This window comes from Leucoraja erinacea, chromosome 3 (genome assembly GCF_028641065.1).
Source record: "Leucoraja erinacea ecotype New England chromosome 3, Leri_hhj_1, whole genome shotgun sequence".
NCBI lineage: Eukaryota > Metazoa > Chordata > Chondrichthyes > Rajiformes > Rajidae > Leucoraja > Leucoraja erinaceus.
In genome coordinates this window covers 61,746,547-61,890,725 of record NC_073379.1, presented here as the reverse complement: position 1 = coordinate 61,890,725, position 144,179 = coordinate 61,746,547, and the positions used below count along the sequence as shown (strand labels likewise).

General features: G+C 41.7%; 1 protein-coding gene across 1 annotated transcript; it reads left to right on the top strand.

The window, feature by feature from the left end:
* Positions 1-56,007: 56,007 nt before the first annotated feature.
* On the top strand, positions 56,008-141,963 carry slc1a1 (solute carrier family 1 member 1). The gene is made up of 12 exons (XM_055632798.1): positions 56,008-58,394; positions 107,936-108,076; positions 111,509-111,601; positions 112,970-113,084; positions 117,716-117,758; positions 119,790-119,885; positions 121,231-121,415; positions 123,740-123,847; positions 125,250-125,372; positions 127,761-127,955; positions 128,930-129,064; positions 136,438-141,963. Exons 1-12 carry the CDS (start codon positions 58,304-58,306, stop codon positions 136,682-136,684), a joined length of 1,572 nt encoding a protein of 523 aa, XP_055488773.1. The 5' UTR covers positions 56,008-58,303; the 3' UTR covers positions 136,685-141,963.
* The last annotated feature ends 2,216 nt before the right edge of the window (positions 141,964-144,179 follow it).

The window sequence follows — 144,179 nt, the reverse complement described above, 5'->3', positions numbered from 1 at the left end:
GGGGGGGGATGGAGAAGGGGGGATGGGGGGGGCGGGAAGGGGGAAGAGGGGGGTGGAGGGGAGAGGGGAGTTCAGTCTACACTCGCTGAATCCATCCCTGTGAGATGGTGATTGGATCTGGAAGTGGACCAATACATCTGTAAATAAAACTGAATGACTCAGATATCTTTTCATTTGCACAATTGATTTTATTGTATTAATTTTAATATATTAATGTTTAAAATCCATGCATTGAAGGAAGAATATTTTACAGCCATCTGTGGTCCCTAACCCTAATCCTAACCCTAACCGGGCGTCACCCACAGGACAGCATACGTCAGCGTGTGACAGGGCGCACGACATGATGAGACGCCCAGATGTCACCCCTGGATTTTGAACATTCTAAAATCCAGGGGCGACAGGGAGACACCGTGCATCATCGCGCATCACTACGTGTCACCACGCATCATGCACGCGTCACGTTGCATCACGACCCGACCACGACGTGACAACCTCTTTTCAGGCCATCACCAAAAATGTCGCCCAAGTGGGGTTCCCGCCTGACATCGTGCGTCGCTCCAGCTCCAAGAGGCAGCTCAGGCTTGACTCGCTGGTCATGTACCGGCAGAAGTGTGAGTTTGTGCGGGAAGCGGCGGCCACCAGCAGCGCCCGCAGTTTAAAGGGCGGTGGCAGCCTGGTACGGCGGCTGCTGCCCGGCTCTAGCGACTGGGGCGACAAGCGGCAGGGGCAGACAACTGGAGCAGCAATGTCGGAAAGGGGAGGATTAGCAGAGGATACAGAGGCTCCAGCACCCCAGGGTGCACAAGAAACCTCATCAGCAGCACTCCAGGGTTCACAAGTAACCACACCAGCAGCACTTCAGGGAGAAACAGCAGCCTCGCCAGCAGCACCCCAGGGTGCACAAGTAACTACGCCAGCAGCATCCCAAGAAGCACTAGTTGCCACGGCAGCAGCATCCCAGGGTGCACAAGTACCAACTCTAGCAGCATCCCAAGAAGCACCAGTTGCCACGGCAGCAGCATCCCAGGGTGCACAAGGAGGTCTTCATGTTGCTGCTGGCCCCGCTGCCGCTGCTGCTGCCTTCCTTGGAGGCAGAGCTGCCCAAACCATTGGGCTCCACTTTGCACCTCCTCGCCATCTGGCTCTTCATGTACTTGTCCTTGTTGGCAGCCAGTCTCTGATGCCGCCTGTACCCCTCAATTTGACTGCGGAGGTAGCCAGGACCTTTGGTCAGGTGCCTGAACGGCAGAGAAACGCTTGCCTCGGGCGGCATGCTTGCTGTGGGTGCGATCTCGCTCGGCATCTTACTTTGATCCAGCCAACGAGGACAAACACGTTTTCATATCCGCGAAGAGGCAAAGGCCAGGACTTCCATGAGCAATGACAGGCTGTCTGCAATCGCCTAAATCCACATTCACTATGACTTTGCCCATAACCTTCCAGTGGTGACTAGGTTTGCGCAGTTACATTCTTTGAAAATGGAACTGGAAACATGATTTATGGCTAAATGGCAATATATGCTGGCCTGCCACGAGTGTCCGTCATCTGCACCACTATGCCAGGACTTCCATGAGAAATGACAGGCTGTTTGTACTCGCCTTAAAGTTCATTCACTATGACTTTGCCCATGAATTGGACAAAGTGGTGACTAGGTTTGCGCAGTTACATTGTCGGAAAATGGAACTGGAAACATGATTTATGGCTAAATGGCAATATATGCTGGTCTGCCAAGAGTGTTGTCCAAGTCTATGAGAGGAACCCTGAACTGTTTGCTAATCCCCTCACACTTTGGGAGCCCCAACAGGGCACTGCAAGAAGAGGTAGAAGTCGGGCCACCTACATCTGTGTACTTGCTGTGGAATGACACAGGCCTTGGGCAGCGTTAACGAACTGAGGACTGCCATTAAAGATAAAGTCACACTTTGAGAGACCAAACGGGGCACTGCAAGAAGAAGTAGAAGTAGGGCCACCACACCAGTGTACTGCGGAACGACACATGCTTTGACAGCATTAACAAACTGAGGACTGCCATGCTAGATAATCTGGTCTGAGGTGCTATATTCGTGGAACCAGGGATGGCATATAGGCTAAGGCCAACGAATGCCCTTGCATTAGTAGTAGTGGTAAATAGTGCTTAATGACTACCGTCCTGTGGCCCTCACTCCGGTAATCACGAAGTGCTTCGAGAGGTTGGTCCTCCAGCACATCAAGGACTATCTACCACCAGACTTCGACCCCCACCAATTCGCCTATCGCCAAAACAGATCCACAGAAGACGCCATTACCGTAGCTCTCCACTCTGTGCTGAGCCATCTGGAGCAGGGGCAGAGCTACGTCCGGATGCTCTTTGTGGATTTTAGTTCAGCCTTTAATACAATCATTCCGGACATTCTCATTGGTAAACTGGTCACTCTCGGCCTCCCCACTCTCACATGTGCCTGGATAAAGGATTTCCTCACCAACCGGCCCCAGACTGTGAGACTCGGCCCCCACCTCTCCTCCACTCGCAGGTTGAGTACCGGTTCCCCACAGGGCTGTGTGCTAAGCCCCCTCTTATACTGTCTCTACACCTACGACTGTAGTCCGGCCCACAACAACAACCGCATCGTCAAATTTGCTGACGACACTACTGTGGTCGGACTTATTTCAAAGGGAGACGAGGCAGCCTACAGAGAGGAAGTCCTGAAGTTGACAACCTGGTGCTCAGAAAACAATCTGGCTCTGAACACCAGGAAAACAAAAAAGCTCATTGTCGACTTCAGGAGGCACAGCACCGACTTAGCCCCCCTACACATCAACGGCGAGTGTGTGGAGAGGGTCAACACCTTCCGGTTTCTCGGCGTCCATATCGCTGCTGATATCTCCTGGACGGATAACACGACAGCGGTCATCAAGAAGGCTCAGCAGCGGCTGCACTTCCTGAGGGTCCTCAGGAAGCACAATCTGGACTCTAACCTGCTGCTGACCTTCTACCGCTCGTCCATCGAGAGCCTGCTGACATACTGCATTACAGCATGGTATGGCAGCTGCACCATGGCAGACAGGGAGAGGCTTCAGAGGGTAACCAGGACAGCGCAGAGGATCATTGGCTGCCCTCTCCCCTCCCTGATGGACATCTACACCTCTCGCTGCCTTAGCAGGGCAAAGAAGATCATCAAAGACAGCTCCCATCCTGCGTTTGGACTGTTCGACCTGCTGCCCTCTGGAAGGCGCTATAGGTGCATCAAATCCAGGACAAACAGACTCAGGAATAGTTGCTTTCTGAGAATTATAACTACTATAAATTCAAATTCACACATGCACTGACTACACCGCCCAACACGGACTTCCATCTGTATATATGTATATATGTATGTAGCGCCGCAGAAATTGTGCACCTATTCCAACCCCCATCTCCCTTCTGTTTTTTGTTTTTTCTGTTTCTTGTTTTTTGTGCTAAATTGTATGTACGCACTGAGTACGAGCAGCTTTCAGTTTCACTGTACATGTATAGTGACAATAAATGGCATATCTATATCTCTATCTAGCAATATACATTCAGGAGCACCTGAATGATCTTGCAGCATCATACCAGCATGCTGAGTGCTGAGTGACAGTGAACTAAGAACTCATTCCAGTCATGCCAGTCAGCATGGCTCAACAATAGTAACACTGAGTGATTTAAAAAAAATTGTACTTAACCGTGCTACTCACCTTTATTTGACATTTACCAAGAGCACCTGAATGATTACGCAGCATCGTGTCAGCATGTTTGATTGTTTGGTAAGCTATATGATGAATTGTGAATTTTATATGTTATGTTATTATATTTTTTTTATATGTTATTGAATCAAAATCAAGAATTATAAATTCACATTTCAAAAATGGTTTCATAATTCAGTAGTACTGATTTTCAGTATTCCATACTGATATTTGAGAATACATGAGGTTGCATGCAAAATACTGATTTTCAAAAATCCATTTTCTGTGTAGTACGTTCTATTGCATTTATGTGAGAAATACCGATTTCCCCCACAAAATACTGATTTTCAGCCGTCAAAATTCGGAAATGCTCAGTGAAACTTGTGAGCTGCGTAATTATTCACAATCACATTGTGTTTGAGAATTCAAAATGTGATAGGTGACCTTGTTTATGAGTCATCATGGAACGAGAATTTGTTATAATAGTATGACAGTAAAATAGGTTAGATTGAAAGCGATCATAATAATGTAAATGCACCATTTAGTTTGACTTCAATTTTCATGATGGAAATTGAAGTCAAACTAAATGTTGTATTCACATCACTATTCAATGTTGAAATTGATGCGATGTGAAGTTGTTATGTCAGGAGAACCTTTAAAGGTGCATTGCACACACTAACACAGTCTAACATTAACAGGCAATCAAATCAACACACAAAACATTTTCTGAAAAAAAAGGTTTTCTTTACTGCAAAAACAGTATTTTATTTGCAGTTTTTGCATGCTCCTTTATAACATTTTACATAACATTTTACAACAGTACAACTTGATTATTAAAACAAGGACAACTTCAATTCTTGATTTTAAACAAATGTATGAAACAACGACCCCAATCATCCCATTCCACCCACTCATTACTCTTGACCCAACCAAAATTAGTTCTGAAATATTGGTCATAAAGTGGGTGCAAAAATGCTCCAAAATAAGGCTCAGAATACACCAGAGAGCATCTAAAACCCCAGAACTTTGCACACTCGTGATGTATTCTGCGTGCACATTATTTCACATACATTTTTTGTAATCCTGTCATGCCACCCCTCTTTTTGAAAAGCTTCGTATGGGCCTGTAAAGTTTGCTACCTCCCACCCCAATAAAACTACTAAGACACTTCAGAAAAAAATGAATAAGAGCATGGTCACATTGGAATAAATCTCTAGAATGCTATATTTCTTGAAACACCAGATGGCGCTTTTTAAGGGGGCATGAGCAATAGACAATAGACAATAGGTGCAGGAATAGGCCATTCGGCCCTTCGAGCCAGCACCACCATTCAATGTGGTCATGGCTGATCATCCCCAATCGGTACTCCGTTCCTGCCTTCTCCCCATATCTCCTGACCCCGCTATTTTTAAGAGCCCTATCTTGCTCTCTCTTGGAAGCATCCAGAGAACCTGCCTCCACCGCCCTCTGAGGCAGAGAGTTCCACAGACTCACCACTCTCTGTGAGATAAAGTGTTTCCTCGTCTCCGTTCTAAATGCTTACTCTTTATTCTTAAACTGTGGCCCCTGGTTCTGGACTCCCCCAACATCGGGAACATGTTTCCTGCCTCTAGCGTGTCCAAACCCTTAACAATCTTATACATTTCAATGAGATTCCCTCTCATCCTTCTAAATTCCGGAGGATACAAGCCTGGCTGGTCCATTCTATCAACATATGACAGTCCCGCCAGCCCGGGAATTAACCTAATGAACCTACGCTGCAATCCCTCAATAGCAAGAATGTCCTTCCTCAAATTTGGAGACCAACACTGCACACAATATTCCAGGTGTGGTTTCACTAGGGCCCTGTACAACTGCAGAAGGACCTCTTTGCTCCTATACTTCTTTTGTTGTGAAGGCCAACATGCCATTTGCTTTCTTCACTGCCTGCTGTACCTGCATGCTTACTTTCAGTGACTGATGTACAAGGACCCCCAAACCCCGTTGTACTTTTTGTTTTCACAGCTTGACAACATTTAGATAATAATCTGCCTTCCTGTTTTTGCCACCTAAGTGGATAACCTCACATTTATCCACATTAAACTGCATTTGCCATGCACCTGCCCACTCACCCAACCTGTCCAAGTCGCTCTGCATTCTCAAGGGCATTAACCTTGTACCATCCCGGGAATTAACCTTGTACCATCCCGGGAATTAACCTAGTAACCTTGTCAGCAGACTGACAAGTAAGCACAACATTTTTATTTAATGAATTTAAGATTGACAGAAAAAAAAAATTACGTCAAAAATAATAATATCATATACATGATTCTTGCTACATATTTCAAGCTTTCGGACAGAAACAGTGAACTGTTTTTATTGACAAAATAACGTGTCGTATTATTTTATGCTGGGGTATTTGGATGGTCTATCTTAAACAAGTAAAAATGCTTTAACTGTCTGCAGAAGGATATACGGTCATTTATATTTTAGATATTTTAGCATAACATTTTTGGGGACTGCTGAACATTTTTTTGCAATGGGATTTAGTTCCTTGCAGGACAGTTTATATTATCACTGTCAGCATCAAAGTTGTCTCATACATGCTTTTGGGTTTGTTTGTGTTTAAGTTTAGGTTTATTATTGTCGTACTGAGGTACTGTAGAAAGCTTTGTTTTGCCTGCTCTCCAATCAGATCAGATAATACTATCACGTCAGTCGCAACACGGTCATGTGCTCCGGTTTCCTCTCACACTCCAAAGACATACATGTTTCAAGAGTCAAGAGTGTTTTATGTCCCAGATAGGACAATGAAGTTCTTACTCGCTGCAGCACAACAGAATATGCAAACATAGTACATAATGGAAGAAGAAAATAAAGTTCAGTGTGTGTATACACATGCACACATACTCAATAAATAACAAATATAGTACAATAATAATAATAATAGTCTGTTGCAGTTCAGAGCTTATTTATTGTCATGTTTAATAGCCTGATGGCTGTAGGGAAGAAGCTGTTTTCAGTACGTTAATTGGCATTAATAAAGATTGGAAATTGTTCCTAGTGTGTAGCATAGTGCTCGTGTGCAGGGATCGATGGTCAGCGTGGACTCGGTGGGCCAAAGGGACTGTTTCCACGCTGTATCTCTAAACTAAACTCAATACTATACAGAGCATAGGGGAAGATACAGGGTGCAGAATATAGGACTCAGCATTGTAGAGTATCAGTTCCAGACGTTTCATGATGTATGTGACACTTAGAACACCAAAACATATTTAAAGAAATAATTTCCTTTAATGGAGGGAGTAAGACTGCTGCCTGATTAATCATACAGTATACATGTCTGTACACATTTTGTCTTTCTTTCATCCCATGAAACTCAGATTTAACAACTACAATATCTGTGATAACACTAAACCATCATTCAGTTTCTGCTGACTTAGAGGAAGCAGAGAACATTGTGCCAAACTATTCACCAGTGACCATATTTTATATCCTTGGGAGTTTGCAATTATTACTGGACTTCACATAACTTCACCTTTCTGTTGGAATTATTGCCAGACAGGAAAGTCGATCAAAATCTGTGCCAAGAGAAATAACAAGATCACGATTTTAAACTGTGCCAAACAATTTGATTATTTTTTTGTTAATAATGAAGGTCATTTTATGAGCTATATATCAACAATATGAGAAAAATAATTTGTGCAACATATTACAGAGTTGTAGACTTCTTTGGAGTTTAGTTAAAAGTTGTAATATTTGCTGAAGTAAGTACTTGTCATTGAGATTCCATAAGTATTTGTGCTATGTATTTGAAATAATATCACTGCAAGCGAACCCAAAAATTTGTTTTATTATGTTAAATGTCCACTTTTGGTCCAATCCATGGATTTTCTGTTAATAATAGGAGACCATTGCTTGGGTTAACACGTTAATTCAATTTTTTTATGTCATGATATAATTATTGATACATGTAGTGAATTTACTTTACAAGTACAAGGAAGCATACTTTTAGTAATATGCATGCGTCCTAATTGATTGAAATGGTATTACCATTTTGTAATACTTAACTTTTGCATGACAAAACATACTGAGATGAATAAATTCGTTTTTTCAAGAAAGAGTTTATTGTCATGTGTCCAGATAGGACACAGTTTTTAACTGCTGCCCCACAATTGTTTTCCTCGGTAGTTACATTTTTATTTAAAATGTTCAAAGCAATGTATTATCACTGTTTAAAGGACCAACATAGAAATAAGATGACCACCTCTGGCCTATGCTTTAAGGAAATTATAACTTATTCACCAGGTGTTTAAGTGTATTGATCAGAAAACTGCCTTGCTCTCATATCTTCCATCTTAGAATTCAATACCAACACTCCCTTTCAAAGTTTGCACTTGTGGAGTTGCCATTGGTTTGATGCATTGAAACGAGACCAACAACAGTGAAATCATACATTTAGGAGAAATGGGAACTAAATGTAGGAAGGAAAGGATTAACTAAGGAAGAGTAGATCAAAAAAATAATAAACTTCAGGATTTGGAGTGGCCAAACCACTGTTCTCCAGCAGACATTTGAAATTAATTGGCACCTGATTAATCCAAATTGGCTCATTTGCAGAGGCATTTGATGAAGTATTCTAAGGAGACCTCTCATGGTATTAATGTCACATTTTAATAAAGCTGATTTAAGATGAATTGATTGTGCATTTTTGGACTGATTGATTTATTTGAATGCCAATCAAAAGCATGAATTATTCGTCAATAACTGAATTTTTCAAACTGTTCTTTTCACCCTTTGATTACATAGATGGAAAAACAGACTATAAATCGAGATTAAAAATGACTGCCCTGGAATATATAATTATCTTTCAAAATAAACCTACTTAAAAACTAATTATATTAGAGAGATTTGACCAATATTTCCTCTCACATATTCCAAGTAAAATGTCCATGACTTGATAAACCAATGAGATAATATGAAATATATTTGATGTGTTTTCCTGGACCCTTTCCCACCATAATTTTGCAAGAGATTTGAATCAGTTTAAACTGAATGGATGAATTCCTGCTAAATTTATATTAAAAAATAAGAAATTCAGCCAAATTAAATGTCGCTCATGATATTTGACAATGTAATTTCGGGATCTAAGGACCAGTGCAGAATATAATGACCAAATCTTACAATTTTTAGCACTAGTCATTGTCAGGTGAATCTGCATCCCTCACTGACTTGTCAGGAAATTCTGGATGCATGTGTTAGTCTGTTTGAAAACAGAAACACTGAACCTCTTGAGAAGTCTTCAGCACTGTAATTCCAACTGAGCTCTGACATTGGACTCTCCAATACAGGAAAATCTGCTTGCTGAATGTTGCCACGTTCGACCCAGTGTAGTTTAATCAATGAGGGGGGTTCACAAAAGAGGGCTCACAAAATATCACTAGCAGGCAGGATTAAAGTAAACCCAGAGATATTCTGTCAATATATAAAGAGCAACGGAATAACTAGGGAGAGAGTTGGGCCCATTGGCAATAATATTCGCAGTCTGTGTGTGGATCTACAAGGTATTCGTAAGATTCTAAATGAATACCTTTCATCTGTGTTCACAAAGGAAACGGATTTGTGGCCAGTGAAGGGGAACCTGAACTTCTTGTGTAAGTCTCCATAAGTAAAGAGGAGGTACTCAATGCCTTAATGGGTTTAAAAGTGGATAAATCCCCGGGACTGATGATGTTTATCCCAGGCTTCTATGGGAGGCAACGGAAGAGATTGCCGAGGCTCTAACTGAGATTCTTAAATCCATCTTGGTCATAAGTGAGGTATCGGATGAGTGGAGGACAGCAAATATGATACCCTCTTTACAAGAAGAGAAACTGATAGAAGGCTGATAATTACAGACCTGCGAGTTATTAAATAGTAGGGGTGTTATTGGAAAGATAGCGAGCTTGGTTTTTTCAATGAGGTTTTTTCAATGATCCTGCCTGACCAATTTGACTGAATTTTTAGAAGAGGTAACAAAGAATGTTGCCATGGAGTGCAGTGGATATGGTTAAAATTGACCAGAGAGGCCTTTTTCCGGGTCACACATGGGAGAGTGGTCGAAAAGGTTAGGGCTAACGATATCCAGGGCAAATTGGTAAATTGGATCCTGCAGATACTGGTTTGCAAAAAAAAAAAAGAGGCAGTGCTGGAGTAACTCAGTGGGTCAGGCAACATCTCTGGAGAACATGGCTCGTGATGTTTGGAGTTGGAACCCTTCAGACTGATTGTGGGGTGGAGGGGTAGAGAGAAAGCTGGCAGAGAGGAGGGGTAGGAGAAAGCCTGGCAGGTAATAGGTTGATATAGGTAGAGGGAGGGGGAGGGGTTTGAAAGGCAGACGATTGAACAATGGCCCGAGATGAAAAGATAGGAGGAGTAGGACAAAAAGATTGAAGATTTATGAATTATGAAGCTAGGGGGAGGAATGTAGGGGGAGAGGGAGGGGAGAAATAGATATGAGCTCAGGTGGGGCACATGGGAGAAAGAGGGGAGGGAAGAAGGAGACAGTGGGGGAAGAAGGAAGAGAGGAAAGGATTTGTAGCTACCTAAAATTGGAAAATTCAATGTTCCTGCACGGAAGCTGTCCAAGCGGTATATGAGGTGCTGTTCCGCCAGTTTTCATGTAGCCTCAAGATAGAAAGGTCAGTATGGGAATATGAGTTAAAATAGTTGGCAACTGGGACATCCTGTAGGGCTGAAATGGATCCAGTATTGGCCTGGCAATGGGAGGCCGAGGGTGGTGCTAAAGGGTAATTTTTCTGTTTGGATGTCTATAACTAGTGGTGTTCCTCAGTGATCAGAGCTGGGACCTTGCTGTTTGTGATATATGTGAATGATTTGGGTGTGAATGTAGGAGGAGCAAATCAATTAGTTAGCAGATGACATAAAGATTGATGTTGTTGTGACAGTCTGGAGGATAGTTTTAGGCTACAGTGTAATAGTTTTGTCGATCTGTTGTTGAAATGAGCTGAGAAATAGTAGATGACGTTTATACCTGGCACTGACCGATTGGCAGCCAGTCTGTTTTTTTATCTTTTAATTTTTTTTATTAAATACTTGCCTAATAAAGTATAATCGTGATTATGATTGTGATTGTGATATGAGGTGATCTATTTTGGGAGTAGCGATGAGTTTAGGATATATGCCACGAATGGTGGAGTCCGAAGAAATATTGAGGAGCAGAAGGACCTTGTTGTACAAGTCCAAAGGATGTGTTAACATTGAAGAGGGTGCAAAGTAGATTCACCAGGATCTGACCCAAATGAGGTTGTGATGAACTCAATACCTCATCTCAGTTTTGAGGAGAGACTGGAGAATATCGGAACCAAGTCTCTTTTTACTGGGGCAGAGGAGGTCAGGATGAAACTGCGTGAGGGGCATGGATAGGGTAGGCTGCAGGAATATCTTCCACAAAGGTAGACAGAACCTCTATAGATTTAGGATAAGGGATAAGAATTTTAGAGGAGTTCTGAGGGAGACCCAGAGACTGTTGAGTACACTGTCTGAGAGAGTGGTGTAAAGAGCCACTGATAGCATTTAACAAGTGTCTAGACCAGTATTTTTTATCAATCTGGCATAGATGACTATGTGCCAAGTACTGAAAGATGGGATTAACCTGGATCGGTGCTTACAGGTCAACGTGGATGTGATGGACTGAATGGCCTGTTTCCCTTCTATGTTTCCTTTTCTTTCAATTGTGAGGATGAAAGGCAAACCTTGAGGTAAATAATGTTATTTTTAATTAACCATGTTTTAAAAATCTACTTATTTTATCTATTGACATTATAACAACATATTTAACAGTTATTTTTTAATAGCTTTTGAATGTTTGTAAATGTCAATGTCATTCACAAACATTCAATGATGATCACAGGTTTGACAGTGAGGCAAACAAAAGATTGCTAAATCGGATATCAAAGCAATGCCATGAGTTGATGAACCATTTATGATCAGAGATCTGAGTGCTGGAGGGGTCTCACCAATCAGATATTACAAGAAGAATGGTCGAAACAAGGGCTCGATCCAAAACGTCACCCATTCCTTCACTCCAGAGATGCTGCCTGGCCCGCTGAATTGCTCCAACATTTTGTGTCTATTTTAGATATTACCAGCATCCTGGATTTAAGTTGCTAACGTAAGTTCTGATCGCTGTACGTGTTCATCTGCACAAATTCCTGTCCATAATTTTAAACATCTGAAAATCGCAGGGAGTTTTAGTCAGATTTTTCAATGGATCTTTCTGGCAGACAAAGGGTGGATTGGTCATGGTTGTTCCAATTCATGTTTCCTTTTCCTCATACGCATTAATTTGTGTACTTGCTTAAAATAAATTAGTCCTCAAGGGGGCAGACTAGTACCACAGCTTGGTGAATCATGTGGCTGCTTAATGAAATCGAGCTGAATGCAGCTAACAAATAGTATAGGTAACAATGTCGCATTGAAAACGTTTATTTAATCGTGAAGATGTATAAAAGGAAAACAACAGGCAAATGGTTAAAAAATAATCTATTTTCATTGGTTAAATAGAGCTGATCAAGAAAAAATAATAATAATTGAACATTTTTGCTATACATTGTAATCAGTAAAGAAAATATCTTCTCTAATAATATATAATTAATCCTCACTTCAATTACAAGCTTCAATGTATAAAAGTCTTGATAAGCAAACAAAAATCAAACAGTAAAAGTTTTTGCAAATTTACTTTGAACAAACAAACATCCCATTTACAGTCCATTTACTTTTTTAGGCATCTGACAACATTCAGGATGTTTATCAGGATGCTCTCGATCTTCTACAGATGCACTACAGAAAGATTGCTGCATGGTCTGGCAAAAGCCTTGCTCTTAACCACCTGAACCTGCAGAAAGTGATGAACACAGCCCAAGTCATCATAGATAGACACAAAAAGCTGGAGGAACGCAGCATCTCTGGAGGAAAGGAATAGGTTGACGTTTCGGGTAGAGACCCTTCTTCAGACGTCTGCAGGCCAATTCACTCATCTTTGTGATCAAATGATTTGTGCAGAGGGCTTTGTCATATAATAACTTGTTCTATTTGTGTTTATCTGTCTTTTCGGAGTTTAGTAGCAGAGGGTTTTTGGAGATGAAAAAGATAATTAAAATGGCTGCACATAGTTCAGACTGTCTCTGTATGATCACAACACATCACTTACTGCAATGTTAATAACTTTAGAATGTGTCAAATGTGCAGCATCAACGCAACCATAGGATGGAATTATCCCACCACTAAATAGCAAGTTTCACATTCATATTTTCAGCCATTCTAGAGGAAGGCCATTTGGCCCATCAAGTCAATGTCAGCTCAGAGTGCAAATTCATTCCAATTTCACTGTAACCTGTTAGCTTATACATGCCATCAATTCTACCCCAATTTCCCTTCTGCTTGCCTACACTGGTGATAATTTACAGTAACCATTTAACCTACCAACATACCCTTGAGGAGGAAACTAGAACACGTGGTGGAAAATCAGTCACAGGGAGAATGCGCAAACTCCACACAGATTGCACAGGAGATCAGGATCAAACCCAGATCACAGCAGCTGTGAGGCAGTAGTGCTAACCACTGCAGCCTTTAAACGATTCATTTAAATAGATTGCTGAATGTGTATTCAGCTGTACAAGGTTAAGTGAGGGCATCAGCTGGACTCATAAAGACTGAATTTGGCAGCATTGGTATCAAATCAGTGAGACGAGAGAGAGGGGGGAGTAGAGAGGGGAGAGGGGGGGGAAAGGAGAGGGGGGAAAGGAGAGGGGGGAGAGGAGAGGGGGGTAGAGGAGAGGAGAGGGGGGGAGGGAGGAGAGGGGGGAGGACAGAGGGGGGAGAGGAGAGAGAGGGGGGGGAGAGAGAGGGGGGGGGGGGGAGGGAGAGAGAGAGAGAGAGAGAGAGAGAGAGAGAGAGAGAGGGGAGAGAGAGGGGAGAGAGAAAGGGAGAGAGACAGGGGGGAGAGAGAGAGAAAGAGAGGGATAGGGAGAGAGAGGGGTTAATTTCTCTCTGATTTTTCATCGATGGGAAAAATACTCTGGTCCAGGAAGGCAGACGTGGGCTCTGAGCGAGGTGGCCAAAAATGTCAGTCACAGTGCCACCTCACAGATCCAATCACAATGGATCTCATTTACATATATGACATCACAATGGGACAGGGGTGGGAGATTGGAACATTCACGTGGTCCCAGTAAAACCAAACTGCTGCATGAGTCACAGTGCCATCTCACAGATGTACAATCACATCACAATGGGACAAGGATGGGAGATCTCTCCCCCTCCCTGACATTTAAAAAAATATTAAGGTTGCCCAGCTGCTGACCTCACAATGCCTTTGCACCTGGCCCAACTGCCTCCAGGCCCCGCCTGGCCCTACCCCCCCAGCCCCTGGCCCTGACCCGCCCTGTGACCTCACAATGCCTTTGCACCTGGCCCAACTGCCCCCTGACAGTTTAAAAAAAAAATTGCTGTGATCATTGACAGCTTAGATCGGACCCACTGTGTGTGTGTGGGGGGGGGGGGGGGGGTCCTCTCCTGAATTCCATAGAGCTGCTAACAGCTTTCGTGCATGAGACGCAGACCCTTCATTTCCAGAACATTCTGAACGCGTGACGCACGGTTGCATTTCGCTCTCTCCCCCCCTCTCTCTCTCTCTCTCCCCTCCCTCTCTCCCCCTTCATCTCCCCCACCCCCCTGCCCTCCCCCCCGCAACCACACATTGGGGGAACAGACTCAACAGGTCTGCACTTGGTCTAGTATAACTATAAAACTGATCTTGGATGTGTATTTATCTGTGTGTTTGTGCGTGATTCACATCTTCTCAAAAAAACGACGTGCTAACGGTGACATTTTTACATATTCCGATAGAGATTTATGCCGTCAAGTCCCTATCTGAAAATGTCATGCTTTATTTCATGAGTTATTAATCAAAGTGTTCAAAAATCTGTAAGAACTTATGAAATAAAACCGAGCGGCTTTGGCTGATGACGTGATGACGTCACAATGGCTGCAAGCTGTGTTTTGTGCGCTGCGAGCGACGTCGCCCTCTCTCTCTGCCCTCTCTCTCTGCCCTCGTTACCCTCTCTTCCCCCCATCCCTCTCTAGAGGCACCTGCGAGTTGGGGTTATGCGTCAGTGGATGGGGTAAAAAGAGCCAATGAATAATATTAATATTATATCAAGGGGGGTGGTTAGTGTGTGTGCATGTGTGGGGTGGTTAGTGTGTGTTTGATGCCGCGCGTTGAGAGGACGGGGCCCAACGGGTCCCACTTGGTCTAATATATATATAAAACAAACAATAATAGTGCAAAGACAAATACAATTCCCCCAGTGTGAGAAGCACAGTTCCAATAATTATTTTATGATACACTAATCCAACTAATTAATGCATGGTACACTTATATACATGGAATTTGTCCTAGAGACATGTACAGTGGCTAGCAAAAGTATTCATACCTCTTGAACTTTTCCACATTTTGTCATGTTACAATCACAAACGTAAATGTATTTTATTGGGATTTCATGTGATAGACCAACACAAAGTGGCGCATAATTGTGGCGCATAATTGCGCATAATTCAGTTTTTTATTTGTAAAAAAAAGTGAAAACCATGTATCATTTTTCTTCCACTTCATAATTATGCGCCACTTTGTGTTGGTCTATTACATAAAATCCCAAAATCCCACTAATATGTGAATCACATATTAAGGCAATAGACAAGCTGACCTCTTGTACGGCCAAAACTTCATCAGAATCGCAATCTGTTTACAACTTGAACATCACTCAATATGCTTAAATATTTCAACTCACCATTGTTTCCTGATATTATTCCTGGAAGCAGATACAATTGAGTTGCATTTCTGCGAGATTTGCATTTCTCTTCATGAGATTTTTTTTTGCATTACTGAAGGGCCCTTTCCTGAATTACAGCTGCACTAAAATACCTTTTAATTTATTTGTCCTTCTCCTACTCACTAGTATTTTTCTTCTTCAGGTATTTATTCATCTCATTTATTCGAGACTTCTTCTTGACCTGAAACCACCTATCCATGCTCTCTTGATATGCTGCCTGACCTGCTGAGTTACTCCAGCACTTTGTGTTTTTTTGTGTATTAACCAGTATCTAAATTCTTTTTTAGTTTCTTTTTTGTTTTATATGTATCAAAATGAACCTATTCTATGTATACAGACATTGAGTAAAACAACACTTTGATCAGCAGTTGAAATGTGTGTGACTGTGTGTAAGAAGCCATTTGTAATTGCAGAGACTCAACACATTCAAGGATAGTCTCTTCCCAGGCCAGGTCTTATCAGGCAGCTAAGCCATCCTATCACTAACACATAGAGAGTGGTCCTGACCTACCATCTACCTCTTTGGAGACCCTCGGTCTATCATTAATCGGAAATTACTGGACTTTATCTTGCACTAAACGATAAAGTCCAGTAATTTCCGATTAATGATAGTCCGTTATTCCCTTTATGGTGTATCTGAACACTGTGAATGGCTTGATTGTAAGCATATATAGTCTTTCCACTGACTGGATAGCACGTAACAAAAATGCTTTTCACTTTACCTCGGTACATGAGACAATGAAATAAACAAAACTGAGGGTTTGAATAATAATAATAGTAGGACTGTAATGCAAACTTCCCATGGGAATTCAAAGTCTGCCCTCACTGCCCTGACTCTCAAAGTGTGGCAGAGTGAGGGAGAGTGCCCTCTCATCCCTCTGGGCTGTGGAGGGCACAGTTCTGAATCAACAAGTTACAAACCGCATAAAGTTACAAACCCCACAAAGCCCCTGATGGGTATCAATCCCACCCAAATATGGTACATGCACACAGGTCATCATATCTCTTATCTCTTAAATTTAAATGTAACACATACACAAAATAATAGATACATAAAATATAGCGAAATGTTTCAAATAAAACATTCCCACCAAAAAAAAAGCTATTTATCTGGTGGTTTTCTTTCTCAATGCAAATAATACAGGATGCACTGAAACTCTGCCAGTAGATGGCAGCATCTCATCCCAAGTTGTTCACCCCTTACAACATTATTTTTACTTACTACTTGGGGTGGGAGATTGCAACCTTCACATGGTCTGCCCTGTTTTGACGAATGCAATCAACCTGGTGTGCGCAATCAAATAAGGTCAAATAGAACAAGTTGTCCTACAACTTTAGGTTGTGCACGGCATACACAAGAAGAAGACTTACTACATATTTTATATCATAACTTTTTATATTTATATCTTGTTATGTTACTCCATTCGTTTAAGTGAAAGATGCGACACTTGTGACACCTTGATCTGATACAAAGTCTTCAGGTTGAACTGATGACTGGAGTAATGTTTCTCAAATGGCCTGGTGATAATAGCGCTAAGCTCTGTTTTCACCAAATCGAAGTGTACCCTTCATCCTAAATTCCAGAGTCTACAAGCCAGGCCGCTCCATTCTATGTTCTTTATGTTTTAATCCTAGAAAACCATCTTCATCGCAAAACCCTTCGAATCCCATGTTTTAAGTGGAGATGCATTCCTCCGGGATGTTTAACTCAATAGACAATAGACAATAGGTGCAGGGATAGGCCATTCGGCCCTTCGGCCCCCCCAGTCAACAAAAATCAACTAACAAATTAAAGCAAACTAAAAAAAAAATAACGTTTCCTTTCCTGACTCTACCTCATAAGTACTTTAACACTGCTAACAGAACAAAGGGATATTAATCTCAAGAATCAAAATGGGGAAAGTGAGTGCAATTTTGCTTAAATGGTCATTCTAAGCCCATTCAGATCTGCATAGAGTCAGAGTTATACAACATGTACATGGCTGGCCCAATTTGTCCATAATGATCAAGTTGGCATTCTGCGTGCCCAGGGACTGGTTGCCGTTCCCAGATCAGCTCGCGTCCCAAGGACTGGCTGCAGTTCTCAGGTCGGCTCGCCTGCCCTGACTCCGCGATAACGAATTGAAAATAAATGCGGTTTTCCGGGCACGGATTCGGCCCGTGTGCCGTAGGTTGCCGAACCCTGTCCTAGATGTTTGGCCTCATTGTGGCCCCCCCCATGTTTTATAACAGATTCTCCTGGTTAGTTCTATCTCCGGCTGCTTCATGTTGTCGGCGGCTGCACATCCAACCAAGAAAGAAGAGAAGAGAAGAGATGCAACGTCACTCACAGCTGCCAACCAATGCTCTTTCACAGTCTGGCGGGCACAGTGTAGCGTGGATTGGCGGCGCTGGTGCTGCCAATCGAGTTGAAGGGCAGCAGGGAGGGAGGGAGGGAGCAAGGTTGCAGCGGCAGCCGGCAGTGCAGAGCTCGCAGACGGCGCACAAAAGCGCTGGCACCCGCTTCCCAGGACCGACGCCCTTCCCCAATCCATGCAGATCGCTGTCATGTGGCGCAAAGAGACAAACTGTGCAGCAAAGACCCTTTAGCTCCGCTATGGGATCTTTGCTGTGCAGGGACTGAAGACAGCGTGAGAATTCAGTCTTCAGCGTGAGGGAGTAAGAATTGGCTGGAATGCGTGAGTGTCAGAGCGTGAGAGTTGGCAGCCCTGGTGTCCAAACCCTTAATAATCTTATATATTTCAATAAGATACCCTCTCATCCTTCTAAATTCCAGAGGATACAAGCCTAGCCGGTCCATTCTATCAACATATGACAGTCCCGCCATCCCGGGAATTAACCTAATGAACCTACGCTGCTCTCCCTCAATAGCAAGAATGTCCTTCCTCAAATTTGGAGACCAACACTGCACACAATACTCCAGGTGTGGGCTCACTAGGGCCGTGTACAACTGCAGAAGGACCTCTTTGCTCCAATACTCCTTTTGTTTTGAAGGCCAACATGCCATTTTCTTTCTTCACTGCCTGCTGTACCTGCATGCTTACTTTCAGTTACTGATGTACAAGGACCCCAAACCCCGTTGTACTTTTTGTTTTCCCAACGACAACATTTAGATAATAATCTGCCTTCCTTTTTTTGCCACCTAATTGGATAACCTCACACTTATCCACATTAAACTGCCCACTCACCCAACCTGCCCAAGTCACCCTGCATTCTCATAGCATCCTCCTCACAGTTCACACTGCCACCCAGCTTTGTGCCATCTGCAAATTTTCTAATGTTACTTTTAATCCCTTCATCTAAATCATTAATATATATTGTAAATAGCTGCAGTCCCAGCACCGAGCCTTGCGGTACCCCACTAGTCACTGCCTGCCATTCTGAAAGGAACCTGTTAATCCCTACTCTTTGTTTCCTGTCTGCCAACTAATTTTCTATCCATGTCAGCACCTTACCCCCAATACCATGTGCTCTAATTTTGCCTACTACTACCAATTTATCTCCTACTAGACTAAGTAGGAGATAAAGAGTTGGGTCCCATTCTCACACGGGAGGGCTGGTCCCCCAACGCAATATTCCACCTTTCCACCAATTCCAATATTCCACCACTCACACATAGCCCCCAACTGTGCAGGTGCAGCTGGTGGGTTCCCGTTGTGACGCCGCTGATCATCTCCCCTCACCCCCTCCCCACTCCGCCACTTGCCCTACCTCCCCCCACGCACTCATTCCATCCCCTCTAAACCCACCCCACCCACCCCCATCCACTCTTAGCGGATCTCCGGTGGCGCAGCCACTCCTTCCGATTAGGTTCCAATTGTGACGTAGAACATGCAGGTATTACTGCGCATGTGCGGCTGATGGACACGGTAAGTGGGAAAGGGATTTATTAAAGCTTAAAATGTGAATACCTCTTAAAATATAACAACAATTTAAATGCTAAAGAGGAGATTTATTCAGTCCATTCTTTCTTGTTGCGTTCTCAGATTCAGATTCAGATCAGATTCAGATTCAATTTTAATTGTCATTGTCAGTGTACAGTACAGAGACAACGAAATGCATTTAGCATCTCCCTGGAAGAGCGACATAGCAAACGATTTGAATAAATAATAATAAGTGTCCGGGGGGGGGGGGGGGGTGGTGATTGGCAGTCACCGAGGTACGTTGTTGAGTCGAGTGACAGCCGCCGGAAAGAAGCTGTTCCTCGACCTGCTGGTTCGGCAACGGAGAGACCTGTAGCGCCTCCCGGATGGTAGGAGGGTAAACAGTCAATGGTTGGGGTGAGAGCAGTCCTTGGCGATGCTGAGCGCCCTCCGCAGACAGCGCTTGCTTTGGACAGACTCAATGGAGGGGAGCGAGGAACCGGTGATGCGTTGGGCAATTTTCACCACCCTCTGCAATACCTTCCGCTCGGAGACAGAGCAGTTGCCATACCATACTGTGATGCAGTTGGTAAGGATGCTCTCGATGGTGCAGCGGTAGAAGTTCACCAGGATCTGAGGAGACAGATGGACCTTCTTCAGTCTCCTCAGGAAGAAGAGACGCTGATGAGCCTTCTTGATCAGAGTAGAGGTATTGTGGGTCCAAGAGAGGTCATCGGAGATGTTGACTCCCAGGAACCTGAAGCTAGAAACACGTTCCACCTCCGTCCCGTTAATGTGGATGGGGGTGTGCGTGCCGCCTCTGGACTTCCTGAAGTCTACAATGAGCTCCTTGGTCTTCTTGGAGTTAAGGGCCAGGTTGTTGTCAGCGCACCATGCTGCTAAGTGCTGGACCTCCTCCCTGTATGCCAGCTCATCGTTGTTGCTGATGAGGCCAATCACCGTTGTATCATCTGCATACTTGATGATGGTGTTAGTACCATGTACAGGTGTGCAGTCATAGGTGAAGAGGGAGTAGAGGAGGGGGCTCAGCACACAGCCCTGAGGAACGCCGGTGTTCAGGGTGAGGGTTGAAGAGGTGTGCTTGTCTAACCTCACAGACTGGGGTCTGTTGGTTAGAAAGTCCAGTATCCAGTTGCAGAGGGAGGGGTCGATGCCCAGGTTACCGAGTTTGGTGATCAGTTTTGATGGTATAATGGTGTTGAATGCTGAGCTGTAATCGATGAACAGCATTCTTACGTAAGTGTCTCTGTTGTCGAGGTGGGAGAGGGCGGAGTGAAGTGCCGTGGAGATGGCATCCTCCGTACTCCTGTTCTTGCGGTAGGCAAACTGATAGGGATCCAGTGTGGGGGGTAGGCAGCTTTTGAGGTGTGCCAGGACCAGCCTCTCGAAGCACTTGGTGATGATGGGGGTAAGTGCAACTGGGCGGAAGTCGTTGAGGCTTGCCGCAGTGGAGTGTTTTGGCACTGGCACGATGGAGGTGGCTTTAAGGCAAGTGGGGGCAACTGCTTGGGCAAGTGACAGGTTGAAGATGTCAGTCCAGACGTCTGTCAGCTGCGCAGCACAGGCCCTGAGCACGCGCCCGGGGATGCCGTCAGGGCCAGCAGCCTTACATGCATTAGTCCTACTCAGTGCCACATACACGTCGTAGGGGGTGAGTGTGAGGGGTTGGTGATCGGCAGGGAGCACAGCCTTGATGGCTGTCTCTAGATTGTCCCTGTCGAAGCGGCCATAGAAGTGATTAAGCTCCTCAAGGAAGGAGGCATCGCTGGATGTGGGGGTGATGTTGGAGGGTCTGTAGTCCGTGATGGCCTGGATGCCTTGCCACATGCGTCGGGGGTTGGAGTTGTTGTTGAAGTGCTCCTCAATCCTGAGCTTATGGCAGTGCTTGGCCTTCCTGATGCCCCTCTTCAGGTTAGCCCTGGATGAACTGTAGGCTCGAGCATCGCCTGACCTGAAAGTGGTTCTGCAGCTGGAAGAGGGGGTTTGCTTCAAGCGGAGGCTGTCGGGGGCCGGTGGGGGGGGGGGGGGGGGGGGGTGTGGGTGTCCTGCAGCCTTGGGAGGGTCACGGCTTCAGGCGAGGCTGTTGGGGGCCGGTGGGGGGGGGGGGGAGCATCCTGTAGGTGGGGACGGCTTCAGGTGGTGGCCTGTGGGGGGGGGGGGGGGGGGGGAGGGTTTGGTTTTCTGCAGTGCTAGTATGGATGTTGTGGGCCAAATGGACTGGTTTACAGAGGGCTAGTATTGACATTGTGGGGTTGAATGGATTATTGGGCTAGTCCTGCAGCTGGGGACAGGGAGGCTTCAGGGTGGGGGCCGGTGTGACCGTTCTGTATCTGGGGCAGGGGGACGGCTTCAAGCCGGGGCCTGTGGGGAGAGGGGGGGGGGGGGGGGGAGCGCGGCTGTGGCCTACCGCTGCCGTGTCCTGCTGTGGGGGGGAGGTGATGTGCTAGGAGAGGGGGATGGTGGTGTGTGCGCGGGGGGTGGTGAGCCTTCTGGACTCACAGTTCACTCACTCATTGCTTACGAACTCACTGTTCACTCAGCCACGGCTTGCCGACTTACAGTTCACTTAGCCATGGCTTGCGGGCTCACAGTTCAGTCATTAACGGCTTGATGACTCACTATTCAGTCACTTACGGCGTGCAGACTCACAGTTCAGTTACTCATGGCTTGTGGAATACAATTCAGTCACTAGCGGCTTTTATACCTCTGGACTCAGGGGGGGTGGGTGGGGTAGGGGGTGGGGGGGGTAGGGACGGTGGTTAGTGTAGTGGGTGGTTGTGTGGGAGGGGGTAGGGGGTGTGTGTGTGGGGAGGGGTATATTGTGTGGTACTGGGCGCGTGTGGGGGAGGGTGGGGGAATGGGAGGGTGTACTGGAGGGAGATGTAGGGGAGGGGGGTGTAGGGGAGAAGGATCGTCGGGGAGCGGGGGTGTAGGGAGGGTGCTGTAGGGGAGGGGGTGTAGGGGAAGGGAAGGAGGAGTGGGGGGGGGGGAAGGGGGTTGTGCGTGTTGGGGAGGAGGGTTGTGGGGGTAAGGAAGCGGGGTGGTGTGTGGTGGGGAGCGGGTGTATGTGGAGGGGTGTGTGTGTGCGGTTGGGGGGAGAGGGTGTGGGAGGTGGAATGGGGAGTGTTGGAGGGGGTGGGTGTGGGTGAGTGAGGGGGGTAGTGTAGGAGTGGGTGGTATGTGAGGGGCAGGGGTGGTGTGGGGAGGGGTTGGTGTGGGAGGGGGGGGTAGTGTTGGAGTGGGGGAGTTGGGGGGAGGGGGAGGGGGAGGGGTGGTGGTGTGGGGGATGGGGAGGTGGTGGTGTGGGGGGTTGGAGGGGGAGGGGGGTGTCGGCTCAATGGCTCCCGGATCCGACTCCGACCTCCAGACTCACTCACCAGATCTCGTTCCCGGCTGCACACATTGGCACCCGGGTCGTCATGGTGGTTGTTGCCCCCGCTCGCAGAGCACAGCACCCGCTTGCAGAACACAACCCCCGCTCGCAGTCCGCTTCAGCTTTCTTCTCCATGCTAGACAGCGGGTGCCGGAACGGGTGTTACCTTCATGGTGACTGACAGGTGAGAAGACCAATCTGCTCATCTCACGATTCTTTAAACCTTCATAACTTTTCTAATATTTCACCGATCAGAACAAAACTTGGTAGCTTGGATCAGAGGAGAACAGTGAGTATGGTGGCAAAAAAGTCATGATATAGGGTAGCTTTTTTGTGCAAATTTAATTACAACACCGAAAGACGTGGTCAAGCTGAGAATTTTATTAATAGGATAGATAGATAGATAGATAGATAGATAGATAGATAGATAGATAGATAGATAGATAGATAGATAGATAGATGGATGGATGGATGGGATGGATGGATGGATGGATGGATGGATGGATGGATGGATGGATGGATGGATGGATGGATGGATGGATGGTGGATGGGTGGATGGTGGATGGATGGATGGATGGATGGATGGATGGACGGATGGATGGATGAATGGATGGATGTGGGACCTTGTCAAATGCTTTCTGAAAGTCCAGGTACACTACATCCACTGGCTCTCCATTGTCCATTTTCCCAGTTACATCCTCAAAAAATTCCAGAAGACTATTCCCTTTGTAAATCCATGCTGAATCGGAACGATCCTGCTACTACCATCCAACTCATAACAGTGTTCCAGTGTTGCTGGTTCATGGCAGGGGGACCACTGAAGAAGTGGCAGATTTCAGTGCAAATCTCTAAGTGGTCAGCAGCTGCATCTGAAGTTGCAAGCATCTCCAGATGTTACAGATGCACCACAATTTTAGTGGTTGCACACATTTTTTCTCCAATATCACATCAGGGATAGTATCAAAGCGAAGGATGATGCGTACAAATTAGCCAGAAAAAGCAGCATACCGGAGGACTGGGAGAAATTCAAAGACCAGCAGAGGAGGACAAAGGGCTTAATTAGGAAAGGAAAAATAGATTATGAAAGAAAACTGGCAGGGAACATAAAAACTGACTGCAAAAGTTTTTATAGGTATGTGAAAAGAAAGAGATTAGTTAAAACAAATGTAGGTCCCTTGCAGTCAGAAACAGGTGAGTTGATCATGGGGAACAAGGATATGACGGACCAATTGAATAACTACTTTGGTTCCGTCTTCACTAAGGAAGACATAAAAAATTTGCCGGAAATAGCAGGGGACCGCGGGTCAAAGGAGTTGGAGGAATTGAGTGAAATCCAGGTTAGCCGGGAAGTGGTGTTGGGTAAATTGAATGGATTAAAGGCCGATAAATCCCCAGGGCCAGATAGGCTGCATCCCAGAGTACTTAAGGAAGTAGCTCCAGAAATAGTGGATGCATTAGTAATAATCTTTTAAAACTCTTTCGATTCTGGAGTAGTTCCTGAAGATTGGCGGGTAGCAAACGTAACCCCACTTTTTAAGAAGGGAGGGAGAGAGAAAATGGGGAATTACAGACCAGTTAGTCTAACATCGGTAATGGGGAAACTGCTAGAGTCAGTTATTAAAGATGGGATAGCAGCACATTTGGAAAGTGGTGAAATCATTGGACAAAGTCAGCATGGATTTACGAAAGGTAAATCATGTCTGACGAATCTTATAGAATTTCTCGAGGATGTAACTAGTAGCGTGGATAGGGGAGAACCAGTGGATGTGGTGTATCTGGACTTCCAGAAGGCTTTCGACAAGGTCCCACATAAGAGATTAGTATACAAACTTAAAGCACAAGGCATTGGGGGTTCAGTATTGATGTGGATAGAGAACTGGCTGGCAAACAGGAAGCAAAGAGTAGGAGTAAACGGGTCCTTTGCACAATGGCAGGCAGTGACTAGTGGGGTACCCCAAGGCTCAGTACTGGGACCCCAGCTATTTACAATATATATTAATGATCTGGATGAGGGAATTGAAGGCAATATCTCCAAGTTTGCGGATGACACTAAGCTGGGGGGCAGTGTTAGCTGTGAGGAGGATGCTAGGAGACTGCAGGGTGACTTGGATAGGCTGGGTGAGTGGGCAAATGTTTGGCAGATGCAGTATAATGTGGATAAATGTGAGGTTATCCATTTTGGTGGCAAAAACAGGAAAGCAGACTATTATCTAAATGGTGGCCGATTGGGAAAGGGGGAGATGCAGCGAGACCTGGGTGTCATGGTACACCAGTCATTGAAGGTAGGCATGCAGGTGCAGCAGGCAGTAAAGAAAGCGAATGGTATGTTAGCTTTCATTGCAAAAGGATTTGAGTATAGGAGCAGAGAGGTTCTACTGCAGTTGTACAGGGTCTTGGTGAGACCACACCTGGAGTATTGCGTACAGTTTTGGTCTCCAAATCTGAGGAAGGACATTATTGCCATAGAGGGAGTGCAGAGTTCACCAGACTGATTCCTGGGATGTCAGGACTGTCTTATGAAGAAAGACTGGATAGACTTGGTTTATACTCTCTAGAATTTAGAAGATTGAGAGGGGATCTTATAGAAACTTACAAAATTCTTAAGGGGTTGGACAGGCTAGATGCAGGAAGATTGTTCCCGATGTTAGGGAAGTCCAGGACAAGGGGTCACAGCTTAAGGATAAAGGGGAAATCCTTTAAAACCGAGATAAGAAGAACTTTTTTCACGCAGAGAGTGGTGAATCTCTGGAACTCTCTGCCACAGAGGGTAGTTGAGGCCAGTTCATTGGCTATATTTAAGAGGGAGTTAGATGTGGCCCTTGTGGCTAAGGGGATCAGGGGGTATGGAGAGAAGGCAGGTACGGGATACTGAGTTGGATGATCAGCCATGATCATATTGAATGGCGGTGCAGGCTCGAAGGGCCGAATGGCCTACTCCTGCACCTAATTTCTATGTTTCTATGTTTCTATGTTTCTATCTTTGTAAAATATCAAAATTCACAAACAGTGAATTTCTTTTTCCTGATCCTTCAGGTTCACCACTTGCATTTAAACTGTTCAGATGTCATGAGGGTAAATATCATGGAAAATGTTTCAAGTTAAACTGTTGGACAGCACAATGAACCTATGGCACTAAAAAAAAATCATATCACCTGCACATGTCAAGACATTCAAAGTGAAAAAGAAACAAATCAACAACATTTGTGGTTTCTTTTGCATTTTGAGTTTATTTTCATTCTTAATTATTTGTTATAAATACTTCTCACATAAATTTCATAAAAGTAACTTTTATTCTGTATCTGTTATTTTAGATATCAATTGTGAATTCCATTAGGTTAAATTTCTGTATCCTGAACAGCCATCAAGTAGGTGTACCTGCATTCAACAGATGCATCCTGCAAATACCTGTGGTTCATCAAAATTGTTAATTTCCCATAGTTCAGGTAATTGTCGACTTCATCACTCTACAGATGAAAGCTTTCTCATTCCATTGTGAATATATTGTTTTGTTTTCAAAGTCAAAGTCAAAGTAGCCTTTATTGTCATTGCGGTCCTGAACGAAATTTTGTTGCCTTGCAATCCTACATATAGTAAAAATGACAAAAACACACAACAAACACAAATTAACATCCACCTCAGTGAGTTCACCAGGCACCGCCTCACTGTGATGGTAGGCAAAAGTCTTAAGTCTTTGTCTCTTCCCTTCTTATTCTCCCTCTGCGCCGAGGCGATCCAGGATTCAGATGTTGTGACACCACCGGGCGATGGTAAGTAATGTCAGTAATGTTTTGAACGAATCCTTGCATGCCAAACTAATTGGTTGCTCAACTCCATCTGCCATATGACGTGACAAAACTACAGGATGAATCATAATGAATAAGAATTCAGAAACACAAGCTTCAACTCTTGGAACATATTTCTTATTTTCATTTTGACTTCCATTTCTTCTGTGATTCATTAACTCAGAAGTCTTAAATCTTTGGGTAATGACGACAGCAAAGATTCCTAAGTTTGAACATTTGTTACCTTCTAAGCTGAGCAAAACAAAATCACCCGAGAAGTGTGTATCTTATAACCTAATGGCGCCATTTGACTCCACTACAAGAACAATTGGAGCAGCCGAGTCAGAAAATGTATCCTATTCAATCCTAGCTGCTTTCTATATTACCTGCAGCTCTTCCCCAACATATTTCCTTAGAGTAGAGTACAATGCATGTTCAGTTTAGTTTTTAGTTTTTAGTTTAATGTAGTTGTTATTGTCAGTGTACGTATACTGCGGTACAGTGAAAAGGTTTTGTTAGCTTGCTAACCAGTCAAAGAAAATACTTTACATGATTAAAATCAAGCTGTCCGCAGTGCACAGGTAAAGGATAAAGGGTACAACATTAATTGCAAGATGAAGTCCAATAAAGTCCAATTAAAGGTTCAAAAGTCTCCAATTAGGTAGATGTGAGGTCAAGAACATAGACTAGCTGAGGAGATGTGTGACCCACTGAGTTACTCCTTGAGTTTGATTGCTCTATTTCACTAATACCAGTTAAACACCACCTGACATATCATTAATATTGGTGTGCATTTTCATTGACAGCCCCTTTCTGTCATTGTATAAGGACGTTTTGAATGGTTCACTAGTATTTTGAATTAGTCTATAAATTATCCATTTAAGTCACATCTTTTTCATCTGGTTAACATGCAATGTCCTTCACAATTCATCCTTCCAGGTATCACGTTGCTTGGCTGCTTGATTTGCCATGGTTTTGCTTTGCAGTCAAAGAAGCCAATTGTTTTTTTAATATCTCAATAATATCTGAGAAAAGATTATTTGAAGGTCACAACATTAATCCTACACTAAGCTCCCAGCCTACTGAGATTTACCGTACCTACACCATGTCTCTCCGGGAACATGAAACAGTACAGTCAATGCCCTTCCAAACACATCCTTGGGTTACATTCAATCTAATGAAATCTGCTCAGTTTATTAACCAATCTGTCATCGTGAATTTATTTTGCAGAGCTCTCATAGATTATGTTACGACTTTGGTCTCACCTACATATTTCAATCTTGCGGATCATATCTGAGTTCGACTCAAAAAAGAGAAACAAGATTAAGTAGCAAGGTGGCACTGCAGTTAGCATTACTGCCTCCTGCCTCCAGGAATTTAGATGTGTGGTGTGTGGTGTCTGCAGTTTGTGTGGTTTTCCTCGGGGTGCTTCGATTTTTTTCCCAATCCCAACAACAAGCTGATATATTAATCAGCTATTCTAAATTACTTTGTTATTTACGTAAGTGGTAAAAGAATAGAGTAGGATCGTTAGTAGGCAAGTGAGAGACAATAGATTTCAGGGCCACATGGGAACAATGTGAAGGAAAGGTAAATGGGTGGGATTGCTCTTCTGGGAGCTGGCATGGACTCGACAGCCAAATGTTCTTCTTATATGTTGTGACATTTATGCTAGATGGCAAGGCCCTGAATACCAATTATCCCATCATCTCCCACCCTCTAATACTCACCCCCCTAGCAAGTTAGGATTACACTACTGTTAAAAAATATCGACATTTAATTTAGTTTGGACATACAGTGTGGAAACAGGCCCTTTGGCCCACTGAGTCTGCGCCCACTAGTTCTATCCTACACACTAAACACAATTTACAGAGGCCAATTAACCCACAAACCTGATGTCTTTGGAATGTGGGAGGAAACCGGAGCACTAGGAGGAAACCCACGTGGTCACAGGGAGAACATGCAAACTCCGTACAGATAGCACCCGTTTTCAGAAACAAACCCGGATCCCTTGCGCTGATGTGCCTTATTTTATATTCAATCAAGGGATTGAAGCTGAGCCCGTGATTAATTTCCGATCCCTAGCTGCCCTTGAGAAGGTGCTGGTGAGCTGCCTTCCTGAATTGCCACAGTCCCTGAGGTGTGGGTATACCCACAATGCTGTTCGGGAGAGAGTTCCAAGATATTGACCAGCAACAGTGAAGGAACGGCAATATATGTCCAAGTCAGGATTGGGTGCGGCTCGGAGGGCAACTTCAAGGTGGTGGTGATTCCATGCTTTTGCTGTCCTTGTCGTTCTAGCTGGCAGAGGTTGTGGTTTTGGAATGTGCTGCCGAAGGATTCTTGATGAGTTGATGCAGTACATCCTGTTGTGATGAGGTGCCTATCCAGCAGGCTGCTATGTCCTGTATGGTGCTGAGCTTCTTGACTGTTGTTGCAGCTGTAACTCATCCAGGCAAGTGGAGACTATTCTATCACCCCCCTGACTTGAGCATTACAGATGGTGAATAGGCTTTAGGGACAGGAGGTGAGTTACTTGCTGCCATATTCCTAGCCTCTGACCTGCTCTACCAGCAACAATGTATATACGACCATGTCAGTTCAGTTGTTTATCAATGGTAGTTCCCAGGGCATTGACAACCGTGGATTCATTGATGGTAATGCCATTATACCTCAGTGGGTGATGGATTTTCTCTTGTTGGATTTTACCATTGCCTAGCACTTGTGTGGCATAAATGAATTTGCATATTGTCTAGGTCTTGCTGCATTTGGTTGTGGGTCATTATCTGGGTTTTTGTGAATGGTGCTGAACATTGTTCATCAGCGAACATCCGTACTTCTGACTTTATAAAAGAAAGAAGGGCATTGAAGAAACAACTGAAGATATTTGGGCCTAAGGTACTACCTTGAGGAACTCGTGCTGAGATGTTCTCTGGCTGAGATGATTGATCTTCAACCGCTGCAACCATCTTTTTTGAGTTCGCTGTGATTCCAACCAGCAGAGAGAATCCCCCCTGACTCCAGTTTAGCCAAGGCTCCTTGATCATCAAATTCTACCTCGATCTCAAGGGTAATTAGTCTCACTGCACCTCTGGAGTTCAGCTCCTTGTTCATGTTTGGACAAATGCTGGAATGTGGACAGGAGCTGAGTGTCTTTGTTGGAACCCAAGCTGTGCTCCTGTGAGCAGGTTGTTTCTAAGCAAGTGCTTGGTAGCACTGCCGGCTATCCCTTCCATCACTAATGGATTGCTAATCGGCCAGATTGGATTTGTCTTGTTTTTTGTGGAGAGGACACACTTGGACAATTGTCCACCATGTTGACTAGATGCCAATAGTTGTAGCAGTGCTGGAACAGATTTGTCATGGGGCTGCAAGTTCTCGAGTATATATTGTATCCTCAGTGCTATCGGCTGAATTTTTATCAGTGCCCACCTGAACACATTGACTGGTTGCATCATGGCCTGGTTCGGCAACTTGAAAGCCCAGGAGTGGAAAAGACTGCAAAAAGTTGTGAACACTGCCCAGTCTATCACCGGCTCTGACCTCCCCACCATCGATGGGATTGATCCGAGTCATTGCCTCAAAAAGGCGGCCAGCATAATCAGAGACCCACACCATCCTGGCCACACACTCATTGCACCCCTGCCATCGGGAAGAAGGTACAGGGTACAGAACTGTAACGTCCAGGTTCAGGAACAGTTTCTTCCCTACAGCCATCAGGCTATTAAACACTACAACCTCAAATAAACTCTGAACTACAATAGACTATTATTATTATTATTATTATTATTATTATTATTATTATTATTATTATTATTATTATTATTATTATTGCACTACTATTGTTTGTTTTTTGAGGATGTGTGTATGTATATATATGTATGTATATATATTATATATAAATATATATATATATATATATAGACACACACAAAAAAACACACATATATACACATACGCATATATACATAAACACACATATATATATTTATATATATATATATACACACACATATGTATACACATATATATATATATATATACACACACAGACTATATATATATATATATAATAATAATTATTATTATTATTATTGCACTGCTATTGTTTGTTTTTCGTGTGTATATATATATATGTACACACACACACACACACATACTCATATACACACATACACACACACTCACACACACACACACTCACATAATACACCCACACCACACCACAACCCCAAGTATGTGTGTGTGTATATATATATATATATATATATGTATATATATATGTACACATACACACACGCATATATATATATGTGTATACACACATACTCAAAAAACAATATATAGTAGTGCAATAATAATAATCGTATATATATATATATACAATATACCATATATATATATACACAGCATATAAGAATTGTGTGTGTGTGTGTGTGTGTGTGTGTGTGTGTTGTGTCTTGTGTGGTGTGTGTGTGTGACCTGTGTGTGTGTGTGTGTGTGTGTGTGTGTGTGTGTGTGTGTGTGTGTCAACAATGTGTGTGTGCGCGCAACGTGTGTATATGTACTATTGCTTGTGCTCTAACACAGGGTCAAATTTCCATGGCCAGTCTCACAGGTTTTTGAAGCAAAATCCATCTATGCTCAAATGGTGGTTCCCTAACTTTAGATAACTGAAAGCATCAATGAAGATGAGAATTAATACTGCCTTCATTGATCGAGGCACTGAACATAAGAGTCAGGAAGTCATGATGCAACTTGAAGACACTTTCATTAGACCACATTTGAGGTATTGTGTCCACTTCTGGTTTTACACAGAAGTGGTCTTACACAGGAAGGATGTGAAGGCTTTTTGAAAGGGTGCAGAGGAGGTTTACCAGGATAATGCCGGGATTAGAGAGTATTACCTACAAAGAGAGATTGGACAAATTGTTTTCTCTGGAAAGCTGGAGGTTGAGGGGAGACCTGGTAGAAATGTGTAAAATGTTGAGCGATATAGAGAGGGGAGAGAGTAAAAAGTATCAAATACTAGAGTGTATAGCTTTAACATGAGAGGATCAAAGTATAGAGGAGATGTGCAGGGCAATATGTTTTACACAGAGGGTGGTGAGTGCCTGGAACGAGCTGCTGTGGTTGATGGTGAAGGCAGATACAATAGTAGCATTTAAAGACTTTTGGATAGGCACACAGTTTATGCAAAGTCCATTAGTGCTCAAATGGTGGTCCCCTAACTTCAGATAACCGAATGGAAATTGACTCTTAGACTCTTTCTCTCCAAGTCTGGATGCTGGATGGTAAATTGGCTTAAAGTGTGTCCCAACTGTCCTCTTCAGTGAGATGAATTCTTGAAGAAAAAGTCAGTAATTTTTCTATTACATATGTCTTTATATGTGGATGTTCTGATTTGATCGGGGGTGCATGGTTCGAGTGAGCATCACTAAAGTTGAACATGAATACTGCCTTCGTTGATTGAGGCACTGAGCATAAAAGTCAGGAAGTAGTATTGCAACAGATTATGTGCAGACAGATAAGAGTTGGTCAGCATCATGTGCGGAACAAACATTGTGGGCTGAAGGGCCTGTTCCTGTACTGTGCTATTCTATGTTCTATATTTTATTATATTGAGTTGCAGTGGCCTGTCTCCTTCACACTGATGCTACTGGGGAAGATAAATTCATATTGCAACTGAGAACTGGAGAACTGTCAGTATAATTTTAATCATAAGCCGCTTCAGATTTACACCTCAATTTTATTTACAAACAAGGCTTCAAGAAACAGATTGCTGTTTTCTTTCCAAACAGGTTCATGTCTCCATCAGAAGTACAAAGTCAGAAAATAACCTCTGCAGTGCTGCTAAAATTAAAATGCCACTCTCCTGGAAGTCACTAACTGTTACAAACAGCTGAAGTAGAACATTTTGAAATACAATAATGGAAAATACTTTCTATGCAGAACAAGGGGTCACAGTTTAAGGATAAGGGGGAAATCTTTTAGGACCGAGATGAGGAAAACTTTTTTCACACAGAGAGTGGTGAATCTCTGGAATTCTCTCCCGCAGAAGGTAGTTGAGGCCAGTTCATTGGCTATATTTAAGAGGGAGTTAGATGTGGCCCTTGTGGCTAAAGGGATCAGGGGGTATGGAGAGAAGGCAGGTACAGGATACTGAGTTGGATGATCAGCCATGATCATATTGAATGGCGGTGCAGGCTCGAAGGGCCGAATGGCCTACTCCTGCACCTATTTTCTATGTTTCTATGTTTCTATGCCTAATTTACAATAGAATCAGAATGCTTCCTCACCATCAATAAATTTCAATTTCCATTTTCTCTTTAATTAACTGTACTCAATCTCATTGCAGATCTTTATTAATCATTGGACAAAGCATCTTTCTTTGTTCCTGTCAATGGACTGTCTTTGTTCTTTATAGATTAAGGGCAGTGGCCTGGAAATTAATTCTTATCCAAGTGAAAGAACTAAACCCGCACTGTACAGTTAACACATTCCTATTCGGGTCGCTGTGGCCGGGATGTGATATTTAACTGCAATCCTCATGAAAATCTATAGGCGTATTTTAAATTTGCAACTTTCCATTTTCCACTTGGCTGACCAGTTAACTGTGATTAGTTGGTCAATTCTGTGCACCTGCCAACCTATTCATGTGTGAACTTACAGATCACATTACCGCAGAATGCAGCATTTCTGAAAATGACCGTGTTGCTTAGCTTTGAAATACACTGAAGGAGGCAAAGAATGGAGGACCCTACTCCATGTTAGGATCTGAAGACATGGGACATCTTTCTAGAATTATAGGGTAGGGGTTAAAGCCAGTGATACAAACAAGAATCTTCCTTAAATAAATTGTTGACATGTAACTTCCCAGCAGGCTGATAGTTCACTGGGGGTGGCCCCTTAAGAAATATGCTTAGGAAACTGACAAGGCAATTTCATCGATGAAATGCTCATAAATAATATTTTATTAAACAATGTAACATTCATCAATTCTACAAGGGCATTAAACTCAGTCATTGAATGGGGGATATTCTAATAGTGCACCATTGCAACTATGCAGCAGAGGGCCTGTCCCACTTAGGCGACTTTTTAGGTGACTGCGGGAGACAATGCAGTTGCCACATGGTCCCCACATGTTCACGGGTGGTTGCCGGGCAGTCGACTTCATGGTCGTGAGTTCCCGCATTCTGGGAACTAGTCGCGGCCTCATTATGCTCGCCGCGAACATGTTGAATAATTAGTGGTGACCAGAATGAAGCCGCCATGGAGAGTAGCGAGAATTCTCGTGCCGTAGGTGGGTCGCCAGGAGGTCCTAGTGGGTCGCCAGGAGGTCGAAGGTTCTCAACCGACCGGTGATGTTAAATGTCCGCCGAGCTATTCAGCCGTGTATCTATGGCTTCTTAAAGTTCACTGGTTCCTGAAATGTCACCCATCCTTTTTTTCCGGAGATGTTGCCTGACCCGCTGAGTTACTCCAGCAATTTGTGTCTATCATGGGTGTCTCTGGTGTTATGCTCGGATCCTTTGGAACTAGCCAAATTTTATACCAATATCTGAAGTGTTTACACATGAGACCAATGCCTGTTTGTCATCAAAATATACCCAGATATGAGAACATGAGACAATGGCCTTGCTTGAAGGATGTTAAGGTACCTAAAATAAATTATGGCATTGACCTACTTATTGGAATGAATGCTTTGAAGGCATTGAAACCTATACAGATTGTGAGGAGCCAAGGTGATGGACCATTTGCTGTGAAAACTCTACTAGGATGGGTTATCTATGGCTCCTTGAGAAAGAACAATGAAAGCAGGAACCAGAAGATATACCCTGCTGCTGCTGTTAATCAAATATCTACTGGTAAATTAGAAAAGCTATTGATCAAGCAATACAATCATGACTTCAATGAAAGTACCAGTAAGGAATCTGAAGAAATGTCCAGGGAAGAGTTAAAGTTCTTGAATATTATGAACTACTCAATAAAGATGATAGACGGACACTATTGTATGGACTTACATTTCAAACAAGAAAGTGTTTGTCGGTCAAATAATCGTTGTATGGCAGAGCAACGCACCCAAAATCTGAAACCCAAGTTTGGCAAGAATACGAAGTTTCATGAAGAATCTATGGCTTTCCTAAGGGATATGATTGACAATGATTATGCTGAAATGGTACCAACAAACCAACTGAACTCTACATCTTTGAACATTAAAATAGTATTGAGATGTGCTCAATTGTAACCCATTTGTTTCATTTAGTTTAGACTAGTTTAGAGATGCAGCGCGGAGAAACAGGCCCTTCGGCCCACTGAGTCCGCACCGACCAGCAATCCCCGCATACTAACACTATCCTACACACACTAGTGACAATTTACACTCATACCAAGCCAATTAACATACTGTACAAACCTGTACGTGTTTGGAGGTGGGAGGAAACCGAAGATCTCAGAGAAAACCCACGCGGTCACGGGGGGAGCGTACTATGCACTTATTTTAAGGTTTAGGGTCCATTTGGAGCGCTTGGTTTTGATGTAATTATACTGTATCATCTTGCAAAAAGCAAATGCGCAGGCAGGATTCAGGTCATTCCTGTAGATACAATTAACTGCAAATGCTATTTTTTCAAATAAAACAACACAAAGTGCTGGAGTGACTCAATGAGTCAGGCAGCATCTCTGGATAATATGGATAGGTGATGTTTTGGGTTAGAACCATTCTTCAGACCCGGCTCAAAACTCCAGTACTCTGTCTTTTTCAGGTTTTTCCAGGCTCTAAGCATGCAAATGTGTAATGTGCTTGGTTCAGTATGTACTTGCTAAAATGCAAATGAGGTTTCAATGTAGATCGGGGACTGGGCCAAATAGCAGCAATTCGTTGGAAGGCAGACCATTAGAGTCAGTAAAGTGGCAATTCCATTAAATAGAATTTAAATAGCAAGCAACCACCTCCTGCTTCCCATCTGGACTGCAGCTGATGGAATGAGGCCCATCGATTGAGGGTAATGGGAACTCCGATGTAGAGGAAACAGCGTGCACGCCAGAAAACTATGAAGAAAGCATTAAAATGTAATGGCAATTGTAGTTTATAAAGAAGACTGGTTCTGAGTATTAGGTTCTGGGTGTCTGAAAAAGGATCCCGACCCAAAACGACAACTATCCATTTTATTCAGAGATGCTGCCTGACTTGCTGAGTTACACCAACATTTTGTGTCTATCTCCGGGTGCTAGGTGTAAGAAGGAACTGCAGATGTGGTTTAAACTGAAGATAGACACAAAAAGCTGGAGTAACTTAGCGGGTCAGTCAGCGTCTCTGGAGAAAATGAATGTGACATTTTGAGTCGACACTTTTCTTCAGTCTGTCTATCTTCTGGGTGTTAGGTGTTTGATCAGCACATAAAGGTTTTGGAAAAAGAGATACGTGAAGAGATTCAAGTTATGGCAAGGGATATGGAGTTTCCCAGATTTCAGGGTTCGGCAGACCAAGCCAAAAGAGACAAATATGGTTCCAAAATGTTGTGACCATGAATGAGGCCTACGGAGACTGGATCTGCAGACGTACAAGATCTTCATTTAGCACAACAAGTAGACATTCTGGAGAACCATAACTATCTGTAAATTTCTGTAGGCTGACAGTTCACAGCAGAAGGGACATTCAGGAGAAAATATGATGGCCTGGATGATGAAAAGGAAATTGAAGGGGCAAACACATGTGCCAAGGGGCAAACACAACCACAATTCAAAGCTCGTGAAACTGTAATGCAATGCTTGAGAATGTCAGAAGCCAGCCACTACAGCCGTGATGAGAGTGTTCACCAAATGTGCTCGACCATTTCAGTGGTGGGGCCAGTGATATGGTAAGACACTGGGGGTACCATTGGGAAAACTACTTTAATATCTGCCCCCAAACAAATAGATGTGGTTCTCCTGACAGGGATATCCCTCCCTTGTGGCATACAACATGAGCTGAACATGAGTTCAGATTCAAGTTTATTGTCATAAGACAACTACAGTGAGGTAGAGGTAGAATGACAAACCTTGCTTGCAGCAGCATCATAAGCACGCAGACTCAGACAAACACACATAAACAAATCATACGTAAATTTACATAATTTATAAATTAAATTTGAAAAGAAAGAAGACTGTGCAAAAAAATAAGACATTAGCGCAAAAGTATAATGAGAATAAAGATACCTCAATAGTGAAAGAGGTAGCTCTTGGTGTTCCATTATCGAGCTAGGATTAGGGTTGTGTTGGTTGGTTCAAGAAGCTGATAGTTGTTGGAAAGTTGTAGGCCCTGAACCTGATGGTGTAAGACTTCAGCCTCCTGTATCCCGATAGTGGCAGTGTGAAGGGGTTAAGGCCCAGATGGTGGGGATTCTTGATGATAGATATCAACTTCTTGAGACAATGCCTCATGTAAATGCTTTGCTGAGAGCTGTGTCCATGTGGACCAGACTGAGTCCACCACTTGCGCACAGGTCTTCAGCACAGCCAGGTACACCGTCTGGGCTGGAAGTTTTTTGTGGATTCACCCTCTTAAAGAAAGTTCTGACATCGGCCGGGGAAACTGAGGTACCTTTGATCCTCAAACTGAAACAAACTAAGTTCCCCAGCGGCTACCCTTTGCTGACACAGCATCTACTGATGACCAGGAGAGATGGTTTGAAAGTCTTACTGGGACCAACAAGATGACGCTAAGAATGTGAGATAAGAATGCAATCATTGCTGCAATGGCTCAGCTGGGGAAGAGGTAGTCAAATGCCATGAATAATATAGGCATCATCTTTAAAGCCAGGCATACTCAATAGAACGGATCTGACAGATAGATGATGGCTTGGAGCATATCTACAACAGGGTGGTTAATTATTAAGAGGTTGAAACATATCTGGAAAGTTTCCCAGAAGAGGATTCGATGAAATAGTAGATTCTTGTCGAGAACTAGTTAGGGATAATAGGTAGTGCAGATATAGGCCCACATTGGGACATACTTCTGTAATAGCCTTGTGAGATGGGGAGGGGAGTCTTGGTGTAGGACCTTATGCTGCCTTATTTAATTAGAATCCTCTTAGACTTCAGATAGATTTCAGTCTGAAAGCCAAAAGAGGATGTTTGTTAGGATGTTAATAATGGGATATCTAGCAGGAATCAAACAGACAGGATTGTCTGCAAAGATTGTAGGTTGACAGTTCAAGGCAGAAGGCTACTTAAAATTATGCATTGGAGATTGATAAAGGCAATCTCTTCTCTTGACACTCGTACAATGAAAGATTGTTAAACAATTTAACTTTAATTGAGGCTTTCGGCTATTGAACCCAATCATTGGGCGTGGGACCTTCTGTTTTAGCACCATTATCACTTTGCAGTGGTAGACAGTAAAAGATTGTTTATGTTTTTGTTTTTGTTTTTTTTTAAATATTTTTATTAGAAGTAGACATATTATAAAGTATAGTTACATATTATAGTAAAAAAACTTTTCATATACATCAGTCATACATTATTAAAATTTTCAATTGTCGATTACTTCTACTAGTGGCTTTTTTTATATAGAAAAAGAGACAAAGAGAGAAAAAAGAGTTACAAATATCAAAAAAAAACAAAAAAGGTGGAGTGGATTACTTATAATACGTCATTGGAGATTGGTTCGTAGATTATAAAGTATGACTTTTCATCTAATCCTGAGTTCAAGTTTCAGTTGGGTTTTCGTGCTGGGCCAATCTATCCCATCAGATAATTAATGAATGGAGCCCATATTTTATCAAAAAGTTCTTGTTTGTTCATTATGACAAGTCTAATTCTTTCTAGATATAGGGTCTCCGACATTTCCACAATCCACATTTTAATTGTGGGGGTCGTAGGGCCTGTCCAAAATGTTAATATTAATTTTTTCCCGGTTATTATACTGTAGTCGAGGAAATTTCTTTGGCTTGTTGTGAGTGTTAAACTTTGCTCTGATATTCCAAGTATTATTAATTTTGAGTTTGGATCCAGTTTTGTATTAATAACTTCTGAAATTATTTCAAAAATATCAGCCCAGAAATGTTTAATTTTTATACAATTTGCAAACGTATGTGTTAAATTAGCATCTTGATGTAGACATTTATCACAAATAGGAGAGATTTGTGGGAAGATTCTATTTAGTTTTATTTTAGAGTAGTGTAATCTATGTAAGACTTTAAATTGTATTAAAGCATGTCTGGCATTTAACGAACATTGATGTATATGTTGTAAACTTTCGTCCCACAAATCTTTCGTTATAGGATGACCTAATTCATTTTCCCATGTGTGTCTATATGGTTCCGTCGGTGGTACCTCGTTGTTTAGGAGGGTGTTATAAATATAAGTGATTAATTTTTCAGTGTTAGGATGCTTGTTCAAACATTCATCAAGGATTTCTGGTTCCCTAGTCATGTAGACTTGTGTGTTAGATTTAACATAATCTCTAATTTGTAGATATCTGAAGAAATTATTTGAGTGCAGTCCATGATTCTGTTGTAACTCCTGAAATGAAAGAAAAGTGCCTTTCCCATAAAGATGTCCAATCTTTTTAATTCCATAATTTTTCCATTGTGTGAAACCCTTATCCAAAATGGATGGTTTGAATAAGGGATTATTTACAATGGGAAGGCATAGTGGTATATTATTCAATTTAAAATTTTTTAAAAATTGTTTCCAAATTCGTATTCCACTATGTATTATGGGGTTTTCCCTATAGGTTTTTTTGTGCAGTTTTGTGGTAGCAAATATGATCGGTCCAATTTCAAAAGATAAACAGTCTTCCTTTTTCATCCTTAACCAATCTGGTTGTTGATCCATTTCTTCCAGCCAGAAATTCATGTTTTTAATATGGACTGCCCAAAAATAAAACAAGAAATTTGGCAAAGCCAGACCTCCATTTATCTTTGACTTACATAAATGTTTTTTTACTTATTCTATGATTCTTATAATCCCAGATAAAACTTGTAACAATGGAGTCGACTTTTTTGAAAAAAGTTTTTGGGATATATATCGGGATTAATTGAAATAGGTACAGTAGTTGCGGTAAGAAGATCATTTTTATAGCATTAATTCTACCAAGCATTGAAATGGGAAGTGTTTTCCAGTATTGAATATTCTTGTGTAGTTTATTCAGTAAGGGTGGAAAATTTTGTTTAAATAAAGAGGTATATGTCTTAGTTACATAGATTCCTAAGTATTTAAATTTATCTTTAAATATTTTAAAAAGGGATTGTTGTAATGTATGTAGATTGAGTGAAACGGGGTTTGCAGTCTCTCCCTGCGGGGGAATGCGACTTTTTTGTTGTATTCCCCTTCTCTGCCTCCGTCTGCGCTGAGGCCTAATGGAGCTGACGACCTCGAGGCTCCGGAGGCAGAGCCCGTCAGGACTCGCCCTGAGCTCGCTCCCGTGAGGGCGGTCCGGCTCAGGTCTGGAAGAGGTTGGGACGCTCCCGTGAGGGCGGCCAGCCCGAGGGTGGAATGAGGCTCCCGTCGGAGCGGCCGAGCTCAGGGAGGTGCGGCGCTCGCAGCCCGAGGGAGGTTCGGCGCCCATGTCGAGGCGGCCCAGCCCGAGGGAGAAGCGACGCCCAAGTCGGGGCGGCCCGGGGAAGAAGTGACGCCCAAGCCCAGACAGAGGGAGAAGCGACGCCCAAGTCGGGGTGGCCCGGCCCGGGGAAGAAGCGACGCCCAAGTCGGGGTGGCCCGGCCCGGGGAAGAAGCGACGCCCAAGTCGGGGTGGCCCGGCCCGGGGAAGAAGCGACGCCCATGTCGGGGCGGCCCGGTCCGGGGGAGGTTCGGCACCCAAGTCGGGGCGGCCCAGCCCGAGGCTGAAGACGGTGCGGTACTCACGTGAGGGTGGCTGGGGCGGTGTTCTGCCGGTGGTGGCCTGAGTCCGGGGTTTGGCCGCGGGCCAGCGGCTGCGTCTGCAGGACTGGTGGGCGGCAGCTTCAACCACCCCGGGCCGCGGTGTTTGAGCCGCGGGACTGATTTATAACATCGCCCGGGAGGTATCGCCTCAGCGCAGATGGAGAAGAGGAGGGAAGAGACTGCAGACCTAAGACTTTTGCCTCCATCACAGTGAGGAGATGCTGGGTGGACTCACTGTGGTGGATGTTAATATGTGTTTATTGTTGTTTTTATTGTATTATATGTATGACTGCTGCAATTTCTTTCAGACTTCGGTCTGAATGACAATAAAGGCTATCTTATCTTAATCTCTTAGATTGAGTTTTGTTATTGGCATGGTTTCACTTTTATTCCAATTAATTCTATATCCTGAGAACTGACCAAATTGAGTTATTAAATTTAATAGATTTGGAATCCTAGTTTCTGACTTTGTAATATATATTAATACATCATCTGCATATAAGGAAATTTTATTCCTTGTTTCTCTAGTGTTACATCCGTATATTCCTGTATGGGTTCTAACGCTTTCTGCTAGGGGTTCGATTGCAAGAGCAAATAATAGTGGGGATAGTGAACATTCTTGTCTACAACCTCTAGAGAGGTTAAATTTAGTTGATAACATTTGGTTTGTTAATATTCTAGCTGTTGTATTAGAGTACAACAATTTAACCCATGTACAGTACTTCTCTCCCAATTGAAATGTTTCCATCACCGAAAATAAATATGGCCATTCTACCTGGTCAAATGCTTTTTCAGCATCTAACGAAATAATTGCTAGATCTGCATTAGGAATTCTATTGGAGTATATAATATTGAATAGTCTTCTCAGATTATAAAATGAATAACGTTTTGGAATAAAACCTGTTTGGTCGGGGTGTATTAATTTGTTAATCACTAAGCTCAATCTATGAGATAGAATTTGAGTTAATATTTTCTGATCAGTATTTAAAAGGGCTATTGCTCTATATGAACCTGGGTCTTCAAGATCCTTATCCGTTTTTGGTATGAGTATGATTGTAGATTCATTTAGAGTTTCTGGGGGTTTCTGTTGAGTGTAAGCGTATTTGTACAGTGTCTGTAGGCGTGGAGAAACCAAATCATAAATTTTTTAATAAAATAAACTTAGACCATCAGGACCTGCAGCCTTTCCATTTTTTAAAGATTTAATTGACTTTTCGATGTCTTTTATCGTAATTTCAGCACCGTGATTCTCTCTCTTTCTGATCTAAACCCACAAGCTTGCATTTCTGTAGAAATGTTTCCATTCCTGCTGATTGTTCTGTCATTTTAGATGAGTACAATTTTTGATAGTATTGTAAAAATTTATCATTAATATCTTTAGGCAGTGTTAGTGTTTCTCCCTTGTCTGTTCTAATTTTGTAAATTGTTTTTTACCCGTCCAGTTTACGAAGTTGAAAAGATTGTTTATGTTAATCAGTTCTCAATGAAATTCTGAGGAGAGCAAGAAAGGTATTAATTGTCTATTTCCTGCATTAATGGATAGTGAAAAATATATCCCTGCCACTAGACAATTCGTTCAAGACATATTATTTTGTCAATAATATACTCTGGGTGCTGATATATCCTGCAAGCCGTCCCTCAATGCTGGTGAGAACCTTATAATTTACCAAAGTATGGTGTTCTTCCAGTATTTTGTACGCAGGCCCCTTGGTACAGGTAAACAGCCATCGGTTTAGATTATTTGAAGATGTCCTGTTAATTAAGGTGTGCTTCCATAGTAAATCTGCAATTCTGCAATGTTACCTGTCTATACCCAAAATATTAAAGCTGAGTATGTAATTATGACCATTGAGTCAAGAGTCAAGAGTGTTTTATTCTCATATGTCCCAGAGAGAACAATAGGATTCTTACTTGCAGCAGCACAACAGAATATATAAACAGAGTACACTGTAAACAATCTAATAAATGAGAACAAAAGTTCAGTGTCTATGTATACACATACATAAAAACACATATATATACACATACATACATATACATATATATATAAAACTTTACGACACGGATTCTCCAGATTGTCTCCATGAGAGAGACAGATGGAGCGACTGGTAGATGATCATTCTGCCAATTTTTCCTCGTCTAAATATGCAGCTTAATTAGAATAAGTGTTAAGACAGAGCAACATTGTTCTGGCCGTTTTTGGTCATGAGAGGAAAGAATTTCTTTGGACAATGTAGCAAAGTTCACATGCCAAGCTTAACATTCATAGTCAAGTCAAGTCAAGTCAAGTCAAGTTTATTCGTCACATACACATACAAGATGTGCAGTGAAATGAAAAGTGGCAATGCTCGCGGACTTTGTGCAAAAAGACAAACAACAAACAACCAAACAAACTACAAACAGAATGGAACAGAATCACATATTCTTTTACATATTAAATATTGTGGGCGGAAGGAAAAAGGGAAAAAACAGCAATTTAAAAAAAAAGCAGTAGTGCAAATGGGAGGGAACATTTTGCACGATGTTCATTGATATGACTCAGAAACAAAAGTAATTGTTAAGTATAAAAGCATTCTCAATAAAAATGATAAGGGTAATCTGGACTCTGGAGCTCGCACAAGGTGTGTCATACTGCCAATAATGGATCAGAAGAATTTTTTCCTCTTCACTGCCCAGAATAGCAGCCAAGCACATTGTATCAAATATCCTTTGCAGAGAGCTTGTCTAATTTAATTTCTATTGAAATGAATGACCTAACATGAAGGAGATTTCATAGCAGTTCAGTGACCCGCTCTGCTAAATTACTGCTCATAGAGCAAAGAGCAACCTTTATGCACATGGCTTGAGAAATGTTACCATCAAATAGCCTCACCAACAAATAAGCACATGACCTCCTTTCTTCTCTGGTTTGAAACAACACATTTGGATTAGCATAATTTAAGTGATCAGGCTAATTGTGTACAGAAAGATTAGCTTTTTAGTTTGATTTCACTATAGAACGTGAATATTATGCACAATTCCTCGAGAGCTGATAATGGGCCTGGAAATTATCTCCAGCATGATCTAACATGCGGACAATAGCTGTAATGCACAAATAACATGCACACATATCATCAGATGGGTACAATTACTAGATACATATTTTGTCTGTGTCTAAATGGTGCAGAGATGCACTGACATTTACATAGAAACATAGAAACATAGAAATTAGGTGCAGGAGTAGGCCATTCGGCCCTTCGAGCCTGCACCGCCATTCAATATGATCATGGCTGATCATCCAACTCAGTATCCTGTTCCTGCCTTCTCTCCATACCTCCTGATCCCTTTAGCCACAAGGGCCACATCTAACTTCCTCTTAAATATAGCCAATGAACTGGCCTCAACTACCTTCTGCGGCAGAGAATTCCACAGATTCACCACTCTCTGTGTGAAAAATGTTTTCCTCATCTCTGTCCTAAAAGATTTCCCCCTTATCCTTAAACTATGACCCCTTGTTCTGGACTTCCCCAACATCGGGAACAATCTTCCTGCATCTAGCCTGTCCAACCCCTTAAGAATTTTGTAAGTTTCTATAAGATCCCCCCTCAATCTTCTAAATTCTAGCGAGTACAAACCGAGTCTATCCAGTCTTTCTTCATATGAAAGTCTGACATCCCAGGAATTAGTCTGGTGAACCTTCTCTGTACTCCCTCTATGGAAAGAATGTCTTTCCTCAGATTAGGAGACCAAAACTGTACGCAATACTCCAGGTGTGGTCTCACCAAGACCCTGTACAACTGCAGTAGAACCTCCCTGCTCCTATACTCAAATCCTGTATATGGCTTTAGCTTTAGAATAGACAGTTGTATTTGCTTACTCTAAAGCTACTTGGTTCATACTTTCTAATCTAATTATTCACTACATCTACAAATAATAGGGATTATTAAATGCGTTATTCATTTATTAGTCAGTTATTACAGGTTGACATTTGTAATGCCACATTTTTCTCAGCATTAAAAAAAAATCTAAAAGTTGTGCTAAGAGCAGAAGACATCTTCAAGAGACAAATTAAGAGTGTTTAATTGCCATATGTACCAGCCACAGAACAATGAAATTCTTACCTGCTGTAGCTTGAAAGGCTCATTAACGCAATAATCTATCTACCTATATATCTATATATTACTAAAACTCTTATCTTGTTTGTTTCTATGTGTGTGTGTGCGTGAATGGATGTCTGCACATGTGATCCCGGAACTACGCCAAAACAGTACACGATAGCACTACAATTTTTAAACCACCTTACTCGCAAATGTCTTGTGGTCTTTTCTATCAGTTTTGAGTACTACAAGCCCCAGTAAGTGCAGATTTTTTAAAGTTTAAAATGAGGGAGGGTGAATAAGGTGAAATGAGCAGCCCCTGCGCAGGTGGGGGCTGTGGGTGAGTGGTGGAATATTGTGTTGGGGGATGTGTGCATGGTGGAATATTGCCTTGGGGAACTGGTTGCGTTAGAGGACCAGGCCTCCCATGGGGGCTATGGGTGAGTGGTGGAATATTGCTTTGGGGGAACTGGTTGCATTGGTGGACCATTCCGCCCATGTGACAGGGACCCAATGGGTCTAGTATATATATAAGTAAAAGTCTCAGCTTGTATGTATGTATACATGTATGTATGTATGTATGTATGTATGTATGTAATACAGTACACGATAGTGCGACAATTTTAGGGGTGCCTTATTCACCATTCACCTACAGTGTGCAGTAGCAAGTTTTGTTTGATTTTACAAAGTATTTCCCATTACAAACTTTAATTAACGTTCTACTCCCCGGGCCCAGTGGCAGTCACGCCTGTGCAGTGGGAGAGGGTTGCCGGGTCCGGTATCCATCAGTGTTTAGTTGGGGGAGGGTTGCCTGTATCCGCACGTGTGCAGTGTGTACTTAACTGGCGTCACAATGGGGAGCAAACGGGTCCACGGGTCATCTAGTAAATAATTAAATGTCCGTTCGATTTTACAAAGTAATTCCCTTTATAAACATTAATTAACTTACTACTGTGAACGGCACAGTGCTCCCACTTGCTGGGGCCGTCAGCCGCGCCTGCGTAGTTGGGGGAGGTTTGCCAGGCCTGCTATCCATGGCGGTGGAGGTGTGCCTGCGCAGTGCGCTCCCACTTGCTGGGCCCATCAGCCGCGCCTGCACAGTTGGGAGATCTTCCGTGTGTACTAGACTGGTGTCACAAAGAGACCAAATGTTCAATTTTACAAAGTAATTCCCTTTATAAATTTAATTTACTTTCTACTGTGAACGGCAGTGCACTCCCACTTGCCGGGCCCGTTAGCCACGCCCGCGCAACTGGGGAAAGGTTGCTGGGCCCGGTATCCGCGCGTGCTCAGTTGAGAGAATTTGAAACAACTGAACGGGTTGTACTTGACTGGTGTCACAACGGGGATTGTGGATGATCAGTCATGATCATATTGAATGGCGGTGCTGGCTCAAAGGGCCGAATGGCCTATTCCTGCACCTATTGTCTATTGTCTATTGTCTATTATCTATTGTCTATTATCTATTGGGGATGATGGTTCCCAGGAGATGATGGTTCCCAAGTCTGTCCGACCTCTCCCTGTAGCTAATACCCCCTTATCCAGCCATCAATTTGGTAAACCTCCTTTGTGCCCTTTCCAAAGCCACCGTAGTTGGGGGAGGTTTGCCAGGCCTGCTATCCGTGGCGGCGGCGGCATGCCTGCGCAGTGCGCTCCCACTCGCTGGGCCTGTCTATACACTATAAATGTACAATAATCAAGAATAAAATAAATGAATAACCAGTAATACTAGGTACCCAGTGCAAAAACCAATATCATGGTACAATATCATATGATGTCATAGAAGATCTCTAAGGTAGTGGCTAGTGTTGTTCAGTGTTCAGGAGCCTGATAGTTGCTGGAAAGAAGCAATTCTTGTAGTGAGATGATTGTGCGCAGTTCTGCCCCCCCCTTTACAGGATGGATGGGCACAAAGGAGGTTTACCAAATTGACTGGATAAGGGGGTATTAGCTACAGGGAGAGGTCGGACAGACTTGGGAACCGTCATCTCCTGTGAACCATCATCTCCAAGGACAAAGATAACAGACAATAGGCAATGGGTGCAGGAGTAGGCCATTCGGTCCTTTGAGCCAGCACTGCCATTCAATGTGATCATGGCTGATCATCCACAATCAGTACCCCGTTCCTGCCTTCTCCCAATATATCCCCTGACTCCGCTATCTTTAAGAGCCCTATCTAGCCCTCTCTTGAAAGAATCCAGAGAACCGGCCTCCACTGCCCTCTGAGGCAGAGAATTCCACAGACTCCACTCTCTGTGTGAAAAAGTGTTTCCTCATCTCTGTTCTAAATGGCTTACAAGACAAGAGACAAGACAAGAGACAAGACAAGAGACAAGACAAGACAAGACAAGACAAGAGACATTTATTCATCACATGTACCAATTGGTACAGTGAAATGTGTGGTCACCATCCAGCCATACGAATAAAAAAGAGCACAGAACACGATAATCTTTAACATAGACATCCCCACACAGCGGAATCAAAGTTTCCCACTGTGAGGGAAGGCACCAAAGTTCAGTCATCCTCCTCTGTTGTCCTCTGTTGTTTACCCATGGTCGGGGGGCTCCCGAACCCCTCGCTGTCGCCGCTACGGGCAGCCCGATGTTCAGGCCCGCTCACCAGATGATGGAACTCTGACGTCAGAATGGGAGAACATTCTCAGCGGCTTGGACTTCCGATTCAGCCACTTCCTACCGGAGACCGCGGCTCCCAAAGTCCACAGGCCGAGCTTGGCGGAGATTCACGCTGGCGGCCCTCGACAAAGGGATCCCAGGACTCCGCGATGTTGAAGTCAGTGCCGCCCATGCTGGAAGCTCTGCAAACCGCAGCTCCACAGCTGAAGCAGCAGGCCCAACACTCCGGAGCTTCAAACGGCGATCCAGGTAAGGTATCGCTTACTCCGCGATGAATCCAGTGCTGCGCCGCTGCTGAAGCTTTGGTCCAGTCCCCGACAGAAAAGGCCGCACCAATCCAGTTGGTAGGCCACGAGGGTGGGGCGAAGATGCGACTCAGTGGAGTCACATCCTCGCCAGGAGGTGACTGAGAAACGGTTTCCCAATGGTGACCTTAAATGGGGGGGCCAACATCAACTCCACAGTCAAAAAGGCACAACAGAGGATGTACTTCCTGCGGCAGCTGAGGAAGCACAATCTACCACAGGCAATGATGGTCCAATTCTATACGGCCATCATAGAGTCTGTCCTCCCCTTCCCCATCATGGTCTGGTTTGGCTCAGCCACGACGCACGACATCCGGAGGCTGCAGCAAATCGTCCAATCTGCTGAGAAGGCTTTTGGCTGCAACCTTCCCTCCATTGACGAACTGTACACTGCAAGGGCCAGGAAGCGAGCGGGTAAGATCATCTCTGACCCCTATCACCCTGGCCACAAACTCTTTGAGTCCCTCTGGAAAGGGACTCCGGACTGTCAAAGCTGCCACAGCCAGACATAAATACAATTTTTTTCCACGAGTAGTAACACTAATTAATAACCAAAAATCTACAGCCTCCTTTTGCTCTGGTATTTTATTTAATTCACATGTTTAATTGATAATGTTTTATTATTAATGTTTAATATTTTATGTGTCATTCCTAACTGTCACAGTATGTCTTGTTGTCATTTGCGTGCGGAGCACCAAGGTAAATTCCTTGTATGTGAATACTTGGCCAGTAAACTTATTAATTAATTCATTAACTTGGACTGTTTTATATGGAGGTTGCGGGAAGATCAGATAGAAGTATATAAAATTATGAAAGGCATAGATAGGGTAAACAGTCGGATGTGCTGGAGGGAAGAATCAAATAGTAGAGAGCATGGCTTTATGTTGAGAGGGGCAAATCTTAAGGGAGATGCGCAGAGCAATATTTTTTTACACAGAGGGTGCTGAGTGCCTGGAACGAGCTGCTAGGGGTGGTGTCGGGGCAGATACATTAGTAACATTAAGAGACTATTTGATAGGCATATGGATATACAGGAAATGGAGGGATATGGGGTATGTGCAGGTAGACAAGAGTTGGCAACACATTCAACACAGACCTAGTGGGTCGAAGGGATTGTTCTTGTGCTGTACTGTTCTATAATGTGGCCAGGGTGATGTGGGTCTTTGATGATATTAGCTTATTACCTTTACATGATTTCAAAGCCTTGTAAATGCTTTATGAACTATTAATGACATCCAAAGCTTGTGAGATTGTGGATATAAATTTCAGTTTCATTCTGCCTGGACCTCACTTGAAATTGGTGCATTCATTGTGGAAAACCAGGAGCCAGGATTAACTCATTGTTCCTTGGAGATCTGAGAACAACCAGAAGCTATTTTCACAAACTTAAAAATGGCACACTATAAGCTTTTTTTATAGCCAGACAGCCAAAGGAGTAGTCCAGTCATAGTTAATGCCAGCAAAGCATTCCTTATAGGGATTTTTTACAAACCATGTTTCACCCTCTTCTTGCATGATTAGATCAACCCATTTGTTTGGCCAACATAAGCAATACTTTGAAAGGGAATACATATTTAATATATTTCTCACTCACAATCTGTACTTGAAACCATAGTGGGCATTGCGGAGAATCATATAAGAGAGGAAAATGTATGGCAGAAAAGAAGCTGAGTTAATAAACAGGAGATCGTGTGGAGCATAAACACAAGGCAAGACTTGGATTGATTTTTGGTGCTTGGAATCCTATGTAATTTTGTGTGTGGAATGTTTTTCTCATTGCATGTGGATTAAGTCAAAATTGAGGAAACATTAAATGAGGTAGTACAACCCACGGGCCAATACACAATGATGCACTTCCTCCATTTTTCTTGATTCTAGTTTAAGATCCAAGTTGTTGTTCCTTTCACCAATTGGAAATCTGTGCTTCTGCCAACAGCATTTGCTCTTATTGAAAGGGGCGAATAAGGTCACTGCTTGAGATATTAAAAGCAAAAACCAGTTGTAGCCTAATCTTCACATATTCAAATCTCTGTAGCTCAATTTTGCCAACTGATTGAAATGCCAATAATATTGCTGGAAAAAAAAACTGATAAAAACTTAACTGAAAGTAAAGAAGTTGATATGTAAGCTGAAGATATACACAAAATGCTGGAGTAACTCAGCGGGTCAGGCAGCCTCTCTGGAGAAAGGGACGAGGTGACGTTTGGGGCTGAGACCCTTCTTCTGAATGAGCTCAGTCTGAAGAACAGTCTTGATCCGGAACGTCACCTGTTCCTTCTCTCCAGAGATACTGCCTGACCCGCTGAGTTACTCCAGCATTTTATGTTTATCTTGGGTGTAAACTGCATCTGTAGTTCCTTCCCACATATGATATGTAAGCTGGGTTGTTATGATTTGCAACAAAATGCCAGAAACATATGATGAAAGGTCTTTGACCTGAAATATTAACTTAGTTTCATTTTCATAGATGATGCCTGACCTGCCGACCCATTTTCAATATTTCCCGCTTTCAGATTTCCAGCATCTGCAGTTTTTTGATTATCAGTGGTTATAATTTCATAAGTGGACAGTACAGCTTTGGCTCACTTCACAGATCATGCTTATTAAGCATAGTCATTAGATTTTAAAACCGAGTCATTTAGCAAGGTCTGCCAAAGAGGCGATATTGCAGAGATTTTGATTTAAAATAATATATTGTCCCCTCCCACCCAGAAAAATGGTTTGCATCAATAGTAAAATGTGGAATAATCATTTTCCCCTTTGTCTTCTGCCTGCACCCAGACTGTTTCAAACCATCTTTCATTCTTGACCGCACTAGGTGCTCATTTCTCAATGTAGAAGAATCAAGAGTGTTTAATTGTCATATAGACCATCAATGGAATAATGAAATTCCTACAGGCTGCAGTTTAACATGCCCATAAATATAATAACACACAGATAATATATAAGTAAACATACAAACAATTAATGACTGTAATACTATGAAGCCATAATAATGCAAAAGCCAAAGTCTGTTGTGAACCAAAGGAGATCATAGTTGCTGAGGGCAGTGTTGAGTGGTGTTCAAGAGGCTGATGGTTGCTGAGAAAAAAGCTGTTCTTAAACGTGGTTGTCATGATTTTCAGGCTTCTCTACCTCCTTCCAAATCATAGTAGCCAAAAGGCAGCGCATCCTATAGATTCCTTCAATGTTGGGGAGGACAGTATCTGTGAGAGTGTCGACCATTCTCTGGAGTCTCCATAGACACAAAATGCTGGCGTAACTCGGCGGGACAGGTAGCATCTTTGGGGGGAAAGAATGGGTGATGTTTCGGGTCGATGAGATCAAGAGATGCTACCTGACCTGCTGTGTTACTCCAAAATGTTGTGTCTATTTTCAATTCAAACCAGCATCTGCAGTTCTTTCCAACACATTCTGTAGTTTCTGTTGTTGCTGGACTTTTGATAATCTGTTTTTCAATTCAGAACTCTCAGTGTTTTTTTTAAATGCTCAAATACTCCAAATTATAATGACTGACAACTTCATTCTGATCTCCCCATGTACCTCATTATAGCCCTTGTACTTTATAAAAAAAAAACACTTTCTCTATAGTTATAACACTATATCCTCCATTTGAATATTTTTTTATCTTTGCATTACCTGTTATACTTGTACATAGCTTGATTGTGCTCATGAACGGTATGAATTGGTTGGGTACCCACAAACCAACTTTGTTCTCTGCATTTCAGTGCGTATAATTATAATAAACCAATACCAATCTGTGACGAAAAGCAGTTAATGTTTCAGCGTGATGATTAAGCATTGGAACTGATCAGCGCAGAGGCCAAGGTTAATGAGAAATAATCTGCCTTTTCTTAATATGACGGCTAGAAGATTTACATTTTGGATCTCATTTGCATGGATCACATTGGTCTCCCAAGTTTTCACTGACTGATGGTTTGTTGTAAGATTTTGGTTGGAAGAGGAATAGCTCTCAGTAATTAGTGATGTTCTTAGGAGGGAAGTTTTGGGGCATAAGGAAATAGATGGATGAGAAATAATGGATCAACAACAACTCAACAATACTCTCTGTTTTTGATTATTCGTTGAATAGACGGGGGTGTTTTCAGTAACAGAGGAAACAATAGACAATAGACAATAGGTGCAGGAGTAGGCCATTCGGTCCTTCAAGTCAGCACCGCCATTCAATGTGATCATGGTTGATCATCCCCAACCAGTACCCCGTTCCTGCCTTCTCCCCATATCCCCTGACTCTGCTATCTTTAAGACCCTATGAAGATGAAGACAAACTATGAAGATAGTTAGTGCTGGGGCAAAGAGATGGTAATCCCCACCAACCAAAGAATGGAGGTTGGTTTACACTCAACGGAACTTAATGTGGTTGACTTGGAAATGGTGATAGATGGCATATCCAAATGCATACCAAAAGTAGACAGCCTGTCCATCCAATATGGATTGATAGTGAAAATTATGAGAATACTCGACATTTACTGTAATGTTTGACTAAGGTTTAAATGCAATCTGAAAAAAACGCAGGCAACATCCTCATTCTTTGCACATATCCATCCACAGAGAACACAAAATGTCCACAAGCGTATTGTAAAACACCTGACTGATGGAGAAGACACTAACTCTGCTTCAGTTCTTATAAGTCTTAACTTTCACACCCTTTGTTAGTCATACAGCATGGAAAAAAACCCTTTGGCACAACTTGTCATGCTGACCAAGATGGCCCATCTACACTCGGCCCATGTGCTTAAGTGTGGCCCATATCCCTCTAAACCTTTCTTATCCATGTACCTGTCCAAATGTATGTTAAATGTTGTTATAGTGCATGCCTCAACTACCACCTCTAGCAGCTCGTTTTATGTACCCACCACCTTATGTGTGAAAAGGTTGCCCCTCAGATTCCTATTAAATCTCTCCCTTCTCACCTTAAACATATGTCCTGTGGTTCTTGATTCCCTGACCTTGTGCATTCACCTTATCTATTTCCCTCATGATTTCAAACACCATTTATTTGCATTAAACTCCATTTGCTGTCCGTCAGCCCACGTGCCCAACTGATCAAGATCCTGCTGTAATTTCTGAACACCATCTTAACTATCTATGATACCACTCACGTTCATGTCATCTGCATACTTACAAATCATGTGTTGTACAATCTCACCCAAGCGTATTATTCTGAAATGTGCTCCAGGCTCTTCAAGTGGGAGTTTATTGCTGGCAGCATGAAGTATTTTGCACAGAACAGCTTCTTCATCCGGAAGCATTAAAGACTGTCTATACCGAAGGAAGATGCTCTCAATATTACAACAAACAAAGACATCCTTTGATCATCCAAACAAATTAGGATGTACTGTATGTGCCGGTGGAATCAAAAAATTAAAAGAATGTTCAGCATTTTTTTAATGTTTATTAAGCTCTGAGATTCTTTGCCATATAGAAATTAACAGACAAAGAAAGACACAAGAGTATGCCATCACCTATTATGGCAGGACCTGACACATCCATTCAGCAGAGAGCACAAAATATAGCTCAGGTCAGCACAGAGCCAGTTGCAGGTCAGTGCAATGTGCAATAAGGACACCTGCAGCCAATTTGTATTTTGATGATCATTCAACAATAGAGCGATTAAGATATGGGATCTCACTGTCATAAACTGAACAGAGCTGAAAAAGCTAATTCTTTGCAGCAAGAGGTTGCTCTGCTTTATGTCAATTGTGATCCAGAATGCCATTGCAGCAGTGGAATTAAAACGTTTAATGTTTAGTATCAGTAGACTATTCAATCAACTAGTATTCAACGTGAAAGATAATGATCAGATCTGATTGTTACTTACCATCAACAAATAATTTTAAATGTATTGGAAATCATGGGTTGTTTTCCCCTTTCCTGAGTTAGTTTTTGATTAGGTCAATCTATATTCTCAAATCAACCTCGGTAGAGAACTGGGGAATGGAACTAAAGTTTTCTGTTGGTGATACATTGCACATACGCAAATGAAATGTTTCAAATGAAATGAGCAATGATGTATGATAAAGGGAGTGTACCAAGAGTGAGACCTACACAAAAAAATAAGAACAGTCAAACATTTACATTTGAATTAAAAATATTTCCAACAAGAATCTATTGCATACATGAATGAAATTGGGGAAATAAATCTTTCCTTTCTGAACTAGAAACTTTGATTGAGAATAAAATATTTATTTTCAAGACTTGGGTGTTGCCTGCAAAGTCGGTGGGGTGGAAGATTGCAACCTCCATGTGGTCCGCCCTGTTTCGACTAATGCAATCAACTCAACGTGCACAAACGGAAGATCAAATAGAACAAGCTGTCCAACAACTTTAGGCTGTGCATGTCACACAAAAGAAGAAGAAGCAAAGTCGGCATTTATTGCCCATCTCTAATTGCACCCGTGAGCTGAAGAACCAGCAATTATTTCCAAGTCAGGATTGTTTGCGGCTTAGAGAGGACACAGCTGTGGTGGAATTCCCTTGCACTTGCTGTCATTTTCCTTCTTGGTATTGGACGTGGTTTGGGAAGTGTTGTTGGAGAAGCCGGGGCGGGTAATTGCAGTGAACGTTCTTGGATAATGTACAGCGGCCTCTCTGTGCTATTACCGAAGGGCATGATAGGGAACTAATCAAGCTATGTGCTTTGTCCTGGATGGTGTTGGTGCAGTATTCATCCAGGAATGTGGAGAATATTCCCTACACTTTGAATTTAGAAATGTTTATGGTGTCAGGAGGAAAATCATTAGCTGCAGGATGTTTATTTTTTGATCTGCTCTTGTTATTAAGGTATGTATGTGGCCAATTGAGCTTCCAAACAATGGTTATCCCCAGGATTTTGATAGGGTTTCAGTGACAGTATTGCCATTGAATGTCAAGGGTGGGTGATTAGCATGTTGTAATTGCAGATGGCCAGTACACAGCACAAATGTACATGCCACTGATCACCCCATGCCTGTTAGTTGTGCAGATCTTGGTGCATGCAGACATGGGCAGCTTTATTTGCTGTGGAGCTGTGAATGGAATTGAACATTGTGCAAACATCATCAAGTGTCACAGACATATAAGCCAGAAAGCAATATTTCAATAGCAGTAAACATAAAATGGTCCCAAGCACTGCAATCTCCTCAGAAGCTGCACCATTTTAAGCTTTAAGACCTTAAGCTTGGTTGCTCATTGCGTATGATGCAAAAAAAAAGTAATTGGTGAAGCAGTTAAAGGTGATTGGCACTAGAACATTGCCAATTGCACAAATGACATTGGAACTTCTGCCATGATATCCTGGCGCTGGGGTTGTTGGCCTCCATCAACCATATGCAAAGTATTACTCCAACAACATTTGTTTCATTTGGTTCACATTTGGACCGAGAGTGAGATGAGGTCTGGCACCGAGTGGTCCTGGTAAAACCCAGCCTGGGCAACATTGAGTTTACAGAGTTGATGTGGACAAGCTTTTCCCTTTGAGAATAGGGAAGATTCAAACAAGAGGACATGACTTCAGAATTAAGGGACAGAAGTTTAGGGGTACAGGTGCACAACCTTTTATCCGAAAGCCTTGGGACCAGATACTTGTCGGATTTCGGACATTTTCGGATTTCCGAATGGAAGATTTTTAGCGTAGATTAGGTAGGTAGCGCGGGCGGCTTGAAAAGTCCGGAGCGACTGCCTCCTCCCTGGAGACCAGGGAATCATTGTAAATCATTGCATAAATGTTAGTCAGTTAGTTTGGAGGGATTTTATGTGGTGGTGGTGGGGTGGGTGGGTGAAGGGGGAAACTTTAATTCTTAGTCCCCTACCTGGTCGGCGACTCCCAACATCGCGGAGCTGGGGGCTCCGTCTGGCCGCGTGCGGCGCCGGTTGTAGCTCCGACCCCGGCAACTCTACCCCTGGCTGCGAGGCGCTCCAAATCCAGCGCCGCCCGCGGCCCCAGCTCCGCGAATGTTGGGAGAAGGTGGCCTCCGCGCCCTGGAGCTTACCGCACAGCGACCCGGTAAGGCATTGCCCGCTCCCCGCTGGTATCCCAGCGCTGCGACGCCGCTGACTCCCAACATTTGCGGAGCTGGGGTGGGGGGCGTCCGGCCGCGGGCGGCGGTGGATTTGGAGCGTCTCGCAGCCAGTGGTAGAGTTGCCGGGGTCGGAGCTACAACCGGCGCCGCCCGCTGGCGGCCACAGCGCTGCGGAGCTTACTGCATGGCGACCCGGTAAGGCATTGACCGCTCCCCCTCTCCGACCAGGTAGGGGACTAAGAATTAAAGTTTACCCCTTCAACCCCCCCTTCACATTAAAGCCCTCCAAACTAACTGACTAACATTTAAGCAATGATTTACAGATGTTTAAGTGTCTCCCCGGTCTCCGGGGAGGAGGCAGCCGCTACAGTAGTACAGACCTGGGTTGACCGTGGGTCGTTTCGGGTCAAGTTTGGCGCCAAACGCGAACTTTGGTGTGCCGATGACATCCTGGAAAAAATGGCCGGTTTTCGGTTTCCGGAACACCGGATAAAAGGTTGTGCACCTGTAATATGAGGGGGAACTTCTTTACTCAGAGAGTGGTAGCGGTGTGGAATGAGTTTCCAGTGGAAGTGGTGGAGGCAGGTTCATTGGTATCATTTAAAAATAAATTGGATTGGCATATGGATGAGAAGGGAATGGAGGGTTATGGTATGAGTGCAGGCAGGTGGGACTAAGGGGAAAAAAATTTGTTCGGCACGGACTTGTAGGGCCGAGATGGCCTGTTTCCGTGCTGTAATTGTTATATGGTTATACGGTTATATGGTTTCAACAGAGTGCCAAATGGTTCACTTGTTTAAATGCTGCCTTGGTGTGAAGGACAGTCACTCTCAATTTGACTTTGGGACTCAGCTCTTTGTTTCATATTTGGACCGAGAGTGAGATGAGGTCTGGCACTGAGTGGTCCTGGTAAAACCCAGCCTGGGCAACATTGAGTAGACTATTGGTGAGTAAGTGTGACCTGGCAGCACTATCAATGACAGATTGCATCACTTTGCTGAAGACAAGAGCGGGCTGATTGGCCAGCATTAAATTGCATTGAATTGAATACTTTATTGTCACATGTGACAAGTCACAGTGGAATTTTTTGCTTGCATACCCAAGGTGTGCAATAGTCGGCATGCAAAGGGTGTTGTCAAAGTTACAAAGTACCCCGTGCCAGGTACACTCTTGTTCTCCCTCCCCTCCCTCACGGCAGTTCCCTCCTTTGTTCTCCAATAAGCCAAATTGGATTGTTCCAGCCTTTTGTGAACAAGATACATCTAGGCAATTTTCTACACTGTCTGGTAGTTGCCAGATATATAACTGCCCTGGAACCACTCGGAATAAAAGTGCAGCTAGTTCTGGGGAGCATGTTTTCAGTACTACAGATTAGATTTTGTCTGGTCTCATAGTCCTTGTTGTATCCAACATTTCTGCTTTTTTCCCCCAATATTCTTGTGATATTCATGTGAAGAGCTGACAAATATTCATAATCTGCAAACAGGTTGCTAGTATGAAGCAATGGTAGAGATGTTTAACTGGGTTGAAGTTGTGGAGACTAGCAAACTCAGGAGATTAGTAATCCCTGGAGACTAGCAAACTCTGGAGATGAGTAACAAGTTCTGGAGATTGGTAACGCATTGTGTGGTGCATGTCAGTATTATGGTGTAAATCCATTCAACAGGTTTTCGGTTGATCATCTCAACACTTAGTCTTAGATATATTTACATATTTCCAATTGGAGCCAGCAAGTTTACAACGCATAATGTTCTGAGGGAATGCTGCACTTGGGACTATTTTACTTTTACTGCTGTTGAAGTACATCTCAATATTGGATTTCAGTTAAGAACTAGAAAGAATGTTTGGTCTGATTCATATTTTGGTGGGAAGCCACGTTAACAATGATTGATGTGTAGGAAGGAACTGCAGATGCTTGTTTAAACCGAGAAAGACACAGTATGCTAAAGAACAGTCTGGACCCGAAATGTCACCTATTCCTTTTCTCCAGACATTCTGTCCGACCCACTGAGTTAACAGTGGTTGATCGCTGGTTCAAAGTATCTGATAGTCAACAACAAGTATAATTTTTATAAATAATAATTTTGTACAAAATCTTTTGTTCATATTGATTATATTTTGATATATCCCATCTGCACACGCACTTCAGGACTGGTGGATTTAATGAAGATTTTATTTTCTTGGGCGGTAAAAAGACAGAACAAACTAGCTTTTAACAGAAGCAGATTTCTGAACATACATTAATTTGGAGCAAGATTCATTTATTTTAGTTTAAGCACAATGTGCACTGGCAGATGTATTTAACTGCCCTTATGATCTGTGTCACTCTTTTTGATCATTAAATATCACCAACATTTGATCTTAAATAATAGTCTGCCAGAACCTATAAGTTTCCCATTTCTTTTCAATAAACATTGAGGAAAAACATTAATCCTTTTCAGAAGGCCCATTTTATATACAATGTGAAGGAATTTTATTTCACCATTCATAATGCAAAATACTCCAGGGAATATATGCCAGGAACTGGTAGGGTTGATTTTTACCATCTGGGATTTGCAGAATCCATGTTTCAATGAAGAAGAGGGTGTTTTAAAAATGTAGTTTTATGTTCAGGGGTAGCCATTGTTAGGCTCCTCTCACTGCATTCAAAAGGGGGTGGTGCTTAGTTACAACTGTGTCTGCAGTGACGGAATATAGTGCAGAGGAGTAAAGGCAGCAGGATTCCACACTGAATTCAGCACTGTGTCTGCGAGAGTGTCTGTGCATGCGTGTATTTTTAATTTGTTCCTTTGAATTCTAATCTTCAACAAACATGGGGAAGAAATCCAAAAAAGGATGTGATTTTAAAGCTGTTTTGAGGAAGAACTGGTTGCTCATGAGTACAATTCTCGCTGTAGTGTTAGGTAAGCTTTGCATGTGTAAGCTCTTGAATATTTTGTTGATGTACAATGAATATTTCTTCGTAAAGGAAAAGATCTGAATAGATTTATGTTATTATATAGAGTTCTGTATAATGTAGCTACATTCTAGATCTTATTAGTATTCATATCACCGTGTTAATATTAACACCTGCTAGTGCGGCTGATGCTTCAATTGTGCGGTTTTTAATGCTTAAATTAATTGGTTTGACAAATTATGCAGGATTCCATTATACCATTGTCCCAAAGCTTTTTAAACCTACACAAAAACAAATGCCAGATAGCATTTTTAATGAGTTATATATGTATCATTGCAATGAAATATCTAGCTCTAGCTAGTAAATGTAAGAGTTAATCAGCCCATCACATGAAATGGTATTTTGCAATTTTATTCTCTTTATTTATTCTCTTTTCTGTTAATTTAATTCATTGGGTTATCTATTACTTAATATTCACTGAAGGTGAGCAAACAATCTCTTCCCAGGTTGAAGCCACAGCTCTCTGTACTTACCTACTGGGAAGTATTCAGGGATGTTTGAAGTGAAATCATCTCAAATATGTGAAATTGATTTGCAAACAAAATGATGAAGAATCTACAAAAATAATTTCAGTTTCATGCTAAGCGAGGAGTGCGAATGAAAGAACTAAGAGATGCTCGTTTTTCTTGTGTTGTGAGAATATCCACTTTCCATCTGTTGGGGAAAGATGCACTATCATTTATGGGTGCTACTGCAGAGAGAGAGAGAGAGAGAGAGAGAGAGAGAGAGAGGGAGAGAGAGAGAGAGGTGAGAGAGAGGCGAGAGAAAGAAAGAAGGCGAAAAAGTGACTGAGAAACAACAAAAGAGAAAGAAAGAGAGAGACCCAATTGACTTGAAAATCTTATCAACTTTTCTCCTCAGAAATAATAGAGGAATGAACAAAGAATAGTGTAACAAATGAATTATGTATTAACCTATTTACAGTAAATAATTTCTAACTGGATTTGGGTAAAAGATGCAGTTCTTTTTTATTCTTTCTGAATTATAATTTCATTGATAATTAGTAAAATTATTTTAAAAAAATCAATTTAGCTCATAAACATTACAATTGGTTTTCTAAATTTCACAAATAATGGCTAAAAGCTTTGTGCATCAGGATTTTTCTCTCAATGTAATTCTGTAAAATTGATTTCAGAGGATTATTGCAAAAACAATAATGTTCTTGCAAAGTGTCCAATCATCACCTCTAATTTACTTACTTTACTAATTTACTAACTATCCTTCTTCTTTCAATAACAGATTCACTATTATTTCTATGTAACTTTCACTCCATGTCTTCTGATTACAAAACGCATGTTATCACCTCAACATCTGCAACTGGTGGCTTTATTAATACATAATGTATTCAAAACAGTCACGTCTGCGCTCTGGAGGAAAATAATTTTATCAGGTTGCACTTATCAGAGCCCAATTCTATTCAGTATTGTTTGCACAACATTCATTTGAATTCATTCAGAGTGATATCGTATTGTAACTGACCCGCATTCCAATGCTAATACATTACAATGAACTGCCCCTTTGAAATGATTATCCGTGATCACATCAGAGATTTAAATTTTAAGTTTGCTCAGAGAGATGTGGCCCATGTTTCATCTCAGCATAAATGAAGTGTGACTAGAATTGTTTAGTCTTTGTGTGTAAGTATAATATATGGTCGATAATGAGCGTTCATCCAGTGTCATTTCCTTACAGTAAATCCTCGTTATAATAGACTATAGGAGGGGAGTGGTGTCCGATAATGCAGATAACAGAATAAGGTATTATCATTGTATAAGTAGTAGAAACAAACAACTGCAGTTGCTGGTTAATCCACAAAAGTACACAAAGTGCTAGAGTAACTCAGCAGGTCAGGCAGCATCTCAGTCTGCCTAGGCCTATGCGATCTTCCAGTTGCTAAACATCTTAACTCCCCTCCAATTCCCATACTGACCCTTTCTGTCCTGGACCTCTTCTACTGTCAGAATAAGGCCAAACACAAATTGGAGGAACAGCACCTCATATTTTGCTTGTGCAGCTTACAACCCAATGGTATCAATATTGATTTATCTTACTGTTTTTATGCCTAGTTGTCACCTTCCCCACAGCCAACAATGAACCGTTCTACATTTCCCTGATCATCGTCTGTTTTGATCTGTAGTTTTCACACCTTACCCCTCCATATCTCTAGTTTCCCTCTCCCACTCTGAAGTAGGGCCTCGACCCTAAACATCACCCATTCCTTCTCTGCCTGTCCTGCTGAGTTACTCCAGCAATTTGTGTCTATATCTGGTGAACATGGATAGGCAATGTTTCAACTCGGGACTTTTCTTAACACACACTGGCTTGAAATCCAGGTGAGTTGACGGGCCCAACCTACTGGCTGCCAGAGGAGAGGAGAGGATCGGCGCAGTCATTGGTTACGGCCCGTGTGTGGCTGGTGTGCAGGTAAGGGTTGGTGGTGGCAGGCACGGCCTGGAAGTGGCCGAGGAAGTCGTGTGAGTCAGCAGTGGCAGCAGTAGGTCTGGCCGGGGAGGCGGTGTGGGTCCGGGATGCCTCTGGTAGTATATCAGTAGGTCTGTCCGCTATAACCAAAATGCATTATAATGAGGTGCGTTAAAACAAGGGTTTACTGTACTTGGAGATATTTAAAGAAAAGTTGAAGTACAGTTTTGCAGGAATTGACAAAAAGAGAGTTTGCTCAGTTATTTGAAGCTTAACAATGGAATTTGTTGAACTGCCTTTGATGAATTGTAGCGATAAGCTTTGGAATAAAGGTATCTATAGTTAGTGAGACTGCAAGCTCCAAAGGCAAAGATGGAATACCATGTTTCTATTTAGCCAAGGCATTAAAAACAGGTAAATATATCTGGAAATGTCTCGGTATGCTATGCAACAACTGTGGAGAGAAAGAAGATGATGGGGTGCACTAACAGCTAGCTGTGAGACCATACAGAGCTGCCAGCTAGCAGCAAAGCATATGTCATTGACTGACCTCTGATCTGACCTTGGATTCACCACTGAGTCCTGTGATGTTCCTGAATGACCCTGAGCTAATGTGCGGATGCAGTTCATATCCAATTCCTCAGCTTTAAGCACACATATATGAACTAGAATGCGTCACCAAACTTCATTAAGGTGATTAAATTAATGTTTTAATTTTAATTTATTTGAATTAATATCAATATTTTAATTCATTTACATAGGGTAACTGCATTTTAAATGAACTTACTTTTTTAAATTATTTCAATTTTTTTTTCAATTGTCTCTCAGGGTCATAACTGATCGTAAAACAGCAGAGACATCTGAAACAATTGGAAAGGCCTTCCAACAGCACAAGTTATTAGAAGGCATCAGAAATGTCAGTGGATGGGTTACATTTTTGCAGTCTGAAGCACAGTTGCTATTCTGCTTTCAGAATGGCCTTGACAGGAACACCTGAACTTCACTGAGAACTGTGTGGTTGCTAAACATGGTGAAACTTGTGGTGAAGGTGGAGCTGGGGAGGCAGGGAGAGTGGGCGGGGGGAGGGGGAGAGAAAGCTTTGTCTGTGATAGATGCATGCCAGCTAATATGACTTTTGTACCCATGTGGTGTACATATATAGAGAGAAGGATGCTACTCCTTCCAGTCTGCTACTAAGAATCAAATGGGTTGGAACAAATGGAAGCCCCAAGCACAATATTTCTAAGTAGTTACAGCAAATGTATTGTGATTGGATTGGGGATTTTACTGCCCTTTAAATGCAGATAAATAATTGGGAATCCAAAATTAACCATTACATTTCTGAATGGTAACTGAAATTGAGGAGAAGATATTGTCATTTAGCATCTGATCATAATATGTGACACTTACAGTTTAGCCCTTCCACACATTTAATATGGGAAAAATAATAAGATAAAGAGTAAGGTTTGCGAGTTGTTTTTGATTAGGATGGATTTTGCATTGTTTTGCTATCTCACATGGCTTTTTTATTTTTTTTTTAATGTTTTTATTTTATTAGGTTAATACAGTACAAAACAGTACAGTGGAACCTAATTTTAGGTGCCAACTATGTCATACCATAATCCATTCTATGTACAACCTCTATTTTTATGTTTTGAGAAGGAAGTAAGCAAGACAAGAAAAAGAAAACAATAGAAAGGGGAAAAAGAGGAAAAATAGCTGGTAGAGAATGAAGTGTGTATATAAAAAAAAGAAAAAGTGGAAAGTAGAAATAGGAGAGAAGGCCCCTTAAAAGGGAAATTTTCAAATCTTTATTCAGAGATGTAGATCTATCCACGGCATGAACTGAAATCAGCAATCTTTACGGTACTGCTGCATCACATGATTCCAAAAAGTCGATGGAAGGAGACCAACTCCTTAAGAATTGGTCATATTTATCTATTAGTCGGAGTCTCATTTCTTCAAGACGTGCCAAGTCCATCATATTCCTAATCCACAATTTAACAGTTGGTATGGTTGTATTTTTCCAAAATTTAAGTATCAATTTCTTTCCAATTATTAACCCATAATTAAAAAAAACGTTTTGGTCTTTATTTAAATTGATATCTTCTACTATTATTCCAAATATAATCCATTCCGTTTTAGGTTCAATTGTGGACTTGAAAAGCTTTGTAAATATATCAAATATATCGCTCCAAAATTTATTCAACTTTGTACATCCTACAAATGAATGTGTTATATTAGCATTTTGAAACAAACATTTATCGCATCTGGGAGAGACGTTTGGATAAAATTTATTCAACCTCGTTTTTGAATAATATAGTCTATGTAATAATTTGAATTGAATTAAATTATGTCTTGCATTAATAGAACAATTATGTGTGTTCATCAGATACTTTTCCCATCTATCCTTCGAGATCTTTATCATTAGCTCATGTTCCCAATCTTCTCTTAGTTCTTCTGTTGAGGGTAATTCTCTATTTAATATATTATTATAAAGGTATGATATTAGTTTTTGTGAATCAGCCTTAATATTCATTGCTTCTTCTAAAGGGTCTAAAACTATAGTTTGAAATCTATGTATATATTTAACCATATAACATATAACCATATAACAATTACAGCACGGAAACATCTCGGCCCTACAAGTCCGTGCCGAAAAATTATTTTCCCTTAGTCCCACCTGCCTGCACTCATATCATAACCCTCAATTCCCATCTCATCCATATGCCTATCCAATTTATTTTTAAATGATACCAACGAACCTGCCTCCACCACTTCCACTGGAAGCTCATTCCACACCGCTACCACTCTCTGAGTAAAGAAGTTCCCCCTCATGTTACCCCTAAACTTCTGTCCCTTAATTCTGAAGTCATGTCCTCTTGCTTGAATCTTCCCTATTCTCAAAGGGAAAAGCTTGTCCACATCAACTCTGTCTATCCCTCTCATCATTTTAAAGACCTCTATCGAGTCCCCCCTTATCCTTCTGCGCTCCAGAGAATAAAGACATAACTTATTCAACCTTTCTCTGTAACTTAGTTGTTGAAACCTAGGAAACATTCTAGTAAATCTCCTCTGTACTCTCTCTATTTTGTTGACATCCTTCCTATAATTGGGCAACCAAAATTGTACACCATACCCATACTTCCAAATGGCCTAAATCACTCTGTAGACTTTGGAAATCCTCTTCATTATCCGCAACTCCCCCTATCTTGGTCTCACCAATGCCTTGTACAATTTTAACATTACATCCCATCTTTATACTCAATGCTCTGATTTATAAAGGCTAGCATACCAAAAGCTTTCTTTACCACCCTATCTATATGAGATTCCACCTTCAAGGAACTATGCACGGTTATTCCCAGATCCCTCTGTTCAACTGTATTCTTCAATTCCCTACCATTTACCATGTACGTCCTATTTTGATTTGTCCTGCCAAGGTGTAGCACCTCACATTTATCAGCATTAAACTCCATCTCCCATCTTTCAGCCCATTTTTCCAAATTACCTAAATCACTCTGTAGACTTTGGAAATCCTCTTCATTATCCACAACACCCCCTATCTTGGTATCATCTGCATACTTACTAATCCAATTTACCACACCTTCATCCAGATCATTGATGTACATGACAAACAACAAAGGACCCAACACAGATCCCTGAGGCACCCCACTAGTCACTTGCCTCCAACCCGACAAACAACCATCCACCATTACCCTCTGGCCGAACAGGAACATAAAGATTCTGTACTCTTAAAATTTCCCCTTTAAATGTCCTCCATTTCTCTTCTACATCCTTCCCATAAAACAAAATGTCCCAGTTCACTCCTTTTAAATCATTTCACATCTCATCAAAGTTAGCCTTTCTCCATTCAAAAATCTCAACCCTAGGTCCAGTTCTGATCCTCTCCATAATTATATTGAAACTAATGGTATTGTGATCACTGGACCCGAAGTGCTCCCCAACGCATACCTCCGCCACCTGTCCCGTCTCATTTCCTAACAGGGGGTCCAGCACTGCCCCTCCTCTAGCAGGTACCTCTATGTATTGCTGCAAAAAACTATCCTGCACACATTTTACAAACTCCAAACCATCCAGCCCATTTACCGAATGTGTTTCCCAGTCTATGTGTGGAAAGTTGAAATCTCCCACAAACACTGCCTTGTGCTTACTACTAATATCTGCTATCTCCTTACATATTTGCTCTTCCAATTCTCGATCCCCATTTGGCGGTCTATAATACACCCCTATAAGTGTTGCTACACCTTTCCCACTTCTCAGTTCCACCCAAATAGCCTCCCTAGATGAGCCCTCCAATCTATCCTGCCAAAGCACTGCTGTAATCTCTTCCCTGACTAGCAATGCAACACCTCCACCTCTTGCCCCTCCAATTCTATCACACCTGAAGCTACGAAATCCTGGAATATTTAGTTTCCAATCACAGCCCTCCTGCAACCATGCTTCACTGATCACCACAACATCATACTTCCAGGTGTCTATCCAGACTCTAAGCTCATCCACCTTTCTTACAATGCTCCTAGCATTAAAATATGCACATTTAAGAAAACCCCCGTCCCTTATTCTCTGTTTATTTCCTTTTTCTTCTTTCTCCTCTTGTGTCCGAGTGCTTCCCTTTTCTGCTTCCTGCCTCCCATTCTGTCTACTAGCTTTCTCTATTTGAGTCCCTCGCCCCGACCATTCTAGTTTAAAGTCTCCCCAGTAGCCTTTGCAAATTTCCCAGCCAGGATATTGGTCCCCCTCGGGTTCAAGTGCAACCCATCCTTTCAGTACAGGTCCCACCTTCCCCAAAAGAAGTCCCAATGATCCAGAAACTTGAATCCCTGCCCTCTGCACCAGTCTTTCAGCCACGCATTTATCCTCCACCTCGCTCCATTCCTACTCTCACTGTCGCGTGGCACAGGCAGTAATCCTGAGATTGGTACCTTTTTGGTCATTTTCCTTAACTCTCCTCCCGACTCCCTAAATCCTCCCTTCAGGACCTCTTCCCTTTTTTTTTATCTATGTCATTGGTACCTATATGTACCACAACCTCAGGCTCCTCTCCCTCTGATTTCAGGATATCTAGGACGCGTTGAGACGTCCGAGACCTTGGCACCAGGGAGGCAGACCACCATCCTGGTCTCCCAACTGCGTCCACAGAATCGCCTATCTGACCCCGTAACAATAGAGTCCCCAATTACTATTGCCCTCTTCTTTTTGTCCCTACCTTTCAGAGCAACAGGACCGGTCTCTGTACTGGAGGCCCGTCCGCTGTCGCTACCCCCGGGCAGGCTGTCACCCCCATCCGTACTCAAACAGGAGTACTTATTTGCAAGGTGTACCGGCATTGGAGTACTCACTCCATATTTCTTCATAAAGTCACATATCTGTATATATTTAAAATATTGATTATCCTTCAGTTTAAATTTTTATTTTAAATGTTGAAATGATAACAGTTTGCCCAATTCATACACATCCCCTACTTTCCTAATCCCCAGTCTATCCCATTGTTGATATTTTTTGTCGATGAGAGATGGTTTGAATGTGGGGTTGTTCAATAGTGGGGTTAGTACTGATAGATTATTTAATTTCAAGGATACTTTTATTTGTTTCCAAATTCTTATTGTATTGTGAATAATTGGGTTCTTCTTATATATTATACTATTCAATTTTATCGGTGAGAGCAAGATCGTTCCTATATCGTGCGGATAGCACTCCTCTTTCTCCATTCTTATCCACTCCAACTGCTGAGTGGAACTATCCAACCAGTACATTATGTTCTTAATATGCACTGCCCAGTAGTAATACATAAAGTTAGGTAATGATAAACCCCCAACTTCTTTAGGTTTACACAAATGCTTTCGTTGAATTCTGTGTGCTCTGTAATCCCATATAAAATTAGTGATAGTAGAATCTAGTTTTTTGAAAAAGTATTTTGGAATATATATTGGGATCGCTTGAAACAAATATATTAATTGTGGTAAGAAAGTCATTTTTATAGCGTTAATTCTACCTATCAATGAGAGCGGGAGCGTTTTCCAAAATTTAATCATATCATTCAGTTTATTTAATAGTGGCATAAAATTGGCACTAAATAATGATTTGTGTCTTCTCATAATTTGAATACCCAGATACTTGAATTTTTCTGTTGCAATTTTGAAGGGGAATTTTAGTAAGTGTCTCGAATCCTGTGGTTTTAAAGACATAATTTTGTTTTTATTCCAATTTATTCTATATCCTGAAAAAGAGCCGAATTCCTCAATTAATGTTAATAATGTGGGTATACTCGTTTGTGTATTAGTAATATATGAAAGGATATGATCAGCGTATAATGAAATGTTATTCTTTGAGTCCTTAGTGTTATATCCGTGAATATTTGGGTGATTTCTAATCCTTTCGGCCAGCGGTTCTATCATAAGGGCAAATAGCAATGGTGATAAGGCACAACCTTGCCTATTACCCCTTGATAAGTAAAATTTTGGAGATAGCATATTGTTAGTTAATATTGTTGCCATAGGTCTATCGTAAAGTAGTTTAACCCATCTAATAAAATTCTCTCCCGTATTAAATTTTTGGAGTACCTTGTATAAATACTGCCATTCTACCTGATCAAATGCCTTCGCTGCATCCAGCGTAACAACTGAAATATCTTCATTGTCCTCACATGGCTATTCAGCAATTTCCATTGGGCACCTCTGGTTTAGATCTATCGATAGTCTCAATTTTTTTAGTTTATCAATCATAAATCTAATTCTGTTCATATTAATCAATTATTGCAATCAAGAAATTATTTCTTGCATCCATTTATCAGTATCACACATGACAGAATGTAAAACTGAAAAGTGTAAACACAAAGTTATGTAGTTAATATAATACTGGTGAAACGTACATATGTAAACACTGAATTGTGTTCTCAATCAGTAACTAGAGTTCATTTTCGTAAACCACGAGACCTTTGGCCATTTCATTCTGTTGATGCATAAAGTAATCCAGATGTAACAATATCACTCAGTTAATTTTAACTAAATATTATCCTGAAAAATTAGCATTGTAAATTTTAAACGTCTGTGTTGAAATAAGCATGGAGAAATGTCGCCACTTATTATATCTCAAACTGACACCATAAAGAGGTAATGATTAAAAATCATGCCTATGAATCAACGATCAAGTACAATAATAAAATCACGATTATATTTTATTTACAGGTGATCAATTGATATTCTGATCCATTACGATGAAGAGATTTAAAACAAAATATTTGCCTAAATATTTCAGAGAGGGACATTAAAAACCTGCAAACAAATCTTTGATGGAAAACTGTTTAACACATGTATTTTTTATCCATGGGATCAGCCATAAAGGGATTAGGCTGTTTTTTTTTTGTGTTGGATAACAGACCAAAAACAGAGGGAATTAGGTCCTTAAATTGCAAATTGCCTTGAGAGAACAGCAATCCCCAAACTGAGAACATCTATCAGAAGAAGTGAAAGTGACGATCTTCACTAGAAAAATCGAACGTTTAAAGCCGACCATAGGAATTTGACAGAGGAGACACAGGAATATAAGTGTCAGCAAATAACAATGCAGCCTTATAGGGCTTTGGTAAGGCCACACGTGTAGTATTCCATTACAGGAATGATGCGGAGGCATTTGTAAAGGTGCAGAGGTGGCTTACCAGAATTATGCCCTGGTTTTGCGGATGTTAGCTGCTAGGAGAGGTTAAACAGACATGGATTGTTTTTCTCTGGAAAAGCAGAGATTAAGGGGAGACAAAAGAAGTATATAAAATTATGAGAGGCATAGATAGGGTAGATAGAATCCTTTTCTCAGGATGGAGATATCAGAGCATGGGAACTACAGGGTATATCTTTAAGATGAGAGGGGTAAAGTTTAAAGGAGATGTGCGTGGCAATATTTTTGTTTTACACTGAGGGAGGTGGCTGCCTGGAATGTGCTGTTGGTGGAGGAAGTTCCCCAGGTGGCATTTACAAGACATTTGGATTGGCTCATGGATATGTGGGGAATGGAGGAATATGGATTATGTGCAGGCAGATAAGAGTTGGTTTTGGCATCATGTTGGAATAGGCATTGTGGCCAAAGGTGCCCGTTTCTGTGCTGTACTGTTCTATGATAATTCCAAATTCAGTAGTATGCACAGGAGTTTAAATTTGAACTCTTTGAAGGAGCATAATCATGCATTCCGAACATTCTGCACATCCAAAGTTATATTTTGGAAGAGTATTGGGTGAGTGGGGACGTCATGCTCCCAACAACCCTTTGCATGCCCCTTGGAATGGCTCAGGCGCAGCTGGTAAAGTGCCAGAAAAGTGGGCTCAAATCTGATCTCCATTGTGTGGAGTTTGCATGCTCCCCTGGGGTAGAATGGGTTTCCTCCAGGTGCACCAGTTTCCTTTCTTAATCAGCCACTGCAAATAGCCCAAGTATGTAGGTGGCATTGATGAGAATGTGAGGAGATTAAGAATTGGATTAATGTAGGATTAGTGTCTAATGGCTGGCAAAATGGGATGGAAGGTCTGTGCTGACTTTAGAAGCAGGAGAGGTCTAAAATAAATATTTCAGTTTGCTATTTATTCTTATGAGGATGAGAATATTTAAATATTAAATTAAAAATAATATATATATATATTTAAAGGGAAGCTACAAAAGCACACTGGGGAATAGGAACAAAACCAGATAGGCTGCAAAAGAGGTAGGAGCACATTGGCTTTTTATGTTTAAGAAAGAACTGCAGATGCTTGAAAAATCGAAAGTAGACACAAATGCTGGAGAAAATCAACGGCTGAGGAACAGGTGATGTTTCGGGACGAGACCCTTCTTCAGACTGATCAGACCCGAAATGTTCTCGACCCAAAACGTCACCTATTCCTTCGATCCATAGATGCTGCCTCGCCCGCTGAGTTTCTCTAGCATTTTTGTCTACCTTTGGCTTTTTATGTTTTTCTGTTCCTTTGCAGGAAACAAATACATTTAAGTTTGTTTCATGTTCTTTTTTGAGTGCCCATTGTTTTTGTGAAATGAAATATCTCAACATTTCTCTACTAGCCTGTTTAAAAAAAAAAGATACATCATTCTACCTGAAAAAAAAGACTGAATAAATGCACCTTCCGCTAGTTAGCTGCCCAAATGAGAAAATCTACCCAGGTTTTCTCCAAGTGTGTCAAAATTACATTTGTACGGAACAGTCGGTATGAGACCAACTTTGGTAAATTATTAAGATGATTTGATGTAATGACAAGCCCAGTACAACGGAAATTAATAGAAGCAGAAATAAACAAAAACATCAACTGTTCCTGATAAATTAAATCAAAATAATATGCAAGTTGGAAATAAAAATCAGCACTAATATTTAACTTAGTATTTCCATGCTGCAAATTTAAGCATGTCAACCGAAGTTACCCAGTATTAAGACCAGATATATTCATCGTCTAACTTGAATCCGCTGCAGTATAGTAGCACAATAGTTCTATTACAAGGAAGGCTGCCAGTAAGTGCCCATTACACTGGCATTGAGACATGAGTTCAAATTCCCACCTTGGGGAATTTAAATTCTAATAATGAAATAAATCTGAAATTTGAAAAAGATGTTCAATTCAGGAATGAAAACCATAACTCCATCAAGATGTTGTAAATACACACTGGGTCACTGCTGTCTTTCAGGAAAGAGAATATGCTGCCCTTACCCCATTTCTTTTATTTGTGGCCAATGAAATTATATATGGCCCGGGTTTGAGCTTGCCCTCGGGTGCTGTCTGATTGGAGTTGGCATGTTTCCCTGTGTTTGTGTCGGTTTCTTTCGGGTTTACCTGTTTCCTCCCACATCCGGAGGACATGTGCGTTTGTGAGATAATTGGCTTCTACAAAATAGCCCTAATGACTACTCATAGAGTCATAGAATGATACAGCGTGGAAACAGGATCTTCGGCCCAACTTTCCCACACCGGCCAACATGTCCCAGCTACACAGATGAGATGGTGGAATAACGTAGAACTAGTGTGATTGGGTGATCAACAGTTGGCATGCTCGGTGGGCTGAAGGGTCTGTTTCCATGCTGTATCTCTAAACTAAACTAAACAGTGATGCCTAGCTGTGCCTGTTGGCTCAATATTTTCTCATTACACCATGAACTACACAACATCTTATTGCTGATATCCAGATGGACAAAGTTCCTTGTTTTGTAGAAAATCAAGCCTATCATGTAAATGTGGGATGGAAATGATCAAGGAGTTGAATGACACGCACATCTTAGAATTCCTGAACAATTGAAGAGGTGCTTAGTTTCATAATTTGTAAGATAAATGTTATGGTAATTGGAAAATTATCCATTGAGGATTGACCTAAATGTATGTGTTAAATCCCAGTTTAGAAATGTCATCCTGGATTAATTCATAATACTGGCACCTCTGCATTAGCAGATTGTAGATTTGTGTTTCTTCACGGATTAGAGTAATTGATGAGGTGTTAAACTGAAGTCTTTAATTTCCATTCAGGTATAACTGAAATATCTCACAATGCTCTTTGAATAAGGGTCCGATAATGTAAATAGTCTTACAGCACAAAAATGGGTCTTCAGCCCTCTTGTCCATGCCTACCAAGACACCACATTATCCCATGTTTGATGTATATATCTCTGTCCATGTACCTGTCCAATTGTCTTTTAAATGTTATTAGTTTACTTGCCTCAACTATTTCCTCTGGTCGCTTGTTCCATAAATGTACCACCCTCTTTGTGAAAAAGGTTGCCCCTCAAATTCATATTAAATCTTTCCCTTCTCACCTTAAACCTATGCTCACTAGTTCTTGATTTCACAAACCTTGGAAAAAGACTGTGTGCTTTCACCCAAATTATGCCCTTTGTGATGTTGTACACCTTTATAAAAATAACCCCTTAGTCTTCCATGCTCCAAGGAATAAAGGAATTATCTATTTGAATGAATGAATAGATTTATTGGCCAAGTATTCACATACAAGGAATTTGCCTTGGTGCCCCGCCCACAAGTGACAACATGACAGTTAGGAATGACACATAAAACATTAAGCATTAATAATAAAACATTATTGATTTAACATGAGAATTAAATAAAATGCCAGGGCAAAAGGAGGCTACAGATTTTTGGTTATTGCGTAGAGCTACTACTCGTGGGAAAAAAAGCTGTTTTTAAGTCGGGCTGTGGCAGCTTTGACAGTCCGGAGTTGCCTTCCAGAGGGAAGTGATTCAAAGAGGTTGTGGCCAAGGTGAGAGGGGTCAGAGATGATCTTACCTGCTCACTTCCTGGCCCTTGCAGGGTACAATTTGTCAATGGAGGGAAGTTTGCAGCCAATAACTTTCTTAGATATTCTTCAGTTCCTCTGTTCTATAACACTTCCCATGACCCTACACTTCATTGCAAAATTTCTACCCTGGTTCAACTTCCCACATTGCAACACCTCACATTTATCTGTATTAAACTCCATTGCCTTTTTCCTGCCGACTTACCCAGCTGATCAAGGCCGCTTGATGACTTTCTGCATTATCTTCATCACTCAACTATTTTAGTGTCATCTGCAAACTTTCTGACCATGCTGTGTACTTTCTCATCCAAATCGTGATGTAAATGACAAACAACAGTGGGCTCAGCTCTAACTCCTGAGGCACACACCTAGTCAACGGCCTGTAGTCTGCAAGACAACCTTCCACCATCACTAAATGAGTCTGCAGAAGGTTTCCAACCTAAAATGTTGCCTATCCATGTTCTTCAGGGATGCTGCCTGACCCGCTTAGTTTTTTGTGTCTATTTTCCACCATCACCCTCTACTTCCTGCCATCAAGCCAATTATGTATCCAATTAGCTAGCTCTCCTTGGATCCCATGAGATCCAAACTTCCTGAACAGACTAAAATGTAGACATTTATCAAAGGTCTTGCTGAAGTCCATATAGATTATATCATCAGCTCTGCCTTCATTAACCTTCTAGGTTATTTCTTTGAAAAATTCAATCATACTCATGTGACATGATCTTCCTTGCACAAAGGCATGCTTAGTATCCCTAATAAACTCCTGCCTTTGCAATTGCATATATATCTTATCCCTCAGAATCCCCTCCAGGAACCCACCTACCACGGATGTCAGGCTTGCTACTCAATAGTTACCAAGTTTTTCTTTGCATCTCTTCTTAAATAAAGGCACAATATTAGCCATCCTCCAGTCTTTAGGCATCTCACTCGTGGCTAATGATGACACATATCTCTCAGCAAGGGCTCCTGCAATTTCTTTGAGTATTGTGTGCAGTTTTGGTCTCCAAATTTGAGGAAGGACATTCTTGCTATTGAGGGAGTAGATCGAAGGTTCACGAGGTTAATTCCCGGGATGGCTGGACTGTCATATGTTGATAGAATGGAGCAGCTGGGCTTGTATGTTCCATTGTTTAAAAAGGGTTCTAAGAGTAAATCTAGCAATTATAGACCTGTTAGTTTGACGTCAGTGGTGGGCAAATTAATGGAAAGGATACTTAGAGATAATACATATAAGCATCTGGATAAACAGGGTCTGATTAGGAACAGTCAACATGGACTTGTGCCTGGAAGGTCATGTTTGACTAATCTTGAATTTTTTGACGAGGTTACTCGCGAAATTGATGAGGGTAAAGCAGTGGATATTGTATATATGGACTTCAGGAAGGCCTTTGACAAGGTTCCTCATGGAAGGTTGGTTAAGAAGGTTCAATTGTTGGGTATTAATGGTGGAGTAGCAAGATGGATTCAACAGTGGCTGAATGGGAGATGCCAGAGAGTAATGGTGGATGGTTGTTTGTCAGGTTGGAGGCCAGTGACTAGTGGGGTGCCACAGGGATCTGTGTTGGGTCCACTGTTGTTTGGCATGTACATCAATGATCTGGATGATGGTGTGGTAAATTGGATTAGTTAGTATGCAGATTATACTAAGATAGGTGGGGTTGTGGATAATGAAGTAGATTTTCAAAGTCTACAGAAAGATTTATGCCAGTTGGAAGAGTGGGCTGAAAGATGGCAGATGCAGTTTAATGCTGATAAGTGTGAGGTGCTACATCTTGGTAGGACAAATCACAATAGGACGTACATGGTAAATGGTAGGGAATTGAAGAATGCAGGTGAACAGAGGGATCTGGGAATAACTGTGCACAGTTCCCTGAAAGTGGAATCTCATGTAGATAGGGTGGTAAAGAAAGCTTTTGGTGTGCTGGCCTTTATAAATCAGAGCATTGAGTATAGAAGTTGGGATGTAATGTTAAAATTGTACAAGGCATTGGTGAGGCCAATTCTGGAGTATGATGTACAATTTTTGTCGCCTAATTATAGGAAGGATGTCAACAAAATAGAGAGAGTACAGAGGCGATTTACTAGAATGTTGCCTGGGTTTTAGCAATTAAGTTACAGAGAAAGGTTGAACAAGTTAGGGCTTTATTCTTTGGAGCACAGAAGGTTATGGGGGGACTTGATAGAGGTCTTTAAAATGATGAGAGGGATAGACTGAGTTGACGTGGATAAGCTTTTCCCATTGAGAGTAGGGAAGATTTAAACAAGAGGACATGACTTGAGAATTAAGGGACAGAAGTTTAGGGGTAATATGAGGGGGAACTTCTTTACTCAGAGAGTGGTGGCTGTGTGGAATGAGCTTCCAGTGAAGGTGGTGGAGGCAGGTTTGTTTTTATCATTTAAAAATAAATTGGATAGTTATATGGACGGGAAAGGAATGGAGGGTTATGGTCTGAGTGCAGGTATATGGGACTAGGGGAGAATACGTGTTCGGCACGGACTAGAAGGGTCGAGATGGCCTGTTTCCGTGCTGTAATTGTTATATGGTTATATGGTTATATATGGTATACTCTGGAATTTAGTAGGATGAGAGGTGATGTTTGAAACATATAAGATTATTAAGGGTTTGGACATGCTAGAGGCAGGAAACATGTTCCCGATGTTGGGGGAGTCCAGAATCAGGGGCCACAGTTTAAGAATAAGGGGTAAGACATTTAGAACAGAGATGAGGAAATCCTTTTTAACACAGGAGTTGTGAATTTGTGGAATTCTCTGCCTCAGAAGGCAGTGAAGGCCAATTCTCTGGATGCTTTCAAGAGAGTTAGATGGAGCTCTTAAAGATATCAGAGTCAGGGGATATGGGGAGAAGGCAGGAACAGGATACTGATTGTGGATGATCAGCCATGATCACAGTGAATGGTGGTGCTGGCTCGAATGACTCGAATAGCGGTGCTGGCTCCTGCACCCGTTGTCTATTGTCCATTGAGTTTCCAACGATTTATGGATATACCTGATCAGGTGATATCCTGAATGTTGTCTGTCCACTCGTTGCTGCAGTGATACATTTCAAAAGTGTATGATGGGTTGCAGAGGTTTGAGACAACTTCAAGTAATAACAAAGATACCATGGAAATCCTGTTAATTTCTATATAGGCAATAGACAATAGATGCAGGAGCAGGCCATTCAGCCCTTCGAGCCAGCACCACCATTCACTGTGATCATGGCTGATTATCCACATTCAGTACCCCGTTTCTGCCTTCTCCCCATATCCCCTGACTCCACTATCTTTAAGAGCTCTACCTAACTCTCTCTTGAAAGCATCCAGAGAATTGACCTCCACTTCTGAGACAGAGAATTCCACAGATTCACAACTCTCTGGGTGAAAATGTTTATCCTCATCTCCGGTCTAAATAGCCTACCCCTTATTCTTCAACTGTGGCCCCTTGTTCTGGACTCCCCCAACATCGGAAACATGTTTCCTGCCTCTAGCGTGTCCAATCCCTTAATAATCTTACAATGTCAATAAGATCCCCTCTCAAACTTCTAAATTTCAGAGTTTACAAGCCCTGCCGGTACATTCTTTTGACAGTCCCGCCATCCCGGGAATTAACCTCGTGAACATACGCTGCACTCCCTCAATAGCAAGAATGTCCTTCCTCTAATTTGGAGACCTAAACTGCACATACTACTCCAGGTGTGATCTCACTAGGGCCCTGTACAACTTCAGAAGGATCTCTTTGCTCTTATACTCTTATACTCTTGTTATGAAGAACAACATGCCGTTCGTTTTCTTCACTGCCTGCTGTACCTGCATGCTTACTTTCAGTGGCTGATGAACAAGGACCCCCAGATCCCATTGAACTTCCCCTTTTCCCAATTTGACACCATTCAAATAATAATCTGCCATCCGGTTTTTGCCAGCAAAGTGCAGACCTCACTTTTGTCCACATTAAACTGCATCTGCTATGCATCTGCCCACTCACCCAACCTGTCCAAGTTACCGTGCACCATCATAGCATCCTCCTCACAGTTCACACTGCCACCCAGCTTTGTGTCATCTGCAAACTTTCTAATGTTACTTTGAATCCCTTCATCTAAATCATTGATGTATATTGTAAATACTGCAGTCCCAGCACCGAGCCTTGCGGTACCCCACTAGTCACTGCCTGCCATTCTGAAAGGGACCCATTAATCCCTACTCTTTGTTTCCTGTCTGCCAACCAATTTTCTATCCATGTCAGCACTCTACCCCCAATACCATGTGCTCTAATTTTGCCCACTAATCTCCTATGTGGGACATTATCAAATGCTTTCTGAAAGTCCAGGTACACCACATCTACTGGCTCTCCCTTGTCCATTTTCCAAGTTGCATCCTCAAAAAATTCATGAAGATTAGTCAAGCATGATTTCCCCTTCGTAAATCCATGCTGACTCGGACCGATCCTGTTACTGCTATCCAAATTTGCCGCTATTTCATCTTTTATGATTGGCTCCAGCAACTTCCCCACCACCGATGTCAGGCTAACTGGTCTATAATTCCCTTTTTTCTCTCTCCCGCCTTTCTTAAAAAGTGGCATAACATTAGTTACCCTCCAACCCCCAGGAACTGATCCTGAATTTATAGAACATTGGAAAAAGATCACCAATTCGTCCATGATTTCTAGAGCCACTTCCTTAAGTACCCTGGGATGCAGACCCTCTGGCCCTGGGGATTTATCAGCCTTCAGTCCCATCATCCTACTCAACCATTTCCTGCCTAATGTGAATTTCTTTCCTGCCAAATGTATATCTTGTACTATTAAGCAAAATAGCTTGTTTCAAAGCAATCTTCTTTGGATAACATTAATCCATTATTGTTTCTGCAATTACCAATAATACACTGCAATATTAAAGCCATTCCAAATATAAACTCAGGATAGCATTCAACTTATGACAGCAATTAGAAACATAGAAACATAGAAACATAGAAATTAGGTGCAGGAGTAGGCCATTCGGCCCTTCGAGCCTGCACCGCCATTCAATATGATCATGGCTGATCATCCAACTCAGTATCCCGTACCTGCCTTCTCTCCATACCCTCTGATCCCCTTGACCACAAGGGCCACATTTAACTCCCTCTTAAATATAGCCAATGAACTGGCCTCAACTACCCTCTGTGGCAGAGAGTTCCAGAGATTCACCACTCTCTGTGTGAAAAAAGTTCACCTCATCTCGGTTTTAAAGGATTTCCCCCCTTATCCTTAAGCTGTGACCCCTTGTCCTGGACTTCCCCAACATCGGGAACAATCTTCCTGCATCTAGCCTGTCCAACCCCTTAAGAATTGTGTAAGTTTCTATAAGATCCCCTCTCAATCTCCTAAATTCTAGAGAGTATAAACCAAGTCTATCCAGTCTTTCTTCATAAGACAGTCCTGACATCCCAGGAATCAGTCTGGTGAACCTTCTCTGCACTCCCTCTATGGCAATAATGTCCTTCCTCAGATTTGGAGACCAAAACTGCACGCAATACTCCAGGTGTGGTCTCACCAAGACCCTGTACAACTGCAGTAGAACCTCCCTGCTCCTATACTCAAATCCTCTTGCTATGAAAGCCAACATACCATTCGCTTTCTTTACTGCCTGCTGCACCCGCATGCCTACCTTCAATGACTGGTGTACCATGACACCCAGGTCTCGTTGCATCTCCCCCTTTCCCAATCGGCCACCATTTAGATAATAGTCTGCTTTCCCGTTTTTGCCACCAAAATGGATAACCTCACATTTATCCACATTATACTGCATCTGCCAAACATTTGCCCACTCACCCAGCCTATCCAAGTCACCTTGCAGTCTCCTAGCATCCTCCTCACACCTAACACTGCCCCCCAGCTTAGTGTCATCCGCAAACTTGGAGATATTATAACCATATAACCATATAACCATATTGCCTTCAATTCCCTCATCCAGATCATTAATATATATTGTAAATAGCTGGGGTCCCAGTACTGAGCCTTGCGGTACCCCACTAGTCACTGCCTGCCATTGTGAAAAGGACCCGTTTACTCCTACTCTTTGCTTCCTGTTTGCCAGCCAGTTCTCTATCCACATCAATACTGAACCCCCAATGCCGTGTGCTTTAAGTTTGTATACTAATCTCTTATGTGGGACCTTGTCGAAAGCCTTCTGGAAGTCCAGATGCACCACATCCACTGGTTCTCCCCTATCCACGCTACTAGTTACATCCTCGAAAAATTCTATAAGATTCGTCAGACATGATTTACCTTTCGTAAATCCATGCTGACTTTGTCCAATGATTTCACCACTTTCCAAATGTGCTGCTATCCCATCTTTAATAACTGACTCTAGCAGTTTCCCCACTACCGATGTTAGACTAACTGGTCTGTAATTCCCCGTTTTCTCTCTCCCTCCCTTCTTAAAAAGTGGGGTTACGTTTGCTACCCGCCAATCCTCTGGAACTACTCCAGAATCTAAAGAGTTTTGAAATATTAAAATAATTAAAATATTATTTTGAAATAAAACCTGAGATAATGATGCAATTGAAGGCCATGAGTAAGATAAATCCTCCATTGGGAAATTTATCACAGATATTGCTTCTGAAAATTCAAAGCCAAATCAGAAATAGTCACGCATTGATCTTAATCATAAGATGTCTTCATGATTATGATGCCTTTAAATATTCTTAATCCTGATTAATTGAATTATCAATAGGGTATGGTTGAGAGATACTGACCATGGCATATTATAAACATGGTAACAAAATTACTAAAAATATTTTAATAGTTTGTTTAATTTTTATGTAATTTCCATTTCACGGACAACCTGAAGCAACACATCTAGAGATACAGTAACATGATTCGTTATCATATAATGCACACCACCATTTGCATTGAAGCACCATCAGAGCTTTATAAACAGATTTAATTACCTTGCAATAAATCATAAGGAATATGTTTAGGAATATATGTATGCTTTTATTTTTTTTCCAGTCCTATTCATTCTGGTATATTTCATTGTCATGATTCATAATCTGAAGAAGATACTGTGTAATATTCTACACAGTTCCAGTAATGATTAGTCAAACAAAGTGATCCACCAGAATCTTTATTGAAAATTCATGTTGCGAATCATTAGAATTTAGAACATGTGTGAGGGAAAATAACGTTGCAACTTCTTTGCCATGTTGGTAACTCAGAAGCTCTGAACTAAACAGATATTTAGTATCACAATTATTCAGTTATCACAATAATTATTGCAGTATGAACAATTATGACAACAAATGGATGGCAATGGGGTTGCTGCCTCACAGCGTCAGAGGCCTGGGTTCAATCCTGACCTTTGGTGCTGTGTGGAGTTTGCATGTTCTCCCTAGTGACCACTTGGGTTTCCCATGTCCCAAAATCACGTGGGATTGTAGGTTAATTGGCTTCTGTAAAGTTGGCCCTAGTGGGTAGAGGGTGGATGCAAAAGTGGGATAACATAGAACTAAAGGGAGTGGGTGATTGATGTCAGCAATGACTTGATGGGCTGAAAGGCCTATTTCCAGACTGTATCTTTCAAACAATCAATCAATCCAAAAATGTATCCATCTCAGTGACGTTTCTTTGGAAGATGAGTTGTTGCTTGTTAACTTTATGATCTTTGCTTTTTCATCTGAATATGGTTGTGAAAATGTGCTTCCAATTATGAGAATATAGCAGGGATTAACTGTGGAAAGATCTTATTCACATAACATGTGATTAAAAGAAATTCAGAAAAGATGTCCCTTCTGTAACTCTCTTGAATAAAAAGATAGATCACACCTAAAGCATCGTTTTAAGTAGAACAGGTGTGGATATATTTTTAAATACACATAATTTGCAACAATTGGTTAGATCTGTTAATTAAGGCCATTGATGAGAAATAATAGTAAGAAGAAATTGTGGTCTGGCAGAAATAATGTTGTAAATTGTCTGTTTGGATCATTTGTGGTGATATAAATGGGCTGAATTATGCTGATTGATAGCCAACAGGTAAGAAGGACAGACACAAAACGCTGGAGTAAAGGGCTTGACCCACTTGGCAATTTTTTGGACGATGCCGGCATCATTCACTGAAGTATCAGGTCACCGAAAAATTTGTGGTGGTGACACGACGTGATGACATATGGTGCGCGGTGTTTTTTTCAAGTGTCGCAACATTTTTTCTGTCACCGCTGGATTTTGAAATGTTCAAAATCTTTTGGCGACACTAATATGACACCGGCAGTGGGACAGGCCCTTGACTCAGCAGCACAGGCAGCATCTCCGGGGAGAAGGATTGGGTGATATTTTGAGTCGAGACCCTTCTTCTGGCTGAGTGTCAGGGGAGAGGGAATGGGATATGGAAGGGTACAAAGAACATGTAAGGTGTGAAAAGAACAGATCAAAGCAGACTATGCTCCAGGAAATGTACAATGGTTCATTGTTGGATATGGGAAGATGTCAACGAGGCATACAAACAATAACATTAATCAGGAGGACAGTGAAACTAGTAGGAGAACCAGAGAAGGAAGCCACCAGCCATCAGACTCGGATTTCTATGCAAGCACATGTCAAAGACATCCGAAAGCTTAGATGCAGATAAGTATGACTCCTCCATCTGTAGCTGGTTTCACCATTGAGAATGCACTTTCTATCTGTCCTGGGACATGCCGGGGAAGGTTGGCATAACATAAGATTATAAGATCATAAGTGACAGTAGAATTAGGCCATTCGACCCAACAAGTCTACTCTGCCATTCAATCATGGCTGATCTATCTCTCACTCATAATCCCATTCTCCTGCCTTCACCCCATAACCTCTGACACACCTGTGACAACATTGCCAATTCTATTTACTAGAATGTGGCTATCCACACTGGAAAAAATGTAAGTATAGGCTAAAGCTTTACTTATTTTACTTTAATGCTTTCTTATTTATGTGTTACTTACATTTATTCATTTTTTGTTTATTTCTTTTAATTATTTGAATATATTTTTAAATGTTCCCATCGGAGATACTTACGTACTGTTAAATTCTGTTCAACAATCTTTGAGAGTGGGTGAGTTTTGCAAGGGAAAAGGTTCAAAGATCAGACTGATAGAATAGAAAAAGGCTCACACTTCAGATACAGTGTAAATCAAGATTATTAGCAAAGGGAGTATTACTCTCTCTCTGCCCTCTTCCGTAACGCCGGTCACAATACAGCCCATTGGTGAGGCCTTCCAGTCTGAATCAACTTTATTGGCAATAGGGAATAAACATCTACTTATCTAGGTATGCACAGGGTCTCTTCTACAGCCGCACACCTCCCTCTCTCTATGCCCCCTTCAGAGGTGCCAGTCGCAATCCAGCCCATTGGTGACACTTCCCTTCTGAGAACAAAGGAGCACGCAGGAGACGCCTGCTTTTATACTAAGTGACCGCCATAGCGCTACGTCTAGCCAATAGCATTCCGAAATGCACCGTTAGTCCCTCAATGGCAGGGGCCCACAGTCTTTCCCGCCCACCCTTGATACCAAGCAAAGCACAATGCCTATTTGTTAACTACAGCCTATTTGCACAGCAGGCTCTCTCACTACAGCAAGTAAGCTCACCTCCTTGGATGCCAGCAGGGTGTTAGAGAATCAAACAATTCAACCCTCTGCAACCAGAAGAAAGAAATGCGGGTGGGTGAGAACTAAATGTTGTGAATTTAGGCAGGACAGGACAAGGATAATCTGGCGGGGTGTCAGGGGTTATGGGGAGAAGGCAGGAGAATGGGGTTAGGAGAGGGGGTTTGATCAGCCATGATTGAGTGATGCAGTAATGGGCAAAATGGTCTAATTCTGCTCCTGGCACTTATGATCTTATGACCTTATTCATTCTTCTGTTCTTCCTATTCTGGGTGAGACTGAGCACAATTATTTAAGAATTACAGTTATTTAAATATGACATAAATATATTAAGAAATGAAAAAGCATAAAGATTTATTTGACGTAGCATTAGCAATAAGATAGAAATACCTTATCAAGAAGGATGTTTACTTAATATGTTTACTGTGGTGGATGCAGAACCTGTTCTGATTCATACTTTATTTTAGACAGAGAGCAGATCAATTTTTTCCCAGCATATAATTCAATGGTTATGTGATGAGGCAAGAATCTACCAGAGACTATATTAGTGAGGCATTGACAGTGTGCTGAAGCATTCAGCGTGGGCAAAGTTTGCATCAATGGGTGTACTTTGTTGAGTAGACAGAGCTGCCACGTTGGAGCTCAGTGCTTGAGTGACCCCACCCTTGATCATGTGCTTTACTGCAAAAAAAAACCAATTCCCTACACTCCTAGTTGATGGATTATCAACTAGGTTCAAAGTTGCTGCAGATCACACAAGAACGTAATACATTTTACAGTCTATTTTTTTAACATATATTTTTTTAACTATTAAAGTCAATAAGCAAGTTGTAAGCAACACTACCTGACCCACTGAGTTCCTCCAACATTTTGTTTTAAGTGCTGAGACATCCAAGATTTTGCTATAACCAAATGTTACCCCACATATTTGCATTATTGTAATTTCCTTAGCAATACATAACATGTTTGGGAACATGTTCATAAGTGATGCAAAACAGGACAGGCTGCTTAGAAGAAAAGGAAAAAAGGTAAAAGGACTTGCCATCAGCCAGATATGTCCTGTGCGAGCCTTTCTGCAATTCTACCTGAACCTCAGTGAGAATCTACGCATGAAATGTATGAACGTGTAAAGGGATCCTAATTGAATTCTTCACTTGCTGCAGTCATAATGCACCTCTCCCTTATGAGATGCTGTTAACTTTAAATAATGCCTGACAAATTAAATTAGCGATAGTCAGGTTTTAAATTGCATTTTGCTGCAGGGTGCAACCACTCAGCAGTATGTTAGCCAAGGTTGCAATCATTTGTAATTAGTGGTGAGTAATCTGTTGGCATGTAGTCTGAATCAAATCGACACTATTTGATTTTTATAGCTGCTTTGAGGACTTGTCAATTTAGTTCCCATTGACAAATGCAAAATTTCACTCCTTGCTTACATTTTGTGTTATTCTAGACATGACAGTTAAAAGGAAACAGAATAGGATTAATCTGCTTTAAATCCATGTTTCTTTGCGACCATGAATCAAAGCATAAGTAATAGACCGCATTGCTATTCCCAGGTCCTTCGGTGTGAGAGTGTAGAATACTATAATATATCATTTCCCAAGGGCTTTTCAATCAAACTGAATGTGTTCCTTCTAACACTAGAGGTGATACGGTGAATTCTGATAGATTTAAATCCTTATATTAGTCACTTATACATCAATGCATCCTAATGCACCACATGAAGGATTCGTCCCATGCCCGCCTCTCCTTTCCAGCTTTCTCCCCCTACTGCAATCAGTCTAGAGAAGTCTCGATAAAAACTCCATTCCCTCCAGTGACACTACCTGACCCACTGAGTTCCTCCAATATTTTGTATTTTGCTCAGGATTCCAACAGCAGTAGATTCTTGTCCCTCCACGAATGCATCCTAAATGATGCTTGCCAAGACAATGCAGCCATATGAACAGCTTTAATGTAAATTAGTGCAACTTTAAAATGAGAATTGATTAACAGAAAGCAAGCATACCCCCATTGATAAGACTGCTTTCATCTTGAATAATTCTGAAATAACTAACAAGATACAAGCTTAAAACCCCTGTCTCACGGTGCGAGTCGACCCACAAGTGGCCCGAGTTTAAAACAAATTAAACTCATGGTAATCGCGTACAATTAACGTAGCGGGAACATTGGAACTCGTGGACGCAACTTAGCGACTCGTGGCGCTGATGGCAGGTACCCGTGAAACTTGTTAATTCTTGAAAAATTTCAAACATGTTTAAAGTTTTCCATGAGTCAAATTTACTCTTGAAGTTAAAAATTGAAACATTTAAACTTGTTGTAAGAATGTAGTGGCCCGTGAGTTTACCGTAGTGAATTGTGAGTAACTCATGGGTTTGGCCCGAGTGCCAGAAGTGAAATGTTGAAGATTAGTCAGATCTTAATGGAGATTTTTCAGTGAAGGAGCAAAAAGCACACCGGGAACATCTAAGAAACAGTGGCAAAAAGAATGAAGTGTGGGGAAAGCCGCATTGCGAGAGTTAATTAGTTCTCTTCAGAACTTTAACTTTTCACATTGAAACGGTGCCATGAACATTACTTTGCATGTGCATTAATGCACTGGATTCCTCAAGTTACCAGTAAATTACTATTAAACCTTGACATGCTTTACATAGTGACATATTCTAACATCCAGGCAAATTGTGAAGATTGCGTAATGAAACAAATAATTGAACTACCACAGGTACAAGACCCATTGACCAAACGGTGCTTCGGCAGTGAAATACAAGAAGGGTTGGTAAACAATAATTTTCAAAGTGATTTCTTCCAAAAGAAGCCATCAAGAAATAATGTGAGGGAAAGAAGGGGTGGGAGGATGGGATGGGGGGAGAAGGAGAAGGGTACATGGATGAGCTGCACACTTTCCCCTCTGTGGCTGACAGCAGCTTCAGAGCCTGAAGGTGGCTGGAGCTGGTGGCAACAGTAACCGTGTGGAAAATTGCCTCATTGTTTTTCTGGCTTCAGTAGCGTGGATGCGATATGGATCCTGCAGTTGGTTTGCCTGGGAACGGTGGCGCAGAAGGTTGCACATGGTTCTCTCACAGCTCCAGCGATCAAAAGGTTTGATCCTGACCTCCGGTGGTGTCCGTGTCAGGGTTACACCTTTTCCCTGTGACCAAGCGAGATTCCCCCGGCCGCTCTGGTTTCCTCCCACATCCCCAAAGAACGTAGGTTACTCTGCCGCTGTAAATTATCATGATGTGTGCCGGTGAATAATGGAATCTGGGACAGTTGACGAGCATGTGAGAGAGAATAAATTACATGGAAACGAATGGGGAATGGGATTGATAGGATTGCTGTCAGAGCTGGCATCGCCTTGATGGGCCAAATGGCCTCCTTCCATGTTGAAAGAATGATACGCCAGAAAGTCAGCTCTCTGCCATTGATTTACGGGATATTCATGAAATATCATGCGCCGGCCGATAGCTTTTGGAGAGTTCATGATGTAATGCAATGATGTAACCAGTTGTAATTATGGTACCAATTATGGTATCTACACCGGATGATAGTTTACCGTACAATATAGGAAAACATTCTCATATTTACAATTAAGGGTCAATTGTATTCGGGTTTTTAATACAAATTCAGTTTACCAGAGTTTAAATTAAAACTTGTGCCAGGCGCTGGGAAACTCTGGGACGCCACTGCTGAAGAGAACATCTGAACTTTGTCTTTCATTCAGAGGTTCGCGGGTGACTGTAGGGCTCTGGAAACTTTGTTTCCCAGGGCTGGGGTGAGTGTGAAAGGGATGGTTTCTGGGCAGATCTGCCCAATCAGCAATGTTTTGAGCCGCTGCTTTATAGAGAGACACACACTGCTATCCCTCTGGTCTACGGATCTTGCTGTCGGGGGGAGAAAATAACGTTAATGTTCAATTTACCTAATCTTTTTGCTAGACGTTTAACAACTTTTTGATGAGAGATGAATTAAGGGAATAAAACAATCTTACTAGACCCAAAAAAACTGGAGTAACTTAGCCAAGCCGGCAACATCTCCGGAGAGAAGGGTCGAAACATTTTTTCAGTCTGAAGAAGGGGCTCGACCTGAAATGTCACCCATTCCTTCTCTCCAGAAATGCTGCATGTCCCGCTGAGTTACTCCAGCATTTTGTGTCTATCTTTGGTGTAAACCAGCATCTGCAGTTCCTCCCGACAAAAAAAAAAAACAGCCTATGATTGATGCTAGACCTTGAACAATTGCAGTTCAAATGGACTTTTGAATGCAATTTTGGAAGGATTGTTTCATGAAACAAACTGCTCTAAAAGTTTGAAGGAAAGAATTGCAGGTACTAGTTTAAACCAAAGATAGACACAAAATGATGAACTAACTCAGCTGGTCAGGCAGTATCTCTGGAGAAAAGAAATAGGTGATGTTCTTCAGGCTGGGTCTTTTTATAGTGAAAAAAAAACTGCATGACATCACTCCATGTGATGATTTTTCCACACGTCGGTAGACGTTGTTGGCTCAAGAGTAACTCGGGAGAGGAACATGGTAACTAGGGAAACGAACTTGGAACATCGCAGAAATGAGAAGTAAACGGCAAACTTAGACATACCTGTGGGAACTCGGTTAAACTCTTGAACATAAACTTGGAATCTCGTACACAACCACGAGTCTGATTTTTTTCTTCCACTCGGGGTCACTTGTGGGTGGACTCGCACTGTGAGACAGGGGCTTAAGGCACAGAGAAATACAACAAAATACCTAGATGTTGCAGATTTAAATGCTTCCCTGAAAACCTCAAGCTGAAAAATTAAAATCGGATACAATAGCAATTGTGGTGCAGAATAAGTTGGTTAGGGCCTAAAAGAGAAAAACAGATAAATATTCTGACAAAATCATTATTTAAGCTGCCTAATAAAGTATTTATGCTTTGATGCAATTTATATATGACAGTACCCTACTTCATTTTTGCATTTTTTACAGCTGGTGGATGATGTTATGTTCCAAATGAGATCTATTATTCAATAAAACCTCTAATCAAAATTAATCATTGAGAATTTCAGTTCATATCCTTTCATCAATATTTGCCATTTTGTTGTAGAAATGCTCTTTGGTTGTCTGTGGAAACGATACACATTTGGCCCATTTAGCTTCTCTTTTATTAAAATCTATGCTTCTCTATTTTGGGATGTTTACGTTTACTTGGTTTTAAAGTGGCATTTCAGAGAGGCTTGTTTATGTTGTTGCATTCTTCTTTAATGTGTTAATGGGCCTTTGGGGTCATCTGCAGCTTGGACTGTAAAATGGCACCAAAATGATGCCTCTTGCATAACGACTCAGTGGGATGTTCTGTACATTCTGTATTAAACAGGGGATGGAGCTTATGTATGGTGATCATCTTGCTGATCTGTATGTAAAAAGAGTATTTCACTGTACCTTGGTACACATGATAATAAACAAACCATTGGGTTATTGTTGCAGGTCTCGTGTCTCTGCTTCATTACCTATTGAAACACGATCCTGACTGCCTCCTACATGAATCAAGGGTTTGATCTCCCTTTTTCTTTTTCTCCAGCTAACAAAGCAATCCCATAATTTAGCATCTAGCAGGGAATAGTAAACATATGCAGTTAATTTGGGGGAATAACATGTGCATAGCCCATTACTTTCAGGAATTAATCTGTTATATTCCATGTTTCCTTATGATATTGAAAGAGGTAATTCATCCCTTTGAAATCAATGGTAGTTAGTAGATCAATCCCACTTCCAAAATAAAATGTCCTGCAACCATCAACTACCCTCAGGTTACACCACCTACCTATACACAAGGAGCAAATTAAAGTGACCAATTAATGTATCACCCTGGACGTCTTTTGAATGTGGGAGCAACCAGGGCACTTGGAAGAAATGGGGAGAATTTGCAAACTCTCCACAGAGGTCATGACTGAACTGCAGCTATGTGACAGTAGTTTTACCAGCTATATCAAGCGGTAAAGTTGCTGCCTTACAGTGTTTGCAGCACCAGAGACGCAGGTTCTGTCCCGACTATGGTTGCTCTCTGTCCGAAGTCTGTACGTTCTCCCCGTGACTGCGTGAATTTTCTCCGAGATCTTTGGTTTCCTCCCACACTCCAAAAACGTACAGGTTTGTAGGTTAATTGGCTTGGTAAAAGTGTAAATTGTCTCTAGTGTGTGTGGGATAGTGTTAATGTGTGGGGATCGCTGGTCGGTGCGGATCCGGTGGGCCGTAGGGCACGTTCCTGTGCTGTATCTCTAAACTAAACTAAAATGAGATCTCTCAGATAAATGCTTCTGCTGGGTCTGTCCCAGCACTTTCCCAGCCAATTCTATTCATTATCAGATCACTGGATCTACTTGCCAGACATATTAAACACAAATCAATTTATATTAGGGTGTATTACCGTTAAGCTTCTTTTCTGCGCAACCTTAATTGACTTGGCTTCACTAAAGATTTGGAATATTTAATTTAAGCTGTAACAGAAATTAATGCAAATAAATAACGAAATCATGCAGCAGGGAAAGGCTAATACAGATTTGTGAAATTTAGCAATTATCCCTCTAAACTATCTTTCTATCTAGTCTGACCCATTGGCCTTCATTAATAAAACAGCTCCATCCAGCTTCAATAGACCATAAACTTAATTGAATATTGTGTTTAATCATCCCAATATATTAGAAACCCTTTTCTCGATCAGATATTGTTTCCGTTTCTTTGAAGAAACGAATAAACTCAATTGCATTATTGAGGGATGACATTTTTTTTCTGATCTCCTTTATGGCTTTTACTTTTAACATTTTGTCCTTTCAGTCTGCTTCATGTTCTAAGTCAAATCAACAATCTTAAGCCCCTGTCCCACTTATGCCCCTGTCCCACTTAGGAAACCTGAACGGAAACCTGAACGGAAACCTCTGGAGACTTTGCGCCCCACCCAAGGTTTCCGTGCGGTTCCTGGAGGTTGCAGGTGGTTGCCAGAGGTTGCAGGTAGTGGAAGCAGGTAGGGAGACTGACAGAAAACCTCCGGGAACTGCACGGAAACCTTGGGTGGGGCGCAAAGTCTCCAGAGGTTTCTGTTCAGGTTTCCTAAGTAGGACAGGGGCATTACAGTAACATCTCGACACTTCAAGAACAATAGGTCATTTTCTTTAAGTCTTTTAATGATAAGAAATAAATATTATTTAGAATTTAAATAAATCAGTTTTACAAATTTCTTTCAATATCTGTGGAACATTTCTACACATTGTGCAGATCTGGAGACTTCTTACAATGTAGCCAACAGAGTGTAGATCAGACATTTAATGTTTGCTAAAATGCTATATTTAAGAGGGAGTCGCTATATTTAAGAGGGAGTTAGATGTGGCCCTTGTGGCTAAAGGGATCAGGGGGTATGGAGAGAAGGTAGGAACAGGATACTGAGTTGGATGATCAGCCATGATCATATTGAATGGCGGTGTAGGCTCGAAGGGCCGAATGGCCTCTACTCCTGCACCTATTGTCTATGTTTCTATGTTTCTATTTAACCCCTTGCAACTAATTACTAATGGCTACATTGGCTCCTGTCCAGTGGAAATAGAATAACAGAACCCATAAATGTTAAGGTTTCAAGGTTTCAAGTTCAGTTTATTGTCACACGTACCAGTTAAGGTACAGTGAAATTTGAGTTATCATACAGCCAAACGATGTGAAAAGCAACAAGACAAAAAAACATAAAAGTTAACATAAACATCCATCACAGTGGATTCCACATTCCTCACTGTGATGGAAGGCAATAAAGTTCAATCTTCCTCTTTGTAGGAGTAGAATTAGGTCATTCGGCCTATCAAGTCTACACGGCCATTCAATCATGGCTGATCTATCTCTCCCTCCTAACCCCATTCTCCTGCCTTCTGCCCATAACCTCTGACACCTGTTCTAATCAGGTGGCCGATTAGGAAAAGGGGAAATGCAATGAGACCTGGGTGTCAGGATACACCAGTCATTGAAAGTAGGCATGCAGGTGCAACAGGCAATGAAGAAAGCGAATGGTATGTTAGCAGTCATAGCAAAAGGATTTGAGTATAGGAGCAGGGAGGTTCTACTGCAGTTGTACAGGGTCTTGGTGAGACCACACCTGGAGTATTGCGTACAGTTTTGGTCTCCTAATCTGAGGAAAGACATTCTTGCCATAGAGGGAGTACTGATAAAGTTCACCAGACTGATTCCTGGGATGTCAGGACTTTCATATGAAGAAAGACTGGATAGACTCGGCTTGTACTCGTTAGAATTTAGAAGATTGAGGGGGGATCTTATAGAAACTTACAAAATTCTTAAGGGGTTGGACAGGCTAGATGCAGGAAGATTGTTCCCGATGTTGGGGAAGTCCAGAACAAGGAGTCACAGTTTAAGGATAAGGGGGAAATCTTTTAGGACCAAGAGGAGAAAAACATTTTTCACACAGTGAGTGGTGAATCTCTGGAATTTTACTTCGGAGTCACGTGAGTGACTACGTGAAGAACCCACCCAGCGCGCAGGCGCGGCATTACGTCAGCAGCGCAACAGCGGCAGCAGCTGGAGCCAGGCTCTCCAGCGGCAGCATAAAGACAAGACCTCAGGTAAGTGTCTTTTGTGTTACAGAGTCGCTAAACGGAGGAAAAAGAATGGCTTCCCGAAAGCGACCAGCAAGGAGGACTGCCTGCCCAACTCCATCCGAGGAGGGGTCAATATCTGGGCGGCAGCCACCAGCGGCGGAGGAGCTGTTTCGACGCTCCCGCACACCCGAAGCCGAGCCGCTCCCTGTGCCGCCGATTACGACGCCCCGCACAGGGAGGAAAGCAACGCGCAAAACAGACCGGCCGGTGACCTCCGACTCGTCGGAGGAACGGGAACACTCTCCACCGGCGAAACGGGGAGACAGCCGCATCAGCTGCATGAGGCAGCTGCTTGAGCAGATGCTCGACGAGGAGATGCGGGCTAGGCATCTCCAAGGAGGACGGGCTTTGGCCTCCTCCAAACCATCGCCACACCCTTCTGTTTCCTCTCTGTTTGAGGGCAGCAAGGGAGGCCAGGACTGGGCTGGCCTATCACAAGGGCAGGCGGACGACAGCACAAGTATGCCGGGCGAGCTGGAGGAAGAAGAGCTACTGGGTGTTGTCAGTCGGTACGCGGCGCGCCCGACGACCGGGATGATACTACCACCAAGGATGGCGGCCAGTATCATCAGGCTCTCCAACAAGCCCTTGCAGGAGAAAGTCGTTCAGGAGGCCCTTGACACCTATACAGCGCCGGAAAACTGCGAGGCGCTGCGGGAAAGACCGTAAACGGCCAAATATGGAACCAGCTGGGGCAGCAGATCAGGACTCAGGAGGTGAAAATGCAACGAATCCTGAAGCTCCACACTGCAGCCATTACCGCCTTTGCTCGGTCCGTCGGAGACGCAGAGCTCTCTACACCCCAGCAGGATGTGCTGGCGTTAATGTGTAACACGCAGTACGAGCTCAATAACCTACGGTGTGAAAACATCAGGCCTGCCCTCAACCCCAAATATGCGGGCCTCTGCAAAGCTCCGGCGCCAGAAAGGGAGGCGCTGCTATTCGGAGCAGACTTGGCAAAAAAGCTCAAGGAACTGGAAGAGGCGGCCAAACCTGTAGGCCTTATGAGGGCAGCGCCAGGACCGAGCAGGGTGAAGACACCCAGTTGGCAGCACGCCTCGGCATCCACCAGTAGGTACCGAGCTGGTGAAAGCCTGGTGACCGCCTCCCACTACCCCCAGAGCTCTTTTTTAGAGCGGGGCCCAGGGCGGAGCCGTGGGAAGATACGCCGCCCCCACCGCAGCACCAACAAGGACACCCTCGGGCCAAACCCATCGGAAACGCTCCCAGAAATAAACATGGAGGTAGGTGGGTCTGGTTCCTGTCGACATACACAGACAAAGGGTGTTGTATTAACAGGAGGGCGTTTGAGGTTCTTCAAACATGTTTGGTGCTCCCTTACTAACAACGAGTTTATACTCAACAGTATCAGTAGATACAAAATTGAATTCAAATCAGGCATAGAACCGCCAGTTCAGCACATGCCCCAAAGGGTATTCCTTCCCTCAGATTTAGAGAAGGTAGAAGGACAAGCTGAACTAGACAGGCTCGTGGCCAAAGGCATCATAGAAAGGACCAGACACGAGCCGTTGGAATTTGTATCGAATATCTTTCTCAAAACTAAAAAAGATGGTGGATGTCGTATTATCATTGATTTGACATCACTTAATCAGTCTGTTGAGTATCAACATTTCAAAATGGAGACGTTTGTCACTGCCAGACAACTGATCTCCAAGGGATACTTCATGGCAAGCATAGATATCAAGGATGCTTACTATTTAGTACCCATTCATAAGGATCATTACAAATATCTGAAATTTATCTGGATGGGGCAACTATGGCAGTATAGAGCATTACCCAATGGTTTAACGACAGCTCCCAGATTATTTACCAAAATCCTTAAAGTGGCCATGAAAAAATTGAGAGAACAAAAACATTTAGTCGTGGCCTATCTGGACGATGTTCTCATATTAGGGAGAACAAGGGAACTAGCTGTCGCAGGAGTTTTAGCCACTAAACAACTCCTTGAAACATTGGGATTTATTCTACACCCAGATAAATCAATATTGGAGCCAACTACTAACATGGATTACCTAGGCTTCACTATTGACACTATCCGTATGACTGTCACTCTGCCTAGAGATAAAAAAGTTACACTTACAGAAGCCTGTAACAGTTTAATCGCAAAACCGCAACCAAGGATACGGCACGTAGCCAGAGTCATTGGTAGTATAGTAGCAGCATTCCCAGCTGCTCAATATGGGCCCTTGCATTATCAAAATTTGCAAAGAGCAAGGACACATGCACTACGTCTAAGTAGGGGGCATTATGACCGTAAAATGGATTTACCCGCTGAAGCCAAATCAGAACTTCAGTGGTGGGTGGATAATATTTGGCACAGTTACAGTCCTATCGCCGTCACCAATCCTAACATAACCATCACTACGGATGCCAGTGCTTTAGGCTGGGGAGCTACTAACTCTATAGCCAGCACAGGTGGCAGATGGACTAACTCAGAGGCATCGCTACTACAATCACTTGGCATAAACTACTTGGAGATGCTCGCCGCATTTTATGGGCTAAAAGCATATGCATCCGATATGCGGCATGTGCATGTCAGGGTTATGATTGATAACACAACGGCGGTGTCTTACATCCAGCACATGGGTGGCATAAAATCAGTATCATGCGACAAATTGACTACTATAATATGGCAATGGTGCGTCGAGAGACATATTTGGCTATCAGCTGCCTACTTACCAGGCAAGCTAAACTCAGTGGCGGACACCAGGTCACGAAAATTCAATGACAACATCGAATGGATGTTAGACCCAAAAATATTTGCTAGAATTGTCAAGCAATACGGTACGCCAGATATAGATTTGTTTGCATCTAGACTAAATCACCAACTACCCATGTATGTGGCTTGGGAACCAGACCCAGAGGCAGCAGCGGTAGATGCCTTCACGCTGGACTGGGGAAATTTCTTTTTCTATGCTTTCCCTCCCTTCTGCCTCATCAGTCGGGTACTCCAGAAAATACAAGCTGACTCAGCTTCAGGTATTCTGGTCGTACCCGACTGGCCTACCCAACCATGGTTCCCAATTTTCCACGACATGGTGGTAGAGTCACCTATGGTTTTTCACAGCCACCCACAACTATTGACTCACCCGGTATCTGGCATAAGCCATCCATGCCATCAAAAATTGAACCTCCTGGTTTCCAGATTCTGAACAGACCTTACCAGGGATTGGGGTTATCAGAACGAACAATCACCACCATGTCGGCATCCCTGCGAGTTTCTACCAAGAAACAGTACTTGACCTACATCAGGAAATGGGAACAGTACTGCCTGAATGCAGGGACATCTTACAAGACAGCTTTGATCACGGACGGGCTGGAGTTCCTGGGCCACTTGCACCATGACCAAAAAATGAGCTACAGTGCCATCAATGCAGCACGAAGCGCCCTGTCCGCATACCTTATGCCCTCAGGACATCATAGTATTGGATCCCACCCCCTGGTTATCAAACTCCTTAAAGGGATTTATAATACCAAACCCCCTACACCTAGATACACCCATGTGTGGGATGTTAGTGTAGTTTTGCAACACCTTCGAGGTTGGCCTCCGGTGGGATCCTTGAGCCTGGAGCAGTCCACTATCAAGACCCTCATGCTCATGGCGCTCGTCTCTGCTCAGAGGGTTCAGTCGCTGCATCAATTAAGACTGGACTACATGGTGACCACCCCAGATTCCATTACTTTTACCATGCCGGGGTTGGTTAAACAGAGCAGGCCAGGTATATCCAACTCTCCGTTAATCTTCCGGGCTTACCCTCCAGAACCTAGGCTATGTGTTGTGACCCACCTACATGATTACATAGACACAACCCAAACACTTAGAGGGAGTGAGAAAGCCTTATGGGTCAGCCATAAAAAGCCTTTTGGACGGGTTACCAGCCAGACAATATCTAGATGGTTGAAACAGGTCCTAAATACCGCGGGGATTAACACGGATGTTTTTAAATCCCATTCAACCAGGGCAGCGTCCACGTCAGCGGCGAAACGGATGCAGGTTCCCATAGACCACATCCTTAGTACAGCGGGATGGTCAAGGGAATCGACATTCCAAAAATTCTACCACAAACCGCTGATGGAGAAGGACGTCTTTGCGGAGAAAATTTTAGAATCCGCAAATTTATAATTTAAAGCCCAGGGGAGCTATTTTTGTTATTGTTAAATAAACATTTTTGTTTTAAAAAACTAACAAATTCGTTGGTCTTTAGATACCACTTCCTCCCTCGATGATCTTTCAGCAGTGAGTGATATAACTGTTACACGGTTTGAAATCACAGACCTTTGAAGTCTTCACGTAGTCACTCACGTGACTCCGAAGTAAAATAGTGAGATTAAACGAGTACTTACCAGTACGAAGTTTGATCTGTATTTTATGAGGAGTTACGATGAGGGATTACGTGCCCTCCGCTCCCACCCTCATTGTATAGATCAAACTCGGGCTGATGTCTCATTAATCTTTACTATCTTTACTTCAATATTGTGTCTACCTGTGATTCCACACCGCTGCTTGGAAGTATGCCGCGCCTGCGCGCTGGGTGGGTTCTTCACGTAATCCCTCATCGTAACTCCTCATAAAATACAGATCAAACTTCGTACTGGTAAGTACTCGTTTAATCTCACTATTCTCTGCCACAGAAGGTAGTTGAGGCCAGTTCATTGGCTATATTTAAGAGGGAGTTAGATGTGGCCCTTGTGGCTAAAGGGATCAGGGGGTACGGGATATTGAGTTGGATGATCAGACATGATCACATTGAATGGTGATGCAGGCTCGAAGGGCCAAATGGCCTACTCCTGCACCTATTTTCTATGTTTCTATGTTTCTATGAATCAATCTATCTCTGCCTTAAAAATATTCACAGATGGCCTCCACAGCCTTCTGCGGCAAAGAATTCCACAGATTCACCACCCTCTGACTAAAGACATTTCTCATCTCTTCCTAAAGGAGTATTATTTATATTCGTAACGTGTTTATCCAACTATGCTTCGAATGCTATTCGCATCAAGTCCTTCATGTGGTGATGAGTTCCACTTCCTAGCCATCCTGTGGGTAAAATCTTTCTAAAATTAATTTTCTGAAATCACAATAACATACATTGCACTGCAACAAATTATTGCTAGCAGTCAAAATAGCCTCTGTAATGTTTCCACATCATTTTATAGCCCCTGAATAAGCCATAACATTTATCAATTGATAGTGTTAAAAAACATTCTTTCTCATTTATACATGAATTATGATCCATGCCAGACAAATTGAATCCATTCTTCTCTTCATGCAGAATCTTTGAACACTCATTATTGAATAATTATCACAGTAATCTAGATTAAATTGCCCATTACTCTTCAAAATTACACCATTCTAAGCAATCATCTGGGAAAGTCGAAACATATGTTGCTCTATCAGCTATTTGTTTTTCCATTTGATTAACTTGTTGTCAAACTGTATCTTAACTCCACATATCTGCATTAGTTTCAGCTGTTTTTAGGCAACAGAATGGTCCTCTCATCAGATAGAATGCAATCCTGACCTCCCATATACCTCGTGTTCAAGAAGGAACTGCAGATGCTGGAAGATCGAAGGTACACAAAATTGCTGGAGAAACTCAGCGGGTGCAGCAGCATCTATGGAGCGAAGAAAATAGGCGACGTTTCGGGCCGAAACCCTTCTTCAGACTGATGGGGGGTGCGAGGGGAGAAGGAAGGAAAAGGGGGAGGAGGAGGAGCCCGAGGGCGGGGGGGATGGAAGGAGACAGCTCGATGGTTAAGGAAGGGGAGGACCCTATACCCAGCCACTGACACTCTCCTCCACCTAGCGGAGTTGGTCCTCACCCTCAACAACTTTACATTTGACTCCTCCCATTTCCTCCAAACACAAGGCGTAGCTATGGGCACACGCATGGGCCCCAGCTACGCCTGCCTCTTTGTCTGGTACGTTGAACAATCCTTGTTCAATACGTACCAGGGCCCCATCCCCGACCTCTACCTCCGTTACATTGATGACTGCTTTGGGGCCACCTCCTGCACCCACACACAACTGACTGACTTCATCCACTTCACCACCAACTTCCATCCGGCACTCCAATACACCTGGACCATTTCCGACACTTCCCTACCATTCCTTGACCTCACCATCTCCATCGCAGGGGACAGACTTCTGACCGACATATACTACAAACCAACTGACTCACATGGCTACCTGGATTACACGTCTTCCCACCCTGCCCCCTGTAAAGACTCCATCCCCTACTCCCAATTCCTCCGCCTACGCCGCATCTGTTCCCAGGATGAGACATTCCATACCAGGGCATCGGAATGTCCTCGTTCTTCAGGGAACGGGGATTCCCCTCCGCCTCCATAGATGAGGCTCGCACCAGGGTCTCATCCATACCCCGCAACACTGCTCTCTCTCCCCATCCCCACACTCGCAACAAGGGCAGAGTCCCCCTAGTCCTCACATTTCACCCACCAGCCGGCAAATACAACACATAATCCTCCGCCATTTCCGCCACCTCCAACGTGACCCCACCACTCGCCACATCTTCCCATCTCCCCCCATGTCTGCCTTCTGCAAAGACCACTCCCTCCGCAACTCCCTTGTCAATTCTTCCCTTCCCTCCCGTACCACCCCCTCCCCGGGCACTTTCCGTTGTAACTGCAAGAAATGCAACACCTGCCCCTTCACCTCCCCCCTCGACTCAATTCAAGGTCCCAAGCAGTCGTTCCAGGTGCGACAAAGGCTCACCTGTATCTCCTCCAACCTCATCTACTGCATCCGCTGCTCTAGATGTCAGCTGATTTACATCGGGGAGACTAAGCGGCGGTTGGGCGATCGTTTCGTCGAACACCTCTGCTCAGTCCGCAATAACCTACCTGAACTCCTGGTGGCTCAGCAGTTCAACTCCCCCTCCCATTCCCAATCCGACCTCTCTGTCCTGGGTCTCCTCCATTGCCAGAGTGAGCAACACCGGAAATTGGAGGAACAGCACCTCATATTCCGCCTGGGCAGCTTGCATCCTGATGGCATGAATGTTGAATTCTCCCAATTTTGCTAGCCCTTGCTGTCTCCTCCCCTTCCTTAACCCTCGAGCTGTCTCCTCCCACCCCCCGCCCTCGGGCTCCTCCTCCTCCCCCTTTTCCTTCCTTCTCCCCTCCCAGCCCCCATCAGTCTGAAGAAGGGTTTCGGCCCGAAATGTCGCCTATTTTCTTCGCTCCATAGATGCTGCTGCACCCGCTGAGTTTCTCCGGCAATATTGTGTACCTCCCATGTACCTCTGGACATCCTTGAATTATTTTTAATCAGACTTCAATGTTATATCTTTGCACTAAATGTTACACCCTTTATCTTTTATCTCTGTGCTGGACAGCTTGATTGTATTCTGGTATAGTCTTTTCTCTGACCAGATAGCACACAAACAAAGCTTTTTACTGTACCTCGGTAGATGTGACAATGATAACCTAGACTAACTTTGATTACCCTTACCAATGAATGATTGTGCATGCAATTACATTCGGAATCAGAGAATTCTTCTCAATTGCTCACAATGTTTCAAAATGTTAGTTGTGAACCTTTAGACCATATCAATGTACAAGAACTCACATGGGCCTAAAGCATGTTGTTAATTTGATGATTGCATTTAAATTAAAGACATAAAACTTGTCTTTCACAACTTCAGTGCACTCCAAAAAAATTATGCATTGCCATAAAACTGAGGCAAGCCTCTTGCCAATTCAATGGCACATGCATAATACAGTCAATACTCACCATTTTATTTTGGATACTTAGCAATTTGTCCGAAAGACAAGAAAATACTGGTGTTCAACCTAAGAACTGCTTTTATCCGTTATGTTGATGTAAAATAAGAGCATCTTTGGTTCAATGCGGAGTGCAGGAGGGCATACAAGGAGCAGGGCATACCTCAGAATGAGTAATCAATCCGGTGAAGATACAAGGCAGGACTACTTGCATGCCAGATGACATAAACATAGCTAAATTATTCCACAACCAACTAAATGATTCCACTTCTATGCTCTGCAATCTTGCTACACCCAGTTGTGAATGTCGGTGGACAATCAAACAACACACTGGAGGAGGAAGCTGCATACATATCCCCCATTCTCAATGCTGGGGGTGCCCAACACATCAGTTCAGAACAGAATTTCAGTCAGAAGTGCCCATATGGATGTTCCTTCTCTGCCTCCTCCAGTAGTTTCCAACAAGATAGATGCCAGACTTCAGCCAGTTTGATTCAGTGCACATGATAGCAAGAGAAGGCGAAAAGCATTGGATCCAGAAAAGGCAGCATTCCAGTAATTAAATTGAAGACGTGCTCTAGAGTTTGCTGCATCCTTGTCCAAGCTGTTCAAGTACAGCCACAACATTGACAAAGCTGAATATTACCTAGTTCACAAGAAGCAGAATAAATACACTGTGGCCAATTAGTGCCCCGCGATTCTACTTTCAATATTGAGCAAAGGCATTTACTTAGAACAACCTGCTCTCTGAGGCTGGGTTTGGGTTCTGCCAAAGTTGCTCAGCTTCTGACCGAACTAGGACAACAGAGCTGAACTTCAGGAGTGAAGGGAGACTAGCTTCCCTTGGTAATCAAGACTGTATTTGGAGAGCCTTGGAAAACCTGCACATGGTAATCCAGTGAAAACTCTGCTGATTGTAATCATATCTAGCATGAAGGAAAATGATCGCAGTGGGTGGAGATTAACCATGTCAGCTACAGTACATGGCATCTCAGCAGGAGTTTCTCAGGTTAGTGTTCGAGGCTCAATCATCTTCAGCTGCTTCATCAATAACAGGTATGTTTGCTGATGATTGGACCTTGTACAGCGCCATTCATGACTCCTTATATAATGAAGCAATGCACCCAAATGCAGAATGACCTGCACAATTTCCAAGCCAGGGCCGATAGGTGGCAAATAACATTCACATTACACAAGTGCAAGGCAATGACAAAACCCAATAAGAGAAGCTCCAGCTATCACCTCCTGACATTCACTGGCATTACCATCACCAAATCCCTCACTGGCAATATCCTGGGGGATTATCGATGACCAGAAACTGAACTGGAGTAGCTATATTCACAATGTGCCTGCAATCCTGTAGTGAGTAAAGGGCCTGTCCCACTTACGTGTCCTTGGCACGCAAATTACGCGACTTCATGGTCGTTTTGAGGCGCATGGGCATCGTATGGCCTCGCGGGGCAGGTCCCACTTAGAAGCGCGGAGGGGTATGTAGTTGTGCACGACATCGCGCGGGGCTCCGAAATTTTTGTAGTGAATGAAATCTTCGCGCGCCATCGGCCTGTCGCGGAACTGACGGCCAAAGTGGGACAGGCCCAAGACCCTGGCGCGACGCAACGTCTCACCTTCAACAGCAGCAGAAGCAGGCAAACGGTCGCCGAACTCGGCCTGGGGCTCACGGCCGTTGCGGTCCGGATCCGCCCCCACTTCTATTCCCAGAGTAGGGCCAAGAAAATTGAAGATGGACACAAAATGCAGGAGGAACTCAGTGGGACCGGCAGCATCTCTGGAGAGAAGCAATGGATGACGTTTCGGGTCAAGACCCTTCTTTTCAGACTGAAGAAGAGTCTCGACACGAAATGTCAAGCATTGCTTCTCTCCGGAGATGCTGCCGGTCCCACTGAGGTACTCCAGCTTTGTGCCCATCTTCAAATGACATCACGCGCTCCAGACGGCTGTGCGTACGCATGAAATCGCGCCCGACCTTCGCGGGACCGTCGCGGCTCAACGCGACCACGAGGTTGTGTAATTTGTGTGTCAAGGACACATGTGGGACAAGCTCTTAACTCACCTTCTAACTCCCCATAACATGCCCACTATCGTCCAGGCTCAATTCAGGAGTCCGATAACTAATACTCTCCAGTTGCCTGGATGAATGCATCTTCAAAAACACTCAAGAATCTTTACACTATACAGAACATAGCAGCCCACGTGATAAGCACCTAATTCACAACCATTAATTCACTCCACCACAGACACACATTAGCAGGCGTTTGTATCATCTACAGGATGCACTGCAGCAAATCACCAAAACTCCAATAGACAGCATCTTCTGAGGTAGGGTCCCGACCTAAATCGTCACCTATCCATGTTCTCCAGGGATGCTACTGGACCCACTGAGTTACACCAGCACTTTGTGTCTTTCCTTCTAAATCTCTCCCAGCTGGAAGGAGAAGGGCTGGGAAATCATGTGAACCCCACCACCTGGAGGTTGCCCTCCAAGTCACGCACCGTCCTGACATGGAAATATATCACTTTTCCTTTACTGACTTTCCTTCACTTTGCCTGGTCAAAGTGCTGGGACTCCCTCCCGAACAACACTGTGGGAATACTCACTCCTCAAATACTGCAGTCGTCAAAGAAGCAGCTCACTGCCACTTTCAAAGGCAGTAAGTTGGGAAGTTAAAAGTGGGTTTACTCTACAAATTCCTTGAGTGAATAAATGAACTAAATCTATTTTTATCCTTGCTCAACATTTTACTGACCAACTTGCTTAATTATTTAATGCCAATGCTTCATATCTGTTTAATTGCACACGGGGATATAACCATATAACCATATAACAATTACAGCACGGAAACAGGCCATCTCGGCCCTACAAGTCCGTGCCGAACAACTTTTTTCCCTTAGTCCCACCTGCCTGCACTCATACCATAACCCTCAATTCCCTTCTCATCCATATGCCTATCCAATTAATTTTTAAATGATACCAACAAACCTGCCTCCACCACTTCCACTGGAAGCTCATTCCACACCGCTACCACTCTCTGAGTAAAGAAGTTCCCCCTCATGTTACCCCTAAACTTCTGTCCCTTAATTCTGAAGTCATGTCCTCTTGTTTGAATCTTCCATATTCTCAAAGGGAAAAGCTTGTCCACATCAACTCTGTCTATCCCTCTCATCATTTTAAAGACCTCTAGCAAGTCCCCCCTTAACCATCTGCGGGATGGTATGTGTCTTTTTGGAAGTTGACTTGAAATTATTTGTGAGGTACATTTTATTTGACAAGCATATCTCTGGAACTACACAGGGCCTATCAGTTAAAGATACCATGATTTAAGGTAATCTTCAATTGCATGGAGCAACTGCTGCCCTCCAGTCTCCATAGAGCCCCACATGTGACAGCATACAATTGCGATGTGCGCAGCAGTAACAATATTTAATTAGGTAGCAAGTCTATCTCAATGTACGTAGCTTAATTACATTTAAAATGCATTGTGGCAACGTACCATTTTGTGGTGAATTTGTGCTAAAGACGACAGCCCTGTGCTTTAATGGGGGGAGGAAAAAAATCAGCTACAGATTGAAATCATGTCATGGTTAAGGAAGAGCATTTTTAATTTTTAATTTACTTTTGGTACAATCAACTGGAAAAAATAAAGTACATTTATGAGTGAATAGGCATCTGATCATAAAGTTCCCAATCATAGGTTGCTAAGTAACAGATATAATTAAGACAACAGTAAATAATAAAAATGAATGAAACATTCACATACACCACTGAATATTTATGATGTACTTCGCAACATAATGAATTGGAGAGGTACAACGTTTTATATGGAGATAAAACCAGCAACATTCAAATATAGGATGTTTTCTGAATATAGGGACATTGAAATTGAAGTTAAAGAAGCAAAAGGCTGAGAATATGTTTGAATAGAAAATAATGGAACTGATAAGGCAGCTTCAACCAGAAAGATGGTGGGGGGGGGAGGTGGGGGTGTTTAGGGCCCGACATGCTATGGGTGCTCTCAATAAATGATCTCAATAAAATTTCCACAATGTGAATCGCAAAAATACATTAACAAATGACATTAGTTGAACATCATTAATTTATATTTCTTGTCATAAGCCAACAATAGACCAGTAATGAAAGTTATAAATTTCCTTTGAAAAAATAATAATTTTCATTTTTTCATAGAATCCAAAAAAGTTTAAAGCACAGGAGCAGGTCATTTGGCCCATTTATCCAGCCAGTCCTTTAGTTTAGTTTATTGTCTGTGTATCACTTTTTTGCGGAAAGACTATACATGATTACAATCAAGCTGTCCACAGTGTACAGATTTAGGATAAAGGGAGTAACGTGTAGTTCAAGATAAAGTCCAGTAAAGTCCGATTTTAAAAAAGCCTGGCAGTCTACAATGAGGCAGATGGTAGCTCAGGACTGCTCTCTGGTGATAGGATGGTTCAGTTGCCAGAAAACAGCTGGAAATAAATTGTCCCTGAATCTGGAGTGTGCATTTTTACACTTTTGTATCTCTTGCCTGATGGGAGAGTGGAGAAGGGGCAGTGTCCAGGGGGAGACTTGTCTTGATTATGCTGGTGGCCTTGCCGATGCAGCATGAAATGTGAGATGGAGTCAATGGAAGTTGGTTTGCGTGATGGCCTGGGCAATAACCACAATTCTCTGAAATTTCTTGCGGTCTTAGATGGAGCTGTTTCCAAACTATGCTGCGATGCATTCTTATAAAATGCTTTCTACAGCGCATCTGTATAAGTTGGTGAGAGTTGGGAACATGCCAAACGTCTTAAGCCTTCTAAAGCAATATAGGTGTGGGTGTGCTTTCTTGGCCATTGCTTAAATATTGCACTCCATGTCAAGTTGCTGGTGATATTTACTCCTTGGAACTTGAAACTTTCAACCATCTCAACCGCCTGCCCTTTGTCCATGGCTGTGCACTGTTTTCCTATTCAGTAATCATCTGTCCCCTTTTGAACTGCAATGAGTCTATCTACCACCCCATTCTGACAAATCATTTAATATCCTAAACATTTTAAACAACTGACATGAGAAAAAAAGTGCAGAAATATTTTTAAAAAATGCAAAAAAAAAAGCTTCCTCGTGTCATGCTTGTTTTTTTTGTTGTTGCAGTCAAATGCATTTTTTGGTCCATTATTTCTTAATCCTGTGTCAATGGAAACATTTTATGACCATTAGGTATATTTGAAGCTGAAATGCTGTTGTTCTCCAAAACATGTGCAGCAAATGCCAGACAAATAAATAACCAGATATTGAATAAACTCAGCGGGTGCAGCAGCATCTATGGAGCGAAGGAAATAGGCAACGTTTCGGGCCGAAACCCGAAACGGGTTACGGCCCGAAACGTTGCCTATTTCCTTCGCTCCATAGATGCTGCTGCACCCGCTGAGTTTCTCCAGCTTTTCTGTGTAACCTTCGATTCTCCAGCATCTGCAGTTCCCTCTTAAACACAGATATTGAATAGTTTATTATGCATTAAATGCATTATTTAATTGCAACTTATTAATTACAGCTTAACAACATTGATACTGGACTTGTGGGTTCATCTGGCAAGTTTCTGGAAGTTCAACTGTGGAGAATGCCATCACATACATGCATTTTGTGGCTCTAGAGTTTAGCAGACCTCTTCCATTCAAACACTGTGCAATCAATTCTGTTGCTTGCCATCATAACATTGTGTTTGTCCTATCAGCTTTCATCCCCTGAGACTTGGAGCAATTCCAAGGTTGTGCAACCATCGACCGAGGAGGTGAAAGGATATTTTCAGTAATTGATTTTCAATTATACACCAACCACAAATATACACCGCATCTTCCTGCATGAGAGAGGGCTAATGTGTCTGTTTAACTCCAAGTTAACAATAAAGGACATAGTGGATTCCCCATGAGATTGCCACAAATTATTAAAAGTTATTGGCATGCATATTATGAACCAAATGATAAAATGTACCATGATATTTCTGTTTTCTCTTGAATTCCGAACAGCAATTACATCAGTAGAATAGACAATGGACAATGGACAATAGGTGCAGGAGGAGGCCATTTGGCCCTTCGAGCCAGCACCACCATTCAATATGATCATGGCTGATCATCCCGAATCAGTACCCCGTTCCTGCCTTCTCCCCATATCCCCTGACTCCGCTATTTTTAAGAGCCCTATCTAGCTCTCTCTTGAAACCATTAGGGAAGTGGGAAGCATTAGCATGAAGGGGGAAATGGGTATGCAGTTTTTTGGCCATTGTTTGAAGATGTGCTCTAATTGTCTGCTAAATGACTGCCTCCATTTAACTACACAGCTCTTATTTCAGTTTCATCCGAGCAGCTGCAGATACCAAATGAGCCTCCCAATACCACCTACCAGCTCTAAATTCTGGCAAAGCCTGGTAGATGGGACAAGAAGTTGCCTTTTGCAGTTCCCTAGAAGAAAGGGGAATTGGAAACGGCTATTTCCGGACTCCTCAGAATAAAAAAATAACACTACCTGTAGAAAAAAGCCTAGGGTGTGTGCTTCACTCCGTCATACTGAATCAGCTGCAGGACCCAATTTGCATTTGAATTTAGCTACCGACTGCCTTATTTCAGCAGATATGGGGTATGTTTGGAGAGAGGATTACAAACGACAGAGAGACCATGTAGAAAGGATTGCTGCACTGTTTTTGGTGTCCATCCTTTCTGAACAACAAGGATCCCTCAAGTTGAGCTAGCATAGAAACATAGAAACATAGAAAATAGGTGCAGTAGTAGGCCATTCGGCCCTTCGAGCCTGCACCGCCATTCAATATGATCATGGCTGATCATCCAACTCAGTATCCTGTACCTGCCTTCTCTCCATACCCCCTGATCCCTTTAGCCACAAGGGCCACATCTAACTCCCTCTTAAATATAGCCAATGAACTGGACTCAGCTACCTTCTGCGGGAGAGAATTCCAGAGATTCACCACTCTCTGTGTGAAAAACGTTTTCCTCATCTCGGTCCTAAAAGATTTCCCCCTTATCCTTAAACTGTGACCCCTTGTTCTGGACTTCCCCATCATCGGGAACAATCTTCCTGCATCTAGCCTGTCCAACCCCTTAAGAATTTTGTAAGTTTCTATAAGATCCCCCCTCAATCTTCTAAATTCTAGTGAGTACAAACCGAGTCTACCCAGTCTTTCTTCATATGAAAGTCCTGACATCCCAGGAATCAGTCTGGTGAACCTTCTTTGTACTCCCTCTATGGCAAGAATGTCTTTCCTCAGATTAGGAGACCAAAACTGTACGCAATACTCCAGGTGTGGTCTCACCAAGACCCTGTACAACTGCAGTAGAACCTCCCTGCTCCTGTACTCAAATCCTTTTGCTATGAATGCTAACATACCATTCGCCTTCTTCACTGCCTGCTGCACCTGCATGTCTACTTTTAATGACTGGTGTACCATGACACCCAGGTCTCGTTGCATCTCCCCCTTTCCTAATCGGCCACCATTCAGTTAATAATCTAATTTCCTTTTTTTGCCACCAAAGTGGATAACCTCACATTTATCCACATTATACTGCATCTGCCATGCATTTGCCCACTCACACAGCCTATCCAAGTCACCTTGCAGCCTCCTAGCAACCTCCTCACAGCTAACACTGCCCCCCAGCTTCGTGTCATCCGCAAACATGTAGATGGTGCATTCAATTCCCTCGTCCAAATCATTAATATATATCGTAAATAGCTGGGGTCCCAGGACTGAGCCTTGCGGTACCCCACTAGTCACTGCCTGTCATTGTGAAAAGGACCCATTTACTCCTACTCTTTGCTTCCTGTCTGCCAGCCAGTTCTCTATCCACATCAATACTGAACCCCCAATACCGTGTGCTTTAAGTTTGTATACTAATCTCGTATGTGGGACCTTGTCGAAAGCCTTCTGAAAGTCCAGATATAACACATCCACTGGTTCTCCCTTATCCACTCTACTAGTTACATCCTCGAAAAATTCTATAAGATTCGTCAGACATGATTTACCTTTCATAAATCCATGCTGACTTTGTCCAATGACTTCACCACTTTCCAAATGTGCTGCTATCCCTTTTTTAATAACTGATTCTCGCAGTTTCCCCACTACCGACGTTAGACTAACTAGCGTTTTAAGTTCAACTGTTTGGTAGTTTTAATGTTTCCCATGTCAGTGATTTGTTTTGAAATACTCTGCCCTCTTTGCTTATTAATTGCCCATTTATTTTAATGTGTGGCTTTGTAGCTAGCAGTACATTAAATCACTGCTTTATCATCAGAACCATCTGAATCAAACTGATGACACATAACTCAGTGGGTCAGGCAGCATCCCTGAAGAAAGTGGTTAGGCGAAATTTCCGGGAAGGGTCCCTTCCCGAAGGTTACATATCCATGTTCCTCAGGGATTCTGCCTGCCCCGCTGTTACTCCAGCATTTTGTGTCTTTTCTTGGTAAGCCAGCATCTGCAGTTCCTTGTTTCTGCATGAAGTTGATTTTGGACATATACAAGGTTGTTCAGGAGCATAAATGTTGCACTGGCTTTATGTGCTGCTTTATTAGTATACACCATCAAATGTCATTATAATGTCACCACTCTGCAACTTTCACTCTGTCTTAGATTGTGTATGAAAATAAAACACTATTGCTGGCAGTCCTGCGAGTAGTCCATGAGGTAGAAATTATTCTTTGTTTTTTGTGTTAAAATAAACAAGGAAACAACATAAGCAAAAATTACTCTGCTTCTACAATTTGGTTCCATGATACACTCAGCAGATAAAATAAAGGGAAGCTTTCTACCCACAAATGTATTGTAAAGTCTGACTGCAGTTCAATATCTAATTATACAATAACCAAATCCAGCAACATAACAATAAACTTACCTTTTGACTGAATCCTGCACTCTTTATATGTGTCCTCTTGTGCTTGTCCAATCTGTCTGAAGGCAGTCCAAGGCAATCAAGCATGTTTTGGTTATTTTCCTCGAAAGAAGAATAAGAAACTAGGCTTATTAATAATTTGTATCACCAAACTATCGGAGAGGAGCTTTGTATACGGATGTTTGAACCCTGGTGCAGGTTTGATACTCAGTGTTTTAAATTACCCCCAGGGTTTCTGCACAATTAGATTTGGCCTCTGTACAGGGATTATGAATGTTTATTTGGTTATCATTTTGGTAAGATGAAAAACCTCTGGACTTTTCACTGATCCAATCTAAAATATGTGGGAAGAGACAATAGGGCCTATTTGGAAATGGATTGAGATCTGTAATATTCCATACAATATCTTTCCCTGGGTTTAATACAAATTTTAAGTTTTTACACCCAGTAAGCTTCTGGCTTGATGATATAAAATTATGTGTGTGTGTGTGTGTGTGTGTGTGTGTGTGTGTGTGTGTGTGTGTGTGTGTGTGTGTGTGTGTGTGTGTGTGTGTGTGTGTGTGTGTGTGTGTGTGTGTGTGTGTGTGTGTGCGCGCGCGTGTGTGTGTGTTTCTCTCTCTCTCTCTCTCTCTCTCTGCAGAAGCTGCCTGATCCGCTGATTATTTCAAGCATTTTCCGTTTTATATTTGGGAATTTTACATCTTTGATTAGCAAATTTACTTTGTTTGATACCACAGCACTTCAACTACAATCAAACTCAAAATCTATGCAATGCACCAAAAGCCATTAAAAGTCTCAAAATGTGACAAACCTCAAATATTCATAGAAATGATGCAAACTCTCTGATGCTGTTCATTTGGCATTTCTTGTTACAGGTATAGTGACGGGACTTCTGGTACGGCAGCATGCCGTATTATCAAGCCTGGACAAGTTCTACTTCGGGTTTCCTGGAGAGATCCTGATGAGAATGCTGAAGCTGATTATTTTGCCTTTAATTGTTTCCAGTATGATTACAGGTAAGCAGTCTTATTAAGTTACGTTATTTAAGAGATTATTAGAGTCTGGCCCACCGTATAATGCATATAACAATAAACTCAAATTAATTGGGCTTGACTTTTGACATAACTGGCTGTTTCTGCAAGGGGAAATCAGTGCAAGTTTTAAACTAGTAAATACATCGTTCATGTAAAATGCACCTCCATACCATATTACACATTTGCTGGTTTATTTCAAGCGAAACAACATAGAAATTCAATATGAATGTCATATAATGTTGTTCTTCACATGCTGCCAAACTACTATTATTCAGATCTTGCAAAAATGCATGGAATTAAGCAAAACTTTAGTACCAATCATAGATTTAATGATAGACACAAAATGCTGGAGTAAAACAATGGTGATTTTATGTACCTGTAATAACAATTAAAAGAGGGAACATTACTTTTTACAGCGCTTTACTATGCTTACCTGAAAGTGTTTTATTGCTACCAGGAGAATGAGAGCTACTTTGATAGAAGTATTAAAAAGTAACATGCAATAGGACAAAGTAGGTTGAAACAAACATTTTACTCGTATATAAAGGTCAAGAATATTGAGAAGTTAAAGATTAATTGCAAAAGATTTAGTGAAATGAGGAAAAAATGTTTATGTCAAAGGTTTATTGGTTGACTTTATAGGTTGACTAACAGTATTGACGGAATAAAAAATCGGATTAAGTTCTACTCATAGTTCAATTACGTGATTGAAGAGAGCAATAAAGTGATATGGTTCTAACGAGATCAATACAATTAGATCTATTACCGTTTTGGATGATAAACATAAACATTGCCTGTTTTTGCCAAATGTCCTTATGCATTGCAACTTCCAAAGAATTCTAAAAAAAGATTTCCTCACACAGAATGAATATTGCAGGGACTGTGAACAAATTCCAGGAAGTGCAAATGCTTTGCATACATCAGGCCCCTTCAAAAAGCAATGTGGTCATTTAATAGACGATTAGAATTTGTTGAGGAAGTATATAGCAGAATAGACAAAGGAGAGTTAGTGGATGTTGTTTAATTTTATTTTCAAAAGGCATTTGATAAGTTGCCACACATGAGAATGCACAACATGATGAGAGCCAACAGTTTTAGAGGGAAGATACTCGCATGGATAGAAGATTGGCTAAATGGCAGAAGGCAAAGAGTAGGAATAAAGTGGGCGTTCTCTGGTTGGCTGCCAGTGACTTGTGGTGTTCCATAGGGGTTGATGCTGGGTCTGCTACTTTTCACGTATGTTAATGATTTGGATGATGGAATTGATGGCTTTGTGGCCATATTTGCGGATCATATGAAGATAGTGTGGAGGAAACAGGGACTCTGCATAAGGACTTGGAAGAGTGGGAGATTGTGAGAGTGGGTAAAGAAGTGGCAGCTGGAATACAGCATAGCAAAGTGTGCAATCATGCACTGTCAGAGTAGGAATAAAGATGTAGACTATTTACTAAATAAGGATAGGATTCAGAAATTAGAGGTGCAAAGAGACTTGGGAGTGCTGATGCAGGATAACCAAAAGATTAATTTGTAGGTTGAGTCGGTAATAAGGAAGTGAACTGCAATGTTAGCATTAATTTCAAGAGTACTAGAATATAAAAGCAGGGATGCAATGCTGAGGTTTTATAGGGTACTGGTCAGCCCACATTTGGAGCATTGTGAGCCACTTTCATTTCACTGCACATCTCGTATGTGTATGTGACAAATAAACTTGACTTGACTTGACTTGTTTTGGGCCCCATATCTGAGGAGGCATGTGCTGGTATTGGAGAGGGCCCAGAGGATGTTTACGAGAATGATGCCGGGGATGATTGGGTTAACATATAATGAGCATTTGACAGCTCTGGCCCTGTACTCACTGGAGTTTAGAAGGATAAGGGTTGACCTCATTGAAACTTACCAAATAATGAAAGGCCTGGATAGAGTGGATGTGGAGAGGATGTTTCCAGTAGTGGGAGAGTCTTACACCAGAGGGCGCAACCTCAGATATAAAAGCACATACCTTTAGAAAGGAGATGAGGATGATTTGTTTATAGCCAGAGGATTGTGAATCTGTGGAATTCTTTGCCAGAGATAGATGTGGTGACGAAGTTTAGGGATATTAAGTTAGAGATTGATAGGTTCTTGATTAGTGAGGGTGTCAAATGTTATGGGGAGAATGGGATTGAGAGGGAAATACAGATCAGCTTTGATTGAATGGCCTAATTCTGCTCCTATTACTCATGAATTTATAAATAGTTGATTGTTGGTGACATTGCTGAAAGAGTATCATTTGGCAGAACACTGGGAGAATTCCTTATTGATCTGTTTTTGTCCTCACTAGTACACTTGCCTGGCAATCTACATTGATGTTTAAGGACTAGCAAGGAACTCAATCTGAAAAGGCAGAACAAAACCAAATGACATTTTGGAAAAAAAAAAATACACCTTCAGTTAATGCTATTTCTAATTTTACAATTATTTAAAAGCTATTGAAAATCAGAAGTTCGTGAGATCAAAATCACTCCAAATTAGTAGATAATTCTAGATGATGTTTCAAGATGGTTTTAAGCATGCCCTGTATTGTCAGATGTGCTTTCGTAATGGACTTTAAATAGGGGACCTATCAGCCCCTTGGGGTGTCTTTAAGTGACATTAACCATAGATAAGCACATGAACCATTCAGGCATTTCTCAGAACATTTTTTTTTCAACTGAGGTTGATGATCATATTGTTAGCTGTGAACCTTGTAACGCAAAACTTGGCCGCAGTGTTTTTCTATACTTAAGACTACAAACAATGTTGCTCTAAGATCATAATAGCAGTCATCTATGTGTCTACACATGACAAATGAGTTAATTAGTATTTTTAAAAGGATGCAGAAAAGTATTTGTGGAATACATTGCAGTAGATAGGTGCCCTACAGGTTTAATTTTACCTAGTTTATTTCAGGTCTGGTCGGTGGGAGTTCTTCCCGCCAGAGGTACCATGTAATCCCGAGCTGCCTGCTCCATGGTCAGATAGTCGGCAACTAAACTGTCTCCCCAACCTGGTTTGCCAGGTGAGGAGGGGGCTGTGGACCCCCAGCAGGACCAAAAACAAGACCAGTCAAAGGGCGGATGAGCTTCTAGCGGGCCAACGGCCATCCACATTTCAGTAGAAGTTGCAATAATTGTCGTTTATAGCATTGTAAGGATGATGATAAAGCACACACACCAAAATCCTATGCTTCCAGCGGCGGAAGCCCGCAGGAACTGGGGGACAGAGATGTGTGGTGCTTCTGTCACCGTTCCCGTTGGGAACCAGCAACACTGCCTCACTAATGTTTTCAACGACGTTGAATAATTAATTATTTCAATGAGTAACTAATTGAAATGCTCTCCATATATCTTTAATAAAAACATTGTGGTAACCAGGTTCCCAAATCATTCTCTACAGGAGTTGCTGCTTTGGATTCAGACGTCTCAGGGAAGGTCGGAGCACGGGCAGTGGTGTATTATTTTTCAACTACCATCATTGCTGTGATTCTAGGTAATAAGCCATGCAGTGAAGTATTGTGTGTCTGGTAACATTTTTTTAGTATCTGAAAGTCCATGAAGAATAAAGTGCTGTCCTGTCATTGTTTGGGGAATGAATCAGAAAGAATCCAAAAGAGAACAATGTTTTTGGAAAAAAATGTATCCTATCTTAAAAATGCACAAATAAAAACAATAATGTGGAAGATCGGTGCTAGTTGGATCCTGGTGTCTGATTTTGATGTACATAACAGGCATGAGGAGCTGTTTTGTACAGTTGTGCAAACTGATCTAGATTGGAGGGCATTAGTTATACTAGACTGAGGGCGTGAGTTATGAACTGAATCATGTCCTGTCATGGCTAAAATACTAAAAGTGGAGGTTCTCAAACAGAGGGACTGGCGCAATTAATGGAGGGGCCAGGTGTGAACTTTCATGGAGAGCAGTAGGTTGATCATGGGAGCAAGCACATGTTTCCCTAACACAGCAATGAATATTGTTGTGGCAGAGGAGAGCACAGAGAAAGGGGATCTTGCTTCAATGATCTCTGCTGTACCAGTATTACATTTGAGGAGTCAAACAATATCTTCCTTAAAGTAAACTGAAGATATAGGCATGTTTGTATCCCTTTTAAGTCATGCATAAATGGGCTTTTTTCCTTCTATTGGAGCTTATATTTCCATAGATGCTTTTGAACACTCAGTGGATAATCAACACAATGACTTTGTGTGCAGCAGTCGCCTTACAAAAAAGCTTGATGCACTTGAAAGATTTGGCTGTAATATACTGATTGCATTCTGCCATGAAGCTTGCTCTAAAATTCAAACACTAGCATGTAAAATAAAATCGACCGTCTGATTAGACTTATTCTGTCACTCAATAACTATTATTGCTTGTTAAAGCAGCATTCTACATTTTTGCTTCCAAAGGCAAAAATACAAGATTGCACTGCAATCTTTGCACTATTTTAGTGTTTTGCATTCGTCATTGTAGTACCTATCGTTATCATGTGTATTATATATTCTATGATCTTCATGCAAACATGTAATTGAATTGCACCATGGTGTAAATGGTAATCAATGATGATGAATTTGAAGGTATGCAAATCTGACAGACCTTGGAGATCATCATTAGCATTAAATCTTGGGACATTTTTGTTTGATGTAGATCCAAGTTTAATTGATAAAATTATATAGAACAAAGTTTTAATGTTCTTTCAATGGCAAACTTCTCAAGCATATAATTTATTTTGCTTTGTACAAGGAATTGTGTTGGTCATGGCCATCAAACCTGGCATGTCTTGATAAAATTATATAGAACAAAGTTTTAATGTTCTTTCAAAGGCAAACTTCCCAAGCATATAATTTATTTTGCTTTGTACAAGGAATTGTGTTGGTCATGGCCATCAAACCTGGCATGTCTCAAAATGCTGAAGAAATTGACAGGAGTGGAAGTACCCCGGAAGTCACCACTGTAGATGCCTTGCTTGATCTCCTTAGGTTTAGTAAATCACTCAGGATATGCAATTTGTAATCACTTATCTTTTATATGCAATTTGTAAATCACATATATTTTGCCTATAATTAATGTACATAAAAAATTGCCAGTCTGATTAAACTTATCTCGTCACCCAATAACTATATTGCTTGTTAAAGCAGCATTCTACATTTGCACATCTTGTTTGTATTAGATTAAGGGCTCATGATTGTACAATATTCATATCCATTGTAATTCCCCAGAAAATGAAGCAGTCCGTCTATAAGCAGGCATGGATTAAAATGTGCCAAGCAACATTTGCATCACTAAGGTCATAGGCCTACTCATCTATCCCTGATGTTCAATGGCATTTCCTTTCCCAAATCACCCACCAACTTCCTGGAGATTACCATTGATCAGGCACTTAAATAAATTAATACAGTAGCTCAAGAGTAGATCAGAGGGTCTGTTTAGAGTGGTTCTGTGATCTGTAAGGCAAAAGTCAGGAGTATAAAGGAATGTTCTTTCTACCTGGATAGACAACTCTCAAAACAGTCAAGAAGCTCAACACTATTCAGAAACATATAGACACAAAATGCTGGACTAACTCTGCGCGACAGGCAGCATCTCTGGATAGAAGGAATGGGTGATGTTTCGGGTTGAAACCCTTCCTCATTCGACCCAAAACATCACCCATTACTTCTGTCCAGAGAGGCTGCCTGTCCCGCTGAGTTACTCCAACATTTTGTGTCTATCTTCAGTTTAAACCAGCACCTGCAGCTCCTTCCTACAACATTCAGAAACAAGCAGGCAACTGAATGGCACCCCATCAACCACCATAAACATTCATTTACTCACTCACTCACTGGCACATGATCATTGCACAGTCTATTATCTACAAAGATACTGCAGTTATTACCTTAGGCTTCTCCCACACTATCTCTAAAATCTGCAACCTTTGCGATTAAGAAGGACAAGGGCATTAGATGCTTGGGAATACCCTCACCTGCAGATTCTCTACACAAATACACACATTCCTAACTTGAAATATATCACCAGCCCTTCATTGTTGCTGGGTTTCAATCTTGCATATCCCTAGCCACGTAGGGAGTACGAGAAGTACAACAGTTGGAGATTTACCTTCACCTTCCCAAGGTAAATCAGGATTAGATTTAGTAGCAATGCCCAAATCTTGAATAATGAGCAATTAAAAGAAAAATGCACTGACGTCTCCATGACACCACAGTATTTAATCAACATAGTTTTGAATCAAGTGTGATTCTTTGAAATGTACCGTTTGAAACATCTCCGCAAAGATATTTTCTTTTGAGTGTTCTGCAATATATTGATTCGATTTTTTTAAATAGAATTGCAAGCTGGTGATTGAATCAATGCAATGATAGGAAATGATTGTAGATTTTCAGGTAAAACTCTGAGCAAGGTTTGATCTTTAGCCTTTTTCTAATAGATTATAGCTGTAACAGGTTATGTAAATCAATATGCAATCTCAATGTCAGAATATGTTAAAAGCATTTACCGGTAATTATACTTCAGAAAGATTTACTTTGCTTCCAACGCTTTAAACATTCCATTTGTCACCAGCTGGTTAAAATGTAACTTTGTAATATGTTCTGAAAGAATCACCTGTTACATGGTAGTCGCAAGGAAGCTTTTGCAGCATATCCCAAGCCACGTGCTTACATTGCGAGACATTAAATTGCATCCTTTTCTTTGCAAATTGAAGCAATTCTCATGTAGGTTATTTTGGCTCATTGCCCAATTCCCTCTATAATATTTATTTGTCAATAGTTCCAAGTGTTACTCTTCATTAACTCTTAACATTTGCTCAAATCCATTGTCAGACAGATAATTAAGTATTTTGATGCACAAGCTTTCTGAGCATCTATTAAGAGTTACAATTCCTCAGTAAAAATACATCCATAACCAGGTTAACATTTGCGGCTACCTTCTCTTCCCTTCATTTATTTTCTTACTTTATTAATGGACAGTATCTTGTATAATTTTAAAAATAATATCTTTAACATTTTGAGTAACCTTGCATGCATGTACTGAGAAAATTATCTTTAATCGTGTGAAACATAAAGTGCTGCAGTACCTCAGTAGTTTCAGCAACATCTGTTGAGGGAATAGATAGGTGACATTTTAGGTCGGGACCCTTCTTCAGACTGGTTATACTAATCCAAAACATCAATTATATATTCCCTCTACAGATACTGACTAACCCGTTAAGTTACTCCAACAGTTTGTGTTTTACTCGTTCACGTTATAGGAGTAGAATTAGGCCATTCAGCCTATCAAATCCACTCCACTATTCAATCATGGCTGATCTCTGCCTCCCAATCCCATTTCCCTGCCTTCTCCCATTAACCAGTGACACCTGTTCTAATCAAGAATTTGTCTATCTCTGCCTTAAAAATATTCACTGACTAGGCCTCCACAACCACGTGGCAATGAGTTCCACAGATTAACTACCCTCTGACTAAAGAAGTTCCTCCTCGCCTCCTTTCTTAAAGAGTGCCCTTTAACTCTATGACCTCTGGTCCTAGACTGGCCCACTAGTGGAAACATCCTTTCCACATCCACTCTATCTATGCCTTTCATTATTCTGTAAGTTTCAATGAAGTCCCCCCTCAACCTTCTAAGCTCCAGTGAGTAGAGGCCCAGTGCTGTCAAACGCTCATCATATGCTAACCCACTCATTCCTGGAATTATTCTTGTAAACCTCATCTGGACCTTCTCCAGAGCCAGCACACCTTTCCTCAGATATGGGGCCCAAATTTGCTCACAGTACTCCAAATGTGGCCTGACCAGCGCCTTAAAGAGCCTCGGCATTACATCTCTGTTTTTGTATTGCAGTCCTCTTGATATAAATGCTGCATTGCATTTGCCTTCCTTATTATTGATTCGATTGGCAAATTAACATTTTGGGAGTCCTGCAATAGCACTCCCAAGTCCCTTTGCACCTCCAATTTCTGGATTCTCTCTCCATTTAGAAAATAATCTACTCCTTTATTCTTATTACCAAAATGCATGACTATGCACTTTGCTATACTGAATTTCATCTCTGCCCATTCTCCTAACCTGTCCAAGTCCTTGCTTCCTCTACACTGCCTGTCCCTCCACCTATCATAGCATCATCTGCAAACTTGGCCACAAAGCCTTCAATTCCCTTATCCAAATCATTAATATACAACTTGAAGAAAAGCGGTCCCAACACCGGCTATTGAAGATCTACACTAATCACTGGCAGCCAATCTGAAAAAGTGATTTTTATTGCAACTCTTTGCCTTCTGCCATCCAGCCAACTCGCTATCCATGCTAGTATCTTCCCTTCAATACCATGGGCTCTCATCTTCCCAAGCAGCCTGACGTACGGCACCTTTTCGAAGGCCTTCTGATTCCAGCATCTGCATTTCATGGAATCTGCAACATAGGAGTAGTATTTCGTGCTTCTGCTTCTAAATAAAATAGTTGTATTTAATTTTAATGTCCATTTGAGATCAGTTGAAAGTAAGCATAAAAACGTGTACTGAAGTTGTACCTTTCAGATGAGTTGACAAACCAAGGCCTATTTGCAAGCCAAGATGAATCCAGTAGGGGACAATCCCTGGTGCTATGGTTAATATTTACTTCACAATCCTCAATGAATATATCTAAAGCAGGTTGGCCCAGAAATTATTCCATACCTCAGAATAAATGCTAAACCAGTAATGCTTAGAATGGGGGCCAATGTGTGGGATAGTCCTTGCAGCAACATTTTATTGCATGTTGAGCCCAAGGTGTTGTGAACAAACAGACCTTGCACCAAATTAACCAGAGAAACTCAGATAGATTTTGAGAAGGGGTTGTTGTTGAGAGGACCTACGGAGGCTGGGGAAGGAGAAGGGAGCGATAGCTGTAAGGACATTCTCAAAATCATAGTGTGCACCTCACTGCACTTTATCTAGTAGCACTGTGAAATATATTATCAGTAACACATTGGTAAAAAACATACACGGACAAATGAGTTTTGTGCAATTGTCATTTAAATATGAATTGCACAGAGTCTGATGTCACCGTGCATGACTAGATGACTCAATGTGTAATTGCATCCTGCATGTGATGTCACCATGATGTCATCCTGCATGTGATGTCACCGTGCATGACTAGATGACTTGATGTGTAATTGCATCCTGCATGTGAAGGAACCAAAACACATTTGTCATTCTGTGGTTCAACTGCCCATGAAATATTTGATTGTTTTAAACAATCTAGTTATTGACAAAAAAAATCACCATCTTGCACCCAAAGGTGTTGCACCACTGAGTAGATTTCTTAATCATTATTGCCTTGCTGGATGTGTAGAGATTTCTGTGTGCAAACACTTTAAAATTAATGTATTGTCTGTGAAGTGCCTTGGGACATTCTGGAAGAGATGCATTTTTTTTTGGCCAAATATATGACCAACAACATATTTTACAGTTCCCTTATGAAGTATAGTGTGGTGTGTACTGTCATCTTCTTTGAGATTTCTGAATGTACAAAATCTTTGCAGGATGTCAGGAAACCAAATGCCTGCATTTTTGTTCATAAGCCCACATCCACATCCCTTTGAAGTACTCTTATAACTGTTGTGCATCTTTTTTTAACATAGGAATGCATTCCCAGAAAACCTGGTCCAGGCCAGCTTTCAACAGGTAAATGATTTACTATTTCCTTCACCTACTTCAAAGCTATCAGAATCAGCCAGTTGCATAAGATTGAATTATTTTTTTTAAATTGCAATTGGGTGACTGATTGAAAAGTCAAAATTTACCATTATGAAGACATCATAAAGATAATGAATTGCAAAATCTTGCTGGATATTATAAATAATGTCATAAATTATATTTCAGGAATATCAGTGGCCAGATAATGCAAGTGATGCCGCATTTATTTAGATGGCCCTTATGCTTGATGAGGCCGTACAAAGTCATCTAAACCTAATAAAATTGCATAATCCGTACATAAATAAAACCAAGTGATAATAAATCTGCAACATTTGATGCTTGTGTCTATAAATCATCTTTGAGCACATTTTGCATTAATGGAAGTTAACCTTAGAATACTTGCATTTCCTAAAATTGTTACTGCAACAGAACTTGTAATTTTAATTGTCTTCCCGTAAGCGCATTCCAATTGCACTGTTGCATTATTCTGCTAGCTTTTCCACTGAGTGAACCTGCTGCCATTTTAGGTCCACCAGGAATCATCACATCCTTATTTCATTGATTTAATTCTCATTAAATTGTTACAATTGTGATTCTCACTTAAATGATCAAAGCAACAGTTTGGAATGCAACTTGCCTCAGAACAGATATAAGACTATCAGATATGGATTTGTGTTCCTTGTATTCTGCCATAACATTGTTAATTGGGTGCACTAACCTCAAAATAGGCCTTGTTTAAGAAGGAACTGCAGATGCTGGAAAATCGAAGGTAGACAAAAATGCTGTAGAAACTCAGCGGGTGAAGCAGCATCTATGGAGAGAAGGAAATATGTAACGTTCCGGGTCGTGAACCCTTCTCCAGTCTAAAGAAAGGTCTCAACCCGAAACGTCGCCTATTTCCTTCGCTCCATAGATGCTGCCTCACCCGCTGAGTTTCTCCAGCATCTTTGTCTACCTTCAAAATAGGCCATCCTCTGCACCATCCTTTGAATGAATTAGCCGGCTATGACAGATATTCTGCTATAATTTGAGTTATGGTAATGCTAATTGAATATAACACGAGTGGTAAATTAACTAACATTATTTGCATCATCATGCCAAATTAGTTATGTGAAATTGATCAGGAACTGGAAAAGCACTTAAAAGTTACTTTAGAAAGTGCCAAGCAGAAAAAAAATCTTGCCTTCAGTGAAAAATTATCTAGGGAAATAAATGTTTTATACGTAACCTTCCCATGATAATCAGACACCATTGTCTCTAAAGAACACAATCCCCTGCAGGTGGCCTTTGTAATTGACCAACAATTGCTTCTATATATAGCATAACATACAGCCTTTAGTATTTTTAGTTTGCAGTAATAAAAGTAGCTATTAAAATGACCTTTATTTTTGAAAATCCTGCAAAAAAACATTGTTATTGACTGTCTGAAACTCTATTGCAATAAACCCCTTTTACCCATTCCCCACAATTGTTTTAAAACTTGATTTTTTTAAATAATGTGAAGAACACACAGTACTGGAGTAACTCAGCGGTTCAGGCAGCATCTCTGGAGGACAATAGACAATAGGTGCAGGAGTAGGCAATTCAGCTCTTCGAGCCAGCACTGCCATTCAATATGATCATGGCTGCTCATCCCCAATCAGTACCCCGTTCCTGCCTTCTTCCCATATCCCCTGACTCCGCTATCTGTAAGAGCCCTAATATGGACAGGTGACGTTTTGGGTTGGGACCCATGTGAGGTTTCTTACGAACAAAATCATTGTGTTATAGCATAGCTCCCTGTACTGTAGCTCCAATGCTGGAACTGGATGGTTTCTAGTCAAAAGTTTGACCTTTCACTTCTATAATGGAAATCTATAACCTCTCAAGTTATTCTGTATTTGCTCAATTGGCATTTGGGTGTTTTTTGTTAAATGTTGATCTGAACTACTTTACCAGTTATTTACGGTGTGTATTAAGTCATGATCTGTCCTGTCAAAAACAAGCGATGTGTGACTTCCTTTTCCTATTCATTTCCAGTATAAAAGCAAGAGACAGGAAATTGAACCTGTAAACAATGTCAGCGTTACCACTGGGGTAACAGTTACTGTTATAATGACCACTCTGATGAATGAGGTAACCTTGTTTCTTTGCTAGTCATTGCTATTATAATGCTTGATGGATACTTTTATCAGATAATTTTTACATAGAGTATTTTAAGAGTGCCGCATTTGCAATTAATTGATCTAGAATATGGAATATTGAACATTACAACATGGGAACAGGCCCTTCAGCCCACAATGTCTGTGCTGAACATAATACCAAGGTAAACTAATCTTGCCTGCCTGCACATGATCCATATCCCTCAATTCTTCTCATATCCATATGCCAATCTAAAAGCCTCTTAAAAACCACTATTGTATGTACCTTCACCACCACTTACGGCAATGCGTTCCAGGCACCTATGATTATGCCCTTTAGTCTTTGACAATTCCACTTTGGGACAAAGGTTCAGACTGTCTGCCCCATCCATGCTTCTCCTAATTTTATATATTTCTGGGATCATAGAACACCAATGCATAGCAGGAAATAACAAAGAAATGAGCAAAGTAAATGTGTCGTTTAGAAAGATCAGTTAGTCCATCCAATGCATTCTATCTTAATTATTCCTCCCATGATGACCCATCCACATTCAACAGGAATGTTGACACGTGCTGGTAGAAAAGAGTGTTGCAAATCTTTACATTCATTTGCAGAGGCACTTTTCCTGAACTGCAGAGACATGGCTGTCATTCCTGTGAATCACTGCAATATTTATATCCAGAAATGGTCCGAAGTTTTGAGAGTGGGGAGGGGATTTCTGGCATGATTCTGTGCATTTGGTCCTCTTTAATTTACATTTCAATAATATTTACGAGTTCTGCTGGAGACATGCAAGTCCAGTTGCTAATGGGCCTGTCCCACTTGACGATTTTTTTGGCAACTGCCGGCATCATTGACTGACGTATTAGGTCACTGAGAAAGATGTGGCGTGACGTGGCATGATGACGTATTGACGCATGGTGTTTCATCAAGTGTCGCAACATTTTTTTTGTTGCTGCTGAATTTTGAAATGTTCAAAATCTTTTGACGACCCTCATATGACGCCGGCATTCGCTAAAAAAATCGCCAAGTGCGACAGGCCTTTAAGGGCGCCATCAGTGGAAACACAAGAGATTGCAGATGTTATAATCTGGAACAAAATACAAACTGCTGGAGGAACTCAGTGGGCTCAAGAGCAGAATCTGTGGAAGGATGTAGGGTCTTCACCCAAAATGTTGACAATTCCTTTGTATGTAAGAATGTAATGCTTGACCCATTGAGTTCCTCCAGCAGTTTGTTCCTTTGTGCCATCAGTGTATTGATTATTATATATATACAGTTAAGAAATAGAAAATTAGACTATGATTTTTAATTTAGATCCTATCACAAATCTTCACAGAATAAAACCAAGGACTACAAGGTGGTTGGCATGTACTCTGATGGAATCAATGTGCTGGGGCTTATTGTCTTCTGCCTCGTGTTTGGGATTGTCATAGGACAAATGGGAGAAAAAGGAAAAATTCTGCTGGACTTTTTTGATGCATTGAATGAAGCCACCATGAGAATAGTGCAGATCATCATGTGGTGAGTAGGATGTGGTACTGAAATTAAGTTCTGCATTGCCTATGCATTATCTTTTTGTACTAAGTGAAAGAGGCATCAACACCATTGCTAGATTGCCCTTTTCCACTGAACGGATACATTATTTTACCACTTTATGTGAGGGCTAGTAGCTCTGCTAAGCAAGTGTTCATCGACGCACCAGGATCAAAGAACAAGATCTTGTCGATGATCTATATAATTCCTGCAGTGGCACTTCCCACTCTTGGAAATGCAAGTAGTTAAAATACACCACAATGTTCAAGCCTCGAAGGGTCCATGGATCAAATCCATGGCCAAGCCTCTATGTTTAACAACTGAAAGTCCCTGTCGTTCTAGAAAGGTGAGGCAAATAATCAAAATGCAAGATAAAACCACTTACTCTCTGAATTAAGACTGGAGGAAGTTGGCTGCTACAGTGCAGCACTGTATACGGTGTACAACACTGCTACAGTACTAATACTAAGGAGAAGGTGCTTGGGAAGCTGAAAGGGCTGGCAGTGGATAAGTCACCAGGACCGGATGGACTGCACCGCAGGGTTCTGAAAGAGGTGGCTTTAGAAATTGTGGAGGCAATGATAGTGATATTTCAAGAATCACTAGAGTCAGGAGTGGTTCCAGACGATTGGAAAATTGCCAATATTACCATGCTGTACAAGGAGCAAAGCAGAATAGTGGGAACTGTAGGCCGGTTAGTCTGTCTGCAGCGGTTGGTAAGATTCTAGAGACCATTATAAAGGATGAGGTTACTGAGTACTTAGACGTTCATGATAAAATGGGCTGGTCATGATGGTTTTGGGAAGGGGAGATCTTGCCTGAAGAATCGGTTGGAATTATTTGAAGAAATATGTTAGTAGACATTGTTTACCTAGATTTTCAGAAAGCCTTCTACAAGGTGCCACATGTGAGGCTGCTAAGGAAGATGAGAGTCCATGGTGTCAAAGGGCAGATATTAGCATGGATAGCAGATTGGCTGGATGGCAGAAGACAAAGAGTGGCAATAAAGAGGGCTTTTTCTGGTTGGCTGCCAGTGACTAGTGGAGTTCCGCAGAGGTCAGTGCTGGGGCCGCTACTCTTCGCGTTGTATATTAATGATTTGGATAGGGGGTTGAAGGTTTTGTGGCCAAGTTTGCAGATGTTATGAAAATATGTGAAGGGGCAGGGAGTGCAGAAAAAGCAGGCAGAAAAAGCAAACAGAAGGACTTGGACAGGTTTGGAGAGTGGGCAGAGAATGGCAGATGGAATATAGTGTAGCAAAGTGTTGAGTCATGCATTTTGGTAATAGGAATAGAGGAGTAGGCTATTTTCTAAATGGGGAGAAAATCCAGAAATCGGAGGTGCAAAGGGACTTGGGAATGCTGGTGCAGGATTCCCAAAAAGTTAATCTGCAAGTCGAATCGTTAGTAAAGAAGGCAAACGCAATACTAGCATTTATTTCTTATTATTTATCTCTTATTATGAAGAGGGCTAGAATTCAAAAACAGGGATGTAATGCTGAGGCTCTATAAGGTACTAGTCTGACCGCATTTGGAGTATTGTGAGCAATTTTGGGCACCATATCTGAAGAAGGGTGTGCTGGCTCCGGAGGGGGTCAAGAGGAGGTTTACGAGAATGATCCCAGGAATTATTGGGTTAACATATGATGAACGTTTGACAGCACTGGGCCTGTACTCGCTGGAGTTTAGAAGAATGATGGGAGACCTCATTAAAACGTACCGAATAGTGAAAGGCTTGGATAACGTGGATGTGGAGAGGATGTTTCCACTAGTGGGAGAGTCTAGGACTAGAGGTCATCACCTCTGAATTATAGAACATTCCATTAGGAGGGACATGAGGGGGAATTTCATTAGAGGGTAGTGAATCTATGGAATTCTTTGCCACAGAAGGCTGTGGAGGCCAAGTCAACGGATATTTTGAAGGCAGAAATAGATAGATTCTTGATTAGTACAGGTGTCAGGGGTTATGGGGAGAAGGCAGGAGAATGGGGTTAGGAGGAAGAGATAGATCAGCACGATTGAATGGGGTAGAAGATGGGCTGAATGGCTTTATTCTGCTCCTATCACTTATGACCTTGCATATATTAAATCCATTTTAAAGGAACACATGATTTATAGTAATTAACTATTATTTGGCTTTCTTAATTACTTACTTATGGTTCAATGTGAACTCTTCTGTTTCGGTTGTATTGTTAATCTAAGAGCAAATAAAATAATAATTTCTGAAATAACATATTGCCGGATTTATAACTGCACCAAAATTAAGTTGAAATGACTTTTCCAGTATAACCACTTGTCAATGACTTGTTTCAGGTATATGCCAATTGGCATTTTATTCCTGATTGCTGCAAAAGTAATGGAAGTGGATGACTGGGAAATTTTCCGCAGACTTGGACTTTACATGGCCACAGTGCTGAGTGGGTATGTATCATGTTTCTTTAAAATGCTTTTAGAAATTTTTGAATCCGGTTGAAAAAAGAGTCCTGTTTATTGAATTGTTGCAGGGAAAAGAAGTGGACCTAAAGTTATAGAGTTAAATAGTGAAGCTAAATTGAGATCTTGAACTTTAGTAGTTGAATAAGAAGATGCTGTATTAAATCTAAAACAAATGGTTAGGGTGATCATTGCCGAGGCTCTAATGTTAAATACGTGGAGCTGACTCAATGCTGAACGTACAGCTTGAATAATATAATGTTCAAATACAGTATAAATGTATCAGTTTGTGTATTCAGAATCAGAATGCTTTATTCTATAAAACCAGAACATGATGATTGAGGAAAGGTATTTGAGGTGTTCTTCTCACAACTGAGGATTATCTACTGGGTTTGGAATTGAGACAAACTGCAAAGCCAATGGTGTGTATTTCTATGTGTGCCCCCTGCTGTAGGCACAATGGTATAAAAGTAAACTGAGTTTTATCCTCTCGCTAAACTATGCTTTACCGTATTGAGATAATCCATGGAAATAGCTTTCAGTCAATAAGAGTTAAATGATGTCTGCAACAACAAATTCAATTTATGAAGTACCTCTAATGCAGTAAAACTTCTCAAGGTCTTTCTTTCCTAATCCATTTATGTTATTAACATGAGCTGGTGAAGGAATGGGATAGTGTCAAAGCTGGTAAATTCTCTTGTGTCTTTGGACCCATCTGGTTCTGCGAAGTAATGGATCTCCTAGAATCTAAGCTCCATGACTTTGGCTGGATGATGGGTCACAATACAGGGACAGGGCATTGTGCCATTGAGGCCCTCAAGTAAATAATGTTAAATAACTATCTGACATTACAACGTGGAATGGTCCTACTTTGGATTTTATTATCTTTTAATTATTTTCTAACCTGCGTTATAGCAAGCTCTGATTCATCATGTTTCTCAATCTATCTGCCTACTTTGACACTATCCCATTCCTTCATCATTCATCGATTTGCTATTGCTCTCACTTGGTTCTATTTTAAGTATTGAATTATAGACATAAAATCACTTGCAATATGTCTTCCACTATCCCACAATCTCTTGCGTCTCAGGATTACAAAAATGTTCTCGCTCCTTCTCTTGTTTTCATCTCCTTCCCTTTCTCTCTTTTTTCTTCAATTCCAGTTTCCTGACTTTTCAGTGGTTAGGAAACATTTCAGTAGCTTGTGTTACTTATTCTAAAAAGCAGCTGGAATGTATGTGGTAATTGTTTCACAAGGGGTATTATTTCTCTACCTGTTCAATATACATAAGGTTATTAAATTCCAATCATTTTTGTTGTAGATTTAATTTTTTTTAAAAATATGGTTATGAAAGATAAATGTCCATAAATATACACTGTTGTTTTATAGATTAGCCATCCATGGAATAATCATCCTACCCATGATCTATTTTATTGTGGTACGGAAAAATCCCTTCACATTTATTGGAGGGATGGCTGAGGCATTACTGACTTCTGTGATGATTTCATCCAGGTAACTGCAGATTTTAATATTTTTTTACAATCATCTAAGCAGTATGAATTGTTCATGAATCAAAATTTATAGTGCCCGAACTGAAATATTTTCCACTATAACCTAAACATAATTTGAGGCCTTCCCATTGCAAACCAATTGAAATTCAAAGCACTTGGAAATTAAAATGACCAGACAGAATATGTTCCCTCACTAACTAAATGCTGGAATCTGGAGCAAAATAATACAAACGGCTGGAGGAACTGAGCAGATTGAGCAGCATATCTTGGGAAAAGGAATTATTGATGTTTTGGGTCGATACCTTGCTTCTCAAATGAGAGTGGAGAGGGCAGATAGCTGGAAAAAAGGACTGTAATGCTGACTGCCCTAAAGACACTTCCATTGACTGTGCCAAGATCCTCTTTTAGAACATATTTCTATCAGCCATATATTAAGAAGCTGGTGTAGCTAATGGATATCAGAAGTATGCAAAATATGCTGATCATGGCGTCAAATTGGACGAGTTACCATGCTTTATGCAATGATCAGAGATTCTGCAGGAATACCCCCCCCCCCCCCCCCACCCCCCCCCCCCCCCCCCCCCCCCCCCCCCCCCCCCCCCCCCCCCCCCCCCCCCCCCCCCCCCCCCCCCCCCCCCCCCAAACCACCTGCCTCCCTAATTTTCTATTGTTTAAAGAGATCACTAAATATTTGTAGAGAACATGTTTATTGTTTCCTATGTTCTAGTTACTTGGTCAGTGATGTTTTTAGGACTTTACAGAGATGCAACTGTCTAAGTGGTATATAAGAAACACCAGGAGTTTGTGTTAACTGAATCTTTTTCCAAAATTCTTTGTACCCTCTAATGGATGTTTATGTTGCTTTATCTGTCACGTGTGCAACATGTTAGACAAATGGTGCACACAGAGCACAACTGTGCTCTAGAACAGGGCAACATTCATTCATTGAGAAATTCTACACACTGACCCTCAGCAAAGAATGATACATAAAATGTTTTCAGTTCAGGAAGAACATCCTGGAGCCACTAACAATACCAGACATAATAACAAATTAATTTGAGTTTGTTAAGATTACGATGTCCATCTGCATTTGTACATTAAGTTCTGTCTACACTGGAGCTGAAAATATCTCCAACATATTATAGTTTGCCACGCACACCTTTCAATAAGAGAGGTTACAATCTCTAAAGTAATTGCACCAATTGCCAACCATTTTGTGATCGGCAATAAGTAATAGATTTGTTGGAGGAAAGCCATTTCCAAAGATTTAGTGTTTAAGAAGAAACTGCAGATGCTGGAAAAATCGAAAGTAGACAAAAAATGCTGGAGATTCTCAGCGGGTGAGGTAGCATCTATGGAGAGAAGGAGTAGGTAACGTTTCGGGTCGAGACCCTTCGAGTCTGAAGAAGGGTCGTGGCCCGAAACGTCGCCTACTCCTTTTCTCCATAGATGCTGCCTCACCCGCTGCTTCTCCAGCAGTTTTTTGTCCAAAGATTTAGTGACTCTCCTGTTGTGTAAAAAATGCAATGCCATCTCATCTCATCTCATAGTGATATAATAATCGTAAGCACAAAATATTTTAAGGTAAGATGTGAAAATGCATTACCAAGATAAAGGACAATTTCACTGCAGGATTGTAAGTGAGCCATAGTAGTTTTCTTATACCATGTCTCTCCAAGTATCTTATACCGTGACTCTTCAAGAATCCTCAGTATTTAATGAAAAAGAACAAGCTGCAATTGGAAACAAAGCACAAAATGATGTAGATTTCCTTTTATCCAAAACTGGATACTCTCAGACATCAGTTCAGAGGCTTCTCTGAAATCCGATATTATTACCACATTGGTGAATCAGCAAATCATGTTGAAGAATTCTCATAGACAGCAAAACAAGTGATGTAAAGCAAAATACTTAACTAGTATTATAAATAATGTACAAACTTCCAAAAGGTAGCTACCAGCCCCAAACGTTGTCTGTGCATTTTGCTCCACAAATGCTGCCTAACCTACTGAGTACTTTACAGCAGTCTATTTTTGCAGGAAGAAGTGTTGAGAGATACTGCAGTTTTACCTATGTAGACAGGAACTGCAGATGCTGGTTTATATCGAAGATAGGCACAATGTGCTGGAGTAACTCAGCAGCAGCGTCACATGGACAAAAGGAACGATCCTTTTCGGGTCCCATTCCCGACCCAAAATGTCACCCATCCTTTTTCATTGCTGCTTGACCTGCTGAGTTACTCCAGCACTATGTGTCTATCTGCAGTTTTACCTGATCCATTTAACCAATGAAAGAAATACTTATCACATAACAGGAGATTATAAAGGTGTGCAAAAGCTTGTTTTACTGAGAATGTTGCTGATGCAATAATATTCAATCTTATGCACAGCTCCGCAACTTTGCCAGTGACTTTCCGATGTGCCGAGGAGAAGAATAAAGTGGACAAAAGGATCACCAGATTTGTGCTGCCAGTGGGAGCCACGATAAACATGGATGGAACAGCTCTGTATGAAGCAGTTGCTGCCATATTTATTGCTCAGCTGAATGACTACCCATTGGATGCAGGACAGATCATCACCATCAGGTGTGATCTTTATCTCAAGTTTTAGTCAAAGTGTAAAGATATTTCTTGCTTTTTTTTCCAATGTGACCGGAAGATCGATTTATTGCCAATTGTTCAAAGTCAATAGATCAGATCCAGATCTATTGGACACCACAGAAATTAGTTCAGACGGGGGTGTGCACATAGTGGTTACCAGGCAAGAGTAGCTTCCAACCATCCCTAAGTCTTCCAACGTTTAGGAAACAAATAGGCAGGTACATGGATAGGTCAGGTTTAGTATAGTTTAGTTTAGTTTAGAGATACAGCACGATAGCAGGCCCTTTGGCCCACCGAGTCCGCACCGACCAGCGATCCCCACACATTAACACAATCCTACACACTAGGGACAATTCACACTCATACCAAGCCAATTAACCTACAACCTTTAGGTCTGGAGTGTGGGAGGAAACCGAAGATTTCGAAGAAACCCCACGCAGTCACGGGGAGAACATAAAACTCCATACAGACAGCACCTAGAAGTTGGGATCAAACCCAGGTCTCCGGCGCTGCAAGCACTGTAAGGCAGCAACTCTAACTGTGCCACCATGCCATGAAGAGGGATATGGGCCAAACACAGGTTGGTGGGATTAGTGTAGATGGGACATGCTGGCATAAGCAGTTCCTTGTTTCCACCCTCTTAATCTGACATTCACACTTTTAGTGGAAATTCTGTTTAGAACAGGAAACCAGACTATTGGACAAACTGTTCTCATTGATCAATTTTTGCCTAGCATATTGCAATGCCACAACATTTCTCCAAACTGATTGAGATTTGGAATTTTCTAGGCTTTTCGGCTCAATGATATCAGTTTATATAATTACCCACTTTGAAAGTGTGCACTACATCTGGACACGGTGTAGCAGGGTTTTACATGTTTTCTTGCTGATTAAATGCTATGAAGCACGGTCACGTGATTTTCATCTGTGCATTTACACGCGTGTCTGCTCTTTCCTAGTATTACAGCGACGGCAGCCAGCATTGGAGCAGCGGGGGTCCCTCAGGCTGGAATGGTTACCATGGTGATTGTTCTCACTGCTGTTGGATTGCCTGCTAACGATGTCACACTCATCATCGCTGTGGACTGGCTGCTGTAAGTGCCCGTGTGCGAAAAAATACCCCGTTCGAAAGAAAATTAGAAGAAAGACTATCCCCATTTATTCTCTCTGGTGTCCAATCTCCTTGTCAAGGCGTTGATTCTTCTCCCACCATGCCCAAGGGACTAGGTTAGATATGGCCGACATGGACAAGTTTGGCCGAAAGGCCTGTTTCTGTGCTATATGCCTCTATGACCCTACGACATTCCCTCAGCGACAAAAGGAGTTTCTAGTTCCTTAGTGAATATGTTGCATGTGCCAGAATGTCAATGTGAAATAGGCTGGGAGCTGTCAGAATGTTTCCATCCTTCAAAAGTTGCCCATACCTGATTGCGCCATGGACTTAGTTATAATAATAATAATAATAACTAGTCCGTTGGTTAATAATTAACAGTTAATTCATTGCTTGTTAACTGCTCCCTTGGCATATGATTAACAGTTGTTCAAACAGCACCGGAAGAGTGTAATAGCAAGATTCCTGGCCCAGCTTAAATGGTTATTGAGTGTCATCAAGTTATTAACAGAATGCTACATTCCAAGTCAAGAAGGCCAAGGGGGTGCAAGTTTGCAGATTGTTGTGTCCTTCACAGTTGCACTATTTACAAAAGCCTGGACTTTGGCATCACTGGAGAAGTGCTTCTGACTTAAATTGGACTTAGAATAAATGGAGGAAAGTGTCAGCAACCTAGTCCGAATCTGCCAAGTTTGATCCAGGGGATATTATTAATGAAGTTATTCTTTCTTTATAATACTGTCTGTTCCCTTATCTCCTACTACCCACATCCTAATAGAGGAAAACTCCCCTAATCCATTATCTCATTAACAATATGCCCACATAATATCCTACTTAAGCATGGTGTCAACAACTAGAACTCGATTTAAATTTGAGGCAGGCACAAAAGAGCACTTCTCTGTCACACCATGCGTCTAGTTGCTATGAATAATAAAGGTCAAAGCCAGTGCTTGTTGTACATTATGAACGAAGTCCAAATGAATACAAACTAAGCTAATCTTGTCTCACACTCTGCATCCCTTGATTGGTTGCATGTAGCTTTATTTTCTCTGGTCTGATACTTCTCCAAAGTATATTCTGGGGGCCGATCGAAGGGAGTTTGTCTGCTCATATTTTACAAATAGGATATTTGAAAGGGTTATATTCTCACAGCAGCTTGACCCAACTGTGAATATAGAGCAAATATCACCAGATAAGATATACTGTGCCTTGTAGCCATTGATGTACACAAAATATTTCACCAGCTTTGAATCAAATGAGAGTTATAGATTTAGAATCAAACAGGTGAGTCACAACAATTAAATTAACAAATTAAGTTCGGCCCTTGCACAAAGCTGTGATATTTGAAAAATATTCTCAGTCAACTACACAAGGGGTTTGGGTCCTATTTAGCCAGAGACAGGCTTCATCTCAATCTTCATTCAGAGTTTGGCATGTTTTCTTCCTAAGATCGACACAAAATGCTGGAGTAACTCAGCGGGGCAGGCAGCTTCTCAGGAGAGAAGGAATAGGTGATGTTTTGGGTTGAGACCCTTCTTCAGACATTACCTTTCTTCAGTGCGCCCATTCCTTCTCTCCAGAGATGCTGCCTGTCCCGCTGAGTTACTCCAGCAGTTTGTGTCTTCGGTTTAAACCAGCATCTGCAGTTTCTTCTTACACATATGTTTTCTTCCTATTTGTACTGCCAAGATTCACCCACAAGCTGTGGTTACCCTGTACCACCTTCTGCATACTACCTATCATATTACAGCAAAGGTGAAGATATTTGAGCTAGCTTCTGGTACTGTAATACTTGAGGCTTTGATGAATAGAGGATTATGGATTATGTGCAGAATTGGTCTTGGCATCATGTTCAGCTCAGACATTGTGGGCCTAAGGGCCTGTTCCTGTGCTGTACTGTTCCATGTTCTAAGAAATATGGCAATGTACGATTCTCAAGATGAAGGAAAAGCCTGTCAATACTATTAAATAAGTCATTTTTAAGATTCTAAGAGAATACGCCTTAATCAGAATGTGTTGTGGAAATATTAATGGCACTTGTTGGTAGAGTGTGGAAAACCAAATGGTGCCCCTGGGTATTTAAAGAATAATGTGATCAGTTATTGTCTTCCTGAGCAGATCATTGAAAATTTGTACAGCACTGATTTGTGTTTCAGGCTGTAAAAAATAACATTTAGTGATGATTCCATCTCCACCTCTGCTTTCAGCACCCAACACCAGCTGAACTTCATTGAGAGAGGTGGGCAGTGACCCAAACCTGTGGCATTTTCTTCTCCATTCTGGGATTGTGCGCTGGTCGCCAGCCAGCTGATCCTTTGTTAAACATTTTTGATGCGTGACAAAATGGTAATGGCACAGTCAGTTAAGCTAGCAGTCAACTGAATCAGATGGCCGCTATCCTTCAGCAACCTATTCCTCTGCTACTGCACTCTTCATCCAAAAGTGCTTTTCTCAAGGTCACAGTGATTTATATCAACACATCGTGCTATTTCATTTCAGACGATTTTTACTCTAATCACTACTCCAAATGTACGTACAAGGCTTGCATACATCTGCAAAGCCCAGCAACAATTTTTGACCACATGTGTAATGAGCGGAGTCTAATAGATATCAAGATACAATACATGTTTATTAAATCTACTTACAGCATCGATCTGCAGGACATTAAAGTTCCTAGCAGCTACTCATACTGAATGGTGCATGCAAGCTCTTGTTAATATAAAACACATATTAGGCAGAGCCACTACTAACAAGCACTGCAATTGACTAGTAGGAAATAACCAATCTACAACATGCATAAAAGAAGGGTGCACCTCACCATCTGAAATCTCCAAAAGGAGTCAAACAAAGATCAGCACATGTCAAATAAATTCATAAGGAATAGGAGTAGAATTAGGCCATTTGGCCTATTGTCTACTTCGCCATTCAACCATGGCTGATCTATCTCTGCCTCCTAACCCCATTCTCCTGCCTTCTCCTCATAACTTCTGACACCCGTACTAATCAAGAACCTACCTATCTCTTCCTTTAAAATATCCACTGACTTGGCCTCTGAAATATTCACAATATTCACAATAAAAATATCCACTGACGGCCTCTCACAATATTCCAAATGCAACCTTACCAGCACCTTATAGAGCACCAACATTACATCCCTGTTTTTGTATACAAGCCCTCTTGAAATAAATGCTAGCGTTGAGTTTGCTTTCTTTACTTCCGATTCGACTTGCAGATTAACTTTTTGGGAATCCTGCATCAGCACTCCCATGTCCCTTTGCACCTCCAATTGCTGGATTCTCACCCTATTTAGAAAATAGTCTACGCCTTTATTCCTACTACTAAAGTGCATGACTCCACTCTTTGCTCTACTGTATATTCCATCTGCCATTTCACTGCCCACTCTCCCAACCTGTCCTTCTGCAGAATCCCTGCTTTCTCTACACTACCTGCCCCTCCACCTATTTTCGTATCATCCGCAAACTTTGCCACAAAGCTTTCAATCCCCTGTCCAAATCATTAATATACAAATCTGTGCAAAATGTTCAGTTTCTCCCTGTACGCATGCGAGGTATATCATACATTGGCATCATGATTAGGAGAGCTTCCAAGGAAGTTATTTTCAGGAAAATATGGCAATTTTAACTAAGCTGGTGGTCTTGCATGTTTATTTAATAATCAGCATATGCAGATGAGGTTGAGGTTGCAGCCGAGCCCGGCCTCTGCTCACCACATACACCAGAGAGGAGGAGGTCGGACTAAGATATCCAGTAGACGGACCAGCGGTGGGAAGCAAGGCAGGGCCTCGATGGTGGACATGGCCACTGGAGGCCCTGCAGTAGCCTGGGGCTCAGCCCAGTGAGCCGTGGCTGTATCCCAACCACAGGCCCGGCTCACACGGAGAGGGAAGGCCGCCGAGCCTGGACCCTGCTCACCCCGTGGATCGGGAATCGCAGAGGAGGTGGAGGGAGACAACGCCTGGCACTGGAAAAAGGGCCGGTGTGAGGAACAAGGGTAGTCTTACCTTCCGCACCCTTGAAGTCCGCTGCTGGGGGCACCCCCCTGGGGAACGAAGGCTGATGAGGGCCAGGTGTGGAGAGGGGTGATGGTTTGCGGGATGTCAGGAATGGGGGAGGAGACGGCTGCAATGGGCCTTTGTTACCATGTGTGGCTGAGACTGTAAAATTGAGCCAAATGGCTCCTCTTGCATCTGGACACGGTAGGCTGTTCTGTACATTCTGTACTGACCGGGGGATAGTGCTTATGCACAGGGATGGTCTTGCTGATCTGTACGCACAATATTTATTTCACTGTACTCATGCCACATGAAAGAAGAGTTACAGTCATGCAGCAGATAGTGCTGCTGCCTCACAGTTCCAGAGGTCTAAGTTTGATCCTGACCCCGGTTCTGTTTGTGTGGTGTATGCATGTTCTCTCGCTGATCCTGTGTGGGTTTCTGCTGGAGGCTCTGGTTTTCTCCCACATCTCCAAGAAATAATGGTATGTTAATTGCCTTCTGTAACTTGCCTCTTAATATAGCTGAATAGTACAATAATCAAAGGAAAGTTGCTAAACATGTGAGAAAGAAGTTACGGGCAAACGGAAAGGAAGAGGGTGATTAGGACTGATGCAACAGTGCTGCTGGGAGATGGCATAGACCCAGAGAGCAAAATGACCATCTGTATTGTGCTGAGCAATTTGATCAGAGTGACTTGTGATTGCTAGATCAGTCAGTTAATATCAGCACCTCCATTCTAATTTAGTCAATAGAACCAAATTTGGAAATGCAATGCAAATTAAAATGTATGTTTTTTCATAATACATTTTTTGTGGTGGGTTGAATGCAGAAACATTTTATAAGCACAATTTAGAGCTCAGTCTGAAGAAGTGTCTCGACCTGAAACTTTGACTGTCCCTTTTCTCCAGAGATGCTGCCTGACCCGCTGCGTTACTCCTGCTTTGTGTGTCTATCTTCGGTTTAAACCAGAATCTGCAGTTCCTTCCTACACAGAGCTTATTTACAGCGCATTCAGAAAATATTTAGACTCCTTCACTTTTTCCACATTTTGTTACGTTACGGCCTTATTCTGAAATGGATTAATTTTTTTTTTATCATCAATCTACACAGAATACCCCATAATAAAAAAATGAAAACAGGTGTTTAGAAAAGTTTGCAAAGTAATTAAAAAGAAATAACTGAAATATCACATTTACATAAGTATTCAGACCCCTTATTCAGTATTTTGTTGAGGCACCTTTGGCAGCAATTACAGCCTCAAGTCTTCTTGGGTATGACGCTTCAAGCTTGGCACACCTGTATTTGGGTAATTTCTCTGCAGATCCCCTCAAGCTGAGTCAGGTTGGATAGGGAGCGTCGATGCAGTTATTTTCAGGTCACTCCAGAGATGTTCGATCAGGTTCATGTCTGGGCTCTTGTTGGGCCACTCAAGGACATTCAGAGACTTGTCACATAGCCACTCCTGCGTTGTTTTGGCTGTGTGCTTAGGGTCGTTGTCCTGTTGGGAGGTGAACCTTCTCCCCAGTCTAAGGTCCTGAACAGCTCTGGAGCAGGTTTTCATCAAGGATCTCTCTGTACTTTGCTCCGTTCATCTTTCCCTTGATCCTGACTAGTTTCCCAGTTCCTGCTGCAGAAAAACATCCCCACAGCATGATGCTACCACCACCATGCTTCACCTTAGGCATGGTATTGGCCAGGTGATGAGCGCTGCCTGGTTTCCTCCAGATGTAATGCTTGGCATTCAGGCCAAAGAGTTCAATCTTGGTTTCATCAGACCAGAGAATCTTGTTTGGGTGTCTTTTGGGAAACTCCAAGCGGGCTGTCATGTGCCTTTTACTGAGGAGTGGCTACCGTCTGGCCATCGACCATAAAGGCCTGACTGCAGATATAGTTGTCTTTCTGGAAGGTTCTCCCACCTCCACAGAGGAAGTCTGAAGCTCTGTCAGACTGACCATCGGATTCTTTGTCACCTCCCTGACCAAGGCCCTTCTTCCCCGATTGCTCAGTTTGGTCGGGCGGACAGCTCTATGAAGAGTCCTGGTGGTTCCAAAGTTCTTCCATTTAAGAATAACGGAGGCCACTGTGCTCTTCAGGACATGCAATGCTGCAGAAATTGTTTTATACCCTTCCCCAAATCTGTGACTCAACACAATCTTGTCTTGGAGGCCTACAAACAATTCCTCCGTCTTCATGGCTTGGTCTTTGCTCTAACATGCACTGTCAACTGTGGGACCTGATATAGACAGGTGTGTACCTTTCTAAATCATGTACAATCAATTTAATTTACCACAGGTGGACTCTAATCAAGTTGTAGAAACATCTCAAGGATAATCACTTTTTTAAAAACGTTTTTATTAAGGGGTATTGTATGCAGATTGATGATAAAAAATGAATTTAATCTATTTTAGAATAAGGCTGTAACGTAAAAAAGTGTGGAAAAAGTCAACGTGTCTTAATACTTTCTGAATTCACTGTATATTGAATTAGTTAGCTTCAAAGTTGCTTTTTGACCAGAATGTCAGTAAAGGTTATGTCCTTTATCATTTTCATGGAATAAAGAGAAAGTTCATGGGTCGCATTATGAAAATTGTACCCATGAACTTTATGCAACTCAGTAGGTTTGTTGACTTAGAACCATGTCTCTATCTCGATTGCTATCCTGGGTCATTCAAGGGAAAAGCTACCCCAAAAAGGTTCCACTTTGATGCCAAGAGATTGCAGTGAAAATGTTATGCCTTGTGTGTATCATAAAATATGTCTGCAGGCCTAGCACAACGCTAAGGATTTCCACTTCTAGCACACACAACAACTTGTGTATTTATATTTACAACTCCCTCCCCAATTATACTGGTCCCTTGAGGCTTCAATACAAATTGTGACAAGACTAGATTTTATGTATTGAAGAATATCTGGGCTACTAGGTCCATTATAGAAGTGCTGGATTGATGAAGTATAAGCAAATAATAAATATAATATTTAATAATAATAATAATAATAATAATAATAATAATAATAATAATAATAATAATAATAATAATAAATAATAATTAATAGTACAAAATAATACACAGAAAAGTCAAATATCTGTAACAATTGGTGGATGCCAAATAGTGCTTGGAAAATTGAGACAGATGACAAAGTGAACTGAGGTGGTTATTTTTTTGAGTCATGTATTTGAACATATTCCTGTAGACTATCACAAAAGCATCTCAAAAATCTTGCATATACACTATGGATTACTGGATGCTTAAATCTTGCAACAGATGAAATGGCCAGAAAGTAAGTTTACTTCAATGTGTACTCTGCTTTTAATCCATGACGTTTTACATTCACTTCCTCAGGGATCGGTTTCGAACAATGGTGAATGTACTTGGAGATTCTTTTGGAGCCGGAATTGTGGAGAAGCTGTCTCAAAGGGAACTCCAACAGATGGATCTGTCAAGTGGTATTGACATAGTGAATCCCTTTGCTTTGGAAACAGCTAATTCAGAGAAAGAAGAAATGAAGATAAAAGAAGCGTATGTCAATGGGGCATTTGATATCGATAAATCAGACGCTGTAGCTGTCACAGAAACATCCCAATTTTGACTGAATAAGAATGACAATTTGTGATTGTGACATCACACAACACTGGCAAAACTGTAAATCTGAATGAATTCATGAATTTTATCCTACCAACAATAATATGTTAAGATTAGCATTTGAAAGTGTAATATATACTGACTATTGAACACTGATAATCAAACGCAAATTATTTCTCCATCAGCTTGCAATCAAAATATGTTAGTGCTCCAGTCTAAATGCATGGAGTGAGATACAAAACAATAACTATTGCAAGTCAGTTGATTTTGGAATCAACTGATTTAAGAATGGGTAATAACTACTTAATGAAATTTAAAAAATGTTTTTTAAAAACAAACAATAGATTGCAAGAATTAATATTGGGCAATAATTGTAATTCTTGGTTCAGGTAAGAATTTATAACCATGTGCATTAGCTGATCATAATTGTCTCAACCTTCAATTAACTGCATTAACCATTCCAATGAGCCATTCCATTCCATTCAATGTTCTAAATGATGTTTCAAAGGATACATAATCTACATTTAACGTTTGAGATAACAATGATTGTGTTATTACATGTGTAGTGTAATCTGTCTGAAATCAGACTTAAGTTAATAAGCATGCAATTCTTAATTTGGTGAGCCAAGATGAAAATTCTAGGATGTGGCTGATAAACCAAAATGGCTCAACTTGCATTGGGTCTGCAAAATGATATGACATTACCTTGTAATATATCATGAATTTCTGCAGGGCTTTTCTTGCAATATAATTTGATGGTGTAATTTTGGTGGGAAATCTGCATATCTAAACTACATACAGTACATATGTAAAATTAACTTCTGCTGATGTTATGAGAGCAGAATGGGAGATGGCTTAAGGAAATATATCCCAACTGTGTTGGCTCCAGTGTAAACTAAGAATTTCAGCATTATCCAGTTCATTTGCAAGAGCATCATTTATCAAAGATGACATGCACAGATACCAATGCCTACTTGAATTAGGCCTTGCTAATATTCTAAATGTACATTGGCAGTAGGTGCATAAAGATCTAATTAAAATGTCATATGACCTGATTATATTAGCTACATTCAATGGTGGCACTGTCAATTTTCAAAACATAGAACACCACTGAACATATATTGGGCAATAATTGTAAAAATGCAGGGTAAATACTAATGCCACAGCTGCTTCAAGTTGATTAAAAGTTAGGAAAATAAATGTACTCTATTATTGCTAAATGAGTGAATGCGTTGACTTTAGGTTGCACTCATCTGCTAACATCTATTATCATTGACTTTTTTGGTATTGAATGTCCAGCAGTGGCTGTTGCGCTTGGAACTATTTAGCTCCAGTGACTGATGATTAATTTTCTTTCCAGCATAATCTTTCCAATGTAACCAAGCCAATGTTACCTAATGTACATCTCCTATTGATATGATGCTTGTACTCCGAGTAACATTGTGTGCCTATTATTTATTCTGAATCTTGTATTAGCATTCAGTTACCCAAGGACAGCTTTAACCAGTGTCATTATAAACAAATGTAACTTTTACTTCTATCTCCAACATTTGAAGACATCGATCTTGATATTACTCAATTTAATTGGCAGGAGAAGCTAGGAAAAATGGGAATCTGGATATGAGTGCATAGAAAAAAACACTATGAGTATTCAGTTTTTTTTTACTTCTTCAACCTATACAGTAGGTAATAGACAGCATCTGTGGAGAGGGAAACAGAGGCAAGGTTTCAAGTCAATGGTTTTTCAGCAAACATTAGGGATGTTTCAGCAAATGCTTGTTGCCCCTTTGTGTCTGTAGGGTGCCAACTGTAATTTGATCAGTGTAAGCATGCAAACTAAAATTTAGTACAACTCAAACTTTATTAATACTCAGATCACTTAAAGTGTAAGGGAATTCAATTAACCCTTATTGCTCTCAATGACCTTGCATTTTATTCACTGTTATTGCTTGCTATTCTTTACATTGCATCATAAATCCCGGGCACCGTTCGAATACAATGAACTGGCCAGACTCACTCTGCTGGGTGTTAGTCTGCACTGAGTTCAGAATTTGGTTCTTATTTTGGCGGCTATTCTTCCTGGATTGTTGCTGATAATGTACTCATTTTAAAAAAAATATATGGTTTGACACTAATCTTTCAGAACATTGAGCTCCTCAAACATCAGCTGAGCCATTCAGGCACGAAGGAGTGTAGAAATGATTGTTCCTCAAGGTTTTCTGCAAGTCTTCCATGTAGGTAATTTATTGATTTAAGCTAGACCTCTGGTTACTATGGTAACAATTAGCTATATTTTGGCTGCTGTTGAAGCCTTGGTTGCCAGTGGAGCTGTTTCTTATCTGACCACAGCCAAATGTTCATTGAGTTGCTGTTATCGATTACTACTCTTCTGAAACCATTGGTCACAGTATAGCCGCAAAATTCCCCACTGGGATTAATGAGACCGAGGGACTGATACTTTGCAACTCCATTGCCTTTCGTGAAAGTCTCGTTCCAATGTGTACTTGTAGTTTGATTGCGTAAGATGTTTTCTCAAAAAGTTTCTAATTCATAATTCTGTGATCAACCAATCAAAATTGGAGAACACTCTTACAATTAAGCGGTTAACAATTTCCTGAGCATTTTCAAAGAACTTTGCAGACTATTAACTATCCTTGAGTGTGGCTTGTTTAAAAGGAAGCACTCTTCTTTTCTGGCATGGTTGTTTGTAACCCTTTGCAAGCCAGCTTTGTATTGTTCTGCTTCACGTCTCACAATAACCTGTTGTTCGTATAAAGTTGGCTGCTTTTCCCATCTTGCTTCGTAGAGGTTTAGCTGCTAGCCTTGGGGCTGAGAACTGATGTAGGGAAAAGAAAGGAGAATGAATGGGTGGGGTGATAGGGGGTAACCAAATAAGTCCTGTTTGTAATATAAGAAAATAATGCCAAAAAATGTTCAGCATGTCAGTCAGCAACTGTGGGAAAAAGAAATGGTTAATGTGTCAGGCATGGTCTGAAAAAAGGGTCGCGACTCAAAGTGTCACCTATTCCTTTTCTCCAGTGATGCTGCCTGACCCGTTGAGTTACACCAGCAATTTTTCTATCTTCAGTTAACATGTCAAGTACGTGAAACATCAACAGTTTCTATTTTTCAAGATGCTGCCTGACCTCCAGAGTATTTTCTGTTATTTGCTCAGATTTCTAGCAATAGCAGTTTTTGTGTTTGGATGTTCAGTGCCATTTGGTGTCCTGAAAAGCAGGGAAAGATTAAATGACAAAAGGAGTGATGATGGAGGTCAAAGACTGTTGGTGTCAGGACTGGTACGAAACAAAGTAAAGGGACAGAGTTACTGTAAAGGACAAGAGAAGGATCATAATTAAACTGTTTGGGGAAAAAAATGGATGTGGTAGATATGAACTGAAATTATTGAATTTGTCTGTAAATTGGCTAATTCGAAAATGAGAAACTGTTCCTCAAACTTCCATTGAGCCTAAGTCAGCAGGATATGGACACAAAGAATGGGCACAGTAATTAGGTATGAAAAATTACTTAATAGTGGCACACTGGCACAGAGGTAGAGTTGTTGCCTTCCAGCGCCAGAGGCCCAGGTTCGAACCTGACAACAGGTGCTGTCTGTATAGAGTTTGTGTGTTCTCCCCGTGGCCATGTGGATTTTCTCTGGGTGCTCTAGTTTCCTCCCACACTCCAAAGACATACAGGTTTGGCGGTTAATTAGCTTTGATAAAAATTGTAAATTGTCCCTAGTGTGTGGGATGGTGCTAGTGGACAGAGATTGCTGGTTGGCATGGACTCGGTGTGCCGATGGGCCTGTTTCGCGTAGTGTCTCTAAATTAAGCTAAAAACGAATTGCAATTGCAGGGTAACCAATGCTTGGAGATTGAGTGAGGATATTCAGTAAACCTATCATTCAGTCTGCATTTGGTCACCCTACCACAGAGGAAACTACATCTTGTGCGGAGAACAACTCTCCGTGCAACCGCATGTGTTTTCTCTGGGTGCTCCAATTTCCTTCCACATTCCAAAGACATGCAGGTTTGTAGGTTAGTTGGCTTCTGTAAAATTGCCCCTAGTGTGTAGGATAGAACTAGTGTATGGGTGATCGCTGATCAGCACTGACTCAGTAGGCTGAAAGGCCTATTTTCATGCTGTATCACTAAACTGAACTGAACATTGGCCCCTCGAGAATGGGGAAGATCTGAGGGTTTCCTGGCTGCACTACACCACTGAATTTCATGTTTTGACTCCAACAGTGGGGCAGAACGTTGCTGGGATTCTCCATCACTAAATACGGGGGGGATCTGTTCGCAGATCCTGCATCAATGTAGATGCGGTGACACAAGGAACTGCAGATACTGGTTTACAAAAAAACAACATAAAGTGCTGGAATAACTCAGCAGGTCAGGCAGCATTTCTAGAGGACATGGATAGTTTTGGATTGTGAGCCTTCTTCTAACTGATTGTAGGTGCATGGCTTTGGAACCCCTTCATTGGAATAACTATTGAATGACTACTTGAAAGGAATTTGTGCCATATTAAATTAACTATTTGTGTTTGCATTAATGTTTTCTGCTATGTAGGTGTTTGTTAAATGTTTTGGGGAGATTGTTTATTTTTATTAAAAAAAAAGCCCATTAAAATGTCTCATTTCATTTAAAAAAATATGTGGCGGCTTGTCAGAGATGTTCAGAAGTATTAGAGTCCTGACAGTTTTGAGAGATAGCAAAGATGGTAGTAGGGCTTTGCTATCAATCTAAGAAACGGCCTGTTCTGACATGGCACTATGACCTGATTAAATTGTTTGAGGCTCATGTATCTCACAGGGCTAGCCCACGTGGCTCCAGGACCTTCTCAATAAGCAAGATGAGGTGGTAAGTTTGGGTTGTGGGGAATTGGAGCACTAAGTCTAATATGTTGCTGGTCCCATCCAGTAACATGTCAACCATCAACTCTGATTTTCTTCCGCAAACCACGTGACCTACTGAAAATTTTGAACATATTCTGTTTTTTATGCCAGATTCACAGCTTGCTTTTATCCTTTTGACTTCAAGTTTATTGTTCACATTCCTTTAAGTTATCTCGTACTCTTTCCTCACATCCTCTGCAATTTGCATTTGAGTTTTTTGTTTACTCACCGTTTGGAATACATTGATGTTCTTACTTCGGACTGGAATATATTGCTTCATATTTCACTTTGTAACCAGCAAAACAATTGCTTTATAGAATCGCCCTGAGCACATTACAACATACCATGTTCATTCATTGTCTATTGCTAGTTAATGAATCAGACATTTTAATACAGGAAGAATGTCAACAAAATAGAGAGAGTACAGAGGAGATTTACTAGAATGTTGCCTGGGTTTCAACAACTAAGTTACAGAGATAGGTTGAATAAGTTAGGGCTTTATTCTCTGGAGCGCAGAAGGTTAAGGGGGGACTGATAGAGGTCTTTTAAAATGATGAGAGGGATAGACAGAGTTGATGTGGACAAGCTTTTCCCTTTGAGAATAGGGAAGATTGACATGACTTCAGAATTAAGGGACAGAAGTTTAGGGGTAATATGAGGGGGAACTTCTTTACTCAGAGAGTGGTAGCGGTGTGGAATGAGCTTCCAGTGGAAGCGGTGGAGGCAGGTTCATTGGTATCATTTAAAAATAAATTGGATAGGCATATGGATGAGAAGGGAATGGAGGGTTATGGTATGAGTGCAGGCAGGTGGGACTAAGGGGAAAAAAATTTGTTCGGCACGGACTTGTAGGGCCGAGATGGCCTGTTTCCGTGCTGTAATTGTTATATGGTTATATGGTTAATACTTAGGATTTATCAGAAAATTCCAAAGTATTGTGAAAGGAGAAAATAGACATAATTTTGACTCCTTCCTGCGATGGACAGGATCCAAGAAATAAATAAATAAATCATAAATGATAGAAGAAAAAGGTTTTTGTCCCTTTGGATTGTTAAACACACTTGAAATATTTTAACACTGTCCAAAAGGTTTTCTTTAAACAGGAAAAGGGAAAACACAATGGACATCAATCAGAACCGAAACAAGTGAATCAAAGGTTATACTGACAGTTACCTGCAGAGATCATTTCATAAACATTCTGAAGCAATTGTTCAACACAATTTTGATAGAATGCGTCTTGTTCCTTTTTATAAATTGAGGGCAAGAAATATGACGCACCAAAAATGGATGCAAAATTTACAGGCTGATGACTCCGCCCTCTGACCTGAACAAAGTTTTGATGTAAGTTAGACTGAATGTTATTCAACTGCTGCCCTTTGAACTTCCGCCATAATGCTGGACTTCAAGAGTCAAAGACCACTGGAAATTGACCCAGTTGGCCAGCAAGTAGAATCCCAGCAGGGATGACAATTTAAAGAGGGTTATCACAGTGGCTGGAAGAAAAAAGGCAAACTACTGGAGTAAGTCAGTGGGTCAGGCAGTTTCTCAGGAGGACATGGATGACGTTTTGGGTTGGGACTCTTCTTCAGACATTCCAGTCTCCAGTCTGATGAAAGGCCCTGACCCCAAACATGGCTTACCCATGTTCTCCAGAGAATCTGCCTGTCCTGCTGAGTTACTCCAGCTCTTTGTGTTTTTTTTGTAAACCACCATCTGCAGTTTTTTCTTTCTCCATTGCAGTGGCTGGTCCCGAATCCAGAATGTTCTGGACCTCACTTATGTTAACTTCTCTTTCTTGAGTAACCTCTGTGTACAGATTTCTAGTTAGGCCACTCGTTGGTTGATATTACCATGAAGTGCCACACACAATGCAAGCTTTCTCCCATTTGCACCTGAATTTTGCATTTGGGTTGAAACAACCAATATGGAGCATTAACTTGCATATACCAGCGGTGCGTTTCCATTCATGGGGATATGTTGCTGCTCGATTGTCAGGTTTGTCTGAATATTCCATCTAGTACACCTTGCACAGCATAGTGTTACCCCAGTTTTCATCAACTGCTCATTATTTATGTGCAAGTTCGATAGCTCTGAGTTGAATTTCTCCCCTTACTCTTTATCATTATATTTAATTGCGTGATAGTTGGTGATTGGATGACACTTTCCCAATTGCTTTTTGCATAGTTATACCCTTTCTCATCTCTTCTTTCCTCCCACTTTTTTTCACCTTTCCAGAAATCATGCTACCCGAATGACAATACAGGACTATTAATCAATGCCTTATCTCCCTTCACTGGTGATTATGCATGTGGGTGACAGCAAGCATAAGTGATTGTTGGACTACAGAGAGATAGATAGCGCAGTAACATCTGGCCGTGTCTCTATCTAACATTGATAAGAGTAATGGGCCTGTCCCACTTAGGTGACTTTTTAGACGACTGCAGGAGACTATGCAGTCGCCACATGGTCACCACATGTTCGTGGGTAGTTAGCGGGGAGTCGCCTTCATGGTCGTGTTGAAAAATTAATGGCGACTAGAATGAAGCCGCCATGGAGAGTAGCAAGAATTCTCGTGCCGTAGGTGGGTCGCCAGGAGGTC

Coding starts and splice junctions, on each gene's coding strand:
- slc1a1 (XM_055632798.1), top strand. CDS start 58,304: ATGGGGAAGAAATCCAAAAAAGGATGTGATTTTAAAGCTGTTTTGAGG. Junction 108,077..111,508: donor TGTTTCCAGTATGATTACAG/GTAAGCAGTCTT, acceptor CATTCTCTACAG/GAGTTGCTGCTTTGGATTCA. Junction 129,065..136,437: donor ATCGCTGTGGACTGGCTGCT/GTAAGTGCCCGT, acceptor TCACTTCCTCAG/GGATCGGTTTCGAACAATGG.